Here is a 138,708-nt window from a genome sequence, read left to right on the forward strand (position 1 = left end):
AAAGGGAATCTCTCGGGCAGAGATCCCTGCTTCATTTGGGCAGGATCTTGGTGGATGTGTCCCACTGGCAGAACCACTTCTGCCCCTACAAGCTATTCATTTACTCAAAGAAGCACGTTCCCAAAGCTGTGCCAGAGGGGAAGAAAAACAAGGAAACACACGTGTCAGGCTGTGCCGAGGGCTGTGCACCACAGGGTGCATTAAGGAAGTACTTAAGGAAGCTCCTTGCTGGCCTAGGGAGACAGGTCAGAGCCCGTGCGTGTTTCTGTGCTGATTGCACTTCTCCTGGCAGTCGTCATTTTTTGGCCCACCTTGTAGCCAACGTGGCAGGCTCCAAGCTCCTCCAAGCTTCCCCTGCCAGCAGGAGCTGTTTCCACTCACAGAGCTTGGATGCATTGTTTATCCTGCATCAGTACGAGTGAAGATTCATCTCCAATTTGTCTCCAGCTGCTGGCCAGACCCCCTGCCAGAGGTCACCCTGCCAGGGGTCACCCTGCCCTCTGGACAACCATTACAACTCCACAGACCAGTCAAAATCATCCCACTTGGGTTAAACACTCTTCACAGTGTTTTTAAGAAGGATCTGCTGGAAGAGCTCAGGGGAAGAATGGCCGGACTTTAGGGACAGCAGCTCCAGAAGGGACACCAGAGGAATGTCCAGGTGCTGCCTCCAGATCTGGGGCACCCAACATCAGAACAATGTGGAGCTGCTGGAGTGAGTCCAGAGGAGGCCACAGAGATGCTCCAGGGGCTGAGGAGCCAGGCTGGGAGACTTGGGGGTGTTCAGCCTGGAGGAGAGAAGGCTACGAGGAGGCCTTAGAGCACCTTCCAGTACCTAAAGGGGCTCCAAGAGAGCTGGAGAGGGACTTTGGACTAGGGCCTGGAGTGACAGGACAAGGGGAATGGCTTCCCACTGCCAGAGGGCAGGGTTAGATGGGATATTGGGAAGAAATTCATCCCTGTGAGGGTGGTGAGGCCCTGGCAGAGGTTGCCCAGAGAAGCTGTGGCTGCCCCATCCCTGGAAGTGTTCAAGGCCATGTTGGATGGGGCTTGGAGCAACGTGGTCTAGTGGAAGGTGTCCCTGCCCATTGCAGGGCATTTGGAATGGGATGATCCTTAATGTCCCTCCCAAACCAAACTATTCTGGGATTCTAATAACTTCTCCTTACATCCCATTCGAAATGCCCATATAGGTCCCTCAGAGTATAAAGCAGATATGAGTGACATCAGAACCAGATTCCATAGAATTTTAATAAAGAGGAAAGAAATCCTCAGCTAGAGAATTTTTACCTCTTATACTCATTCTTACTCTTAAAGCCAACCTGCAGTACCAAGGCACACACTGTGCCCTGAGGGTGAAAAGTGTAATTTTACAGTTCTCAGCCACAATCACCCACGTCAGGAAACCCTCCAGAAAGCTCAAAGCAGGAAACTTAAAGGAAGAAAGAACAAAAGATGAAAAGAGAGACTTTAGGAAAAAAAAAAAAAAAAGATGAGTAATTCATTTAAGACCTGAACACGAGAAGGAAATGTCAAGCCAGGAGCAGAATGTCACAGTACAAGAATAACTACAGTGAAACAAAGAAAAAGAGACGACAAGAGTGCGAGAGAAGGTGCCTGGGACACAGGAGGAAGAGGATGTATATCATTTTCTTACCAGCAAAACAAGCACGGTGCCAGCTGAACAACGCCATTGTTGTGAGCTCTAGAGAAACACCCTAGCACTGCAGGGCCATGTGCGTCACGTGAGTTTATTTTAACACTTATTAAACACGGGCAATTTCCTTATCTGACATTTGCCAGGTAAAAAAACTGTCTTGTTCAAGTGAGGATCTGCATCCGCCTGGGGTTCTCATGGAGTGAGTGACTTCGTCTAGGACAAGGGACACTCTTGATAAATGTGGCTACTCTCAGGTGACATCACTGCCTGCACTCCCCTTGGGCCACCACAACCCTCTGCAGCACCCCAGGCTGGACACAGAGTGGCTGGAAAACTGGAAGAGTCCCTGGAGGTGCTGGTTAACAGCAGCTGAACACGAGCCCAGGTGTGTCCAGGTGGGCAAGAGGCCAAGGGCACCTGGGCACTGCTGAGGCATCTCCAGTCCTGGGGGCAGTTCTGGGCCCCTCATGGCAAGAAGGACATTGCAGGGCTGGAGTGTGTCCAGATAAGGGAATGGAGCTGGGGAAGGGGCTGGAGTACCAGGAGCAGCTGAGGGAGATGGGGGGGCTCAACCTGGAGAAGAGGAGGCTCAGGAGGTGCCAGGTGGGGCTCAGGAGAAGCCTTACCCTGACAAGGCTTCTTGCTCTCTCCAACTCCCTGACAGGAGGGTGGAGCCAGGTGGGAGCCAGGCTCTGCTCCCAGGGAACAGCAACAGGACAAAAAGAAGCAGCCTCAAGCTGTGCCAGGAAAGGTTTACAGTGTCTTCATGGAAAGGGTTGTCCAGCCCTGGCACAGACAGCCCAGGGCAGTGGAGTCCCCATCCCTGGACGGATTTGAAAGCCGTGTGGATGTGACACTTTGGGACATGGGTGGCCTTGGCAGTGCTGGGGGAACAATTGGACTCCATGATCTCAGGGGGCTTTTCCAACCCAAGTGGTTCTGTGATTCCGGGATTCATTCCACCACTCCATCGACACTTCAAACTGGCACAGGCCTGGGGTGCTGACAGACACAGCCATGGCCCTCTCAGGCTGCTCGTTGTGGCAGCATGGAGCACACGGTGGGTGCTGGAAGCTGGCAGGGAAGAGCAGCAGGAGTTCTGGTCTGCACAAGCTGGAAAGCAACATATTCTCTCAGCATTTCCAGCAGGAGCAGCTCCAGGGCTGCCAGGCAAGTGTGGTTCCCAGCTGTCACCTGCTGACTCGGAGAGGGAATTGCATAAGCAGAAATTATTTTGGGAACGTGGTGCCTACGCCTCCACGTGAGGCCGATACATTCCCAGAGTTGCTGGTGTTTGGCCCCTCCCAAGCTCTGTTAAATCCATGCCCCCTCTCGTGACTGCAGTGGGTCTGTGTCAGAGCTGCTGGTTCTTGCTGCCAGTTGTCAGCTCTGTCATGTGTTGTTTTCCCCCACGATCACCTAATCAGCTTTTTTTATTTATTTATTTATTTTTAAGTATAATCTCAGTAGCAGAAAAGACCTCTAAGATCGGTGATGGAGCTAGGCCTGGTTAGCCTGTAGAAAAGGCAGAGGGGATCTCATCAGTCCATGCAAACACATCCATGGGGTGTCAGAGGATGGTGCCAGACTCTGTTCAGTGGTGCCCAGTGGCAGGACCAGGGGCAGTGGCCATAAACTGAAATACAAGTTCCATCTCAACATGAGGAAGAACTTCTTTACACTGAGGGTGGCAGAGCACTATGTCTTTTCAATACCACCATGGATGGTGACTCCACCACTTCCCTAAGCAGCCTGTTCCAATGACAACTCTTTCTGTGAAAAAAAATTTTCCCTAATATCCAATCCAAACCACTCTTGGATCAAACTGAGACTTTTGCCAGAGGAGGCAACAGCTCCTCTGGGTTTCGTGTTATCTGCAAACTCGCTTAGTACCCCTTCCATTTATAGTGGAGTGTGTTCACACATGCCTGGAAAGAAACCTAATCCTTGTAAAAAGCAGTACAATTGTATCTTGTGTTTCTTGTTCCTCTTACAAGAGCTGATAAGATGTGTCTCCAGGGCAGTGGAGAGAATCATAGAATCATAGAATCATTTAGGTTGGAAAAGGTCTTAAAGATCATTGTGTCTGACCGTAGACCTAATAGTGTTAAGCCTACCACTAAACCATGTCCCTAAGTGCCACAGCTGCCCAGGGAAGTTGCGGAGTCTCCCTCCCTGGAGACATTCCGAACCCAGCTGGAAGCGTCCCTGTGTCACCTGGGTGACCCTGCCTTGGCAAGGGGGTTGCACTGGGTGATCTCCAGAGGTTCCTTCCATCCCTGACTATTCTGGGACTCTGTGATCTCGGGGAGAGGGTTGACAAAGCCCGTGTCCCCGTTGGAGAGGACAGGCAGCGGGCGGGCACAGGGACCGCGCGGTCCTATGGCCCGTCCTCCCGCTGCGTCCTCCCGCCGTGCGCGGTCCTAGTGCCCACCCGCTCCCTTTGCCCGCGTGGTCTTAGTGCCCGCCCGCTCCCGGTCCCCGCCCCTTTCCGTGTCCCCGCCCGCTCTCCCGGGGTTGCGTGTCCCCTCTCGGCCGCCGTCGGCCCGCTGCCGTTGCCATGGCGGCGGCGGGCGGGCGGTGCTGAGGTGCGCGGGAAGGCCCGGCCCGGCCCCGCCATGGCGGACGAGCTGTACCTGGAGAACATCGACGAGTTCGTCACCGACCAGAACCGCGTCGTGAGTTCCGGCGGCGGGGGCAGTCAGGGGATTCCTTCTCTGTCCCCCTTTCCTTCTCTTTCCCCCTTCCTTTCTCCTCTCCCCGCTTTGCCATCTCTTCCCCCCCTTTTACTTCTCTTCCCCCCTTCTTCCTCCTTCCTCCTCTCTTCCTTCTCTCTCTTTCCTTCTTCTTCCTTCCTTCTTCCTCTTCCCCCTTTCCTTCTCTTCCCCTTCTTTCTCCTCTTTCCCACTTTTTTCTTCCTCTTTTCCCCCTTCTCTCTCCCCTTTCTTCCTTCTCCTTTTCCCTTCCTTCCTCCTCCTTTCCCCCTCTTCCTCCTTCCCTTCCTTCCTGCTCTCCCCCATTTCCTTCTTTCTCCTCTTACCCCCTTCCTTACCTGTTTTTAGGACAGTTCAGAAAACTGATAGGCTTGTGCATGGATGCATTCCTTCCAGAATTTATTTCAAAAATTATTTTGAAATAAATAAATAAAAAATTTTAAAATGGCGTTTTGCCTAGATACTGGTGCAGCAAAGTTGGTGCATTTTGTCTGACACGGGATTTAACCAATTGAGAGGTTGAGGTTTTCGTATTGAAGGGCTTTGTTGTGGTTTTTTTTTCTTTTTGCAGGTGACATATAAATGGCTGAGCTACACTCTGGGAGTCCATGTCAATCAGGCTAAACAGTAGGTGTTGCTACATCCCCCGAAGCCTTGTTAATTGCTTTTAATTCCGGTTTTAATTACTGTGGTGAGCATATTAAAATGATCTGTCTGGAAATATTAAAAAACCCTTCTCAGGCACAGTCAGTTGTGTTGTTCCACGAGCCTGGCTCTCCACCAGGGTTTGTGGGCGTAGGTAAATGTGGGAAGGGTGGGGAGATGGAGAACTAGAATGACTGTAACCTCTTGAATGGCCTATAAAGCAAAGAATGAGCTCTCAGGGATTCCAGAGCTGTTCCCACAATGCAAGGGAAAGTGGATTATAAGATTTGAAGGCTCCCTAAGAGTGCCAAGCCCCATAATACAAATGTTTTCTCTCCTTTTCTCTGGCTACCGCCCAGACCTAAAGAAGCATTTCCTGTGCTCTGTCCTGCCCAAACCACTGGAACATCAACTCAGGCATCTCATGGAATGGAAGAGATTGTTTGGTCTCTTTCCTCTGCATATGTGTGAGCAATTTAGGTGGTGTGTAAATCTGAGTGGGCATCAGACCTGACTGGAGAGTCCTGCTGGGAACAATTCTCGTCATAGACTAAATTAGAACTCCTTGCTGGGAAGAAGGTGGCCCTGGTGAAGCAGAGGCAACCTGGGAATGAAGAATTCCTGTGGCTTTTTTGTGCTTACAAGTCTCTCCTAGAAGCTGGCAAATGCCTGATGAAACAAGGGAATTATTCTAGGGATGGTGCTGGATGTGACAGTGTGGTCTTTGCAGTCTGTCTCTGTAGTGGTAATGATCTTCCAGTGTTTTTCCCAGGCAGTGTCCCTATGGAGTGTCTCTGCCCAGGTACATGGGACAGTCATCACAGATCAGTGCTGTGAGTGGGAGCTGAAATCTTGAGGCTCAGCTCAATCCTCCCTCATCACACTCTTCCCTGCTGTTCCTGATCACTCCATCCATGGATGTAACTGGGATTGTACATACACACATGGCCATGTGATATGGACAAAAAAGTCACCAGTTCCTCAGTCAGGGGTTTCAGAAATGCCTTTCTGGAGGGGGAGATTTTGGGACAAGCTGCCTAGAGGATATGAGACCATCTGCAACCAGCTACTAAATGCTTTCTATAGTTGTTGGACTGAGATTCTCTGAAGTGGCGGAGGAGGAAGGTGTCTCAGGAAGATTAATTTAATCCTGGGTAAAATAACTGTGCTTGTTAATAAATGTGAAAAGTTTCCACGTCAGAGTGGCTTTACTCTTTTTTTTTTTTTAATGTAACCTGCATGGAAGTGGTGGCTACAGGCTCTTTCCTTTCTGGGTGATTAACAGTGGTTTCTTTGTGCAGGATGCTGTATGATTATGTGGAGAGGAAACGGAAGGAGAACTCAGGAGCTCAGCTTCATGTCACCTACTTAGTAGCAGGAAACCTCCTTCAGAATGGACACGTGGTGAGTGTTTCACTTCTCTAAGGTGTCTGTGAGCTCTTTGTTCTTTTGTCTCTTCCACCTTGTTTTGTGATCTTTGGGTCAAAAGCTGAACTTTCTCTTTTTTCCAGTAAGACACTTCCAGACAGGTCTTCTGGACAGGTACAAAATAAGGCACAGTGTCTGTCCCAGTGTGCAGATGATGTGGAGGAAGAATCAGTTGGCCATGGCTTGGGAATACAGTGCTGAATAATGCATCAGGGTTCTTAATTAATTAACTCAAATCCTGTTACCAGTCATCTCTCTCATCACTCTTATTGGGCAGAAAAGATAATAAAACCTTCTGGAAGGACCCTTCTGAGATCAAGTCATCCATTTCCTGGCATCTGCTGTGGGGTGGAAGTGTAGAGAGCTTGGAACTCATTTAGAAGGGAATAATAACAAACAGAACAACAAATGAATAGCTGAAGTTATCTTGTTAATTAAAGCATCTTTTTAATCCTGGTAAAGAAGAAAGAGAAACATAAATGTATTAACAGTATTTGATAGTTTAAAAATTATTAAGAAAGAAATTCCTGCTTAATGTATTTATTTTTTTCCATATTGCTCCTTGTGAGATTTTTCAGGAATGTCATCCAAAACTCGAGACAGGTACCCCAGAAGTTTTTAAAAGAAGTTGAGGAAATTAGGTGCCTGTTTCCCTTTGCTCACAGAAGAGTTTAAGAGCCAAACACAAAATGCCTTTGACATCCCACTAAGTGTTTTTAAATACACAAGTATCTACTACAGTATGATCCACAGTCTTCTTTTAGGAATAGTAAATCTCAGGATTTCTATTTGTAAATTGGAAAAAAACTCAACAAACCTTTTTTTGTTCTCCTAAATAATAAACTGGTTCACATGCACAAAATATTGCCTTTAAATGTCCAAATCTGCCTGAAATGGAAGGTAATTATTTATTGCATTAATTCTGTATGATGGAATATATTTATTTAAAGCTGCACACGTAATGTGACATTTATAGCCTGAGTTTAACAGTTTTTCCCTGATTTCTTTTGGAAATAACAAGTCTCTTGCCTCACTAGAACTGGCCTGCAAGTTGTCAACCTGTACTATTATATTTAAATTTGCCAAAATGTATTTAAAACAAACAAGTGACTTCTGACATAGCAACAAATAATTACTTTTAACTCTTGTCTTAGCAGCTTGTGTATTTGTTAAACAAGTTCATAGGATCACAGGATGGTTTGGGTTGTGAGGGACCTTAAAGATGATCTAATTCCAACCCCGTGCCTTGGGCAGGGAATCTTCCACTAGATCCATAAACATATAAAGGTCATTTCCCCCCTCCTTGTTTTTAAATCTCTTATTTTCGAATGCTGCAATGTCAGTGCCTGTTAAGAAGGGTGAGCTGCAGGTGCAGGAAGGTGTTGGGGGCAGAGGTGAAGCAATGCCAGGATTAGGAATAATCCACAGCAAGAGTTCAAAGTTCCTCAGTCTGAGTCAATTTTGGGTAGGAAAGGGCTGTGGAAGCTCCAGGTGCATCCCTGAGCCTGCTGGTATCCCTGCACTACTGCCTGCTGGCAGTAGGTGTAGCTGGAATGCTGTGGATTCAGCTGCAGGATTCCTGAAGGGAGAGAGGGATGCAATTCCTTCACAAATAATTCCCATTAAACGCTACACACCCTTTTCTTGCTGTTTTTTATTTGCCACAGTGAGGGGCCGACACTCCCCATCTTTACTTACTATTTTGCTGGCTAATTGAAGTAACTTCTTATTACTGATTTAAAAAAGAAACATAAATTTATTAACAGTATTTTGTATTTAAAGTGCTTTGTCTTATTAAGCAAAGGAATTGCTGCTTAGTGGATTTATTTTTTTCTAATTACTTCTTGTCAGATTTTCAGTAGTGTCATCTAAAACTTCAGGCAGGTCTTCCTGCCTGATTTCCAACTCTAGTGAACCAAGAGACTTGTTATTTCCAAAAGAAATCAGGGAAAAACCTGTTAAACTCGGGCTGTCAATGTGACACTACTTGTGCAGCTTTAAATAAATATATTCCATCACACAGAACCAGTACAATAAATAATTACCTTCCATTTCAGGCAGATTTGGACATTTGAAGGCAATATTTTGTGCATGTGAAGCAATTTATTATTTAGGAGAACAAAAAAGAAAAGGTTTGTTGGTGTTGCTTTCCAGTCTACAAATAAAAGCCAGGGCACTCTGAGATTCACCATTCCTAGAAGAAGACTGTGGTAATTTTTTATTGCATTAGTTCTATCTAACGGGATACGTTAATTTAAAGCTGCACAGGTTGATATCATGTTGATAGCTTGACTTCAAGCAGGTTTGTGGTATCTGTTAAACACAGTTAATGGTGGTTGGGTTTTCCCCAGTCTGGATCCTCTCTGTATTATTAACCATAGTCTGGTAAATGTCCTGGAGCAGGTATAGACCTTGAAGACTGTCCATTTCAGAAACATTCCTTCCTGGCTTTTTAATTAAATTTAGGTTATGTATTTAGGTTATGTTAGATATAAATTTAATAAAATTAATGCTTAATTTTTCATGTTGTTTGGCTTCTCTGGTGCCATGTCTGGGCTACCAGTTGCTGGATTGAAGTGTCGTGGCAATCCAAATATCCAGGTGGGATGTGGGCTGGTAAGGCAGGTTTCTAGCTGTTCTTAATTTGCTTTTCTTCTACTGCATAGTTGTTTAGGCTTGGTTTCATCTGTGTCTCATCTCCCAGTGTCATGAATGGAGTACAAAGCCTTTCTTAGGGATCTGGTGATCTGTAAAACTGAAAAGTGGGATGACAGAGCTTTAAAAACTAGCGGCTGATGAGTTTTTAAAGGCAGTGTTCTTTGCAGCTATGAAGCCGCACAAATAATCGTTAGACTTTCTTATAACTGAAAATATTAGTCTGGCACACAGCAGATCTTTTGAAATTTTAAGATTACCATGTGTTTATTTTTTCCAGTGCCACAAGGTTGCAGTAGTGAGGGAGGATAAACTGGAAGGTAAGAAAATCGTGACAATTACGTGGATTTTAATTTCTTTCTTTGCAAGAACAGCAGAACGAGCAAAGCTCAGAACTTGCCATCTGCACATCAGTGCCCAGCCAGGCTCTTGGGGTCAGGTGTGTACTTTTTGTACCAGCTTTTTCTCAGAACTTGGCGCATCTGAGCCAACAGCTGAGGACCTTCAGGCTTATGATTTGGTCTTGCAATTTTTTTTTTTATTAGATGCTGAACATTTTGTCAGTGATTCTTTTCCCCTGTCCTTAAAGACAACAATACCCAAGTAGTGTCTCAGAACAATCATGAGTCTTCAGGCCCCCAAGAATGCTAATTCTGGTTATTGGTTCAGTGCAATTGCAGTCTTTGCCCCAAGTCCTGTGGTTGTTAGAATGTTCTCATGGGACATTTACCTCACTTTTGTATTTACTTTCACAATAAAAGTTGAAAAAACGCCAGCATTGTAACACTGTTCCATGTCCTGTCAGTTGTCTCACCATCTTTCCAGGTCTGGTCCTGCTGATGAAACTTTACCCATAGCAATTGAAACACAACTTCAGGCCCTTCATTGCTTTCAGATGACATTTTTGTCATTTGAGGATACACTGTGGCATTTGTGACCCTAAATATCCATGCTAATGATCTCACCTTGTTTGAAAGATGAGTTATTTTCCTTCTGGAAATCTGAAGTGGATTTCTAGCTAAAGCTGAAGGGTAGGAGATCGTCAAACAGTGCAACTACTACCTGTCATGTTTGTTGTGTTATGTGTGCTCTGTAACACCCTCTTTTGCTGTGGAGGAAAGGGTTGCTCATGGTTTTTTTTATTGGAAGGCAGGCCAAAGGTATGACTTGTATTTGGAAAAGACTGGGATTTTTGAAGGAGCTGCACAGTCCAGGACCAGCCCCAAGAAATGATTACTGTGTGTATTTTTACAGTGCCTCGAACCTCAGCCTCAGACCAGGACTGTGTGGAAAGAACAATATATGCAGTGAACAAAGAATTCCTAAAAAACAGCCCTCGTCTCAAGGGGCTTACAGTCTAAGTAGCATAAAAGAAATAAAATTTTGATTCCAGCACTCTACTAGGGATGACACTGTGACACTGCACTAAGGGCACAATGCCAGCAGAGCTGTGACCATGTACATTCCTCCTTAGCTTTAGGTACTCACACAGATATTCTGGATCTCAAACCATGGATGTTTTGAAGGTAAACACAGAGATCACTCTTAATTCAGTTGTGCAAGAACCAAGAGTGCATAGTGGAAAATGTGACAGGCTTGTGGAGTCTATTGCCTTGAATTCTTGATTAGTGAGTGTTGAGAGGAGGTGCAGTTAGACCTTTTTATATTCAGAGGATCTGTCAGTCTTGCTCCATCCTATGTACTAATAGAGGACTTTTTTTCTCTCTTTTCCCCCCAGCAATGAAGTCTAAGCTGTCCACAATTGCGAGTGTGCATGTGTACAGCATTCAGAAGGCCTTGCTCAAGGACAGCTCCCCACTCTACAACACTGACTATGACATTGTCAAAACAAACCTCCACAACTGCAGCAAGTAAGTCCCATCTTGCTTTTTTCTTTTTAAACCCTGTGATTCTGGACTGGTGTTGCTCTTCAGTCAGGGCTTACCAGATAGATCTAGACTTTTAGAAAACTAGAAAAAGATATCCTCCAAATCATGCCAGACCAGCACCAAACAGCACATCATGTGACTGTTTTGTAAACTGAGCTATTTCCAGGTTACACTTGGTTCACTTGCTGGTTACTGTTCCAGTACCTTTCTCCTCTGATGGCTAGAAACTTCTTTCTCATTTCCAGGTCACACTTAATCATGACTATTTTAATCCAGTTCTCAGTCACTCAGGAAAAGTAAATTGAAACAGACTTAGAAAACCATGAGTGATGTGCTCAGCAGACATGAGTTTGCTTTCTCTTTTGTGAGACTGTGTTTTCATCCACCTCTCCGAAGATATCTTACAGGAACTCATTCCCCAGGAGTTGGGCTTTGATCCTTGTGGGTCCCTTCCAGCCCAGAATATTCTGTGGTCTCTGAGAGTCTGATGCTTAGGAGGAGCACACAAAACAGCCCAGGCAGCACAAGTGTCCTTCGTGGCTGAACTGGAGAAGAACTGGGAGGGACTGCAGTCTCCAGGAGTCACTGTCTCCCCTCCTGAGCAGTGCCTGGCAGCTGTGACTTTTCTTTTATATCTTGTTCCCCACCATGACAGCTTCAGCTTGAAGTCATGGGGATGTACAGTGCCGTGACCAATCTGGTTTAAAAGGGGGATGCCTGAATGCTGTGTCATAGGAAGAGTATAGAATTTGAAAGGACAAACGTAGCTGTCTGCAATGTGTTGACAAGAGAGTGGCTGAGAAAATATTGTCCTAGAAGCTGTTTGACACGAGAGGCAATGACCTGGAAGGTGCTGGAAACCCCCCTGTCAATGGAGCCACATGCCATAGATTTGGCTGCACTTGCCTTGTTCCACTCTGTTTATTCTCAGACACCCCAGTTTGGTGATATTTGTGCCTTGGAGGAGTCTGCCTTTGGGATTTGTACATCCAGAAGGTTTAGATAATTTAGATTCTGAAACAGCTCTCCAAAGCCTGGGTGTAAAGCCCTGTCTGACTTTGGAGTAGAATTTCCTAAGCAAACTTAAGAAAAATTCAGCTTCTTCATTTGTGACCTAGCTGAACTAAATTTGGCCTGACAATGTTCTGTCTCCCTTGTCAACTATGTGGATTGTCTTTGGCACTTGGGAAAAGATTCCTGCAGAACCTGCAAAATCCAGAGGTTTTTATGTGAGGTTTGTAGCAAACAGAGGCTCCCTGTGAGTCCAAATATCTCACAGCTCTAGGAGAAGGATCTTTATTCCCTTCTATGTTTCTATAGGACCTCCTTTGCTGTGGGGATATTGGAGGTAACTAGATGTACTAATTGATATCAATAACTGAATTTAGTGCCTGTTGCCATCATCAGCTGGAAGCAGCTCCTTGTTGGCAAAGCATAGTTCAAGCATTGCTTATATTTTCAGTGATTTTCTAGTGAATTTTGAGGCAAGCCCATAAGCTGTAGTCGCATAGCAGCATCAAGACAAGCTGATTTGGAATATAGGAAGTTTAGCTGAGCTCTGCTGCACAGTCAATATTATTGACAATATTATTTGTAACCTAGAAGGTTGGTGACAATATTATTTGTAATCTGGAGGATTGATGGTGTTTAGATTTGGAGCACAAGCTGTCCTGAGAACCGTATTAACCATGTTAAAAGTAAAAAGGAGAGCAGGAAAATTTTCCTTCAATGTCTCTTTTCGTTCCTTTAAAGGTTTGAACGTCAAGAGGTTGCTGCTGCAGCCTGGGAATGCCGTAGAGATGGTGTTGTTTTGTTAATACATTGCAGACCCTGATCTGAGTGAAGTGGCCTGTGCACGTGAGCGGCCAGTGCTGAGGCACAGAAATGAACTGGTTTGTTACTTATGCAAATAGAAATCTGCTGTGTAATCCAGTGGGTTGGGAGGCGTGAGCCTGGGCTCTTTTGTGGCATTTCTGTGGGAAATCTGGAAAGCGTCGCCTGTGATTTGCACAGTGGGGAGCAGAGTTCAGTTATTTTTGGGAACTGCTATTCCTGACTGTCAGTGAGTTGTGCTGTAACTGCAGGCATGTCATTTGGTTCTTGTATCTCCATATCCCCAAACAATCAAGTATTATAAGCTGAGTTGCACCTCTGTCTACCAGGGATTACATGGAAATGACTTTATATAGTTAAGTCAGAATATCTTCTGTGCTTCATTCCATTTCAGTTGTGTTTTACTTACCTGGGAAGTTGCAACTGTTGTGGCCTCTGTCAGAGCATCTGAAGGCTGTGAATGTTTCAGATCCTCACACAGCCATACAACTTATGCCACAAACTCTGACCCATTTAGGAATAAAATGCAGCCTGCTCTCTCTCCACCCTGGGTATGGAGAAGGCTCTTTTCCCCCCAGGAAAGCTGAACAACTTGTTTAGCATGGGAATGCTCTGCCTCTTGCTGACGGGTCCAGCTGATCTTTTCATCAGAGGTCTCTTGTTCTGTGCAAGCCTTTCTTTCTTGTCCCATACACAGATTAAACTGCTCTTTTTTTCCATAACAGGAAAATGCAGGACCGGAGAAACAGGGGAAAAAACGAGCTGAAAACTCAGGAGTTGAAAAGGCTAATTGAATTTTTCCCTCCATCACCCAGGTTCAGTGCCATCCACTGTGACGCCGCAGTCCCCAGGATGCCGCCTGACATTCCCAGAGCACAGACGTCCCTGCAGGGCAGTTCCCAGAGGGAAAATGACACGGGTGCTCCCAGTGCTCCTGCAGTCAATGGCCACGGGCCGCTGGCTGCCAAACACCCCTCGCAGCAGCACAAAGGGATCATGGGAATGTTTGCAGCCAAAGCGGCTTCCAAACCCCAGGACACAAATAAGGAGACCAAAGCAGAGGCCCCAGGTGTAAGTTACCTCAGACCCCCCTGGGTTAATGGCTTTAATGAACTGCTTTTACACCACCTCAGTAACCTCAACCACCTAGTGCTGCTCCTCCTGCTAAACTCACATCCCACTGGGAATGCTCAGTGACCCTCTGAAAGTGTTTAACTATGTGCAGTCATCTTGGGCAAAAATACCTCGTGCCACACTCTTGATCTCTCCACAAAAGTGTCTTTGCAATAATTTTGACATTCCCCCTTGAGCCGAGTCTCCGGTGAGTATAAACCAGCATAGCTGCCTTATGGAGACAATTATTCCGTTGTCTCCAGCTATCCCAATATATACACCAGTTGAGGATCTTGCTCTCCCCATTGTGCTTAAAAGGATTTGTTTTGAGCAATAAGTGAAATGTGAGAAGCTCAGGTCTTAAAAGTATCAAGGTGTTTAAACTTAGGCTGTGAGGGAAGTCTCAGAACTTGACCTGTGCAAGACTAAATTGTTTATCTTCTCCACTGCTGTTTTTCCAGGATAGGATTACGTTTTAATTTTAATTAGTAGAATTGTTTTTAAAGCTATTTGGCCAGAAAAATGAGTGTTTAAATGGTAACGTTCCCTGTGTATGGTTTGGCTTTTTTATAACAGCTGAGTACATTTTGGTTCCTTTTTCTGATATTATAGTGAATTTAGAACTGGTGAAATGTGCGTGTTTTGGGAACTTTAGGGTTTGGTTGCCTTTTATTTGCATGGGAATTAATGGGGTTAGGAGGCCACGCTTCCTGGGTCTGTGTGTGTGTGTGATTTTTTACTTGGATGGTGGCTGTACTGGTGGAAGAGAGCAGTGATATTCCTCTGCAAACAACCTAAGTGCCAGAGGAGCTGGATAAAACCTTCCTGGTGTGGTCAATCCATGTTCTTTCCTCTGTTGCTGTGAATTGAGGCACTGATAGTTTGCAAAAAGAACAGTTCTTTCCTGGGAACTGACCCAAGTCCCAAGCATTTATTTCAGCAACACCATCAGATGGGAATGTGCCCCAAGCTAGATTTGAAGGCCTGGCTAAGGAGTCCTTAGTAACTTACTCTCACCCCTTTGATGCCTGTAGTATCTACTAAGTATCTTCAAATTCTCCTAAATGCTAAAGGCGGGGGTGAACAAATCATACCTATTTATTTTGCTTGTCCAGAAGCAGTTCTGTGCATTTGAGGGCTGTGAACAATTCCTGTGGTTACTCCTCTGTTTGCTCCTAGGTCTCCACAGCTAGCAGCAAACCACCAACAAAAAACAACATCATCAACAACTTCTTTGGGAAAGCTGCTATGAGTAAGTGCTTTTCTGTTTTCAGAGGTGGTCAGGGAACAGCCTGGTGTAGTTAAAAAAAAAAAAAACCCAAACAAACCCAAACCTGAGGGTTCTGGGAAATCTCTTTATCTCTTTTTTTTTTTTAATATATATATACATTATTTAATCTGGGTAGCAATTAAAAAATATTCAGTGGAATCAAGTGTTTTGTTATAGAGCTGTAATGGGAGGCATATAGAAAAGAGCAGAACTCTTCCTTCCAATCCCTACTCTGCCAGACTCATTGGATTTTTTTTATATTCCCTCTATCACAATACTCTTCCACACTGTTTTGCTCTTTTGGCCTTAGAGGGGTTAATGTTTTGGCATGCAACTCTTAAGGCAAAAATTAAGACTTTTCAGTAGAGTTTTTCAGACAAAAAGCTTGCTGGAGGGAGATCAATTAAAATGACATATTTGTGCAGACTAACCCAGGAAGGATTTTTTAGTGCAGAAGAAATCTGATTTAACGTGAGTACTCCTGGCTGGAAGATCAGCTATTGGGGAGGTATTTGCCAAAACCTGTTTTGCAGGGCATGTTAATAGTGCTTGCTTTTCATCACACAGTGCTGAGGAGTCCATAGTTAGTTTTTTAATTTTTTTCCAAAAAACTAAAGGACTAACAACTGGAGAGTAAAAATGAAGGGTGACCTTCCCCTTTGAGCTGAGCTTTGGACTAGGTGGCCTCTGGAGGTCCCTTCTGAATTATCCAATTCTAAAGAAAATATGCTGAAGCTTTTAAATAGATGTTGGAAAAGGACTGTAGGACCTTCTTCAAAGATTCCCTTACAACAGTGAGTACAGGAGGCTTCAAAGAAGAATTTTGGAAGAAAGTAAACAACAAAGTTCACTTTCTAAAAGGCATCTGACAGAGTTTGCAGGTGACAGCTCCAGCACTGAGCACACAAGGCACAGCCCTGTTGGGAATCTTTGAGTCCCTGTTTTGGTGAGCCTGAGGGAGTTGAGGACACTCAGCCTGAGGACAGTCACCACAATTAACCAGAGTAAATTCTGAAGGTCTGAGAAGAGCCCTAGACCAAAGTTCATATGTTGAAAACCCAATCAGTTGGAATGGCATGGTAAAAGTAACCCACTGAGGATGGGGAATTCTTGTTGCATGAATTTCCACAATTTCCAGAGGGTTTCCCTTCTCTGCTGAGTCCTGTCCTGGAGCACATCAAGGAAAGATTGAGGTGGGAACAGAGAGGGAGCAAACCGAACTGAACTGGAAATGATTATGTGCATAGAAGAGAGAGGGGGATTCCAGGAGGAAGATTTATTCCCTACATGTGCGTCTCTCCTGGCTTCAAAAATTCCACCATTGCCAGAAAGTCCTGAGTTACCGGTGATAGGGGTCCTTGGGCTTTCTGCTGTTGATCATAGACAAGAGCTGTCATTCAAGTGCTGGTGTAGGAGATGTTTGCCCTTGCTCCAGGAAGCAGCAGGTGTTTTCCAAGCACTGCCAGAAAGGCTTTGACATGGAGTCATGACCCTCCCAGCGGCCTCTGACCCTGCTGATGATCCAGTTGATCTCACTGCTCAATATTTTCTCTTTTCTTGGGCATCTCATGCTTGGGATAACACAGGTTTCTATCTCACCTGCTCCTCTCTTGTGGGGGGTGTGGAAACCTGCTGGATGAAGCTCACAGACTGTATTTAGGTGGTTATATTGATAAATATATTATTTTGTTGTCTGCTCCCACCTGCTGTCTCTTCTCTGGTACTAAGTGAAGCCTTTTGAAGCAGAATTGTCCTTGTATGTGGTGCTGTGTAGGCAAAAGAGGCTGATTCCAACCTCTCTGCCAAGAGGATCTTTAAGGTCCCTTCCAACCCAAACCGTTCTGAGATTGTTGATCATGTTGGTATTGGGATGGGACAACAAGCTGCTGTACTACTGAAAATACTAATCATGGGTTGTAATGTTATGCAAGGAGACTGCACACACCTCTTGTTCTCTTCATCAGTCCTAATTCTCCTGTTTCTGGCCATGTTTGTGCTTAACTATAAGTCAAATTCAGAAGGGATAAACTGAGTCTGAAAACAGATGTAGTGTTGTGTCAAAGGGGTATCTAGAAGAGGGGCTCCCAATCCTTCTGCAGTGCCTTGGCACCTGGGGACTATAAGGGCTTCTGCCACTGCTTCCCAACCCTCTTCCACAGAGTTTTCACTGATGCAGTACCAGTGGCTTAGCATCAGGAACAGCAGAACCATGAGAAATCAGGTGGAAATTTAATCATACCCTTTTTTTTCCACGTATGACACAGCTTGGCCAATCTAGATCCCTAATCTAAATCAGGGATTGCTAAATCCCCAATGCAATCTAGATCCCTAAGTACAACATCTGGAGTGTTTTCTGTATTCTTGATGTACAGAGCCAGCCAGCTCCTCTCTAAGTTTCATTCATACTGAATGCTCAGTGTTTGTTCTTTTTGAATGGTTTATTCACAGATAAACTCAAGGTCAACCCTGTGCCTGAGCAGCCAAAGGAGGAGAAAGAAGTAGTCAAGCCTTCAGTTGCTGTAGCAGAACCAGAGTCATCCCCTAATCCTGTAGTAGAGAAACCTGGAAAGAGAACAGAGTCTGCTAGAATTCAACAAAAGGACAGAAAAAGGTAGGTCGTGCCTTTGAGGGTCCCTGTCACTTGTGAACCTGCTTGTTGGTGGTCTGCGTGGAGCTGTCTGGTCAACTCCTGTTTCCAGCTACTAAATTGCATTAAACCTGGCTAAAATTATCTCTCCGAGAACTCCTTCCTGGTGTTTCTTTTCCTTTGGTGCTGTAGGTGCCTCAGGGCCATTACATATGGGAAGGTTGTCTTCAGTGGAAGGGGGTGGCTTTCCTTGAGACAACCTCACACTGTGAGCAGACTTAGGATAGACCTGAGGACTGGCAGGAGCACCTGTCCTGCAGGGAAGGTGATATATTCCCAAGCTTATATGTACACAGCTTCCAGCACACAAAGTTCTGCTTGTTGGTTCCCATAGCTAGTGCACTGCTGCTTTCAGTGCCCCTGGTTTACTTTGGGCTGAGGCTCCAGGTAAATTTTAAGTTCAGCCTTTTGTGTGTAATCCAACCCAAACTGACGGAGACAAGGAATCACTAAGTCTGATGGCTCTCTGGTGGCCTATGAGTAATTAATTGGTGGTCTCAATCCATTTCTTACTAAATAGGTAAGCACACCACCCAGCCCACCATCACACAGAGCACTAACTGCTTGTCTTATTGATAGTCTTGTGCAAAAAGCCAAGGGCCTGGAGGTGTTGGCAGCGTGGGTTTGGGAAAGCCACTGGGGCTGTCCCAGCTCTTTGAGGATACGTGGGCCTGTAGCCTCCAGGCTTGTTGGTCTGACGTGTCTCGCCAACATTAAAAAGAAAGAAGCTATTTTATTTTTCCAGTAGTCTTTAAAAATGGCTCCAGGATTCTGAGACACTACCTCATAGTCAGTCAGTGGCAAGCAGTCTGTCAAAAGAGCTTCTGAGTGATGCTTTTGGGGACATCAGGAGCCTGAGCTAAAGAGACAAGATCAGAAATAGGCTGTTGCCGTGGCCAAGAGAGGTGAGGTACTGGGCTGAACTGCAGAGGGGCTAAATAAACCTTCCTTGTTTTGGAGAGCTGGATATGGGTTAGGATGAGAGGCTTGGAAATGCTGGTGCACCTATTCGTGATTGTGTAGGGGAGCGTATAGTTCACTTCATGTTTTTAGGAGGTACAGAGGTATTTGAGTTCCTTCCATAAGGAATGTGCTTATCCAAACACACATGATGCTTTTATGCACACATAAGAGATAACAGGTGTTCCTTCCCTTTTTTTCCCTTTTTTGTGGCAGTAAAATGAAGCATGTGGACAGGTCGGATAACGAGGAGGAAAGAGATCCCGAGAACGCAAAGAGAAAGAGGAGGCGAATCAAACAACTTCAGTCTGACAGCAGTGATGAGGAAGGTAAAAAGATCTGTAAACAAACCAGTCATGTAGGTCAGGGGCCTGATTTCCACAACACGACTATCCAAGACTGCTGGTCAACGATTGAGGGAATAGTTTAGAGGACTAAAGACCGTGGAAATGGCTTTAGGTTGAGCTCTCTGTTTCTCTTTGTGCTGTGCAAGCACTTGGCCATAGAGTTGAGATGCCTCAGTCTTTGTTTTAGCTTAGCTCAGACCTGGCTGTCTCCTCCCCAAGTGTGCTATCAGTCACATGGACGTGTGAGAAAGAGGTTCCCAAATCTCTTGTGAAAGATACGACGCCTTCCAAAATCACAGGACTGGTCATAACCGGTTTATTTGGTGAGTAAACACTCACAAAGTGACCTCCCCCTCCTCCCAGGGTCACTTTTAGTATCTTTATTCTGTCTGTTTATAGAAATGGTTTGGAAGACAGTGTTGGAAGCAAGACTTCCAAAAAAAACCCCAAAAACCAGATAATAGGGAAACTGGAGGCAAAGCAGTTGAGCTGTATGTGATGCGACTTGGCGTCTCCTCAGTGGCTGTTGGCTTTGACAGGAGTTGGGTGCCCAGAACATCTCAAAATTTGGGCTTACAGTAAGGAACAGCAGGGCTGGATTCCAAGGAATGTGGATAATTGAGGCGTCAAATGCCGTTCAATACAGATAACTGGAAAATAAGTGGGGATTGAACTCTGGAGTATGTGCGAGATGGAACTGGCATCCAACAAGCTGATCAGGGAAAGAATTTGGGGATCATTATGGGTGAAAAATTGAAACCACCAGTTTGGTGTAGAGCTCCAGTAAAAGAAAGTGAAACAGCAAATGAGTTGTATTGGTGGGGAGGGAGAGTCCATCAGGAGAACTGGTGCTGTTTCCTCGTTTAGTGTGGCTACCACATTGGAAACAACTGGGAAATCAGGAGAATCTGCAATACAAGTGAGAGAGGAGGCTTCTGTTGGATATCTCTGCAGTCTCCATGCCACCTTTAGGCCTGTTTTTGTCTCTTCTACCCAGCATAATTTCAAGTGAACTTTGTCATCACCTCTCCTTAGACTATTCCACAGGATGATAAATCTCTCAGGAAGTTATTCTTCATGATCAGCCTTAATTTCATCAAATTCCTGTCTGGAGCTTCTTGTTTGGCTGTAAAACAATGCATACATGTCCACACTCTGGTATTTATTTCTTTAAAGGTTTGCCATTCCATTTCCTCATCACTCACCTACTGTGTTGTTTAGCTCTGAAGAGGGAACATTGAGATCAGCCTGTCCATGCTGGGCTGGAATCTCTCAGTGAGAGAGAGTGAGTGGGAGCAGGCAGGATTCTGGAATATTAGAGCTCTCTGATGTCCTGTAGAATACCTGTCGGACCATAACATGTGCTGAACAGTTAATGCTTTTGTATGTGTGGCCTCATTTATTCCATGAGTTTTGTTTATTCTCTCTGTGACCAGTGACAGGACCTGAAGGAATGGCTGGAGCTGTGTCAGGAGAGGGTTAGGTTGAATATCAGGAAAAGGTTCTTCTCCCAGAGGCTAATCAGGCACTGGAGAAGTTTTTTTTGTCACTGCTGTTGCTCCTCCTCTTTATTTCTTTCTGTTGTGCATTAGAATTGTAAATGTATGCAAATTACAAAACGTATACAAATTTGGATATCCCTCAGATTGCCCCTTTCAAAAGGGAAAGTGAGAACTGATAGAGCTCAGCCCTTTGGTCCTGCTGCTTGCCCTTCTAAATCCAACTGGATGAAAGAAGGTAGATTGGAATTCTTTGGAATATTCATGATGAATCCAAACTGGTAATATTACATTCAGTATTCAAGTAGAAGAATGTGAGTTGGATGAAACAAATCATTTAAAAAATAATAATATACATACACATAATTGCAGTCTTCCAGGACCTGAAAGGGGCCTGCAAGAAAGATGGAGAGAGACTTTAAAGGGTCCTGGAGTGACAGGACCCTTTAAAGTCTCTCTCCATCTTCAAACAGCCAGAGTGCAGGGTTAGATGGAATACTGGGAAGAAATTCTTCCCTGTGAGGGTGTTGAGGCCCTCGCACAGGTTGCCTAGAGAAGCTGTGGCTGCCCCATCCCTGGAAGTGTCCAAGACCAGGTTGGATGGGGCTTGGAGCAACATGGTCTAGTGGAAGGTGTCCCTGTCCATGGCAGGGGGTGGAATGAGATGAGCTTTATGATCCCTTCCAACTCAAACCAGCCTGTCTGTCTGTGATTGATTCTATGAAAACCACAGCCCCTGTTTTCAGGCAGACTTAGGAAGGTTTTGTGGGTTTGAGGCTCAGCCCATACAGCTGATGCAAAGCACTGTATGGGCACTTTTATGTCAGGCAAGTCTTTTGCGTTGTTCTGTATTAATCTGCTCTTGGTGTACTGAAAGGAGCCCAAAATAAGCTCTTCTTACACCAGCGTCAGCACATTGTAGCAAATACAGAGAGGGCATAAGGCACAATCCTCTCCATTTAAATGATTTTTCATTAAAAAGTTATATTGGTACGAGGGTTCCTTAGTCAGTGTAGGTTGTTTTGCTTCCAGTGCCAGAATAAACTCCACAAATGTGCCCACAGAGGACAGGAGGTTTTGGCAGCTTCAGCCGTATGAACACAGGCAGCTTTCGCAGTGTTGACAAGTGTTTTACAGCCACTTTGGAGGGTGATTTCAGTGGCACTGTAACCTGCAAACTCTGTGGGTTTCAGAGCCACAGCAGAAGCACTAAAGCTTCTCACAGTTTTTCCAGGCAGGGTCAGAGCAAACCAAACAAAGCCAGGATTTACATCTTTGGTACATCCAGTTGCCCAACTTGTATCCATTTCATGCAGCTGTTCCTGTTGAGTAAACTGTGGGCAGCAGCGAGAGGTTGACTCAGGAGTTATCACATGTCAGAGGGCTGTGTTGGCTAGAGGAGGATAATAAAGTAACAAAGAGCTTGATAATAGTACTAAACACTGACGTGGGGAGAAGGTACCTTCTGCTGGCCAAAAGCTGGGGGAACATTTTTCAAGGAGGCTGGAAAAAAACCCAAAGAAGCCCAAATTTCCCCCAGGTGGAAATTTCTCCCCATAGTGGAGCGGGCACACTGAAAATACCTTTAGCAGCCTCTGCTGGAGGCTGGTTTTCAGCCCTTCTTAGCCTGTCCTCCCTTAAAAATGCATTTCAAATGACCATGGCCAGGCTGGGCAGTGCATGAAGCAGGTTTGGTGCTCAGCAGTTGCCGTGAGACTGTGATAAATAAAATATTGAGAGTTTTGAGCTCCCCGCAGCTCCTTGGCCGCCCCAGCACTTACACCTCAGAGCAGAGCTGTTGTTTGGCTTTATCTTTGCCAGCCCCAGCCCTCTGGAGTAAGGTGAAACCCCGAGTCATGTTATCCCACTCCATTTGCGTTTCCGTGCCTCGCTTACTGAAGTAGTTGGGAGGCTGAGTCCTTGTTTGAAGAATGTAATTTGTTATTCAGCCTTGGCAGCCAACCACTGTTTCACTTGAGCCCTTCTTAACCCTTGAAGGTCAGTTGGCCGCGTGCCTGGCAGGGCCATAACTCTTCACACTGACCTAATCTTCTGGGACAGCTACAGATCCCGAATCCGTGTCAGGCCAGCGGGATGGAGGCGGTGCCACAGCCAGCAGGGCTGGGAGCAGGAGCCAAGCAGGCTCTGTCCTCCCAGCCAGCCACATCCTTGTTGGGATGAAGCAATAGGTCAGATGAGGAGTTTCTTCCCCCACATTCCCAGCTCTGCCACACATTGGGAGCTTACGTGACGCTGTTTCTCACTTGGATCTCTTGGAGCTCTTCAAGCCCCACGGAAGGGTTACCCAGCCTTGCTCATTTGCCTTTTGCTCCATACACACTTGTGAAGGTGTCCTTGAATGGTTCAGTTAGTCTTGGCATTGAGTGGATTTCAGTGTCCCTGTCCTTGTACCCAGAGGAGAGCAAGGAGATGGCACAACAAGAGAATGGGCTTCGTTTTTTGTACTGTTTTGGGGGTTTGTCATTTTGGGTCTTTTTTTTTTTTTTTTTTTTTCCCCAAATAAAAGCTTGAGATGTCCCTTAACAATCTTTTAGGATGGGTAGTAGTATGTTGCTCTTAATTCTTGGATCGTTTGGGATGTGTAGCACCACCAGTGAAGCAACAACTGTTTTACCACACCCTGACTCTCTTGACTTCTAAACAATTACAGTCACTCTTTTAATGTGCAAGTGAAATGTATGGCTTAAACAAGCCAGTTTCTGTGCCTGTTTTTAAAGCTTCATTTAGTGGAACTGATTGTTTTGCCTGGGCAAAAAAATCCCAAATGCACTTCTCCTATCCTATCCCACCCTCTCCTATCCTATCCTATCTTTGGGAACTGCAGCATGTCGCACCTTAGCACAGGGTAAGCCTTCTCTGACTGCTTCCAGTGATGTGTCCTGATTTGAATTCAACAAATCCGAGTGAGAGATTATAAACCTCGGTCTAAACACAGGTTGAAAGAGTTAAATGGAATTGTTTGAGACAAAAGAGGAGCCAAAGGGGGCCATTAGACTCGTGTGCTATCAAGGTGTTCTTCTTAGCAGATGTCCCACCACCTCCCACACCTGAGGAAGAGAAAGCTTCATCTCCACCGCCTGTACCTGCTCTGAAAACTGAACTGGAGCCTGCAACCATGGAGGTAAGAGCAAATTAGAGTGATTAACTTACAGAAATTAAACCAGATAGTCTTGGTATTCAACCTTTTATCGCAAGGGAGCTGCTACATGAGGGAGATTGGCAAGAATTTAAACTCTGAGTTTAGAAAATAGGTGTAGCTTTACTGAAAGAGGGGAAATTTGTTAGATAGATGGAAAAATTCTTCCCTGTGAGGGTGGTGAGGCCCTGGCACAGGTTGCCCAGAGAAGCTGTGGCTGCCCCATCCCTGGAAGTGTCCAAGGCCAGGTTGGATGGGGCTTGGAGCAACATGGTCTAGTGGAAGGTGTCCCTCTCCATGGCAGGGAGTGGAACTGGATGATGCTTGAGGTCCCTTCCAACCCAAATCATTCCAGGATTCTATGAAATCTCAGCAGTTTGTCCTGGACACCTTGTCCTTTCCTCATTCTTTGGAGGTGTGATGGGACATCCCTTCTCACATAACCAAACACATTTCCAAACGTCTCGTGTCTCGGAGGAGGAACGCTCTCCCTGTGCTGGCACCAGGAGAGCTTGCTGTCTCATTGAGGTTGTATTTTGACTAAGATATCCTGGGAAAGGGAAAACTTAGTTACCAAATCATGCTCATCTTCATTAGAGAGACCAATTTCCCACCTGGAGCTGACACTTTTATGACCTATGTACGTGATGGGGCTTTAACTCCTGGTTTCTCACAATGGTGCCATGCCCTTCAGGTGTCAGCTGGAGGGAGGAAGAGGAAGCGGAAGCGTGTGCTGAAATCCAAGATGTTTATTGATGAAGAAGAAGGCTGCATGGGTAAGGCTGGCTGAGCCCTACCGCTCAGTGGAGCTCACTTTATTGATGACTTTTACAGGTTCATGAAGTCACTTTGTTATTCCACATGGAACTTGTGCTCCCAGACTGAGGGAACTGCCCTTCTGGTGAAGGCCTGGGTAGGGAGTCAGGGAGCTGGAACTGAATCCTTACCTCTTTTTGATTATCCATAGATTTTCTTTCAGTTCTTTTCCCTTTCCTCTTGCCAGCATGAGCACCACCTTCATGTACTCTGCTCTCCAAAGCTGCAAGCTTTTCAAGGTGGTGCAGAATGAGGTTTAGGGTTTGGGATAAATTCTGGCTGAGATAAGTTTGGGTTTGCTGGTTTTTTTTTTCCTTTGGGGATGAATCCAGAGCTGTGCAACAGAACTTGATTATATATTAAAGAAACTTTCAGTACCCCAGATAAACAAGGAATAAGTTGGGCGTTAAATACTTCAGAGGGTTTATGTTTCTGATGAAGGTGGAGAGAAGAGAGGGAAGAGAGTCCCTACAGAAGTCCAGGGAGCCACAGGCTTTGAATTCCAGCCTGACTGGACATTGCTTCCCCCTGTGACCTGGAGAAAGTTGCTGTACTTTTTTCCTCTGTGTTCTGACATTGAAGTAGAGCTGCAAGAGTTCAGAATAATGTTAGTTTGGGTCTTGTTGTTTGTTTTTTTAAAAGGTTTTATATATTTAAGAGTGTGGAATGTATGTTTCATAATGCTGTTGTCAATGCAGTTGTGTAGGATGCTTAACATTCTCCAGCCTTGATGATCAGAGGGGATGTCAAGGGAGCTCAGCCAGTTCTGGGACATGATGTGGTGCTGTTGTCCAGGTCTGTTGTGGTGCCTGAGCATGGACAGACACGGGCATTCCTGGCCCAGCTCTGGAGCTGCCTGGCCCCGAGTCAGCCTGTGTCTGTTTGCACCTGTCTGCAGAGCTGGATCTTATGTTTCCTATTAACTTGGTGTGTGTCTCCTTTAAAGAAATGTAAAGCTCTAGCACTCAGCAACTGGCTGCACTAGGGACTGAAATCCCAAGGTCTGGATTTCTGTCCAAGAATTGGACTTGCACAAAGTTACTGACAGTTTTGGCTCCTGGCATGAGGGAGTGTTTTGGTTTCCCATCCCAGATAGAACCATTAAAACACTTGGAAGGAAAATGGAACAAAACAGCATTAGCTGGGGAGCTGAGTTGAACAAGCTCTGCGTCCAGAGCAGAGGAATGACTGTTCCGGGTTCAGCTTCCAGCAAATAGTGCTCTTCTCCCTCTGTTCAGCCTTTCCCAGTAGAGCACTCCTGGAATATTACCTTTCTTTTTTTGCTCTTCACCCCCACGGGGTTTCATAGTCCCTTGGGAAATCTAGAGTTTAGGTTTTATAGTTCACATCCACTACCGTTTGATGAAAAGGGAAATGCAAGCCCCTGTTGTGCCCCTGGGAGACAGATCCTCTGGGATGGACAGGGGGTTGGAGCTGGGATACTGAGGAACTAGGGAGGAGATGCTGCTTTCCCTGTTAAAAACCCTCCAAGCCTGTAGTGCAGAACTTGCTCTCTGGTTATTGCCCAGTTTCTCCCCTCTCTTCCCTCCCCCACCCTTTCCATGCACAAGCCTAATAATTCAAAGGCTAAATAACTCACAAATTTCCCAGAGTAATGTAGATTGTTGTTATTCTTTGACATATAGGGGCACTTTTTTTTTTTATTTTAAACCAGGACTAGGTTTTAAGAGACTTTAAATCCTAACATTAGAATGAGGCTGTACTTTATATTTCCCCACAATTTTGAGTGATGGTTTTCACAATAGCTGCAATAGCAAGGAATTGGTGTCAAAAAGCAAAACTAATTTAGGGATTAGCCCTGAGGGAAATTGTGCAATTAAAGTGTGTGTGGAGTTAAGCACAAGACATGTTCCCATGTATCAACAGGGATTTCATGGATTGAGTTTCTGCTCTTAGTCTATAATAAAGGGGAATTACCAAGGTTTAAACTAGAGCACTTCTACCTTGCTCTTTCTGGAGCTTGAAAGGACACGTGTGGGCTTGAGTACTGGAATATAGACATGTGCATTGGAGAGATACTTGTTTGACAGCATTTTAGAGCTCATGTTGTTTGAGTTACTGTGATTTTTGGGGAGTCTGGCTGGGAGTGGGGCATCAATTACTATATCTGTGTGCTGCAAATACAGACCTTTTAAGTTCAGCTGAGATTGCAGTCAAAGAAAGTTGATCTAAACTGTTATCTTGCTATTGGAGGGGATTAAATGCACACTTTGGGAGTTTCCCAGTGATTCCTCACAGTGGTGGATAACACAATAAGTTTTTAAAGCTCACCCAGTGGCCAGTGGTTTGTGAAAGCTGCTCCCTGAAAAGCCTGTTACCTCTGAAGGGAGGTTACTTGCTTTCCAGTCCCTGTTTGAGGTTCTCCCAGTGCTGCCGAGCAGGATTTCATAGCATTCCTCTTCCCAGTCTCTGGTTACGTAGAAAACATTCTTAAATTTGATGCATTAATACAAGTGAAAGCCCATTTCCCAGAAGAAGGGAAGTTAAGACATTTATTTAAAAGAATACAGTTGCTAAAGAAAAATAGCTTTAGTAGAAGAATCCCAGAACACTGCTGGGAAAGCTGATATAACAACACTTACCAGTATCTGACAGTGGCTTTCATCAGGGGAGCTGCCTCCAGTTTAATTTCCGTGAGCCTGGTTTTATATCCCTGGGCTTTCCATCACCGAACTGCTGACAGCAGTGAGCTGGCAATCCCCTTCAGGCATATCCCTGATTTCAGCCACGGCTTTGGTTTTATTTCTTCCAAAAGGATTTCTTTATATCTGCCACGTTTGGCCACCTCTGTGGAAAGAAGCTGCCCCGAAGGTTTTTTGCTCTGTCTCTCATGAGTTGGGTGAAAACTGCTTGGTCTTCCCTGACTATCTGATGTGCTGGTGAGGGGAAGCTGGGGCTGTCTCTAGGTTGTCTTGTCTGGATTTCTGGACAATCTCATTGTTTTGGCCCCTGTGGAAAATCAGACCAAGTCAGAATGGTGGGTTTTAACCAAAAAATAGATGTTTCATCATCTACTGCTAAACTGATTCATTCAGATTCATCACTTTCTGATTGCTGTTTGTCAACCTCTGCAAGATGAATTCAAATCACAGGATCACTGAGGGTTGGAAAAGCCCTCTAAGATCACTATGTCCGTTTCCCCAGCACAGCCAAGGCCACCACTAACCCATGTCCCCAAGTGTCACATTCACATGGCTGTTAAATCCCTCCAGGGATGGGGACTCCACCACTGTCCTGAGCAGCCTGTACCAGGACTGGAAAACCTTTTCCATGTCCCTAATATCCAACCTAAACCTCCCCTGGCACAACCTGAGGCCATTTCCTACTGCTTAACCTTGAGCAATGGACTTAATTCCTGTGTCTGACACTAGCTCCTTGAACCCAAAATATTCCTTTGCAGAAATGCCATGGGAAGGCTGTGGTAGGGAGGTCTCTACTCCTTGGTACGCAGCCTTAACCATCATCATCATCATCTGCTCTTCTGTTCCTCCCACCAGTGACTGAGAAGGTATATGAGAGTGAATCCTGCACAGACAGCGAGGAGGAGTTCCCCAAGCCCAAGCCGCCAGCTGCACACAAACAGCCTGTGCTGCCCATGAAGAAAGAACCGAAGGAAGAAAGGAAGACCCTGAAGAAAGGAGCAGCTCCTGCCAACAGAGCCAACAAACAGGTCTCCATCATGGGCTTTTTCCACAAGAAATGAACTGGATCTTTCTCCTGGTCCTCTTGGCAGCTTGGGAGTGTAGCTCCCTGTGTTTGTGCATCTCTCTGCAAGCAGCTGCTGCTGCTGGGGGAGGAGGACAACGTGCAACCCTGGGTTACATAAGGGATCCTGCTTACTGTGTAAGGAAGCCCTCTGGACTAGATTTTGTATTAGAGAAAAGTTTTTTTATTTGTTACTGCAATAACTTCAATCATCTTCACTAAGCAGTGTGGGAACTGCCAGCCAGGAGCAACATCTAGAGGAACTCTTGGAAGACTGTTAATCTGTTCACATGAAATTATATTTTTTTATCTGGCCTTTCACCTGTTTGTTGCTAAGTTAGGAGATGAGCTGTGGCATTTTTCTCCTCTCTTTTTACACCCTCAGCTCTCCAGATTGTTCTGAACGTTCACGTTGGGTAGAAGCCGTAACGTAGCAGGTCTTCAGACACAGGCACAAATATTGAACATCTGCTTCAGCTTTAACTGAATCAAATGAATTTAATTTCTCCCCTAAGACTGGTAAATAGTTTTTGCCCTGCCTTTCATAACCTTTTTTTTGGACAAAAAAGTGCATATAAACCCCTCTTACTCTTTTCTTCCTTGAATGTATCCCCTGTAAGCTGCTCAGATGCCTAATTATAGACCAGGACACTGTTGGTGCTCTGGCTTGACAAAAAGAGCTTTGAGACTTCCCACCCAATTGGCTGCAGAGGAATTGGAGGAAGGCTTTGCTGTTGTTGGGAAAGCAACTGGATCTTTAACCTTGAAGGCTGATGAGTGAGAGGGGAGAGTGATTAGAGGGCACTGCTGGTAACGCCAGGCAGGCACCTGCTGCATTTTGGGGTTGGTAGGTTTTGGGTTGTCTGAAGTAGTTTTTACAGGCATAACCCAGACAAGAGAAGAGTTTTCTGGGACACCTCATTATCTGCCTGCTGAAAGCAGTGTGTCACAGTACATGGTCCTGAGGAACCTGGTTATGGAGAGGAGTAAATCACCACGGGCCTGTAAATCAGAAAGGAGCTGTTGTTTTGGGTGCCTCCTGCTTTTCTGGTGCTTCACTTGATAGACAGATGTAAAAAACCAGATTTTCCTGAGGGATTGATGCTGAGCATTTCTGAAGCTTGGGCCAGTGAGTGCTTCCAAACCAATGTCCAACCAGTGGTTGGTTGAGTGGTGTGAGCCTGACATATGTATGGATATGGATGTACACGCTGGTTTATAAAGGGTTTGTGGTTGGCAGAGAGATATAATCTGGAGACTGTGACCATGGAACAAATGCCACCCAGCTGAAAATGTCCAGACCTGTGGCCAGTAAAAGGGCCAACTGAGTGTGTTTACAGTCATTCTGACCTGGAGATCGGGTTGGGGACTCGGAAAATCCCAACACACACTGGTTGTGACCAGTTGGCTGGATTGATGTCGCCCAAGGCAGTTTGTACCCCCAAGAGGTGGGAGAGGATCCCCTGCAAACCAGTGGCATCGCTGGGTTTGTGCCCCTGCGGTGTCCCAGGGAAAGAAAAAACAAAAAGTTAACTATTAGAAGAAAAACCCACCCTGCTGTAGTGTTTTTGTTTATCTTGATAGAGTAGGGGGTGTATTTTCAAAGGTAACAAAAAGTAAAAAATCCCATTAAACACAGATATTTTTTTCTATTGTCTGTATTCATTAAATGATTTGTCACGTCCTGGATTCCAAGGGTCAGCCTGGTATTTGACTGCATGGAAATCAAAGATGTTTCCCTGGTGAAGTGTATAAAGAGTTCTTCCATCAAAACTGGAAGCTTTGAACTGATCATTGTAGGGCATCTGAAACCTCAAAATAGCAGGATTTGTATTGAATTTGGACCCCTAGAGTCCTATTCCTGTGGCAGATGTTGACAGGACATGGTGTCCCGGTGCTCTTGGTCCTCATCTCTGCCGTGGTCTCCCTGGAGCTCCCTGCTCCACCCCTATATTCCCTCTATAACCAGATCAACGTCACACGCCACTTCCTCAGGAAAATGACTTAATGTCTGAAGGAGCAGGACCTGGGCAAACTTCAGACTTCCAAAAATTATGATCTAATACTCCCCACTCCCGCACTCCATGGTCTGCCAGCCCCAGGGGGGCCTCAGGTCCCTGGATGCCCCCTCAGCCGAGGCTGAAAGTGTCCCCAGACACTGCCTGGGAGCAAGAAATTGGAACTGGTTAGAGGGAGAAGGCTCCTTTTTGGGTGGATGTCATCCATTTGTCACCTGGGGGCTGGCAGGGAGTGAAATGTCCAGGAGTCAGGCTCTGGCTCTTGGAGCAGGGAGCACATCTCCTACCTTGGGATGTGGTATTGGAGGGGCTCAGGGTCCAAAACCTCCTCCTGGAGATGCAGAGGTCTTTGTGTATGTGTGATTTATAGCTGGAGATCCATGTCCAAGGGGGATCTCTTCTCCTCTTCCCCCTGGATCTGCCTTCCCACCACATTTACACCCTTGGAAGAGCCTCAGAAGAGGCTGTGGGAGAGGGTATTTGTTCATGTATTAAATAAAGCGTGGTTTATAGTGTTTCTTCGCTCCCTGAAAACCTTTTTTTTCAGGCAAAGGAAATTTCATCCTTGTTTTCCAGGTGGGCTAAGAAGTTGCACCTTCCTCTGGGCTAAAACTGTTGATGCACCAGGTTCCAGGCGGACAAGGTACCTGAGAACCAGCAGCCCCTGGGAAGGGGCTGGAAACACTGCTCCAAGGGATGAAAAATCCCCATCTCATGTTCAGGAGATAGCAGAGCTGATTTACAACCCTCCTCCCCGCACAGCACCCTGCTCGGAAAACGCTCTCCAGCTCTTCCCGCTCAGGGGGGTAGATGAAAGGAAAACAGGAGGGATGCGGGGAAGTGCTGCTAATCCAGGATAACTGAGCTGGGCAGGAGGGTGTCCCGACAGCCTGCTGGGAATTGTTTGCCCTCCCAACAGACAATGCCAGCTAAGATACGGGAGCAGGGAACAGCAGGGCCTTATAAGGAAGCAAAACTGCTCAGTGAGTCCCAACTCTGGCAGAGGGGAGAGCCGTCCAGGGCCAGGGCTGTGTGTCAGTGCTGTGGATCATGGAATCACAGGATCAGGTAGATTGGGAAGGGCCTCTGAGATCATCAGGTCCAGTCTGTGACTGATCCCCACCTTATCAACCAGACCAGAGCACTGAGTACCATGTCCAGTTGTTCCTTGAACACCTCCAGGGATGAGGACTCTTCCACCTCCCTGGGCAGCCCCTTCCAATGTTTAACAACCCTTCTCTGGGCAACCTGGGCCAAGGCCTCACCACCCTCACAGGGAAGAACTTCCTTCTAATATCCAATCTGAACCCTCCTCTCTGTCAGTTTAAAGCCATTCCCCCTTGTCCTGTCACTCCAGGCCCCTGTCCAAAGTCCCCCCCACAGCCTTCTTGTAGGCTCCCTTCAGGTCCTGGAAGGCCCCAATTAGGTCACCCCTAAAATCACTGCTCTGTTGGGCTGTGATGTGGCATGTTCGATGTCTGCAACAGAAAACCACAGGAAAAGGTGCCCAGGTGTGGCCAAGGGATGAGCACAAGGGCACAGCCACTGCTGGAGCCAGCCCAGAGAGCATCACCGGGACCTTCACCTTGGTGGAGAGAGGAGCAAAGCTGCTCCTCACAGGGAGGAAAAGCATCTGTGAGATTTTGGAGATGGTTTTTCCACATCCTTCCTCTCACGATGTTTACCATATCCCACTCCTTCAGTGGGTTCCATGTGCAGTAGCCAAGCACTCCATCCCTCACACTTGAGCCATGGGGGCTCCAAGACCTGTGATGTGGAGGGAGATAAACCGTTCTGCCTGGGTGCTGAGCATCCCCCTCAAGAACTGGGCATTCCCTCTGGGTGCTGAACATCCCCCCTCAGGATCCAAGCACCCTGTCTTGATGCTGAGCATCCTCCATGGGTGCCAAGCATCACCCTGGGGGCTGAGCACCCTTCCTCGGGGGCTGAGCATCCTACCGAGGGGCTGGGCATCCCCACTGGCACCGAGCCCTGCAGCTTTATGTGGTCCCACATCTCCTTGTGGCCACGCCTACGGCTCGTGGTGTCCCGTGCTGTCCCCGTCCCTGGAGCATCCCCGGAGCCGCAGCTCCCGGGCCTCCCGGCACGTCCCGGCGCTTGTTTACTCCTCCCGTCCTGCCGCGTCGCTTCACCCCAGCGCTTCCTGGGCTGAGTGTCTGAAAATAGATATTTTTAACCTTTTAAAAATAGAAAGTCTCACAGAACAGCAGCCCTTGTTTTTCCATTCCCTCCTCAAATTCATCTCACGGCGGAGGAACCCGGGAGTGACGGGAAGGCGGCGCTGTAAACAGGCTCCTGCACAACGGGCGCTGGGGAAAACACACGTGTGCCTTGAGAACGAAAAGAAAGGGAAGAAAGAGAAGGGAAGAAAAAAAAGTCAACTAGAAAGGCCGTCCACTTTTTGCACGGAGCCTTATTTGGTATTTTCATGAAAAGTTATATCTTCACACTGTAAAAAATGCCACTTATTACTCATGCTTTACTAGGTAAGTGTGTTTTCCTTGGCAGCCAGCGCTCTAGGGTTTTTTCTCACTTCACTACTCCCGTACAAACTATTTCAAAGGTTTCATGAGTTTCTCCATCAGAACTGGCGCTCCTACCGCTGTCTGGAGGACAGGGCTATTAAACCCGAGACAGAACTGCTGTTTGTTCAGGACATTTTAGGCTTGACTTAGCAGGACTGTAAAATTTGTCCCATGTTGGGGCACACAGGGCGGCCTTTCAGCCCCATAACCATCGCTCCAGTGCCAGCGGCTGTGTGGACACCATGTCACCAGCGTCACCCTATCACCAATGTCACCCTGTCACGAGTGTCACCCCATCCCCGTGGCACTGCTTGTTCATGGGCATCACCCATCCCACATCGTGGATGTCACTGTGGTCACAGCATACATATGGCCATCACCCTGTCCCCATGTCACTAGTGCAGTGTGTCACCCCATCCCGTGATCATTATAGGTGCGTGGATGTCACCCACATGGTGCTACATGCATTGATGTCACCCTGTGTTTGTGGACACCATGGACAAATGGGTGTCACCCTCTCCCTGTTGTCACTGCAGACACACAGGGGTGTCAAGCTGTCCCCGCTGTTGCTACACACATGTGGGTGTCACCCCATCCGCGTGGCACTGCTTGTGCAGGGACAATCAGCCATCCCATGGTCCATCCCACAGATGGGTGTCACCACCACTGTGCACAGCCACCACCTACCTTGTCCCTGAGGACACAACATACCTGGAGACATCGCCCTGTCCCCCTGTCACTGCCTGTGCAGGGACAAACTCCTGCCTCTGTGGCCACCATGCACACGAGGACATTGCCCCATCCCACCATCACCACACGTCCACGGGTGTCACTGTCACCATGCGCACAATGTCACCCTGTCCCCAGGGATCCCTGTACACACACGGACATGGTCCTGACCCATGGTGCCTGCACCCACCTGGGTGTCACTCTGTCCCTGTGGTCACTACATACAGAGAGATGTCACACACGTAGGTGTCGCCTCATCGCCATGGTCACTGCATAAAGAGAGCTGTCACCTTGTTCCAGGGACCCTGTGTACACACAGGCGTCACCTTGTCCCCATAGTCACCACACACAGGAACGTCACCTTGTCCCAGGGTCCCTGCACACACATGGACATCACTCTGTCCCCAAGGTCTTGGCACACACACAGATGCCACCTTGTCCCAGGGTCCCCACAGGGACACCACCCACCCTCCACCACCCCACCTACCCCACCATGGGGAAGGCAAGCGATGGCACAGCCCCTCCACCAGCCCCTTACCCATCATGCTAGCCACCACCTCCTGCCACCAGCTCCTGCCACCACTGCCTGCCACCAAGTGCCTGCCACCGTCACCCCACAGCCGCCTGGCCCCGGGCCGGGCTCGGCGCGGCCGCGGTTCCCAGCCGCTCTAAAAGCCAGCTTTGTGTTTTCCAGCCAGGCCCTCGCTTGGCACACGATTTTAATTAGAGTCTGGTTACACGGCTCGGCAGATGTGGAATGTATTTCTTAGCCCAGGTGGAATAAATCTATTGCCATAAAAACCAACCCCCCCTGTTATTAAATTCTCCCTTCTAAATAGCCCAGTATTGAGATGCACAGCCCCACCAGCCCCCCCTGCCCACACCCCCTCAATGCAAACCCTTCTCTAAGTGCTTAATGAGCTTTAATTTTATTATATTCCCTGGACGGGCTTCTGGTCCCGGCGCAGGTTCTCGGCTACCGGCTCTGCTCTGAGGGGGTGTGCAGGCAGCTGGAGATGACCCTGGTGCAGGCGACTAGTCAGCCTCCTGTCAGGGGAGTTTGGGGAGCTGGCACTGGGATGTCACCCTGCCCTGCACGGAGAAGGGGATGACTGAGGCTGGGGAGGGGTGGCAGAGCTCAGCGCCAGCTGCTGATGGACAGTGTCATCCCCAGTGACAGGGATGCTTGTGGGGACTAGTCCTGCCAATTTGGAGACCTGTGTCTACTGGGGGAGTACAGAGACCAGCTGCAAGGTCTGAGCCAACCCGGGGACATCCCTGCTCTCCTTGTGGTTCACAGGGAGTGTGTCCCTGGGGCTGAGCCTCATCTCTGTACCAAGGCCTGTCCATGGTCCTTGAAACACTTCAGGCAGAGCCACTCAGGGAGGCCAGAGAGGCATTAACGGGGAGATCTGGCCCCTCAAATCTGGTATCTCAGCCCTGCAGCCCTTCTCATCCCCCTGTATCCCAGCCCACATCCCCAAAGGCCACTCCATTGCCCCCAGGCCACCCCCCCGACAAAGGAACACAGCCCTGGGATGGGGTGCCTGGCATGGCTGGTGCTGATGCCGCTCCCTCCCAGCATCGCAGAGGGTCTGGCTCAGTGCCATGTGGTGCCTGCCCTGTGCCAAGGCAGGAGGTGCCAGAATTAACTTTCTGGGATGTTGTTGTAGCTCCAGCAGTGAAACAACCTTACCCGTTAGTGTAGCCAATGGGGCTAAACTGAGGGGCTACACCCACCCAGGGATGCTGGAGCTGGGACACAGCACCCCCTTCCCCAGGGAATTAAATCTCCTCCTCCACCTACCCTCTGTGCTGTGGGTGCCAAGGGGCTGTTTGCAGATTTCTGAGAGTTGTTTCCATGGGTTTGGTGGCTGCATCCACACTGTGGATGCACAGCACATCATCACATCACCACCATGGCACCTGCACACCCTAGTCCTGCTAAATTTGGGGTCTTGAAGGCTTTTGACTTGTTTATCCAAGAGGAGATCTGACCCTCCTCCTCATCTTACTCCTCCTCATCCTTCTCCTCCTCCTCTGCTGCTGCTCCAGGTCCTGCTCACCCACCACCACCATAGCCATTCTCACCATACATTTTATATTTTAATATTCAGATTTTAAGATTATTCCCATCCCACATGACCACAACTCCCCAACCCTTTTTACCCACACTCATTGTGTTCATCTGGGAAAGGATTTGGGTAGCAAATTTGGGAGGTATGGGACTTGGCAGATGTGCTGCAAAGGAGCCCAGCTACATCACCCACAACCAACCTGAGCCAGTCCCATCCCTGTATCCCAGGGATTCCTGCAGTAGGAGTGTCCTCATCACCCCACATCACCCCAATTTTGACCGTGAGGATGCTGGTGGAGATGATGCCAAAAGCTTTGCTAAAATCCCGGTGTATCCCATCCCTGTTTGGGTTGGTCGTGATATGTGTTTGCACCCACCTTCAAAACTTCTCCAAGTCCTTGTGGTGGCCAAAATTAAGGATGGGTTTTAGGGAGTCCACCCTGTCCATCCAAGTCCATCCCACATCAGCATTGCCACTTGTGTGGATAAAGCTGGGGAAAAAAAAAGGCTTTCCTATATCAGGACTGCCTGGATCCTGTCTCAAAGCTGAGTGCTTGAAAGAAAATCCAGTTCTTGTGGGCTGGGAAACAGCATTTTGGTTTCCTGGGCTGGTTGGATGTCTCTCTGTGATGCCCACTGGGCGGAAAAAAGCCTCTGATTTCTTCCTGAGATGGAAACTCAGGAATATCATATATAAAGAAAAGAATTTCTAACCTGATCTCCAAGTGCTGGGAGTGTCACCCACTTGGGTGCAAATCAGGAGTATAATTATAGAGTCACTTAGGTTGAAAAAGGCCTAAAACTGGGGGCCAAAGTTGTTCCTGGTACTGCAGCCTTGAATTCAGACCTTCTCCAAGACCAAAAACTATGGGTGGGTTCAAATGCATGGAGCCAGGTTAGTCCCTGACTATTGAGCACGATGGTTTGGGATATGACATCCTCATCCAAGCCCTGCCCCATCTCCTGCAAGGAATTGGGAGAGGGGAATCACCCCAAGGAAGGGGAATCTTCTACCCACCCTGTTTCTTGTGTTTTTCCTTAATTTGGGGAGACAAGGCTGCAGGGGTGGGGTGTCTGCACACTCCCCTCCATCGGTCTCAGCAGTGCCACAACCAGGGGTTGGGAACTTCAAAACTCACTACAGTGGAAAAAAACCACCCAAGAAGCAGCATTTGCTCCCCAGTATCCCACCTCTTCCAGCAGGCTAGAAAGGGAGCAGACTCTGCTCTGCTGGCATCAAAGCGAGGACTGGAGCCCATCTGACCCATCACAAGGCTCTGATGAGTCTCTAAAAAAGCTCTAGAATTTGTCAAAACCACAAACCATGGAGAGAAGGAAGAAGACAAGGACACAGGAGAGGAGCATGCACAGAGTCCTGGGGCACCCACCCTGCTGAGTCCATCCCAAAGGATGTCATTTCCCACAGATCTTCCACTGACATTCCCCTCTGGATCATCCCTAACCAGGACATTTGAAGAACAAAATCCCAGGGGTTTTTTGCTTGCAGGAGTTTCCTCCTCCCTGCCCTTACCTTGGTGTAAAGGGAATTAAACCACAGGCCCTGCAAGGAGCAGAGCCTGAGCCCTCCCCACCAATTCCCAGCTGGGAGACTTGGCGTGGGCTCACCCACAAGTTTTCCCCCAGCTGGCCTCTCCTCTGGCTGGGATTTTGCCATCGCCTGTGTGCCAAGGAGCTGTGGATGACGTTATCCCTCCTCCCCAGACCAGGTGTGGAGAGCACGGCTGCTCCCCGGGGGTGCAAAATTTCAAGGGGGAGGAGGGACCATCCCCACCATGAACAGGGGTTGGTAAGAGCATCACTCTAGGCTTATTTTGGAGCCTCATGCAGAGATCAGGCTACTCTTCTGCTGGTCTCACCAAAAGAAAGAGCAATGAGCCAGAACCAAGCCAGTTCCAGCTCCTACAACTGCTCTACATGCTGCCCATCCTCTGTCTTCCCCTGGGACCTGTAACATGACCCAAAGGGCCACCAAGTCCTTCCTTGGCCTGGCCAAGAAAGAGAGGTAAAACTCAAGTTTTGGCTCATGGGAAAAGGATTCTACCAAGGCAATGATCAGCTAGAAAGGGTTAAGTTGCCATTTCAAAGATAAAACCTTCCTCAAAATCCTTTGGGATGTGTTAGAGTTAACCCTGGCCGTGCCGTGAAGGACAAAACTCCCTTGGATTGTTTCCTGATTTGCACCAGAGCTGCTCAGATCTGCAGGGCAGGTTCAAGGCCAAGAGGCATCCAAATTCCTTTTTGGGGGACCATGGTCAGCATTTGGTGAGGCTGATCTGGAAATCCAACACCAGTCACATGATCTCTTTTTTATTAGCAGAACACTGTCTGGGGAGTTTGTCCCAGTAATTCTGGGAATCTGTCACTGGCTGGTGGTTGTTTAGGTGAAGGGCCAAATTATATTCAATTCTAACTCAATTCTAATTCAATTTTTTTTATTCCTTTTTGAGATTCACATTCAGCTTCAAATGCCAATAATCCATCTCGGGAAGGCAGTAAAGTGATTTCCAGTTCCAGGTTTTCCCCCAGAAACCTCTTGGCCCAGGTGGTGATCCCTGACAGCCTCACCGTGGATCGATGCACCCACAGTCACGTATTAAAAGCCTCCACCCATTGTGGAACTGGGTCTTCCTGACTTCCCAGGAAGGTCATGGAGGGCAGGACAGTGTGCAGCTCTCTTCTGCTGCGTCAGTAGGATACAGATTCCCTCACTCCACTTGGGAGGAGAAGGAGCCCACAACGGTATCTGCGTAACTTCTCGGGATGTGCTAAAAGTAGTTTGGAAGGAGATCAGTATTTCCATTCATTATTCATTATTCAAGAGGATTATCCTGCCACAGAACAGGAGCCGGAAGCCTGACAGGGTTTGGAGGAGCCCCCGAGGGTCTCTCTGCAGCCTCCCTGCCAAATCCTCCTTGTAAACTTCTGCCTCAGTGAGCAAAACTCCACTTTACCAGGTTTTTCTGTGAAAACTGCAACCTGGAGCACTCAGCACCAATCTAATACTAGACACAGAGTGTCTAGAGGCAGGGTGTAAAAAGAAATTAATAAAAACTAAATTTGGCCTGTTTGGATGGACACTGACACTGCGGGGGGGGGGTTGGGAAGGGGCGGGGACACACTTGCCTACATTTCCCATCCAGACAGATTGATTGTGGGCAAAGGGAGGAATGAAGAGGATCTGGAGAGAAACAAATGTGGAAATAGAGGGATAAGGGGATAAATGGGCCAGTTCTGTCAAAGCAGCTGGATGGGCACTGCATTTGTCCCCAGTTAGAGCAGCTTGTCTCATTAATCTCCATTTCCTTCACTGAACTCCATTTCTAACTGTTTTCCCTGTCCTGGCTCCATTTTTCAGGTACGTGTGTGTGTTTGGGAGTCTGGGTGTGTGACACAGGTCACAGCTGGGTGTTGGAGAAGCTGAGATGGAGATTGGAGAGACTGTGGGGCTGAAAGTTGGGACTGGTGGGACTGGGAGATCACAGCCAGCTACTGGAGAGACCTTGGGACCTGGAGTTTGGTGGCTGGGAAGGCCATGGCAGGGGCTATCAGGGGTGGCATCACTTCACTTACATGATATGGGAGCCTTGTTTCTCAAGTGGCCACACAAGAGCGGACTAAGTGAGCCTGTCCTGGATTCCCATCAGGCTCCAAGCCCTTCTCAGGGTAGCTTTGCACCTGGTGAGCACCCAGCTGCCCTCCCACCTTGAGGGAAGCCCAAGCCCAACTTGGCAAACCTCCAAATCCATCTTCCAGCATGCACAAGAAACAGCCCCACCTCCAGAGTGGTCCGAGTCCTTCTGAGCAGCAACAGAGGCCTCTTCAACCCCCAGCCATGCCATGGGAATATCTCAGGCATCACCCACTCAAACTCAACCCCTGAAGCTTGAAGAGGAGCATGTCCAGGGTGCAACTCTTTGCTATTTAGATATGTGGCCAGCTTTTCTCCCCTGCTCCTCCCAAGGCCGCCACCCACTACTTGGGGACACCGACCTGCAGCTCAGAGGGCATGTGTTGATGTTTGCCCCACAGTCCCTCTCCCTGTGTCTAATGGGTCCATCGGGATTATTTTCATTGTCTGTGCAGCTGGGAGGCAAAAAGGGGTGTCTGGGCCAAGCAATCCTTCTTACTTCATTTTCAACTGTTCTCAAAGTCCCTGATCAGAGACCCAGATGGTGCTAAAGGGCCATGAACAACCATTAAACAGTGGGCTATTGTTGTGCTCGTTGAGTTAGATAATTGTGATGGGCCCGAACTAATTCATTTCTACCCTAAAAACCAGCACTGAATCATGGTCTTTTGGCAACGCTGGTGAGAAGGACTTGTAAGCAGTTCCCTTCACATTTATCCAGTCTGTACAAACAGGGTCTTGCCTGGGGAGTGCATGGCCAAAAAAACAGGAGAGAGAGAAAAACCCCTCCTGTGGGTGGCTCTCCCGCATCCCACAGGCCAGGACAACCATGGGATAATCCACCAGTTCCTTTTTACCACTGGTCTGTCCTTTGGAAACCCCACATTTGGGGATGGCCACGTCACACGTGGAAGGCAGAGAAGCATCATGATGGAGGAAAGGACCTACGGAGTTTTGGTCATGCCATACTGGTCACATTTCCTCCACCTCCCATCCCTCCTCTACCTCCAGCCCCACCAGCTGCCATCTCTAAGGATTTCCCTGTTTTTCTCATCACCTCTTTCCCTGCACCCATGTTCCAGGCAGTCAGGGGCTTTTTCCAGTGTCTGGCTAGTCCTGACTTGCTGGCAAAGCTTTTCTCTGTAGGGATTTCTTTGCTTCTCAGCTTTGGGGAGCTTTGACAAAGATGGAGGCAAGGAAATGCGAGCACATTTCCCCAGCAGCTCGAACAACCCCCCAGATTAGGTGCACCTTGAGGTACTCCAGTGTCCAAAAAGGTGCAGAAACAGGAGAAAACAGTGATCACAGACACATTTCTCTGTGAGAAGAGACAGGAAATGTTAGGACTGTTTAGTCTGGAGAGGAGACAGACTCTGTGGTGGCACGAGAACAGCCTGTGAGCTGTGCGGCACGGACGGCCCTCTGGTTTCTCCATTTCTCGTGGCTGAAAAAGAAAAGGATGCACAGAGGAGAGCCAACATGGCACGTGGGTCTCTATGGAGAGCTGCAAGCCCTGTTTTAAGGCAAATCCTATCCCTTTCGGGAGAAATTCCCCCCCCTTTGGCTGGAGGAAGGTGACATGAAAATGTACATCCCAGTTCAGTGGGAGATGCTTAAAAATTCAACCCATCTCCAGAGCTTCACCTAGGACATTTGGAGCAGCACCAAACCCAACAAACCCTTCATTTATGTGACTTTATTTCCCCATAACAGAGCCCTAATGATGCAGTGACACCTCAAACTGAGCAGTGCACGTCACCAGCACTGGCTCTTCCCATCTTGCCCAGTGGGGAACGAGACTCCAGTGAACATAACCAAGAGGTATTGGCTTCCCCTTCAGGCAGATAAAGGTGAAAGTAGATATTTTGCATGACTGAAAATCTGATGCAATGGAAAACAGCAGGAGCCAAGGAAGTGAGTGTAGCTGGCATGGACATATAGTTTGGAGAAGTATTTTGACTGATCTGATAATAGAGCATGAAATAGCACGGCTCTGACATAAAAAAGCCCTAAGACCCCAGAGGTAGAGCCAAGATTTCTGATGGTGACTTGCCATCCATCCTGGAGCACATAGCCATGGGGCAATTCAGGTTGGATGGGACCCCAGGAGGTCCCTGGTCCAACCTCTGGCTCCAAGCAGGGATAACTTTGAAGTTACATCAAACCAGAGTTGTGTTCAGGCAAAAGCTGAGTTTCTCCAAGGATGGGATGCCCTTCCTTCCCTTGGTCACAGTTCCAGCATTTCTGAAGGGGAAAACATTTTTGGAATATTTTCCAGTTGGACTGGGTCCAGCCAGTCCCTGCCTGCCTAGTACTGGGGACCCAAACTGTGCCCACTGCCCAAACGCTCTCTGCGGAGTCCAGAGGTGTCTCAGCACAGGTTGGACCAGCCATGGGAGACCTGATGCACTTATTGAACTCAAAGCAGACCACAGCAGAAGGAGAGATGACTACAAGAGGGCTGGCAGGAAACACAGGTCCCAGGGAAGATGCAGCAGGAGATCTGGATCCTGCAGAAGTGCCAGGAGATGCAAATCCTGTAGAAGCAGCAATTAAATCATGACATCTCCCTGAGGTCTGAGAAGAGCTGATGTCCCCCTCTCCTCCTCGCTTGGGTCAGAGACGGTGTCTGAGTCCATGCGAGGTTCTCTTGGACAAGACGTTTGAAATCCCAAAGTTGGGTTTGGGTGTTTGCTGTGAGGTTTTTTTACTCTAAAGATGTCAGGCTGCCTCCATGGGACACTATCGAGACCCATGACACTCCTCCAGCTTGGTGGTGCAGCCAGTGGGTGCTGGATTTCTTATCATGGATTTTATCCATATAAGCAAAGGTCTAGGCTGGCTGAAACTCCTTCTGATGCGTCAGCCAGGTTATGCAGAGAGGTCTTGGAAAGCTTCATCTTTTCCCAAACAATCCATGACTGAGCTGATTATAGAATCATTTAGGTTGCAAAAACCCTCCTAAGATCATGTAGTCCAACCATTCCCTCAGCACTGCCAAGGCCACCACTGGCCCATATCCTCAAGTGCCACATCCATGTGGCTGTTAAATCCCTCCAGGGATGGGGACTCTACCACTGCCCTGGGCAGCCTGTGCCAGGGCTGAATAACCTTTTGGGGAAGAAATTTTCCCTAATATCCAACCTAAATGTCCCCTGACACAACTTGAGGTCATTTCCCCTTGTCCTGTCACCTGGAAGAAAAGCCCAAACCCCACCTGACTCCACCCTCCTGTGGAGAGCGAGAAGATCTTTTCAAACCCCGTTTTACACTTCCATGACCATCTCTGCAACCACAAGCTGAGGTTTCTCCTTGCTCACAGATGTGCAAACACAGCCAGTGTTGCAAGAGATGAAAGGTCCCATGGCACTGTGTCAGCTCAGCCCCCGAGTCAGCCCCATCTTCACAGCTCGGGGTGGAAATGGGGTGATCCCTGCCGAGGCAAACGGATGCAGGGAGGAGGAGCAGGGCAAGGAAGGCGATGCCACCCACGGCGAAGTGTTGGCTTCTGATCTGTGGCTGCTGATCCAATTAAAAGGGTTAATCCCCAGAGACACCCCCTCGGGGAAGGCGGCCTCTGAGAGGTCCCCTGTGGGGAGGTGTGGTCATTAGGGCAGGCTCCTGGTCATTAGCTGCTGTGAGCAGAGAGTGGTCACCAGCCCACGTGGCCTTTGTGTGTGTTCCCAGAGCTCCTCTGGGATGGTTCTTTACAGCCCTGGGAGAAACAAAGGGCTTTGATACTGGTCAGCATTCGGGGTAAACCAAGGTGAAGCTCTTCTCTCTTCTGTGCCACTTCAGGGAAGGGAAAGCCAAAGCACCCAAAAGGTTATGTCTGGAAAAGTATGGATGTGGATAGACAGCTAGTTGGCTGGCTGGATAATAATGGACAGGGATGATGAATGGGGACCCATGATTGCACTTCTGTTGTCTGAAGGGAAAGCTCAGTTCACCCATCACATCCCTGTTGGATCAGGGGTCACTTTTACTCTGCTCAGGTGAGACTCCACCTGCAGTGCTGCCTCCAGCTGTGGGAGTCCCAACATCAGAAGGATGTGGAGTTGCTGGAGTAAGTCCAGAGGAGGCCACGGAGATACTCTGAGGGGCTGGAGCCCCTCTGCTCTGGAGACAGGCTGGGAGAGCTGGGGGTATTCAGCCCACAGAAGAGACAGCTCCAAGGGAGAACTTTAAGCCTCTTGCAGTGCCTAAAGGGGCTCCAAGAGAGCTGGAGAGAGACTTTGGACATGGACCTGGAGTGCCAGGACAAGGGGGAATGGCTTCCCACTGCCAGAGGGCAGGGTTCGATGGGATATTGGGAGGAAATTCTTCCCTGTGAGGGTGGTGAGGCCCTGGCACAGATTGCCCAGAGAAGTTGTGGCTACCCCACCACTGGAAGTCTTCAAGGCCAGATTGGATAGGGCTTGGAGCAACTTGGTCCAGTGGAAGGTATCCCTGCTCACGGCAGGGAGTGGGATTGGATGAGCTTCAAGGTCGCTTCCAACTCAAATCTATTTGTGATTCTCTGATTCATAATTAGGGTTAGGGTTAGGATTAGGATTAGGGTTAGAGTTAGGGTTAGGGCTATGGTTAGGGTTAAGAGCCCTTCCTGCCTCATTGCAGAGAGCAGAGGGGAGACTTTTGTGTCTCCTTTTGGAGACCAGATGTCCTGTGCACCCATGGTTCCATCCCTCAGACAGAATGCATCAGTGTTGCTCCACGACCAGTGCAAGGCTTATTCCTCCAACCAAACCATCAAAAAGCAATGTCATCCCAGTTTTGTCTGCTAGGAGCCAGCAGCAAGATATGGAGCTTGGAGCTCACACCTTTGGTCTTTGCTGCCGGAGCAAGTGAACAGCAAGGGAACTGCAGCCAAAGCAAAAACGTTTTACTGTTCCATATAAAATTTATGGGGTGCCTTTTATGACAGCGTTCCAAAGCAGGGCTGCAGTAAAGGGGTAACTGAGAGGCAGCAAAAAGCCTGACTCTCACCAACAAAGAGCTGGCAGGGGTGTGATACCTGATGGCAGGGGAGAAGTTGATACCACAAAAGATGAGGCAGCCAGGGAAAGTGGATGTGATGGGTCTGGGCAATAAAGAAAGTTATGGGAGGATGGAATGGCCACATCACTCAAACAGCATCTTTGGAGATTTCCACATCTCCTGTTCGTGATGGGAGCACTGAACACCAACTCAGCACCAAACCCTGTTTGCTGGGACCACTTTCAGTGCAAGGAGAACAGCAGAAGAAGGAGCAGAGCCACCCCAGCGCACCTCAGAGCATCTGCACCAGGACAATGACATACATGTTTCCCAGGGAGGGACCAGGCAGCAGCTTCATCTCTTGGTGGGAAGCTCCCTAGGATGAGACTGCTTTTCCATCTCCATCTTGTGTCCCCATGAACCTCTCTCCAAAGAAACTCTATCCTGTACATCATTGCTAATCCCCAAACCTCCCTGCCCAAGGCAGAGCTCAGCCAGGGCTCCAGGCAAGGCAGCACTGGGGTGATGCAGCTCTGTGGTCACTTCAGGCACATGGTGCTTTTGGGAAGAAATACAAAGCACCACGCAGTGGGTAGGGATTACTTGGTGAGGAATAGCAGGGACTACATCCACAGAATTATGGAATCACAGAGCTATTAAGGTTGGAAAAGCCCTCTAAGACCATCAAGTCCAATCCTTCTCCCAGCACTGCCAAGGCCACCACTGACCCATGTCCCCAGGTGCCACATACTCATGTCTGTTAAATCCCTCTGGGACAGTGGAGACTCCACCAATGCCCGGGGCAGCCTGTGCCAGGGTTGGACAACCTTTTGAGGAAGAAATTTTTCCTAATATCCAACCCAAACCTCCTCTGGTGTAACTTGAGGCCATTTCCTCCTGCCCTATCACTTGTTACTTGGGAGAAATGATCAAGTCCATGAGGGTTCCTCTGTTGTTGCTCTCCAAAGGGTTTCTCCTGGTCATGGAACATCTGGAAGCATCCACCACCCTCCTGGACACGGTAGAGGAGCTCTGTGTGCGTGGAACTAGCTCACTCATGGAACCCAAGAGATCTGTCTGTGTCTGGGCTCAGTACAGCCTTTATGGGTCCAGTACAATGTAGATGGGCTCAGTATAATCTTTATGAGCTCAGTAGAACTTACATGGACTCAGTAAAACCTTTATGGGCTCAGTGCAATCTACATGGGCTCAGTACAACCCATTTGGGCTCAGTACAACATATACGGCCTCAGAATAACCTTTATGTGCTCAGTACAACCTGTATAGGTTCCATATAACCTATATGGGCTCAGTAGAACTTATATGGGCCCAGTACAACCTGTATGGGCTCAGTAACCCAGAGATACCTGCAGGAAACCTCATATGGATGAGAATTCTTGCTGACTTTCTCCCAGCCTTCCCCATGAACCCAGCAGAGCAGCTTTTTTTAAACTCCTGCTGCTTCTGGTAAATGAGCACGAATTGCACCTCTGCTCAGCTCCAATTAGATCAGCAAGGGTGAGTTAATTAGGCTGATGAGCAAGGGCTCAGGCTCTGCCCAGGGCTGGCAGCATCCTCCCTGCAGCTACAACCATGCAGGCGAGGGGGTGGCTTTACCCCTCTCCCTTCACCTCATGCCATGGGAAACACCCCTAATGCCCAAAGCATCAGTGGGATTTTTTTGTGGACAAGCTGAACCAGCTCAGCCTCAAGATCATTGCCTGGCTCTGGTGAGTGCTGCCAGCTCAGTGCCTGCTGGCTACTCCAGTTCTCCCTGGTTGCTCCTTGCTGTGGGTCCTCTTTCATTCCTCTGAGTTTTGGCACCTGTTTCCATCCACTTTGTATCCACCAACTCTGTTTTTTTGGAGCATAATGAAGAGAGAAGGGGAAAGCATGGGATGGGAGCTGCTCACATTGATCCTTTCGTAGTCCCATGTGAGTGGTTGCCTGTCCAAGACAGAGCTCCTGCACTCACTTAGCAGCTTGCTTGGGCTCCTGGTCAGCATTCCAGGACTTCCCATTTCCTAGCTTATCACCAGTCCCCCCATGCCCACCCCTAGTTCCAAGATCTGTTTTCAGCCCAAAACCATGTGCAGACCACGAGGAAATGGGAAAGGATGATCCCCTGCTGATGAGCAAAGCATCCATGGGATCCTGTATCCCTACTCTGAGAGGTCAAGGGGGTCAGACCCCACCAGGATGGGACCCCTTCCAGAGATGTAATACAGACCTTAGAGGGAAAGGAAAACCAGCACAGGAAGCTGAATCAAGATGCTTTAATCAGATTTATCAGACAGATTTGGATCTCCAAATAAATAGATTTATCAAAACAGAATAAAACAAGAATCCAAGGATAAATACACATACCAAAACCAACTTGAAAATCCCCCAAAGCTGTTTCCAGACAGGGGGAAGGTGATGCTGCTGCACACCCTCCTCCCCACGCTGCAGAAATGGTCCTGTTGACTCTCTGGGAGATGCCCCTCCAGTGAATACAGCCCAGTAGATATTATGTAGGATATATATAAATATATAGCATAATAACCTGCTTAGTAGCAACCTTAGTGCAGTGTTCAGAGTCTCAGACCCTGTCAGCAGGTGGGTCCTCCCAAAAACTACATCTTCACAAGATCTGCAAAGAAGGGAAAAGGATCCTCCCAGCTGGAACAGAGGAGGAAAGATAGAAGACTTTTCACAAAACACCCTTTGGAGGGTTTTCAGCCAAAGAAACCCTTTACAGATCACAGGGGCTTTAGGAAAAGAAATAAGGATGATTTTTCTTTCCTTGCAGGTCATCTTTGCATCGGTGATTGGAAAGATGCGCAGTCAAGCTTTGCTCCTGGTGCTCTTTGAGAATGCCAGGGTGACAGGGATGTATCCCACCTCTTCATGTCACACCAGGTCTCACACCTCTGCCGGTTCACCCTCTTCCCTCTGCGTATCCAAGGACAGCAGAAGATGGAGAGCGAGTGGAGAGAGGCGCCTCCATGGCTGCGGCTTTCACACGGATCAACTGGGATGTGAAGTTTCTGGAACTTACACTAGTGTATCCTTTATTGAAGTGCCAGTCTATTTAATAATGCAGCTCTGGTTCTCATATATATGTGTATGTGTGGGGGTGTAGATAAATCAAAAGCGAGGGTAAAGTTTTTTTGCTTTACAAGTTCTTTGTTTCTTTCTCTGGGCTCTCTGTCATCCTCAGCTCTGACGTCTGGGCTCGGAAGATGTTCCAGTGACCTGGACGAGCAGAGAGGGACACACATCAGCAACAACCTTGGAGCAGGAAAGCACAATTTCCCCCATATGTATCACCGTCTCTGCTGGAGGATCCACAAGGAACCATGCTGGGAGAGAGGCTGGGATAGAGATCTACCCACAACACCAGCCATGGCCAGGGTAGCTCATCAGTGATTCATCATCCAGCTCTAGACTTTGTCACCTCGAAGTTAAAATGCTATTTGTGGTCAAGAGGGGACTTCTTACCCAGTGCAGTGCAATTAATGGCACAATCAATGGCACTTCCAATGCTTTTCCTGGTAAACCCTCGCACGGTCTTAAAAGAAAAGGAGCTCAGATTGAAACAGGGATAAATCCCTCTCTCTGCCTCCTCAAAGGGTGCTTTGATATGATCTAGGACCATGTCCTGCCTGGCCTGTCTGGGATTTGGGATGACTCCCTGCTTCTCAGGGGGAAGAAGCATTTTGCTTGTCCTCTGTCTCACCCTCAGAAAACCAAAATTTCTGTTTCTTAGCAGTGGGCAGGTACGTTTCTCTCCTCCCTTCTGTCAGCCCTATTTCTTTCAGCTGGCTTGCTCAAAGCCCCTACACTTGTATTCATTTTCCTGCTGCTGCATCAGCCCTGGCTCTTCTACCTATGGTACAGGAAAATCCTGCTGCAGAAGGAGAAGGAACCCCCCTCAATCCCCAACAGCCTCATCAGTGAGCTGCAGATTCTCAACAGGGTTATTTGCCAGGGGAAACTGAGGCAAGAAGAAGCCAGCACATTACTCCATGAGGGTGTGAAACACAGCCTGGGAGCAGGGACTGGAAAATCCCCCAGGGTTTGCTCCAAGAGATGTTGTCCCAGGCAGATTGGGGGTGAAAATAAATCTCCAGCCTCCCTGGCACACTGGGTGCACTGGGCAGCAGCACTGTTCCAAACTGACCCAGTGACCTGTGGGTGCTGGACAATACAGGAATGGCTCTGATCCCAGCCTATCCCACTAAACTCCAACACAGCCCAGGAGGAGAGGCAGCCAGCAGGAAATAGCATGGCAGTTTCACTCCGTACAGGCGCTCCCGGCATGTGCACTGGCATTCCTGCTTTTCGCAACATTTACGCACATCCAAGAACACTCAGAGTGATTTTTAAAAACACTTCAACAGTTTATTTTCTTTCTAATCCCTTGCATCATTCTTTTTTTTTTTTCTCCTTCATCCCCCCACCCTTTAAGACCAGATGGATTAGATATAAAAATCAAACAGTTTTATGGGCTTTGGAGAGACAAATCCTTTGGATTTCACAAGGGTGCATCCACTTTTAGAAAGCTGGCTGCCCTTTCCAATACCATAAAGTGGCTGTTAACCAGGAGTGTTGCATATGGGTGTGAAAACAGGTCAGTTCCAACCCTGCTAAGCTTGCACAAGCCTTTTCCCTATGGTTCAGCTCCCCATGCCGTGTCGGGATTTATGCAGTCTTTTTGGAATGGCCAGAGCAGAGCAGGAAAATAGCGGGTTGTTTGGGGCAGGATGTGCCGGAGGAGTGAGGAAAAGGTATTTTTCTTTCCCTACCTTCGTTTGTCCTGGTGATCAGCCTGAAGTTTTGTGCTTCTTGCTTGAATTCTTGTTTGCTGATCTTCTTGGTTTGGATCAGATGGAATATTCCTGCAGAGGGGAACACAAGGCATCAGATTCTTGATCTAAGGCTCACACAGGTTTGGCTGTTCTGTCCCCTCCTGAGCTGCAAAGGGGAAACTGCCTGCCCTGGATGCCCTGGGGTCCTGGTTCGGTGCAGGACCTGCTGGCGAAGCCTAGTGGGAGTTTGGGAATGAAACCAAGGTCAGGAGAGATCTCATTTGAATATTAGATTGAATATTAGGAAGCAACTCTTCCTTGTGAGGGTGGTGAGGCCCTGGCACAGGTTGCCCAGAGAAGCTGCCCCATCCCTGGAAGTGTTCAAGGCCAGGTTGGATGGGGCTTGGAGCAACCTAGTGGAAGGTGTCACCGCCCATGGAAGGGAGGTGGAACTGGATAGGCTTTAAGTCTCTTCCAACCCAAACCATTCCATGATCTTATGGTTCAATGCAAACTGCACTGGTCACTAAATCAGGACACAGCAGGGACACCATGAAGCAGGTGAAAACAGTAAGATTTTGTTGCTCCAAAAAACATCTTGTGCTGGAGAAGTTCTGATCTTCCCCAAAAACCATAAAAGAAATAAAGGTGAGACCAAGATGATGCTGAGATCCCTGTCCCCTCTGCTCTCTCTCGACCACCTATCTCCCTTGACTGCTGAGACCCCTCCATCCTAGGATGTTTTCCTTTCCTGGAAGCAGCCAGGGACCAAAGTTTTCCATCTCTCAGTCACCAGCCCTGAAATTCCTCCAGGACAGGAAAAAAACACGAGTGACCTCAGCAGAGATTGATATTTCTGGCTGTGCCAGCATCATCCCATTAGTAGAGGTGCCTGACTCAGGCATTTGACCCAAGCAAACCAGAACCTGCATTTAGCAATGGAAGTGACCTTTCTGTGGGATCAGGGGTTACGATATTCCGAAGCATGACAAACCAGGCAGGTATGCCTGGCATATCCTTCCCCACCTCTCACCCAGGCTCCCAGAGCATCCAGCCTCTTGCTGCCAGCAGATGTGAAAGGCAATGTGGTCCCCCTTATTTGGTTAAGACACTTTCTCTGATTCCCAGCAGCAATTACACATAAAAAGAGTATGTCATGAAAGGGAACCAGCTTGCAATCCATCTAAATGAGATGTTATGGACTGTGGAAAATTAATACAGGAAGTCAAAGACATACAGTGGGTATTTGGACTATTAATAAGTCCTTTCAGTGGATTGGGAAAAGAAGTCCTACAAGTAACAAAAGAAGATACTGGATGGAGGTAATATAACTGTTAACGACACAAGAAAGGCACAAGTGTTCAATAAATCCTTCTGGTCTATACTTAGAAAGGGGCAGGAGGCTTTGCTTGCAGTCCCCATGGCTGATGAAGCACTTTCCAGCACATTAGTAATGAAGAGGATATTTAAACAAGAGCTAGTAGAGATAAACAACTTTTAATCAACAGACCCAGATAATGTTCCCCCAAGAGCTCTCTCAGAGCTGGCTGAGACCTTTGCCTGCCCTGGGATGACCGTTCCTGACAGATGCCAGGAGGTGGGGAGCAGTGCAGGAATGCAGAGGATGCTCCAGGAGGCACAAGGAGAGCACAAGGCAGCGCAGATAAGAACAGTCCACCCACCAGAGACAGGAGGGGATGGAGCTGCGAAAGAGCAATGCCACTTCCTGTCAAGCAGATCCCATCCAATGGGCAGGATCATTCCTTGCAACGTTTTGGGTGAGATGAAGGGAGGTGGTGGGGCTGTCAAGCACTTGCCACTTTCCTTGGTGCTTTAAAGGGGATTTATCAGGAAGACGGGGACAGACTTTTTAATAGGGCCTGTAGAGAGAGGACAGTGGGTGATGGTTTCAAACTAAAAAAGGGGAGATTAAAACTACATAGGAGGAAGAAATTTTTTATGGTGAGAGTGGTGAGGCCCCCAGCACAGCTTGTCCAGAGAAGCTGTTGCTGCCACATCCCTAGAAGTGTTCCAGATCAGGATGGATGGGGAGAAACCTGGCCTAGTGGAAGGTGTCCCTGTCCATGGCAGGGTGTTGGAACAGGATGATCTTTAAGGTCCCTTCCAACACAAACCACTTTATGATTCGATAATTCTATGCTTTAGGTGTTGCCTAAAGCAAACCAAATAGAAGTAGAGTACAGTAGAGCACAAGGAATGAATTAATGGAGCAGCTCATCCTTCCTAATTCTGGAGAGACAGGCTTTTCTGCGGTGCCTTCCTGCCCATCCTGAAATGAGTGGACATACCATAATTCTCTCTGCTGTCTACATGGGAATCCAGCATTACCAGTACTTAACGCTGGGCTAGGGAGTGAAGCAAGTTTGGTTCAAGAAACTGGTCTCAAAACTTTCTAAATCATCTGCAAAACAAAGCCTTGGTGGGTGGCTGGAGGTGGCAGCCTGGGTGTACATGGGATTATGAGACTCATCCTAGCAGGACACAACCTTTGGCCAGAGACTCACACCCCGGTTTGGGCTCTGCATTTCAAGAAAGACACATAGAGTCCAAAGCAGAGCTATGGGAAGGACCAAAGGACCGGAAATTTCCAAAATCAAGGAAAGACTGAAAATATTCAAGTTCTTAAACCATGTAAGAGAGGGTAGAGATGGGAGCTGATGCCATCTTCAGAGGAAAGGACTGTGCTCTTCACATGTGCAGTGGAGAGGACAAGAAGGTACGAGCTTGAGCTGCACACTGGGAAAAGTCTTCCCTTAGGAAGGAGTTTGTGGCTCTAGAAGAAAGTAGGTGGGCTGTAGAGTCTCCATGTCAGGAGAAAACACCAGGAAAGCATGGGGATGGCTGGTGTGAACCCTGCAATTCTCCTCCAGCCCAGATGTGAGGGAATACGAGCATGGTGAAACCCCAGGGATGGCTGGAGGTCCCAGAGCTGTCAGTTTTCAGTATAGAAAGGAGTATTTTGATCACTGTCTAATCAACAGCCTGGCAGGGTAAATGTGGGAAAGGGGTCTATGGATGGACCACACCTCCAATCCAGGTATAGGGCAGGAATCAACAGCAGAGCCTCCAAACTATGCTGGTCCCCCTCTGATCCTGCCTGTTCCTTTGTTGTCCTCTCTCCCCACGATAACTCCTGCTCAAAAACGCTGGAAAGTCACTTTTCAAAGCTCCTGGTGGTTTTCAGACCCCTAAAAACATGGGGAAGCCCCTACTGCAGCTCTTCTGGACGCTAGTCGTGCACCACTAGCCAGTTGGGTAAGACTTTTGGCTGGGTGTTGGCACTGGTTTCTCCTCTCAGCTCCTGTTTCATGGAGAAAATCCTCCCAGGACAGAAATAGAGAAGGCCATATAGGTATCACAAGCCCATACAAAGGCAGATGGACAAGGTCCAGATGTGACTTGCAGCCTCTTTACTCCACACATGCTGCACTGTTGGTAGAGTAGATGGACCATGCAGAGGTGGAATCCATATGTGACTCTTTCCCAATAACAACACTTCGCTCTGCCAAGCAAAAGAGCTGTGTTGGCCTCGGGGACAAGGGCCTTCCCTGTCCCCAGCTGGCAGAGCTCAGGAGCTCCATGCAGGCATGAAGCTTTTGGCCTCAGAAGGTACCAAGAAGGTTTGGGTGGCAACTTCTGCCAAGGAGCGAGGAGAGGAAACGGTGGGGCCCAGACAGTGTGGGCTCAGAGCTGTCCTCTAGCTACAAGGTGCCATTGTGAAGGAGAAGAGGGGGAGGATGGAGAGAGGGGCACCATGGAGGATGGAGAATGGCAGGGGGAGGATGGAAACATGGTGGCAACCAGGGGTCCATCTCTGGGTTTATTTTCTCTCGCTACTATCCATGTGCACCCACCCTTTGTGGCCAGGAAGAGCCTGGCTGAGGTCTCCCTAGGGAGTGAGGTGACACATGACCATAAGCAAGAGACCAGAACATTTGCCTACACATGTTCAGAACACAAGGACTGAGGGCCATTGTATCCATAGGAAAGGTACAACCAACCTCAAATGCTCGAGTTTTTTGGATAGAGAACAGAAACTCAGGGTTGGGGCACCACGATGCTTTTCTGGACCCAAGAGAAACTCAACACAAATATCTACCGGACCAGGAGTCCCTGGGATCCTCTGGTCCATAACACTGTTGCAAAGCTGAAGGTATGGGGAGAGAGCAAGAAACAGTGTATTTGCCATGCTTTGACCTCTGGAGGACACACCAACAGGAGCATCCAAATCCACCCATCCGAAAAGTAGCCTGGGGACAATTCATTCCCCCTTCAGAAGCTATGGGTGGACTAGGGTTAAAAAAAAGAGCAAAAGCAAAAACATGGAGTGCCTGAACAATTTTTTGTTTGTTTGTTTTCCATGTGCATTTGGCATGAAAACAGGGAGGTTTAGGGGAATAGCCCCATGGCCCTTGCCTTGTTTGCTCACATGCTGTGCCTCTGGATAGTGTTGCAGCTTGTGCTGGGGCCAAAAGTGGTTTCTAGCCCCTGGTCTGCATAGAACTGCAGGAAAAGAGGGTGAAATGAGGGAGCCAGAAGAGCCACCCTGCTGTCAGCAGGTTTTGATTCACCCCACAGGGGCTGAATCACTGCTAGAAAAACCTGAAAAATTGACCAAAGCTTGGAAAGCTTCAGGTTTCCACATACTCCTTGCACTCCTGGATCGTTTTGTTATGGTACTCACCTTTAATCAACTTCCAGTTGTAGATTTCCACCTCCTCCGTCAGCTCCTTCTCGATGGCCATTGTCCTGAGGATCTCCTTGGAGTTCTCTGAGCGTGGTGGCACAAACATGTACACCAGGACATGGCTGGGGTTCTTGCCACACCGGGTGGTGACTATTTCATCTGTGGGTTTGACTCTAGTTTCTGGGCAAACATAAGGACAGAGTTTGTGAAATCAGGGCAGGAAGGAGCCTGGAGGAGCTGCCTCAGCACCCGGGCCATGGAAAAGGCATCTAGTTGGGTTTGGTGCCATTGGACACAGCTGTGTCTCTGAACAGGACCTTGATCTGATCCCCAGCACTGGCAGCAAAGGGAGGTGATAGTAAAGGACTTGTGGACCTGCTCATCCTGATGTTTTCCATTCCCTCTGACTCAGGCAGCAGGGCAGGGGATTTTCAGCACCTCGATCTCACCACAGGGACCTTGGTGCCACCGTCACCACAAAGCCCAGGCTGGATTCCCCATTTCCCATCTCACTCCCACTGCTGTCCTGGAGGAGGAACATCAGGGAAGCAAAGGGATGAGCCAGCAGTGTAGGATCCAGAGCTGTTGCTGGGCTGCCTGGGCAGCATGCCCAGCTCAGCACCATCCCCAGCACTCTCCCCATGTGGGGTGCCACCCACACTGGGGCCCTACGTGACTTCTGCAACATCCTCGGTAAAGGAGAGCTGCTAACATTTCACTTTTTTTTTTTTTTAATGTATCTGGAGTAATTAAGAATCCCCCATGGTTTTGGAAGGAGATTTATTGCCTTTGGTTGTGAGCCTTGGAAGGCAGAGGAGCCCAGCCCTGCTGAATTTAGCCTTGTTCTCCCAGCCATTTTGGACGCTGAAACTTTTTACACTACTCGAAAGAAAGCTGGGCTATAAATAGACGCATGGGCTATATTTTAGTAAGACAGTTATTTCAGGCCTGATTCTGCTCCCCCCCAGGCTTTCTGAGGTGGTCCTGAGCTCCTTTTCTCCAAGAGGCGATGGAAATCCCAGTTGAAAGGGATAAGCACCAGGAATATAAGCGTTCAGCTCTGCAGGCTCAGCATGAGGCGAAAGGGGACAATCACAGCCCAGCACCCTCATCCTTTCCACCACAGGGTCAGGGTGCAGGAAAACCTCTGCCCCAGACCATTAAACTTCACCTGCTCCAGGGCATTCATAGAATCATGGAGCTGCTAAAGTTGCAAAAGACCTCTAAGATCATGGAGTCCTTGATTAAAGCCCCATCTTCAAGCCAAGGAAGGAACCCCGTATTCAACAGGCATTTAACAGCTTTGGAGCTTCACTCTGGAGCCACTCAATGGTCCAACAGTGTTGGAAAGGAGAAGCAGGGACATGGGTCTAGGTCACTAGTTCTGCCCACAGCAGCTCTGATGACCTCCCCGTCCAAACAATGGCCACAATCCCGGGATCAGCATCCCTTTAGCAAGCAGAAATCACCCAGTGTTTTTCTTCAAACTACTGGATACAAAGGAGGAAGGGGAGAACAGTTGCAGAAACTACCTGGAGAAAGAAGATGGGCAAAACCTCTGTGCAGTGAAGGAAAGGGCAAGGATGTAAATTGGCTGAGCAATGTGTGTGTGTGTGTGTGTGTGTGTGTGTGATCACTGTCTGGGAGAACTGGAAAGCAAGAACAAAATCATTTTGCCTGCATCAGGGTGTTTAACTGGAAAAAAAAAGAATACTGAACAGCAGACCAGAGATCCAAGCAGAGCAATGTGTGTGTGTATGTGTGTGTGTGTGTGTGTGTGATCACTGTCTGGGAGAACTGGAAAACAAGAACAAAATCATTTTGCCTGCATCAGGGTGTTTAACTGGAAATAAAAAGAATACTGAACAGCAGACAAGAGATCCAAGCAGGGAAAGTTGTCGACTTGAAAGCAGAGAGACCCACAATAATGGGAATGCAAGAATGGAAGGGCTCTGCTCAGTCATCACATCCCATTCCCACTAGGCACCACATCATAAATCCTGCTCATAAACATATCAGAAACCTTATTAAAACAAGCTGAGCTTCTGCCCTTTGCTCCCCCATGGAGGCCATCCCAGAACCTCCCTGCCCAAAGGCTGGAAAACCTTGAAAATTGCAGCTCAAATGATTTTGCAGCCTGTTTGCCCCAATTCCAAAATGTGGCAGCGCCCCTTGGTTGTTCTCCCTGGTGAGACCCTTCCACAAAGCCCCCTTGAAGATATTCATCAGAGGAGATCACAGAGAACCTGCTAGACCTCCAGCCAGGCTCAAAGACACTCAAAGTCTCCGGAGGGAAGCAGTGGGTGATCCATCAGCTGAACATCTCCCGATAAGTGAAAGTACAGACAGGTATAACCTGGAAAACATTCTCCAGTGGGAACAGGAGGAGATCTCACGCCCTGCCACATCTTTGCCAGGTCTGTGGTTTAAGGAAAACAGTTTTTCAAAGACCAAGGAGCAGCTGAGAGACCCAAAACACACTACACATTTAAAAAGGAAAGAGGTCTTCTCCACCATGGAATCACAGAATCATTAAGATTGGAAAAGTCCTCTAAGATCATCCAGTCCAGCCGTTCCTCCAGCACTGCCAAGGCCACCCATGTTCCCAAGTGCCACATCCACATGGCTGTTAAATCCTTCCACTGATAGGAGCTCCCACCACCAACCTGAGTATCCTATGCCAGGGCTGGACACCCTTTTGGGGAAGGAATTTTCCCAATATCCAACCTAAACCTCCCCTGGTACAACTTGAGGTCATTTCCTCTTCTCCTGGTCCTTGTTCCCTGGGAGCAAAGCCTGCCTGTCAAGCAGATGTAGAGCGAGAAGGTGCCCCCCTGAGCCTCCTCTTCTCCAGGCAGAGCCCCCCCCAGCACCCTCAGCCACTCCTCATCAGACTTGTGCTCCAGACCCTTTCTCATGTCCCAGCACCAGCCCAGTTCCCCCTGGCACACTCCAGCTGTGTGTCCAACCTCCATTTCCAGGTATGGGGAACTCTCATTCCAACAAATTGTGAGTACCGGAGATAACCCCATTCCTGGGAAAGGTTCTTCTTCTCCTCCTTTCACCAACATCTCACCTGCCACAATTTAACCCTATGACTTTCTGTCCCACGTGGAGCTCTGGAGAACAGACCATGTGCCCTCTCCCCAGAAAGCACCTTCTGTCTGTCTGAGCATGTCCCTCCTTGAGCGTCTTCCTCCACACTCCACCCTTCCAACAGATGGAACTTTCTGGGGGTCACTGCAACTTCCTCGCCTTGCGAAAGTCCTGCTGCCCTCCAAGACAAGCCAGCCCTTCCATCTGAACTCATCCAATGTGGATTCAAGACACTAGCAATGTGAAACCCTACACATCTATCCCAGGGCTTTAAACCAAAGTAGGGAAGGATCTGAAAGCCAGATGCAGGAGCAGGTGGGATCCCGCCTACCTGGACATATTTTACAGCATTTCCCATCTACTTTTTCTGGATAGTCACATGGATATTCCTTGGGGCACGTGATCTTCTGGCAGTCCTGGACGCCGTCCCTGCAAGTGCAGAGGATGCAGGGCAGGAGGCCGTAGAGCCGAAAGACAGGGTGCCACACTTCCCCGTGGGAATAGGTCTTCCCGTTGTAAACACAAGCTGGAGGAGACAGAGAAAAGACCTGCTGGTGCAAATAAATCCTCCTCCTCTTTGCAAACCCAGGGCATGGTGGAGCTCAACACACTTCACCACCTCACACGTGGGTGGTCCTGCTGCCTCGAGAACAGGATCCGGCAGGGGATTCGGTAGCAGTGGGAACTGGGATATTGCAGGCACCCTGCCCAGGAGGTGCCATGGGGCAGAGGGACCAGGCACCAGGAGATGGAGGCTGCTGGGCTTGACCACCCTGGTGTGGGCGGGGGTAAGTGTGGGCAGGACCTCACCTGCCTCCCAACCTCTGGAAGCCCAGGGTCCCTCGGAGGCTGTTGCAGAATGAAGCACAGTGAAGAGTGCCACCTGCTGACTCCACCACAGAAATTTTTGGAGGTCCCAAAATTTCCTCTAGGGCTTCGTCTCCAAGGACTGGAAAGAGCTTTTCTGGAGGCACAATAGTGGAAGAGCCGCCAGGAGGAGCAAGGACCTGTTATTTCCCCTTTGGATCAAGGGGGTTGCCTCCTCGTCTCACTTTCCTACTCTCTCCTCCAGGAGGAACACCTGGGACAGACCCAGCATGTGGTAGGTAGGTGAGAGGAGGAACATCCTGTCCCTCTGTGGCACTGTACTGGAAGGTTCATGTGGAGCTTTCCAGCTAAGCACCTTGCTTCCCAGGTCCCAGATCTCCAAAATGCTCCAAGGACCAATTTCCTTCCAACTTTTTTGGAAAGTGGGAGATTTATGCAGTCAAGAGGCTCTGGGCCCCAGGACTGAGATAGCAGGGGAAGGCTGGCAGTGGAGAAGTGGGAAGTAAGACTTGCTGCTGGAAACCTGCTGCTGAAACAGATTCCCTAGAGAATTCAAAGTTCTGGAGAAGTCATCTCAAGCCACACACAAACTTCCCAGCCTCTCCATCCCTTACCCTTCTTGTGCTTCTCTTTCAAGACGATCTTCACAGTGGTGCCACCTGCCCCCTTGGGTTTGAAGCTTCTGGGAATGAACTCCAGGGAAGAACTGAGAACAGTGGACACAGTGGCTCCGGGTGGCTTCCTGCCCATCACCTCTCCCAAGCACTGGTCTTGCGAGTGCCTCTGTGAACAGTCAGAGAAAAGGAGGGGGCTCAGATCCAGGCAGTTGAGTTGTTCTCACTCCAAAGCACGCTGGAGAAAGCCATGCAGTGTCCTGCTTGCCTTCCATCAGGAGTGGAAGGTCCATAGACCACAGGGATAAGCAATAACCCAGAAGCCATAGAATCACAGAATCATTTATGTTGGAAAATCTCTCCAAGATCATTGAGTCCAACCATTCCCCCAGCACTGCCAAGGCCGCCACTGGTCCATATCCCCAAGTGCCACATCCACATGGCTGTTAAATCCCTCCAGGAATGAGGACTCCACCACTGCTATGGGCAGCCTGTGCCAAGTCCGGACAACCCTTTCAGGGAAGAAATTTCCCCAGCATACAACCTGAATTTCCTCTGGCACACTTCGAGGCCATTTCCTCTCATCTTGCCTCTTGTTCCCTGGGAGCAGAGGCCGCCTCCCACCTGGCTCCACCCTCCTGTCGGGGAGTTGTATAGAGCTAGAAGTTCCCCCCTGAGCCTCCTTTTCTCCAGGCTGAGCCCCCCCATCTCCCTCAGCTGCTCCTGGTGCTCCAGACCCTTTCCTATCTTGCTGCTGCCACTGCCCAAGGAGCACTGAGTAGTTGAAGTCAAGGCCCCACGCTGGTATCCTCCTTAAGCTATGAGTAGGTCACCTTCATTGGGACAGCAGCTTTCTTTCCCCATGCTCAACCCAAAGCCCTCAGAGAAGCATGTGAGGTCCTACATCCCTGACACAGGCAGGAAAATGGGCTGGTTTTTCCTAGATACCCACTGGGAAACTGAGGACTAGCATCTGTGCGACCCAAACAGGATAAGAAAGGTAAGAATGGGCCATATCCTGCTCTCCCACCTGGTGTGGGGCTGCCATCCAGCAGACCTGAAATCCCAGGAACATCCCAGGCTTCCAAGAGCAAAGTTCTAGGACGAGACATGCAGCACAAAGGGTCCCCTTGTGCCTATTTTGGAGGTTTTATAGCTAGTAGAGCAGTAGGGAGAAGGGCAGAGCCAAGAGCTAAGTAACCTAATCCCACAGACCTGGCTCTGAAATGTCACTATGAAGGAACCTCAGCAAACAAGGAGGAGAACTGTCCAAGATTTTTAGTTCCCAAAGGCCTTATGCTCTTCCAGAGACATAAGAGGTCCTAGACTCAGAATCATTTAGGTTGGAAAAGATCTTTAAGGTCATTGAGTCCAACCCTTAACCTGGCTCTGCCAAGTCCACCACTAAACCATGTCCTCAAGATGCTTCAGATGAAGAGAAGAGTCTTTCCCTGGTGGTCTGAGGTTTCACCTGTGCTGATATCCCTCATCTAGACTCAATTCCAAGACATGATTCCCCTGCAAACCAGGTGTCCATGGTTCTGCTGTCCAAGGACTGGAGTGCCCTCCAAGAGCTGCTGGGGGTCATTTCTTTGTAGAAGACAATGGCCAAGGGCATTCTTTGAGCTGTTTAATTGCAGTGTGCCAGAAGCAATAATCTGAGTTTTAAAATGCAAATATCACGTACAACACCTCTGTTTAACTGCAGGGGTTCCTCCTCTGTGGACTTCTCATAGGAGCCATCTGCAAGGGAAAAACATTGTCCTGTGAGATGCTGGGTGAAGATTTGCTCTCTCTTTGGCTGGAGGCAGCTCTCCTCTGGATGCTGGCCCACCTGGGAGATCTGGAAAGAGGGGAACTTTGGGACATGCAATTCATATTATGCAAAGCAAATGGAGCCACACCCCAAAAAACATTTTATCCCACTATTAACAACAGCTCAGCTCCAGGAAGCTGTAGCTTCTGAAGTTAGGTGGTATGAAAATACCCCAGAGGTAGAGTAAGACGTGATGAAGAATGATTAAAAATAAATCCAAAGACATTTCTCACTGAGTCAGTGACATATCCCAGCTGCACCAAAGAAAACCAAGAGAGAGGAACACAAATGGCAGAAGGGGAGAGTTTGGAGGAGGTACCTGGAAGAAGTCATTCTGTGTCCATGGCCAGGAGGCCACCATGGCCTTCCAGCTTCATAAATATCTCTTGTATTAAAGAGTCATTTTATGTTGTGATTTCACTGTCAGCAGGGTGTGAACCTGCCCATCCTCTCTCGGATCTGTCTCATCTGGAGACATGGAGCTTAACTCTCTCCTCCCTTTCCCAGGTGTGAGACAGGGGAATCAGCAGCAAATTCAAGAGCTTGTCCCTCACAGAAAGCTGTGAGAGTGAAACCCAACCACACTGTACTGGGGTGGAAAGAGGGTTTTTCCCTGACTGTCCTGCAAACTTCCCTGGAGCAACAGTAGAATGCACCACCTTTATATAGTCTGCTCTGCATCCTGGTGGGTGAGTGGCCTGGAGGACTTCCCTCCACACAGGTCCCATCTCTTGCACAATGCACCAGTGGCAGGGCAAGGAGTTCAGCCCTTCCAGTTTTTGGGCTGCAGGAAGGCAAATCACAACTCAGTGAGGGAGGGGAAATGTGCAAGGAAAAACCTGAGCCCCCGTGTTTTGTTCCCTGGTACAACCAAGAAATAGGAAGTGGCCTGATTTATGGTACAGGCTTCCAAAATCCTGCTAAAGTGGCTTGGAATGGCTCCTACTGTCAGGTGGCAACCAACTGGAGTATCCCACCCTCACCCCCAGCCTCATTACCTTTGCAGACCTGGCAGCAGGAGTCCGTCACAGTTAATGGAGAGGAACACAACAGCGTTGGGCAGGTCACCAAGCCGCAGTAAATCTGGCCTTCCTAGGATGGCAGGAAGAAAAAGAAATCATTGTCAGTATTATAAAAGGTTGTATGTCCCCTGTGTTGGGATACCAGCGCTTCAAATTGCAGATCCATCATAAATCATTAGGGAGAAATTCCTCTCTGTGAGGGTGGTGAGGCCCTGGCACAGGTTGCCCAGAGAAGCTGTGGCTGCCCCACCCCTGGAGGCCAGGTTGGATGGGGTTTGGAGCAACCTGGTCTAGTGGAAGGTGTCTCTGCCATGGTAGTGGGATGGGATTAGATGAGCTTCAAATCCCTTCTAAACTAAACCATCTTGTGATTCTGTGATTCCATGATCAAAAGCCCCCTGATAGTACATCTTCAAACCTCACCAATGATTAGTGCTACCAGACCTGAAAAAGCCATGATACACCTTCAAACTCTGCATAACAACCCCCTGATTTGAAGGGCTACAAGAAGATTTTCTCTGACATCTCCCAGGAAAAGGACCTGAAGGAGACAGCTGGAAATGGGAAGCCTGATGCCAAACCCAGACGCAGGTCCATGCCAAAGCTTTGCCCTCCCTCTGCCTGGGGTTACTTAATAACACCAGAGCCAAGCACAGAGACACAGCTGTGAATGGACATTCAGGTGTAGACCTTCTTCCACTGGCTAGGTGGTTGGTTTGGAAACTTCATTCCTGCAGTAAGTCAAACTGAAAACCACAGGTCAAGACCATTCTTGACCTTAGTACATCTCAGTCCCACTTCAGGCAGTCGATTTGCACTGCAGGACTAAGTTTTCACTGTTTTGCAGAAGGATAAAAAAAGGATGTTCAGCAGCCAGAGCTCAACAGCAAGGTCCTCTTCTTCATACAGTAATTTTCTCTGGGGTGTCCACAAGCTCCCACTCAACCAAAACCAAGAGGTCAGCCAAGGATATCCTTAGAAAACCAAACCAGAGCAGCTTCTTCTCTCACTAGGAAGCCAAACTGCTGCACAAGGAACATGAGGAGCATGAGGAAAGTTTGGTAAATGACAGGATTTGATGGAGGTCACAGCAAACCAAACCCTGCTCTCCTCTTCATGGAGTCCAGACCTGCCTCTTCCTTTTTTCTCCTTCTGACCAGTAGCTCACAGCAATGACCTGCCTTGGGCAAATATCATAAAAATCAGGATTTATCCCAGAGGCTCCAGTCTCGGGGAGGTTTTTAAAGAGGGTTAGGCCAGCTGTTCCCGCAGCTGTTCCAGCAGCTGACAACACACACAGCCCAGAGACCCCTCCACAGCCAGCCTTTTATTTTCCTCTTCGTATCCAAGGCATTATCCTACTGAATAAACAGAGCCTGAGTGACAGCCGAGAGGGATGCAGAACTCCACAGGCTCCTGGGGATGAGGTGGGAAAGCAGGGCGAGGTGGGAAAGCAGGGCAAGGTGGGTACGTAGAGTTGGATCCAAGAGCTCCTTCATGGTGTTTCCCACCATCCATCTGGGGTCCCTAAGAGAGGAACCAGCCTCAAAAACTGTATAATTTCTACATCTGAGCTATTCCTCTCGCCACCAAGCTCTAAGGTGTGCGCAAGCCCCGGAGGCTCAGACCAGATATTCCAGTATCACAGGTACTTTACTACCAAGCATTAACTGGTGTAACCCCTGTGTGTGTGCTCCTGGTATGAGAGAGGGAGGTGGTTTGGGCTCTCCTGCCTCTTTATTCTTTCCTGGTCAAACTTGGTCCAATTATTTGCAACTCATGGAGCTGTGGAGGTTGGACCCATCCAAGGGCTCGGAATGATGGGTGGTGAAAGCCACACCTGCAACTCACTTTCTTTTCCATGGCAGAGGCAGCAGCCAGTGTGAGCAGTTCTTCACAGTGTCCAAGTCCAATGTCAGCACTTCCAATCCTCCTTCCTCACTCTATCTCAAGGAGGAGGAGCTGCTCCATTTATCTCCTGACACTCAGCTCCTGGCACTCCACACACCTTCCCGTCACTGCTGACCTCATGCCTCCTGAGAAGGTGTCAGAACTTGGCTTTTGATGGATTTTCACAGGATCCCAACCCCTGGGAGAGGGCTGGGTAGAACAGAGGCAAGCTTTGTCTCAGAGCATTGCTGGAGGCTCATGGAGAAGGAGCATCCCAACAGAGTTAGCAATTGGGGGTGAATGATCACTGAGATGCACACTGAGGACACCCTGAGGGCACACTGTGGCTACTGTCACAGCCCTCAGGTAGGACAATCAGGACCAATCAGGGAAGAAGGGAATACAATGGTCCTGCCAAAGGTCATTGGAAGTGAGCATGAAAAGGAGCTGCTTCCTGCAAATGCTTTTTGTAGACATCCTGAAAAGCACCTGCACAGCCCTCCTGCAGAGCACATCTCTGCTGGCCCAGAGGGCTGGTGAACACTGCAGGAGATTCTAGAGGAGCCCAGCTCCTGGTGCTCAAGCACATCTCAGCCCTAGGTTCAGCTTCCACTTAAACCCAAGCAAGGGGGATGAAGATCCAATTGCCATCCTACTGCCATCTCTGACTGCCCACCACTCCTGTGTCTCTGCTGTCATCTCTGGGGGGAGCTCCAGCCATGCAGGGCAGGAACAAGAGGCAGCTGGAGGCCCGTTGAAACTGAGGCACCTAGCAGTGGTTGGGAGCCAACAAATCCTTTCTGGAGCTCAGCAAAATCCCAGCAGCTCAACAGCAGGGTCAATATTCCATGGAGAGACTTGGTTTAGATAGTGGAAAGAAATTCTTCCCTGTGAGGGGGGTCAGGCCCTGGCACAGGTTGCCCAGAGAAGCTGTGGCTGCCCTATTCCTGGAAATGTTCACAACCAGACTGGACAGGGCTTGAAGTAACGTGGTCTAGTGGAAGATGTCCTTGCCCATGGCAGGGGGTTGGAATGGAGAAAGCTTTAAAGTCCCTTCCAATCTAAGCCTTTCTACAAAACTATGGATCCCGAGAACCTCTGAATCCCAAGCGCTGGCACCTCATGTCCACGTTGCCTTGCAGGCACGTTGAGCTCCCCTAGGTTCCCTGGGGGCCCAGCATCCCAGCTGGATGCTGTCGGACACTGGCCCAGAGCACTGAGATGCTTGATGGGGACAGAGATGTCCCCCTGTCCACCCCAAAAAGCTCCAACGGGGCCCACCCCAAACCGACCCACGTGATCTCCGACAAATCTCTCCTCTGCACTGATAATCTGATCCTGATGATAAACCACCATGGGCTGGTACCACCAGGTCTTCATGTTTTTGACCTTGTGGGACAGTGGTTCAGGAGCAGAGCCCAAGCCCTCCCCACCTCCCGTGGGCTCTGGGGTGGCTTACGGAGCAGCTGCACTGCACACACTGGTTGGGCTGGCGGCTGGGGAACAGCTCACTGGTGGTGAACATCTCCCCTTGCTGGTAGGTCGTCCCATTGTACTGGCAGGACTTGACAGGTGCTCGGAGGCCAGAAGGGGAATGTGGCTCTGGAAAAGAACATGAGAATGGAGCAGGATGAGAGCCAGTCCTACCTGAACCTGATGGAGTGTGGATGCTCTGCAGATCCCTCATGAGCCCAACCCGAAGGGACAAGGAGCCCTTTATATGCCACAGTTCTCATGGAGAAGTGGCCAGGGTTGGTTGGGAATTATGATCCTAGAAGCTTTTGGAGAATGGGTTGCCCTGGCTGCACTGAGCTCAGCACGAAGGTAAAATCCGGAAGTCTGACCTCTGACAAAATTCTTGATTTCTTCCCTCCCCTGGTTATAATGATCTTCACATTCAGATGGAGTCACATAAAAAGGGCTTCACCCATGGGTAATTAGCTAAAAATTAAATTTATGGTTTATTTTTTCCTAGTTTTTCTTCCTAATTTCTCAAATCACTGACGGTTTCTGACTGGCTTTGCCACACTCAGGTAGGAAAAGTTTTGAGGCTAAATCGTGAGGTGATCTATAGGGGTGAGAATGAGCAGATTGAGGTAAATTGAGTAGTGGAGAGTTAGGGAAAATTTGAAGGTCAAAGCTTGAGGTAAAGTGTAAGGGACAAGGAATATTTTGGAGGAAAAATCTGAGGGGACAAAATGAACACTTCAGGCATAAAATGTGAGTTAATCTGTAGGAGAGAGAAAGAAGATTTAAGGTAAAAATTACATAATCAGTAGTGGACAGGTAGTGAAAACTATGGGAGTGAAATCATAGTAATCTACAGGGAGAGAATGAACATATTGAGGTAAACTGAGGCCATCAGGAGTGGACAGGTAGGGAAAATTTTGGGCATAAAACTTGAGATGATCTCCAGTGTAGATAATAAAGTTGTTAAAAATCTTCCTTTTTTCTTTTTTTTTATCCAAGACATTTTACTGGCAAGTGATCAGAATAAAGCACCAGTTTTTGGTTTGTCCCTGAAGTGTGAAATAACATTTTGTCCCTACAAAGCTCTCGGGATGGGGGTGAGAAAGTGGACTGGCAGAGAGCCCTTTTCCATCAAAAATTACATTTTTGGAGGGAAAAAGCATCATGAGCAGCCTGAGCTGTCATGACTCTGTGAGCAGGATCAGACCCAGCATCGCTGCCTTGCCACAGGTGTGAGCAGTTGAGGGACCACTCTGCAGGACCATGGCCACCTTGTCCCCTGCTCCCTGAGGGATGTCCACCTACCAAGACACCTTGGGCAGCACTGCTGGGGGTCCGTGACGGGGTTGGCACACTGCAGAGCTGGGCACTGGATCCGGTAGCACCTGATGTTGGTGTTCTGGGGAGAGACAGAGATGGTTCGTTTAAGCCCACAGGGAACATTCAGTTCATGTTCACCCCTGCTCTTGCAGGAGGGAGATGTTGGGTGGTGGCCACATTATCACAACAAATTGTGCACAAACCCAGCCAGCTCATGGTCCATCATCAGCAAAGACCATTCGTGGTCCAAGAGTACCCCTGAGCCACTTCCACTCACAGCCCACCAACACTACTGAGACAGAATCAAGAAATCACAGACTGGTTTGGGTTAGGAGGGACCTTAAAGATCATCCTATTCTGTACCATGCCATGGCAGGGACACCTTCCACTAGACCATATTGCTCCAAACTCCGTCCAACGTGGCCTTGAACACTTCCAGGGATGGTGCAGTCACAGCTTCTCTGGGCAATCTGTGTCAGGGCCTCATCACCCTCACAGGGAAGAATTACCTCCTAAAGTCTAATCTAAATCTCTCTTCTTCTGGTTTAAAACCATTCCCTTAGTCCTATCACTATCTGCCCATGTAAAAAATCCCTCTCTATCTTTTTGCAAGCTCCCTTGAAATACCAAAAGGTCTCCCCACAGTCAATGGTAACTCCCTCACAAGGTCAACCCAACACCACCAGGGGGATGGGACAGCTTTTTCAAAAGGGAAGAAATTAATCTGATGTTGTTACGGGGCTGGAAGGGGCTTCTCAGGTCAAATTAGACACTCAGGTCAAACTAGGTGCCAAAGCAAAGCCCCAGCTCAGGAGTGTCCCCATCACCTCCCATGGCCCCTCGTAGGGGACGTGCCTCAGAGCAGCTGCAGCGGATGCAGTACATCAGCCCCTGGGGCTCCAGGTAGGGGTGCCAGCTCTCCCCTGGGCTGTACTTCTTGCCGTTGAAGTCACAGAACGTGTCCAGCCCTGAAAGTCAACCAGGAGAAGCCACATGAGAAAAAGAGATGGTCCTCATGAGAGGTCCCCTCCCACTGCGATGAGAACAGCAAGGACAGCTCTGCGCCTTCATGCTGCTCCCTGTGAATAGCTGATGGCCACATCCCACCCACCAAATCCCAGATGGAATACACTACCCCAAAATTTTTTTTTGGCAATGATTTGGTGGGGGGGCGTTTATGCTGGGACACATGTGATCCAAATGGCAACTCCTCCAAGCAAGCCGGACTCCCTTTGCAAGCAAGGAGCAAAATGGCTGGTTTGGAGGCAAAAAAATTGAGATTTCACTCTAAAATAGGTCAGTAGAAATGCTCACTGGAAGATGGGCAGGTGATGCTATAGGACGGAATTTCTCCCAGGGAGTGGTGACAGAGATAGAAGAGCCTGAATTTAGGGGACATTTTCACCGTTGCACAACAACAACAACAACAACAACAACAACTAGAAGAAGAAAGAAAAAAGAAAGACAATTTTGGGTGGAAACACATTCTGGAGGAAAACCTGTTGCTCTCTCTAAGAACTTCAGCTCATTCTCTTCAGGATCCCTGGACAAGCACTATCACCATGCCAGCAGCCAAACATCATCCCTAAGGAGCAGGACTGGGCTGGCTTGTCCCATCTCCTTAGCTTTACCTGGCTTGGTGCAGCACTGGCCAGGCTTTTCATTTATGGGCCTGTCCATGGGAACAGCAAATCCACCTCATCCATTTTTTGCCCCCAAAAGCATAAACACATGTGGGTTTTTTTCTTCTATTATCCTTAGAAGAGCCAGTTTCCAGCTGTGCTCCTGAACAGGAAGGGTCTGTCCCAGAAATAATCCAAACCTGGCTACACTGGTGTAGATTTAACCTCACCACGGCACAGGGAGAGCAATTAGATGGTGCCCAGCACAAGTGGTGAAGGAGGTTCCCCCTCCCTCCCTGTATTTTAGCAGTTCCCTATCAACTCCCTCCATCTCCAAGTCCTTGGTCACACGCCAACCCTTTGACAGGACCGGGTCCGCCTGCAGCAGGAGCCTGTGGGACAAACCATGGCCAGAATCACCACCAAAACCCCAGGACTTTGGCCAAAAAATCCAAATCAGTCATTATTAATGTTCACATCCACAAGCATCACCTAGTCCTGCAGGACCAAGCTCCAACCCACAGGAATCTAGATCCTGTAACAGCCCTGATGGCTTCCCCCACTCTCCTGTGACGTGTCCCCAAGCCCCGACCAGGCAGAGGGTCACACCAGGACTTGAGTTGTTTCATGACTAAGCACACACCTGCCTGATGTGGTTTAAGTGCTCACAGCCCCACTGAAAACTGAAGGTGATTTAAAAGTTTATGTCATTGAGGGGATTTGAGGTAGTTTGGGCAATGACGTTGCTCAAGGGCAGTGGAGACATTTATGCTCCCTGAAGCTTTTATGGGTCTTTTAAAACCTTACAGCACCCTGGGGATGTGGGAGAGGGCTGTTTTTCAAGGCATAGTGCCCAGCTCCATGAACTCGGATGTTTACCCTGCCAGGCTGCTGGGAAGGCTCCTTGATGAACAGCAGAGGGTCCCCAGAATGATCCCACTGCTGTTCACCACCTCAAAGATGCTAAAAGTCATCCTGTGCTCTCCTTTGTCACCTGGGGCCCAGCAGTGGTTTGGAGAGCCCAGCTGGTGTTGTCCCACCTTGCCAAAGCTGGAGATGTCACCTGCTTAATGGATTTCTCTCATCAACCAGACAAAGCTCATCCAAATATTCTTGGGGTGGGCTGCAGTCCCTCCTCCAGCTCCTGACCATCCTCAAGATGAACCCAAGCAATGCTCTACCATGGCCAGACTCTCTGGCCAGCAGGAAGGGCAGCCCTATAGGTCTGTGATGATCCCTATGGGTCTCTGCCAGCAGCCCTGAGCTCCTCGTTGGTGGCTTTAAGCATTTGATTCCCCAAGCTGTACTTTCACAGGAGCTGTCTAGACCTTGTGGTCCAAACACAGCAGTGTGGGGCCAGCATTGCATCTGCAGAGATGGAGATTTGCAATAATTTGGAGTGCATGTCATCAGAGGGACAGGCAGAGGTATTTTCCTTCCTTTTCCCTACTCAGAACTTTACATCATCCACATATCTTGCTCCAAACCCCTTGACAAGCCGGCAAACCTGTACTCCTGGACACACAGGGCACGAGCTTACAGCATACTACACAAAGCTGGTGAGCATGCAGCTGGAAAATGCAGAAACCCAAGAGAGAGAGGAAAAAAAAAATCCACAAAAATAGTTTTGCAAAAGGGTGAGAAAATGACTTCATTTTTCCCTGCTTGCAGCATCTTCATGAATTACACTGAGAGTGAAGAAATCGAGTTGCCTCCACGTGCTGTGGCCCCGCTTTGCTTTGCAGGCTCTCCTGCCAGTTGGCTGCTCCGTGCAAACATTTAATCACCAGTGGAGCCCTGGTTTGGGTCCAGCCCTCGAAAGCAGCCTGATTCATGTCTGCAAAGGGGCTGCTGGTAAAATTAAAGCTGACTGGCAGCACTGGGCAGCAGGAGACACTTGTCAGCATTTGGCAGCTATTTGGCAATAGCCGCTGGCAATTTTGGGTAAAAGCAAGCTGGGGATGGATGGATGGATGGATGGATGGATGGATGGATGGATGGAAGGAAGGAAGGAGGAGGCTTAAGACCTGGAGGCTCTGGATCATTTTTTCCCATGCCAGGCTAATAATTTCATTTTCAGAGTTCAAACTTTGGATATCCTCCCAATTCACTTGGAGTGAAAAGCCATTTGTGGCAGTGAATTGCTCCCATGCTGTTCAGTCACTTTATTTATTGTCTTCAGCAAGAGCATGCTCAGAAAAGTCATGTGGGTTTACTTCTCATTTTCCAGAGAGGGCTCAATAGCTGTGGAGTGCTTTGCAGCACCAAAAATCCAGGTGAAGCCATGGAAAATCTTGTTTTCCTTCTCAAGAACCTGTCCAGCCTGGTCCATACCACCTTGGAGACACAACCAGAGCTTGCTGACTGCAAACTAAGCTCCATGCTTAGAAGTGGCCCTATGAGACCTGGAAGCAGGAGCAGAGGGTGGAAAGGGATAAGTTCCCCACTGCAAAAACCTCCGAGAGCAGGTGCCATCTAACCAGTTTCTTCTCAAATACAAGAAGCCCCCAGTACAAGATCCTGGTCTTCAGATTTCCATCATGGGTTCTATGGGCCAGAAAAAAAATACTGAAAGCCATGACAATGATTCCTCTGCTGCCCAGCAGCAAGACCTGTGGCCTCATGCCCAGAGGGAGGGTGGGAGGTGCTCTGGAGAGTGACTCCTCCACGGGGCAGCTGCTCCGCCTTGCCCACCCCAAAGGGCTCTGCTAGGGGCATCCTGAAGGAGGGAGGTTCTCCCTTCCTTCCCATCCAACAGCTACTTTCTGCCGTGGTTCCAGTGCTTTCTCGATTGGGGACCACCTGGTTACATCCAAATCATGGAATACCCCAGCCACTGGCCTGGTCCTGCTCATACCCATACTTACCTGCTGGAGCCACCTCGGCCCTGCTGTCTCCAGACATTTGGCAAAGCCCAAGTTGGCACCAGCCAAGACCCATAGCAAGAGTCTGGACACCCTTGGGAAATGCTTGAGGCTATACCCAGGCCCTGGTTTGCTTTGGTTATCGTTAATTGAAATTAATTAGCCTTAATTGCATCCTGGATGGTAAGGAGGAATGTAATATGAGATGGGAAGTACAATGGGAAGAGGCAAGATAGGGCTGTTAAGAAAAAAAAGGGTGATCTCTGGTCATGGCAGAGACAAGAAAAAGCAACCAGCTTGGGAAAAGCCTGGAAGATTTAGGATATGTATTGTGGGAAGCTTTCCAGCCACTAGGAGATTGAAACCCCACAAAAGGCTGTCACAGAAGGTCTAAGACAGTCTGAATCCACTGGAGCACCTTCACAAGATGCTTTAGAGACACCAATCCAGGGTGACAGAATAAATGGTGAGGAGAAACCCATCCTGAGCTGCATCAGGTAACTGCTGACATCTCTCACACCATGAGAACAGAATGTTTCTTCAAGATGTATCTCAACAGCTTCATACACCAGCCACCAGTGAGATACCACCCCACATCTTCTTGACCTGCTCTAGACTCAGTGAGAATCCACAAAATGAGGGGAGATGAGCAAGATCTCACAACCTCCTTGTTGGACCATCAAATTGGCTAGTGTTGATCAGAACACTCCCAGATATAGAATCACAGAATCACAGAGTGGTTTGGGTTGGAAGGAACCTCAAAGATCATCTAGTTCCAAACCCCTGCTACGGACAGGGACACCTTCCACTAGAATTTGACCACATCTCCTAACCTTGGCTCCAGACAAGCTGGGTCTCTGTCAGTCAGTCCTGACTAACATTGGAACTCCTCTATGCTCCAGGACACTGGGAGTCTCCAGAAGTGAGTCCCTGCTGCAGGCTAGAGAGCGGCTGATGCACCTGAAAGACCTCAAAGCATGGAAAATGCTCATCCCAATTGCTCATCCAGTACAGGAAGCCTCCACCAGTCCCGTGCCTCAGTTGCCCAAGCAGGGACCTTCACTCCAGGTGCCAAGCTGGTTCCAACAAGGATTTTATTGAAACACTTCACAGGGCTTCTCCTTTTTCATTCCATGGCTGGGGCAGGGATGGGAGGGGGCATTCCTACATCCCCAGATGGCACCCCTGGAGCTCTATCCACTCAGGGAATGTCTGAACCGGGCTTGCAGCCCCAGCAGCTCTTTTGGAGGTCACACACCTGCCAGTCAGCACCGTGGCAGCTGGGGGGGGGGGGGGGGGGGAAGTTTATGCAAACCAGTTTGCAAGTTTTAAGAGCGGCCATAAATAAAGTGTAAAAGGCACTGTCTGGTACACAGAGTCCAGGCGCTCCTCTGACAGCCCTATATTTATGAAGGGCTTAAAACGCAACTTAGCTGAGAGGGGACTGGTTAAAACACACTAGGCCCTTGACATGTGGCATCCCAGAGACTCTGCTCACATCTCCAGATCGCTTCTTACACACTCGCCTCACTCAGCTCTGGGTTGGGAATACCTACTCAGGACTTTGGAAGCCTGGAAAACTCTGTAGGTCCAAAAAATGCAGCCTCATGAAGCATCTTTGAGCTCCCCAGGGTGGAGAACCCAAGCGAAGTCCCACACCTAGAGGATCCCCATGGGCTCTGGAGCAGCAGACGGGGCCCAAATTCCCAAGGGAATGTTCAGTTGTCTAGAGCAGGTTGTGCAGCCGTCACATCCCCCTTTCCATGGTAGTGGTAGCATCTGCTTTTCATCCTGGTCCTTCCCACCTTGGACCACCCAGTCCCTCAGCACTCGTAGGACAGAGGGATCCCATGAACCCCCTTTTCTCCAGCATGTTAAAAAGAAATGAAACAGCAACTTCCAAGCTCCTGGGAAAAACCACTGCCCCACGCTCTCCAGAGATGCTGGTGTTTAAATGCCTCCAGCCAAAACATGGTTGCGTTCAACTATTGCCCCTGAATTACTCAGAAAGCAGCACATTCGGCCCAGTAACCTGTGCCTCTGATAGCTTTTTTTCATCTGGGAGCACAAATCCCCTAAAATAGCCTCTTTCTGTGGGCAAATTCTTCTTTTCTGACTTGCCTTCAAGCCTGAGCATTTCTGCTTCTCACCTATTTTTAGCCACGACACTGTAAGTCCCTTGACTGATGAGCCTGCTCATAATTAATTTATTCCTGTCTTCATTCTCCCTGAGCACTAGGCCTTGAGAAAAATCTGAGGCTGCAGAGGTGGATGGTGGACCAAAGACCACAATTTGATTAGGGTCTTGTCACCAAAACCACCCTGCCCTCAGCCATGGGGCACCTGGAGCCTGTGCCTTGCAGGACAGCAAAAGTGCTGCAGAGCTCAGGAGTGGGTGATCCTGGATCTCCCTGCTCCAGTCCTGCTTCTACCCCAAAGTTCCCAGCTCTTTATTACCATTATAAGTTCTGCAAATGGACCCCAACACTTCCTCCCAAAGCAGATAAACCCTTTCTGCCCCCACTCATCATGATTTATGCACAATTTAGAGGCTCTGCTACCACCAGTAGGTACCTCCAAAGAATGAAAACATCACGTAATACCTGTTTCATCTTCGGGAGATGTCTCCATCCTCCTCTTAATCTGGGTACCACAGCAGCCCTGGCAGGGGCAGGGAGTCAGACCCACATCCCTTGTGCAAGAAACAGATTCTGTGGTCTGGGTCTGGTGGCTTCGATGAGCCCAGGAAAGCAAAAGCGCCAAATTCATCCAGATTTTGCTCTCCAGGACTCTGCACAGCCCCATCCATGCCCCTGCCTTCCCTCCCTCCCCCCCCCCTTCCCGCCGGGATGAGCAATCCAGTGCTCGCAGCGCTCCAGGAGGACGCTTATTTGCCTAATGCACTGCTGGCAGCGGGCAGGTTGTAAATCACCCTGACACAGCCACCGACTGACTCCGCTGGGATTCCGGGAGATTAAAAGGGAGAATAAATGTAGGGACACAAGTCCTGCTCCACTTTGCTCACAGCTTCAGTGGCTTTGCGATGTTACAGGAGTGCTCAGCACCCACTGGTGGGGTCCCAGTGCTGTGCCCGAGCCAAACCCACCTCCTGGCCCCAGTTAAAACTCCAGTACCCTCCAAGCTCCTAAACCGCTCCGGCCAAGTCCTTCCAGCTCTTTTGTACAAGTCCTGAACCTCCCTTCCCTTCCCCATCCCAAACTTTTGTCTGCCCCACTCAGCCAGGTGGGAGCAGGAGTGAGAGAGAACAAGGGATGGATATGGACATGGAAAAGGGATGGACATGGAGATGGACAAGGGATGGACCTGGAGAAAAGTCCCCAACTTTGTTTTTGGGGAGGTAATTTCCCCAAATTGCCCCTGTCTTCATCCACTCTCGGAGGTGAGATGCACCCGTGCAGGGTGGGATCTGGGTAGGGGAAGGGTTGCAAATCAACCCCCTGCCCTGCGACATTTCTAGCCCGTGGAAGGGGGGTCCCAGCACTTCAGCACATCCCTGCCAGCCCCCTCATCAGCACGCAGGGGTGTGTTCGGCGCTATACAACCCCTCAAAGCAGCTGGGGACAGCAGCAGGTAGAGGGGGACACAGCCATGTCCCCAACAGTGCCGGATGAAAAACCTGGGACATCCCCGCCATGGAGGTCCATCCAACACCTGCCATGGTCTGGAGCCTCCCCGTGTCCCCAGCCATGCCCGCAAAGCACCCCTACACCTTCTTGGAGACTGAAGAAATGGGGAAACTGAGGCACGGTGGGACGCGGAGCGGCCAGGAGGGGAGAGGGGGACACTTACGAGCCCGGGCTCGACTCTCGGAGGCGAAGAGGAGCAACAGGCACCGGAGGAGGAAGACGAAGGGACCCGCCCCGGGAAGCATCGCAGCCCGGCGGTCGGTGTCGGTCCCGGTGCCGAGGTGCGCTGCCCTATATCCCGATGCTGCTCCCGGTGCGGTGCCCGGTGATGTCTCGGTGTCTGTGCCCGGGGCTTTACTCCCACGGTCGGTGCCCGACGGTGCCGAGGTCTCGATGCCGGTGTGCGATGCTCGGAGGTACCGAGACGCCCGTGCCGGGGCTGTCGGGGCCAGGAGTGCTGTGGTGCCGATGGCAGGAGTGTCGGTGCCCGGGCGTGCCGAGATATCGGTGTTCGGGACTATCGGTGCCCGGGGGTGCCGGTCCCAGGGGATATCGATGCCGGGGGTGCTGCGGTGCCGGTGTCGCGGTGCCGGTGCCGGGGGTGCCGGTTCCTGGGGCTGTCCGTTCCCGGAGGTGCCGCGGTGCCGGTGTCCGGGGTTGCCGGTGGTGCCGGTGCCCGTGCCCGGCGGGGCTCGTCTCGCTCCGATCAAAGGCGCCTCCTTTAGGGAGAGCCGAGTTTGTTTGTTGGTATTAAAGGCGGAGATAGGGTGGGGGGGATCCGCAGGGTGGGTTCTGTGTTGTTTGTTTTTTTGCTGGTCTTTTTTTTTTTTTTTTTAAATAAATTATTATTATATTCCCACTTTTTTGGGGGGTGTTTTAGGAAATTCCTCGGCGGCGGGAGGGCGGAGGGAGAGCGGGCGGGGAGTAGTGCGGGAGCCGCAGGGTTAACCCCTACCTCCCTGCAGCCCGACCGGGGAGCTGGAAGGACCCGTTGGGCTGGACCCCGTCCTGGGGAGCTACGAGCCAAGAGGTGACGCTAATGGGATAAATTACCCCCCACACACACACATATGGGGCTGCGCTTCTTCTCCCTGTCAAACCCACCTGGACACTCGGCTCTGAGATGCTCGAACGCCCCCGGGAGAGGTTTAAACCCCCACGCGGGGTTTGAGTCCGTGCAGATGCATCTGCCCCACCCCGGGCACAGCCCTGAGCATCCCACGCTCCGAATGAGGCAAAGCATAAATCCGAGGTGCAGTATTCCTTTCCAGGGCTCTGCTTCACCACCGAGGTCCCCCAGTGCCATGAATCCCTTCCCAGTAAAACCCAGTTCCCTTTCTAGTGCCATGGACGAGCTCCTTCTCTCCTGGGGCAGCAGAGGCAGCGCACAAGGGGCAGAGGTTTCAGCGAGACAAAGCAGTCGAGATCTCTCCCCACCAGCTGTTTGACATTCCTCCGGCTGCATAAAGCCGATTAAACGACCAGCCTGCAGCAACCCCCTCACCCTCGATCCCAAGCCACAATCCCAAATCCTTCTCCCACCATCCCAGTGGTGTGGAAAGTGCTCTCATCTCAGCTGCCCTTCATCTCTGCATGTTGGGAATGAAATGCCATTGGCTGGAAAGCCACTGGTCACACAGTCACCCCTGGAGAAGCCACCTGGCCTCTATAACACTTTGCTCCTGTTACTGCTGCTCCCCAGATCCTGCACAAAGTGGTCCAGCTCTGGCTGCCAGCCCTTCTCTGCCTGTCTGTGGGGCTCAGCTTTCTGCTCTCCAGAATCCTTACAGTGAGGTTGGACAGCACCAGGTCTTCCCTGAGTAGCTGTGTCCACTCGGCAGTGCTGCTTCGCTTGCCCAGAATAAGCCAGGGCCACCAGTTCATCATGGAAATGGATTCCTGCAGCTTCCTTAGACTCCCAAGCCCAGATTTTGTATGGTTTTTTACCCCGTTGTCCTGCTCCACTTTCACAACTTGCACTTCCAGGAGTGGTCAGAGCAAGACACTTCATTAGCACATAAAATACAGGCTTTAATGCAGCACTGAATGCCTTCACGCCCAGGTTCCACCATTGGGAAGGCTTGGGTGGAGGTCTCAGACCTTGTAGGAGCCCTGGGTTTCTCCTTTGCAAATGGCTTCATGCCTCTTCCCTTCATCTCCTTCGGCTTCCTCACACCACTGGCCAGGGAGAGACTGTCACCACCTGCGATCCCTTCGGTGACTGGAGATCTCCTCCATCAGCCAAGTTATTTATTTCCTTCCATTAATTCAAGCTCAGAACTGGGCTTTCCAGGCTATGAGATCTTTGTGCCCAGTGCCATCCCACTTGAGAATGGCACTAAGCCACCAGTCCTCCAAGAGCTCCAAGGTTTCCCCAAGCCCCTTATCCTGCTCACACCAACCACAAGCCCCATTTGTCACAGACATGAAAGCAATCAAGGGGAATTTCTGCAGCAAAATCTCTTCTTTCCATCTACCTCTTATTTCTGTCTGTCTCTAGCCCTATCCCAGGTGCCAAAACCATCCCTATTTTCCAAACCATGTTTGCAGGTGCCTGTTCCTGAGGAAAATCTTGGTAATAAGAAACCTATTTTAATAACTCTTTGAATCGCAAGCTTTGTTATTTTCTCTCTACACATCGTCTGGCACTGGTCCTCTACAGAAAGCACAAGTAGTGCCACCCCTGTTGCATTTCAGGGCCAACCAGAAATGGGAGTTCTTCTCACAGGGAAGAATTTCTTCCCTATGTCCAATCTAACCCTGCCCTCTGGCAGTGAGATGACATTCCCCCTTGTCCTCTCCCTCCAGGCCCTTGTCCGAAGTCCCTCTCCAGCTCTCTTGAAGTGCCCCTTTAGGCACTGGAAAAGGCTCTAAGGTCTCCCCGGAGCTTTCTCTTCTTCAGATTGAACACCAACAGCTCTCCCGGCCTGTCTCCAGAGCAGAGGGGCTCCAGCCCTCAGAGCATATCCGTGGCCTCCTCTGGACTTGCCCCAGCAGCTGCACATCCTTCTTCTGTCAGGGACTCCAGAGCTGAAAGCCCTCACCACCTACCACAGCTTCCCTTATTTCACTGCTCTGCTCATTTCCAGCTCCCCGTAAGTTTTGCTGGCAATGCCCCTCTATTTTTTCCTCACGCCTCGATAAAGATATTAAAGGGGTTTGGGTAAACAGCAGGCTCCTCCCATTTCCCACCAGGAACAGCCAGCACCTTCTTTCCCAGCTTTTCCCTTGCACAGGGCAGACTTGAAAAGCCCATTTGTAGCACAGGTCTGTGGGCAAGTTATGAAAGTGCTTAGAAAAATGGGGACACGAAGCCCAAGTCAATGAAGTTATTTTGCGCCTCTGCTGCAACAGCAACAGCTGAATTCAGGACTGTAGATACTGGCCCCACATCAGGGCTAAAACTTATGAGAAAGTTCAGGCCTGTCCTAAGTGCAGACCCAGGAAATAAAGGCCAGCCTTGTCCGGAGCAAGGTGCTGTGTTACATCTCTGTTGGGTCTCATAAAGAATACATTCACGCTTTGGCAAAACCCAGGCGCTTTATCTTCATCTGCAAAGGAATCTGTCTGACAGTTCAATAGTGCCAACATCAATCCTAGAATCAGGCTCCAAAACCCATGGCATTGGCCTGCAAATAATAAAACCTGAGTCTTTTTTATTTTCCTTCTACTTCCTGAGTCTTTAGGTCAAGCTCACTTCATGTTTTCTGGGCAATTGAGAAGATGAGACAATTCCTTTTTTTCTTTTTTTTTTGAGAGAGAGAGAGAGACTGAAAACTGAGATTCTCCTACAAACTACTGAGTAAACAGCATGGGCTCCAAAAACACCCCCCACCTTGAGAGCCCTGTGGCAGGATCATGAGCTGACAAGGCTGCAGGCTGGAGGAGCTGGCTGCACACTGGACCTATCCTTGGAAGTCTGTAGCCCTGCATCCCTGACATTTGATCCGATGTGGGCCAGGAGAAACACACATGTGAGGGCTGTCAGCTGCAGGTAACAGAGGTGGAAACCTGCAGGACCTTGAGATGTTGGAAACTGGACTAAAGAAATCTTGCTGCAGGAATGAGTCCTGTCCCAGGAATTGAGGAGCTGCTGCATCACTTTATGTCAGGCTGCTAAAACCTGTAGCCTGATGTGGGTTTCTTCTGCCCAATCATGAAGGATGCTCATCCCAGGGAAGGCAGGAGTAAGTCCTGATCACAGAATCATGGAATTGTTAAGGCTGGAAAAGACGTCTAAGATCATGGAGTCCAACTGTTTACCCAGCACTGCCAAGGCCACCATTAACCCATGTCCCCAAGTGCCACATCCACACAGCTTTTAAATCCCTCCAGAGTTGGGGACTCCAGACTGGGCCAGGCTGGACAAGCATTCTGAGGAGGGAATTTTCCCAATATCCAACCTAAGCCTCCCCTGGCACAACTTGAGGCCATTTCCTCCTGTCCTGTCCCTTGTTCCCTGGGAGCAGAGCCTGATCCCCACCTGGTTCCACCTCCTGTCAGGGAGTTGGAGAGAGCAAAAGGGTCCCCTCTGAGCCTCCTTTTCTCCAGGTTGAGCCCCCCCCCCCCCAGTTCCCTCAGCCACTCCTGATGCTCCAGACCCTTCCCCAGCTCTGTTTTCTTCTCTGGGCACACTCCAGCCCCTCAATATGCTTCTTGGACTGAGGGGTCCAAAATGGCCCCCAGGACTGGAGGTGCCTCACAGTCACTGCCCTGGTCCTACTGCCACACCAGTGCTGGTACAAGCTGGGATGCTGATCAGGCAGCTGCTACCCAGGATGCATTATCCATGATCCTGCAGTGAAAACCACAGTCCCTGCTCATGCCCCAGAGCCAGCCCACCCCACTGACCCTCTGCCAGCCATGCAATCCAAGTTGGCCCCATCCTCCTTTCATCATGAGGGGAAAACAACCCCCTATTCTGCTTTTATTTTTAACCACTGACCAAAACCATCACAGCCTCATGGGGATGTGGCCAGCAGGAGGGTTGGGGTTACCCAAAGCAGAGATGAGATTCCTGCTGTGATTCCACAGTCTCCCTCTCTTATTCCTTATGACCAGTGACCATGTCCTTTATCCTTACTATGCATTTGAGGAGGAGTCAATGCATCCCACATCAGATTGCCAGATGTCCAAGTAGAGTCAGTGGAGTTGGATATGGGCATTAAATGGGATTATGCCTCTCTGCCATATTCCTCAGGGTACAGCTAAATCAAGCAAAATTCATATTTTTTTTATGCCCCACCTTCACAAAATCCCATCCCATGCCTGAAGCCTCATGAGTTTCCTCTCCTAACCTGGGGATTTCAAAGCTTGTCCTTGCCATTTCTGCAGAGAGGGCAAAATCTCCTGGTTTCTCCCCAGACTCCCAGGAGGACAGGAGTCACATCTTCAAGGCCCCCGAGAGGCAGAAGATGTGCCACCAACACTGTCCAGCCCAAGTCTTGTTGCAGAGCTCAAACAGGGCTGAGGCACAGCCCTGACTGATCCCTTCCGTCTGCTTTCCCACACCACCTTATCACAGTGCACTTTATCCCACCCTCCTGCTGCTCTCCTCAAGGAGGGTGTGACCCAACCATGTGCCCTGGCACCCAGAAACCCCTATGCCCTGGACTGATCCCACAGCGTGGGCAGCAGGGGAGGGGGGGATTCTGCCCCTCTGCCTGCTCAGGTGAGACCCTACCTGCAGAGCTGCCTCCAGGTCAGGAGACCAACAGCAGAAGGACATGGAGCTGCTGGAGTGAGTCCAGAGGAGATTATGAAGATGCTCCAAGGGCTGGAGCCCCTCTGTTCTGGAGACAGGCTGGAAGAGCTGGGGGTGTTCAGCCTGGAGAAGAGAAGGCTCCAGGGAGACCTTAGAGCCCCTTCCAGTGCCTAAAGGGGCACTTCAAGAGAGCTGGAGAAGGACTTTGGAAAAGGAGTAATGGCTTCCCACTGCCAGAGGTCAGGGTTAGATGGGATATTGGGAAGAAATTCTTCCCTGTGAGGGTGGGGAGGCACAGGTTACCCAGAGAAGCTGTTGCTGCCCCATCCCTGGAAGTGCTCAAGGCCACGTTGGAGGGGGCTTGGAGCAACCTGGTCTAGTGGAAGGTGTTCCTGTCCATGGCAGGGGAGTGGAACAAGATGAGCTTTAAGGTCTCTTCCAACCCAAACCAGTCTATGATTCTAAACCATCTCTTTGGGCTGCAGAGTCAATCTTGCCTCCCTGCACGATGCCCAAAGAGCTCCTCTCACAGCTCTGATTCAAGTGGGAAGAGGAGAGCTGACAATCATCCTTCAGGCTGAGCCTTGGCCTTTTTTATGCTGTTCCTTCTCATGCATTAAGACTGCGGTAGAGCAACGCTGTAATTCGCAGCAGTGAAACCACGAGAGAGGAGCTCACTCTTTGCTATGAGTGATGGTGTAACCCTTGAACTCCTCTCTGGGCTCCTTGCAGCCACCTTTGCAGCCAGTCACCTATTCCCAGAACCTGGTTTTGACTCAGTGATGGCAGGAGATGTGCCTCCAAGCCAGAAGGCAGCACCGAGTGTCTCCTGGAGCTGCAAGGAGTCACATTTCCTGCAGGTAATCACCACCTCCTCATGTGGCTACAATTCTATAAAAAACATCACTTTATCCAGCACCTGATTCCCTGCTCCCATCCTGATTTCTCTACTTCTCACCTCTCCCGTTCACCATGGAGCAGCCCCAGAGATTACTTTTCCCAATGGACCATGTGTGAAACTCAGCCTTGCCCAGGAGCTTTCTCATGTCCCACAGCCCACTTCAAGCTGCAGAGGTGTCAGAGGACATCACCCCACGTCTCCAGGATCCAACTCGTGCTTTGGGGGAAAGGAGGAGCAGCCTTTACATTTATCACCCCACAGTGACCTAACGACCTGCAGGACCCATGCTGGAGGCAACATCCTTTGTTCCAACACCTTGGATACAAAGTGTGTTCCCAAGGGCTTTGTGGAGTCACAGCAGGATCCAGTGAAACCCTCTGAGGGCACATGCCAGCTCTCAGTTGCATATGGGAATGTCTTTTCCCATAAAACAGCCATAAACAGTGCAGGTAGGGGTTGTTTTCCCATCAATCTGAGTGCTGGTGGACTTTCAAGAGCTCTAAAGCTGCACTTTGGGGGGGGCTTAAGGCAGTCAATGACTGATGAGGCTTAAAATAATAATTTAGCAATGGAACCATGTAGTCCTACCTGGAATGGGAAATTGGGTCATTTTTTTTGGATTCTGTGCATGTTGCCAAGCACAAATCCAAATAAATAGTAAAATCCAAACAAATAATAAATCCAATCCAAATAATCAGGGCAAACCAGTGATAGAGAGAGGACAATGAGTATGAGATTCTCCTCCAGGGGCAGAGATCAGCAACCAAATAAGAGAGAGGGGTGAAGAAGGGCTGGACAAAGCAAGGGGGAAGGAGAGATAGGAAAAATGGGGCAACACATGCCACGGGTCTGTCTGTATTTCCTGACTCCTCTGGGACACATCCCACTTGCACCATATGTAGGCATCTGTCTAAGGGCAACATCATGACTGGTAGGATCATGAAGAGAAACGGTGGTGGCAAAACCCTGCCAGCTCCTCGGGAGAGCAGAGCAGAGAAACGCTCTCTGGCAGGCTGAGGAAGGCTGAGGTTTTAGCAGGAGGCGGCAGGATTTGAGGCTGGAGCCTTGCACGGGATTAGGATTCCCTCTGCAGGCCAACGCTGAGTTCCACACATCCCGAATTGGAGAACCACATACTGGAAGGGAAACCATCCTCTTCCACCCTCTGCAATGAGCAGGTACACCTTCCACAAAACCACATTGCTCCAAATCCAGTCAAAAGTGATGTTCAACACTTCCAGGAATGGGCAGCCACAGCTTCTCTGGGCAACTTGTGCCAGGGCCTCCCCACCCTCACAGGGAGGAATTTCTTCCCAATATCCCATCTAACCCTGCCTTCTCAGTGTAAAACTGTTACCCCTTGCAGGCGTTTGGCTTGGAAGACAAATTGGACACAGAGAAACCAAGTTCTGTCCGGGGTGGGCTGGATGTGCAGAAGTAATTTGGGAGAACATCTGGCAGAGATCCCTTTCCAAATCTGCAGTCACTTGAACATCTGCAGAGCCCTAAAGCCCGGCACAGCTGCTTGTCCTACAAGTAGCTTTGGTAGGGAACTGTCTCCTCTTCCAATGTTCTCTGTCCTTCCCTGAGGGCTCCTTAGGGCCCAGATCCCCTCCTGATCCTAAGGAATAACACATTCTCTCTGACTCTGTCCAGCAGCAAGTTTCGGGCACGTGCTGTTAGAGGCTGTTAGTTAGAGGCTGTTTCTTGGCCATGGATCTTCCCTTCCTCTCTCCAACTGTAGGTCAAAGGCTTACAGCTTCACCTCTGTCCCTGCAGCAACACTTTTTCTACTGCCAACCCAATGTAGCTGAGACACTTCATCAGAGAGGTGCAAAAATATGATGAAAAAAACACAGATTGGTTCAGTGTCCCAGTAAAGAGATGAAAAGCAAAAGAGATTTCCATAGCAACGAGTGCAGAAACTTTGCCTCCTCTGGTTTGCTCTGAGTCACCTTCTATTTGGTTTAACTCTGGCTGGACTCTGGGTACCCACCAAAGCTGCTCCATCACTGCCCTCCTTGGCTGAACAGAGGAGAGAAAATATACCAAAAGACTCCTGGGTTGGGATAAGGACAGGGAGAGATCACTCACCTGTTACTGTCATGGGCAGCATGGCCTCGACTTGGGGATATTATTGAATTTATTATCAGTCAAATCAGAGTAGGCCAATGAGGAGTAAAACAAATCTTAAAGACATCTTCCCACCCCACTTCCCTCCTTTCCAGGCTTAACTTCATTAAAAATTCTCTGCCTCAGTCCCAACCTTTTATTACCTCACTCTTTTACCTAACTTTCTCCTGTTGAAATTTAAGCCTGGGATTTATTGGTCCCACTGGGATGCTGGCTCTTACCTGCTGTCCCGCCTGAACAAGTATTTGTTTCTATTGTATATCTCTATGATAAGTAGAAGAGAATATCTCAAATGCCAGCACAACTCAGAGGACATTCCCAGCACAAGAAGGATGTGGAGCTGCCAGAGTGAGTCCAAAGGAGGTCATGAAGATTCTCCGAGGGCTGGAGCCCCTCTGCTTTGGAGGCAGGCTGGAAGAGCTGGGGGTGTTCAGCCTGGAGAAGAGAAGGCTCCAGGGAGACCTTAGAGCCTCTTCCCATGCCTAAAGAGGCTCCAAGAGAGCTGGAGAAAGACTTTGGAAAAGGGGTTATGGCTTCCCACTGCCAGAGGGCAGGGTTAGATGGGATATTGGGAAGAAATTCTTCCCTGTGAGGGTGGGGAGGCACAGGTTGCCCAGAGAAGCTGTTGCTGCCCCATCCCTGGAAGTGTCCAAGGCCAGGTTGGAGGGGGCTTGGTGAAAGCTGGTCTAGTGGAAGGTGTCTAGGGGAGGTAGAACTGGATGATCTTTAAGGTCCCTTCCAACCCAAAGCAGTCTGTGACTCCACGACTTGCCTTTAATAACCAGACGGTCTGTTTAGTCCCCTGTCTAACATAGCCGAGAGGCTGTTCCCGGGAAAAGCATGAGCATTTGGATGCCACAGGATCTCTCCTCATCCCTTCCCTGCTGGAAGAGCATCCCTCTGCAAACCATGCCCAGAAGAAGAGGCAGAAAACGGGAGACAGATCCAAGTAACCTGCTCCCAAGGCAGCTGACAATCCCACAGGGTTGGAGCTGGGCTTCACTGGACACACCGAGCCATCCCAGCACCCCTTTCTCATGCCCACGTCTCGCTCTCTTGTTTTTCAAACCGTTGCCTGGCTGTTCACTGCCCCCGCATCCCTGTCCATCCTACTCTGGAGCCACAGCCCCTCTATGCCGCATTTGTTTTGCAACCTCCCCGGGTTCGTGGAGGGGACAGCGGCATGCTCCAAGGGCCACGGCCCCTCAAGCGTGACCCCCTCTCCCGTCGGGTTGCCCCTGTCCCGCCGAGAAGCCCCTCACACCGGGCGCAGTTCCCTGAGGGGGCCGCAGCGGGACCGGAACAGCGGCTACAGGAGCAGAGCGGCGGACCCTCGTTATAAATCGCGCTTCATGAATATTCATCGAGGAGGCGTGGTCTGCGCGGAGGCGGGACGCGCGAGCGCCGCGCTTATTACTATGAATGGCGGCGCGCGCCCCCTCATGAATTATGCGGGGTAGGCGTGGCCGCCGCGGCCCTTCAAAGTGTGGGAAGATGGCGGCGGCGGCGGCGGGCGCTGGCGGCCGGGCCGCGCTGCGGGGGCGGCGGCGGCGGGGGCGGCCCGCGGCCGAGGAGGAGCAGGACGGGGTGGTGCTGGCGGTGGCGGAGTGCCCGGTGTGCCGGCAGGCGCTGGCGGAGGCGGTGACGGTGACGCCGCCTTGCCGCCACTCGCTCTGCCTCGCCTGCTCCCAGCGCTGCCTGCAGGGCCCGGGCCTGTGCTGCCCGCTCTGCCGCAGCCGCCTCTCCACACGGGCCCGGCGGCAGCAGGCCGAGCCCGCAGCCACCACGGCGGCCGGAGGAGGAGGCGGGGAGCAGCGGCCGCCGGACCAAGGTGCGGCGGCGGCACCTGCGCCCCCCCCACCCCCGGGGGGGGGGGGGACGCGGGGGGCCGGGGGCGTGGCCTGGGGCGCGATGAGTGCGCGGGGGCTCAGCCCCCGGGGCGCGGCCACGCGCGGGGCGTGCGATGAGTGTGCGGGGGCTCGGACCGAGGGAGGCGGCGCCACGCGCGGGAAGTGCGACGAGTTTGCGGGGCTCTCAGACGGGCGGGGGGGGGGGGGGGGGGGGGGGGGCGGGAGGTGCGATGAGTTTGCGGGGGCTCAGGCCCGCCCCGAGTCCAGCGGAGCCAAATGTGGGGAGGTGCGATGAGTTTGCGGGGGCTCAGACACGTATCCGGCGGAGTCGAGCAGGAGGAGTGATGAGTTTTGCCAGGGATCAGCTCCCCCGAGTCCTGCGGGGCCGTGCCCTGTCGGGGCCCAGACCCCCATGGGGCGTGGCCAGTGCCGGGGGCGGGGGGGCGATGAGTTTGGGGGGGGCTCAGGTGTCGTTCCCTCCCCCGCCGAGTCCTGCGGGGCCAAACGCAGGAGGTGCGATGAGTTTGTGGGGGCTCAGCCGTCCCCCTTCTGCCCCCCCCCGCCCGGAGTCCTGCGGGAGCGATCGGTGAGGGGGCGGCGGGGCTGAGCCCACCCCTCCTCTGTGGCGTCAGGAGATGGAGTGGATGGATGGCGTCATCCCTGGAAGGGATGCCCGGACGAGGGGATGTTTCCCCGCTTCGCCGGGCCCAGATCAGCAGCTCTGCGCTCCAAGTGCCCATCGGGTCCCCTCACCCTGGAGGGATGCGCCTGCTCCCTTGTTGGCATAAAATAATCCTGAGTTCCTGAGTTCCTGGCTTCTTGTCACGCGTTTCCTTCCTGCCTCCAAAGCCAGCTGCCTTCCTCAACTCCTGGAAAACTGCTCCCTGCGTTTCCTTCAAAATCCTCGTCTGAGCCGTCGGTGTTGCTCTTTCCCAGTGGGAGCTGCTGGAGATGCCCACCTTGCTGCTGTGAGCTCTCAGAATGCACCAGGATCTCTTGGCTGGGGAGGTGATGCAGAGATCAGCCACCCAGGAGCAGTGCTGGGGGGAACCCTCTGGAACAGACAAGGATTTAAGTTACGGATAAACATCCTTTTAGCTGGACCCGGAGCATGTTCCTGGTCTCCCAGTTCATGCTTGTGTCAGCATCCTCTAATTGGCTGCGGGAAGAATTGGCAGGACGAGCTTAAACAGCTTAAATTGGTGGTTTGAACTAACCCTGCTAACCTGGAAGAGATTTAAGGAGCCTTTGCCTGGAAGGATTTGCAGAATCAATGAACAGCCGGGCTGCCCAGAGGGAGCTGCGCCAAAGGGATGGGAGTGGTTCCTCTGGGAACTCCCCAAGTCAATCTCTGCTCCAAGGCAGTGCTGTCAGTCCTGCTTAAATGGACTTAACTTGGTCCAGGCAGGCTTGGATGAGAGTATCCAGTTATGCTGCAGGAATGCTTGTGCAGTGTCTTGGTTGGTTTTTTTTTTAAGAGGAATCAGTTTTCATTCTCTGCTTATCCTGGATTTTGGGTAGGATAAGGGGGAATGGCTTCCCACTGCCAGAGGACAGGGTTAGATGAGATATTGGGCTGAAATGCTTCTCTGTGAGGGTGGTGAGGCCTGGCACAGGTTGCCCAGAGAAGCTGTGGCTGCCCCATCTGTGGAAGTGTTCAAGGAGCAACGTGGTTCAGTGGAAGGTGTCCCTGCCCATGGCACTGGATTGGAACATGATGAGCTTTATGGTCCTTTCCAAACCAAACCATTCCATGATTCTATTTTGCAGTAAGGCACAGAGTTAATTGTCTTGGTTGTCATTTTCTTGTGCTCTAAGTTGTGCTCACAGTGTGGGAATCAAAGGCAGATGATCCATTGGAAACAGGGACCTCCTGCTTGCAGGGAGAGAGCAGTCGAAGTGGTTTATCCTGGCATTAGTGAGGCTGATCGGAGGATCCCAGCGTGGCTGAGCCTGGCAGGGAGAGCCAAGCCCTGCTCAAAGCAGGGTTACCAGGAACGTGTCCAGGTGGGTTAGTACCATCCCCAAGAGACTCTGTGGCCTCCCTGGACAACCTGTACCAGTGCTTGACCACCCTGACAGTAAAAAAGTGATTTTTCTATGTTCAGTGATCTTCTTTTATTTTAATTTGTGCCCATTTCCTCCTGTTCTGTTACCACGGAGAAGAGCCTGGCTCTGTCTTCTCCACTTGTCATTTAAACACATTGGTGAGATCCCTCGGAGCCTTCTCCAGGGCGAACAGTCCCAGATCTCTCAGCCTTCCCTTATATGCCATATAATCCAGTCATTTGGCCCTTCACGGATCAGTATAAACAACACTGCTGCTCTCCACTCATCCTCTGAGCCAGCCATCATATTATGGAAGATATTGGTTAAGCCTGCCTTCCTTTCCATACATCCAGCACCACTTCCCACCTTGTCTGGAAGTGGTGTCCAGGAATAGTTTTTTCCTGGGGATCAAAATGGGGCTGTCCCTGTCATTCCTCCTCCTGGCCCTGTTTGAAGGGAAGTGTGGCATTTGCTTTCTTCCAGGCCTCACGAACCTCTCCTGATCACCATGACCTGATCAATGTATATAATTTATATATCAATGTATGTAGGTCCCTGAGAGAAAGACCTACAGAGCCCAGCTCATCCTAGTGGTGCCCAGTGACAGGACAGGAGGCAATGGGCACAAACTGAAACACAACAAGACCATAAGAAAAAATGGGTGACCAAGGACCAGCACAAGATTGCCAGGTGAAGTTTCCATCCTTGGAGATTGTCAAAACTGGACATGGACCTGGCCAGCCTGCTCCTGGTGACCCTGCTTGAGCAGAAGGGTTGCATGCCCAGGGGTCTTTGCCAACCTGAATTATTCTGTGAATTCTGTTATGAAGCACTGATTAAGCTTATATTAAAACAGTTGCTTGTTGAAAGTCTTGGAAGGCAGAGAGGAGCAGCAGATGGGAGGCTTGGAGACCATGTGCGTGAGGATTCAGCAGGCCAAGGAGAAGGAACAGAACATGTTTGCAGGGAAGTGCTCAGCCTGATTTGTAAGAAAATAAGTACATTCACATGTCATAGAGTCAGAGAATCGTTCAGGTTGGAAAAGCCCTCCAAGACCATTTAGTGCCCCGTTCTCCCAGCACTGCCAAGGCCACCACTAACCCATGTCCCCAAGTGCCACATCCACACAGCTTTTAAATCCCTCCAGGGCTGGGGACTCCACCAGTGCCCACAGTCTGTTCCAATGCCTGACGACCCTTTCAGTGAAGAAATTTTGCCCAGTATCCAACCTAAGCTTCCCTGGCACAACTTGAGGCCGCTTCCAAGGAAGATGGAGTATCTTATTAATCAAGGAAAAAGAAGGGTCTTGAGTCTTGTGAAGAAGGACAAACAGATGAGATCGTGGCTGTGTCTTCTCAGCAGGCACAAGGCCAAACTTCAGGATCAGATACCCATCTGCACTGATAGGTTTTTGCCTGTCAACTCTGACATGACCATCTCAGATTATAGATAATGTCACAGAGCTTGGAAAATTGCTGAAGAACAAATGTTGTCATGTGAACTGGGAAACAGAAATTCAGTTTTCCAAGGAAAGGGCTTGATGAGATGGTGAAGAGCTTTAGACTCCTAAAATGAAAGTGGTCTAGGAGCGAGAGAATAAATCATCATAAATCAAGCTAGATGGTTTGGGTTAGAAGGGACCTCAAAGCACATCCCGTTCCACCCCCTGCCATGGGCAGGGACACCTTCCACTAGCCCAGCTTGCTCCAAGCCCTGTCCAACCTGGCCTTGAAAACTTCCAGGGATGGGGCACCCACAGCTTCTCTGAGCAACCTGTGCCAGGGCCTCATCACCCTCACAGGGAGGAATTTCTTCCCAATATCCCATCTAACCCTGCCTTCTGGCAGTTGGAAGCTATTCCCCCTTCTCCTGTCACTTAGTGATGATCCATGTGGGTCCCTTCCAACTCCGGATATTCCATCTGCCCATGTAGAAAGTCACTCTCCTTCTTTTTTTACAAACTTCCTTTAAGTACTGAAGGGCTGTGATAAATGACTGGTTATACAACAGACCCCTAGGTGTTTTTGGGAGGGACAGGGAAGTTCTGCTCCCTGTGCTGAGGTAGGACTGGGTGTACCCAAACCATTCCTCACAGACATCCCAAATCTCTCATCCATACCCAGACAGCAGGATGGGATCCCACCTTTGCTTCAGTCTCTGAACACTTGGAAAACTTTCCTTAACATCTAATCAAAATCTCCCTTATTACAAAGGCAGCTGATTTCTTTTGTTTCTTTTCTGCACAACAATTAATAACTGATGCTGAAAGAAGGGTGTTTTTGCCAAACTTTTAACATGACTTCCCCCTCCTTCCTCACAGTCTTTTTTTGGCTGTGGTTTCCCTCTTTCCCCACTGGCCCAGACCAGTCTAGTTCTGGAGCATTTCCTGGTGATTCCTTAATTTCCTGTTGTTTCTGTTGTTCTGTAGCCTGTCACCAGTTGTGTTTAATCTCAAGGCCACAGTGTTTGGAAGTGGTAATCCTGATGAAGCTTTTCCCTGCCTTGGGAAAAGCAGTGATTTGCCCCCTATATCAAACTGATTAAAGCCAACACTACTTCTTTTTTTAATCTACCATTCAAGCTGTTAATGAAGAGAGTGATTGGGACCTGACCCAGTGGCCAGTGTGAGAGCCTGTCCTGCCATGGCAGTGGATCATTAACTCCTGGAAAATAATTGTCCAGCTAGTTGTGCCTCCATCTGAATCCTGCTTATACCTACAGTAGGGGGTTTTTTTCTCACTGTGCTTCTAAATGATTTTTAAATGTTCTTCCCAATTAAAACAACAAAATACTGGTTCCATTGAGACCTTAGAGCCCCTTCCAGAGCCTGAAGGGGCTCCAAGAGGACTGGAGAGGGACTTCGGACAAGGGCCTGGAGTGCCAGGACAAGGGGGAATGGCTTCCTACTACCAGAGGGGAGGATTAGATGGGATATTGGGAAAGAATTCTTCCCTATGAGGGTGGTGAGGCCCTGGGCACGGATTGCCCAGAGAAGCTGTGGGTGCCCCATCCCTGGAAGAAGACCAGGTTTGGAGCAGCATGGTGTAGTGGAAGGTGTCCCTGCCCATGGCAGGGGGTGGAACTGGATGGGCTTTAAGTCCCTCTCCATCCAAACCATTCCATAATTCTACGCAAATCTGTTGGAAAGCTTTATCTCAGCTATTGGCATATCTTCATATCATTTAGTTAAACTACTTCTCTTGGAAAACTGTTTCCAAACCTCTCTGTGCTCACAAAAGTTCTTGGTTTGCGTTTTGAAAACATTTTAAAATTTCACCTTCAGCTGCAAGTGTAAACACTGACTGCTGGGAGTTAAAAGGGAAAACAGTGAAAACCTCAAGGGTTTTTTTTATCCCTGCCAGGAGTAAAGGGGAGAAGGAAGCTACAAAGTCTGCTGAAAGTTTCCTTGGAAGCTGGGGGTGAGGAGATTCGCTCCTGCTCATGGCACAGCTTTGACTTGCCGAATGACATCAGATTGGCAAAACTCAGGAGCCTCTGAATGACAGACAAGGCTCTGAGTCGAGTTCAGCTTTACTTTTATCCAACCCATGGTGCTGAACTTGCCAGATGGAGGTTTCTGGATCTTTTGCCAGTAAATATAAAATGTGCTGGTCAGGAGTGCGGCTCCACGGAGACAGTGTGTAAGGCACACTTCCAACCTGGAAAGGATGGAGTCAGAGGGGATTTAGGCTGTCAGGTGCCTCTCATAAAGAAAACCAGCATTAAATAATTAGAAAATCTGTTGTCCTCTCAAATAGTGCAGAAATCAATTGGTTTTTCCAAGGCCGAACACAATAGGATGAAACTCTTGTCTGCCAGGATAAAAGAGCAGGATGCCAGGTCTGATCCTGTTTTGGTGCTCTTACCTCAGCTTGGAAGGAGTTTCCCAGTTCCAGCCTTCCCAGCAGCCCTTCAGAAACCGTTTCCTCTCAAGATCACTTAATCTTGAGCCACAGATGAGCTACTGTGGTCCCTTCCAACCTGACCCATTCTGGAATTCTGTGGAATGCAGATATATAGCTGTGCATACATTTTTGATTCTGTCTCTTCTACAGAGTTGGAGCCAACTATAAAATATTCAAGTTGGTGCATAAAGACTATGGATAAAATTGCCTCCCTTGAGCTAAACCAGCACAACTTTACAAATAACTGTTATCCCATTATTTAAAATCTCTTCTGGCTTGGCTTGCTGAACCCATGTGAGCAATGAGACAGTTGACATGGCTCCTCTTTCCAGTTGTATGTTTCCCTGAAGGGGAAAAAAATCCACCTTTTTAGCTCTACAGACAAGGTCTGAGACAAGCTTTAAACATTGAGGAGTGATTGAAGTTTGCTGCAGGGGAGTTAGATTCCTGTTGCCTTCAGGACCATTCCAGTGGAAATTCAGCTTGATAAAGTTCACAAAGAACTGGAACTGCTCAAGGACACAATTGGAAAAACATTTGGGGAAACCAGTGGAAGGTTTCCAGCATGGCAGGAGCAAGGAATGCAGCCTGGCCTTCCCAGCACTACCTCTGCTTGGGATTTTTATCCCACATGTTCGGACATTTGGGATGTTTTCCTTTAAAAACAAGCCTGGCTCTCATAGGTATACAAGGAAGAGGGAATAGCAGCTTTTTTATTTTTAAAAAAGTGCCTTATAATCTATGTACTTGATGTTTGCTTGCATGAGATTATTTTTCTCCTTTCTGAAGGAAATATTAAAGAAATACACTATGATTTGTTCAGCATTCCCATCTCCAGAGGCTACAGAGTTTGAACTCACCCTCAGTGGGAGGAACTCAAGTTACAGGACTCTTCTGTAAGATAAAAGCAAACCAGTGAAAAGCAGGACAAGTGAAAACAGGATTTAGTCAGTGTTTAAATGGCATGTGTGGGCACCAGGGCTGTGACCTGTCCCCAGAGAGGATGCCCAGCAGGAGAGTTGGCAGCAGGTCACTGGGTGTTTGATTCACTCCCCCCGCTGTGAACCTTTCATTTTGGGCCAAGTAAAAACGCTTCCTAAATAAAGGAAGTCCTGTGAGGAGCAGCTGAAGCAGCTGGGGGGTCTCAGCCTGGAGAAAAGGAGGGTCAGGGGGGACCAACTCTCTCCAACTCCCTGACAGGAGGGTGTAGCCAGGTGGGAGTTGGGAAAAAGTGACAGGAGGAGAGGACACAGCCTCAAGCTGCACCAGCGGAGGTTCAGATTGGACATCAGGAGTTTTTCATGGAAAGGGTTGTTCACTGGAAGGGGCTGCCCAGGGAGGTGGTGGAGCCCCATCCCTGGAGGTGTCCAAGGAACGACTGGATGTGGCACTCAGTGCTGTAGTCTGGTTGACAAGGTGGGGATCAGTCACAAATTGGATTCTTGGAGGTCTTTTCCAACCTAAATGGTTCTGTGAATTTCTGAAATCGTGATGGAGCTGCTGGTTTATATCCTTTAATTTTAGCAAGGTGGAAGAAGGAAATTCCCCTGATGTTTCCTCCGTGCTCGTACCTGTTCCACCCTGACCATAGCACATTGGAATGATGGGCTGTCCTGCACCCTACCTGGAATACTGATACAGATTGAGCCGGGATTGTTGTCCAGGGCTTGTTTTATTCCTGTTGTTCCCTTTTCCATCCAGGCTCCTCCAACTGTAATGCAACTTGCCCAGACTTGCACTGCACAGAAGTGGGAGGGAGCTTTGTGGCTGATAGAAGGAAGGGAGTCCTTTGGGAATAACAGACTCCACGAGGTTAAACTATAACCCTGTGCCAGTAGGCTTTTGGTTCCTGAATTCCCGAGGGGGAAGGGAGGAAGCGGGAGCAGGATGGGGAATTCCTGCCAGACAGAGTGAAATATTGACCTCGGGGAATGAATTGCAAGTGGAAAAAAAGCTGTGCTTACTCCAGATCAGTAGGACAACGCTGCAAACAACTGGAAGGGGGTGTGCAGGGGAAAAAACACTGTTTATCCAGAAAATAGGGAGCATTCCCGATGCATTGATGTCAATGGAAGAAGGGCAGGAATGTGAATTGATGGTGTTGTGCAGCAGCTGTCAGCCTGTATGCCTTGGGTGTCTGGGAGTAGGAGCTTAAAGCCTGAGTTTATTCCTAGGCTTCAGGTTCCCTGTGCTTAAAGCCTGGATTTATTTCTGGGACTTACTCCCCGTGCTTAAAGCCTGAGTTTATTCCTAAGACCCAGATTCCCTGTGATATCACCAGGCTGTTAACTTCACCCCTGTGTTTACATCATCCCAATACTCCTCTGATTGCTTAACTGCTTGTCAAGGACTCTTGAGAGTCTCCAAGGAAACTCTGGAAGTGCAAAGTGGGATTGCTTGGCCACCGTCCTCCTGATATTCCTGCATGTTAAACAGCGCTTTGATAGCAGTGGTGGAATATAAACATCTGGAGTTGGAAAAAGTGCTGCAGAACCTCTTGTGCAGCCCATGGAGATCTCACACTTTTAGGGAAATAATGGCCAACACCATTATCCTACACTAAAAAGTGTTTCCTTTCTTTTTTTTCCCTTCTCTTTCCAGATTTTATATTCAGAGCACCCATTAAATTAAGCAAACCAGGGGAACTCCGAGAAGAATATGAAAGCCAGCTAAGGAAGGTCAGTATTCTGGGTAATTGTGTGTTTTCTTCCAGGAGAACTTGGATTTCCTGCAAGAATGCCATCCTGTAGAGAAACCTGAAGGGCTCTTTATTCCTGCTCTGTAACAAAAGTCATTTATTCCCTTTATGCTGTTCAGCCACTTCAGGAAATGGCTGTAATTGAGCATTTAGAAACCAAATTTTGCTGTCTTAGTCTGTCTTCCAGAACATGGAGATGTACCTTCCTTGGAGCAACTGGTTGTGGATGTAATTCCATAAACACTTCTGCAACATAAGATATCTCCTGCAAAAACATCCTTCTCCTCAGAAACAAACTATTCCAAACCAGAGCTTTCTGTTTATTTTTAGGCAAGGAAAAAATGTCATTTAAAGGTCAAAAAAATGATAAGGGAAGAAAAGCTTTTCAACTGGTGTGCAGTTAAAGTCTGTGAAAATATTTTCTCCATTTAAAAAGGGATTTTTGATCTCTGTGATGTGTTTTCCCTTGAGATGGGTCCAACACCTCATTGATTATTCTACCTGCTGGGGAAAAGGAACCCAGGGGGTTTTTCACTGTTGAATTTTCTTTGGGTTTTCACTTGAAAATATCAACAAGAGTAGAAAGGGCTGGGAAGCTGAGTTAGAAAAACAGCCTTGTCTGAGTAGGAAAATACTGTTTAGGTGATATTTAAGGTAAATAACTAGTTTAAGAAATGCATCTGTGTGAGGAGACAGTTAAAAAGTGTGGAAGGGGCTTCCCTCCTGCTTCCACTCATGTGGAATTAGCAGTGGCACTGATGGGAAATGTCACTGCAGGTGTTTAGGGTAACTTTGGCTGACTGTTTCATTAGCTGATACTAAGAATTGCAGACTCTTCTCCCATCCAGGTGACTTGGCAGGAAGGGAAGGAAAGTTTGTGTGCAAAGTTGTGGGACGTGTGGCATTTTCAGCAATGATGAGACACTTTGTTGAGGAGCAGTTGGGTCTGGGCAACAGTGTCAGACTTTAAGTGCACAGGAATCTTACTGCTATAAAAATCTAATTAATTAAGTAATTTAAATGTGCATCACTGTACTTTTCACTGTAAGATGAGTTGACTCAGGGCATCTTTGGCTTAAAGATGAAGAAATAAGGGGTTTTTGTATAGGTATTAACGGGTGATCTAAAGTTCCCTTGCAGTGCCTTCAAGGAAGCTGTAGAAGGACTTTTCATCAGGAATTAGTGACAAGACAAGGGGGAATGGCTTCCCACCACCAGAGAGCAGGATTAGATAGGATATTGGGAAGAAATTCCTCCCTGTGAGGGTGGTGAGGCCCTGGCACAGGTTGCCCAGAGCAGCTTTGGCTGCTCCATCCCTGGAAGTGTTCAAGGCCAGGTTGGATGGGGTTTGGACCAACCTAGTCTAGTGGAAGGTGTCTCTTCCCATGGCAGGGGGTGGAACTGGGTGGTCTTTAAAGTCCTTTCCAACCCAAACCATTCTGGGATTCTGTGAGGCATATCTGGATCTTCTGGAAGGATTAAACCATCTTCTCTCATAGATCACTATGAACCTTTTATAGGAGCGTTGCAAAAAGATACTGTGTGCAGTTCAGTGCCAACACCTCTGCCTTCCTCACCAGTCACAAAGAAATATTTTAACTACTTTCTGACATTTTGGGCCTGTTTTTGTCTCATTCCTGTTCAGCCTCCTGCCTTGCCCTTTCTGTTTCTCTCCAGATGGGAGATGGGTTTCTTTCCCATGCCAGCTTAAACTTCTTATGAAACTCAGCTGAAAGAGCTGTGGGGGGAGAGATTCTCTGAATTGTCATCTAAGAGGAAATGGCAGTGAAATTTTGATGATAATATCACAACTGATGCTGCAGTCACTGTATCCTTATTTATTTCCTTATTCCAATCTAAGCCCCCTGTGGTGCAACTTGAGGCTGTTTCCTCTCATCCTGTCACTAGTTCTGTGGGAGAACAGACTGACCTGGCTCCAACATCCAGTCAGAGAGTTATAGAGGCAAAATTGTGACTGTTGTTGGTTATCAAGGGTTTCTTGGTGTCTCTGAACTTCTGAATTAGGCAGGAAGAGAACTCAGCTCCGGGAATCTAAGCTTTTCCTGATTGGGATTGCCTCTGTGTCTGGAAGCACAAGCTCTCATCTCAGCTCCCCCTGCCTGTGGAATGGGGATAACCCAGGCTGGCTTTCCTGAGAAAGGGAGAGGAGCATTTCAAAACGTTTTTACTCATCCCAGATGCGACTTGTTTTCTAAATCTGACAGTCTGTGGAGTGAAGAGAAGATACCAAGTGTGCATTTGCCAAACTTTTGGAAATAAATATTAATATCAGGAATGATGGTCCTAAAATGGCTGTTTCTTACGCAGAAAATTATCACTTGTACAACATTTTTCCCCTGCAGTTCCAGTACCCAAAACAGCTACAAACAAGTTAAAATGCATTTTCTGGTAATTGTGCTGCTAACTAAGCTGATGGTCCTGCATCCAGTATTCCAGAGATGCTACTTGGGTAACTTTCTCTCAGGGTAGATGTTTCACACCACATTGTTTCAGTTTCTCATCCTCATGTCCCAGCACATTTGTATGTGCTAGCACTTGTAAAAAAATTCTCTGGGAGATAGTTTACACAAGGCTACTTAATTTTTATTTTTTTTTTAATTCATACAGATTTTATCATTAGAGGTTTTTTTGTGCACAGCCTGAATTCTGGACCTAAATTCTTTTTTGTGTCCCTTGATTAGGATCCTGTTGTTGTCTTTTTGACTGGTCACCATCAGCAAAGCTTGTGCTGGCACCTCGCATAATGTATTTGCCCAAAATCTTTAAATATTTCTGTATGATATTACATATGTTTGTGGCTTTAAATTTAGGAATTTAGTATAATTTTATAATTTAACCAAAAAAGTGAGGATTTCCATATGGTTTTCTTTGAGGTGAGAAGTAGGAAAGGGACGCGAGTGTTGGGTAGTATTTCAGCTGGCCAAAAAAAGTCATCTTTATGATAAATCTTGATGTGAATTTTTCAGATACTTCAAGAAAGGCTCCTTAAAGAGCAGAAATACTGTTGATTTACAGCAGACTATTCCTCATGCCTCGTCACAATCCATGTTAATCAGATGTTGTAGTTATTGCTTGAGATTATTAATAGATAAGGAATTTAAAGACACATCTTCAAACAACTCCAAGCAGGAAGTCAAATCAGTCTTTGAAAACATTTGCTGAACACCCACAATCAGCCAAACAGTGGAGTTTTTCCTGGTTTCTGTCTACCTTGTTCCTCCTACCTCATCTCTGGGAGCTCGGATTCAGTAGGATTCAGGTCTTTTCCAGCTTGAAAATCATGATGTGCTTTTCACGTAATGACTCAAGAACTCTGTTTTCTTTGTTGTCCACATGTCCATCATTTTGGGATTTTTCCGTCCTTCAGCAGAGAAGAAAAAGCGTAAATATTTTGCGAAGAATAAGGAGTTTTTGCGAGTTGTTGCCTTTATGAGTAGAGGGCAACGTAACACAGCAGGTTCTGAAGCACCTGAGATGCCCACGCTCAAATATGAGGAAAAACACAAGGATTTGAATTCCTTGTGCTGTGGTTCATCCGTGTAATAAGGATGTGTCAGTCAAAGGTCCAGCTGCTTGTCTCAGACAAGGGTAACTTATCCACAGAGGTTGGATGGAGGAAGGAGGGAGGATCTGTTCTATTTACAGATATATGTAGACTATTCATGACCTGTGTCAAAGTGCCTTTGTTGTTTTAAAAAGAAGATAAAATCCCTAACATATGTGTCGAAAACACAAATATGTTGTAGAAACAAACCAGTCTTCACAATATTATGAGAGAGAGATAGTGGCTGTGCCCTAGAGTAGGGAAATGAAGGCACAAAATTTAATGCTGTGACCAGACTCTTGGTCTTGCCAGTTTGTGGGGAGGACTTCAAATATTATAAATATCTCGTTTTTCATTGTTTGCAGCTGAGAGAAGAAAAACTGCAAGAAGAAAAGGCATCTGAGGAGCTGATTCACAAGTTCGTTGTAGATGACATGGATGTAGGGAAGAGAAAAACAGAGGAACAGCAGAAAAAGGACGAATCTGTCGTGCTGAAAGTGAACCAAGAGTGTGTAAGTAAGCTTGTGCTTCTCCTTCCTATCCACATATCCAGAGCTTTCATCCTTTGTCTTTCCAGAGTTATTTGATTGACCCTTTATAGCCCCTGAAGGCTGTGAGCTAACAGATTATAAAGATCCATGTTGATGACTGCAGATGTTCTTCCAGAGGTTTCTGTGCCCCTTTTTACCCACCAACACATGACTCTTCCAAACACAGCAGATAAATCTGCTTTGGGATGATCCTTGTGCCTTTCCATGAACATTTCCCCATGAATCTTCTGCACAATTCTGAAGTTCAGCACATTCTTCAGGCTGAGTCTTGCCTGTTTCTCATTTCAGTTGGGAGGCTCTGTAGGAAATGCTCTTAAAATTTCAGTTTGATGGGCTGATCTGTGGAGACTGAGTAATGAACAGCCCGTAGTAATTTAATTGTAGGATTTTTGCCACATTTTCTTGATCAGTAAATTAATTTTATTCAATGACTATACATAGGAGCTGTGTGCTTATTTTTGCATTATTTATGCTTTATGTCCTCTCGGTACAATCGGAAATGAGGGCTTTGGGGATCTTTAACACCTTTGCAAGAAAGAGCTTTATTTTCCAAGTTATTCTCTTTGTTGTACATGTCAGTTAACTCTTCCTTGATTGACTTCAGTTTCCTGAACGTCTCTCGGATTCAGAGAATGAAGAACCATTCCAGGGCAAGCAAACGCACCGGTCAGCTTTTGTTTCCAAGACCTCCTTTGCTTTCCTTTCAGGGTAAGATGCTGAGACTTTATTCAGTGTCCCTTAAAGATGTTCTTTCAACTTGTTCTAACAACACACCTGAGATGCTTTAATTCAAATGGTTGTTTCAATCCAAAATAAGTGATTTTTTTTTCTGGAATTTTAGAGCAGACTCACTGTTAGGACATGGTGTCCATCTGCTTACTTCCTACCTGTTATAAAATCCAGGGGATCAAGGAAGTTAATGTTCATCCCGTGAAGCAGAAAAATCATTGCCTGTAGATTTAAATCATTAGTCAGGAATCAGAATCCTGTGGGATGAACTCAGGAGTGCTAGATCATTCTCCAGCACAGACATGAAGAGAGGCCATCAGCCTGAGACGGCTTTTTCCCTGGAAAGCTGTTGCTTGACCCAGTGGAAGCAGCTGAGTAACCAAGTGTGTCTCCACATGAGAAGCAAAGGGGTTTCCACAGCTTCGTCATTAGCTCTGACCTCAGTTAATTATGAGCCATGGGTGGAGGTGTCCATGTATTTAGTAGGGAGCCCATTAACACAATCCAAGATTCCTGGATCCCTTTCCCAGAGGGCGTAGGAGGTATCTCTTACAGTCAGGTGCTGCCAAGGTTGATGTCTCTCCCAACAGCTGCCAGGGTTGTTGAGCTGATTGTCCCTAAGGCCATGAACAGTCCTGTTTCCACCCATCTGCTTTTCAGGAATTTAACTGCCAAGCTGGAGAGGAGTCGAAGCTGCAACGACACCATTCAGGAGAGATCCAAGAGCAGGCAGAGATCAGCCCCAGCCAACAAAACAAAGGTACAGGCAGCATCTGGGAACAGGTTGTGGTATGTAAATGTTCTTATCTGAGGTTACACAGCACCAGTAGTCTGGAGATATAAAACATGGGTTTGTGGTGCTGTGTTATTGCCATGGGGCCAGTCACTTCCTAGTAAAAACCTGATGGGTTGCTAAGCAGAAAAGCAGAGAGGTGGCAGAGTTCTTGGAGGCTAATTGGAAGGATTGTAATCAGCCTTTTGTTTTGTGATTCATTTTCTTTTCAAGGCTGAATCTGCAGCCAGTGAAAGAAAAATCGTATAGAATTTTAGGAAAATAATCCTTTCTTCCTTTCCCTTTCTCTCTAAAGCTGTTTGAACTAGCAAAAGTTTTCCTGACGACAGAATATGTTCTTTGGCACTTCCCTGCTATGGGAAGAGATTCTTAGGATCGTAGAATGGTTTGGGTTGGATGGGACCTTAAAGCTTGTCCAGTTCCACCCCCTGGCATGGGCAGGGTCGCCTTCTAGGTGCTCCAAGCCCCATCCAACCTGGTTTGAGCAAGATGATCTTTAAGGTCCCTTCCAACCCAAACCATCTTGTGATTTTGCCATTGGAGGGGTTGCCACTTGCAGCCAGAACAGCTCTTGCACTGACATAAATTTGAGACCCAAATCAGTCTGGGTCCGGTGCATCCTGCTCATGTCCCATATTGACCATGGAAGGTGCTGTGTCCAGAGAGCACAGTAACCTCAGGTTCTCCTGTTTTCCTCTCACATTCTTGTCCTTCTGCTCCGTGACCAATATCCCGGGTGCTCTGCATTGCCTTTCAGGTGCTGCCTGTGACTGGCACGTCGACACCGCTGGTCGGGGTCCTGTCGTCCACCCAGAACAACCGCTGCCTCTCGGCCCCAGACCTGACGGCTGAGAAGCGCCTGGTCCTCACCGCCGTGTCGTCCCTCTCGGCCCTGCACAAGCCAGAGCGATCCATCAGCCCAGAGAGCAACGACAGCATCTCTGAAGAGCTCAACCACTTCAAGCCCATTGTCTGCTCCCCGTGTACTCCTCCGAAGAGGCTTCCCGACGGCAGAGTCCTGAGCCCTCTCATCATCAAGTCCACGCCGAGGAACCTGAACCGGAGCCTGCAGAAGCCAACCACCTACGAGGCCAGTCCAAGAATACTGAAAAAATGGGAGCAGATATTTCAGGAGCGTCAGATCAAAAAGACTCTCTCTAAAGCGACCCTCACATCCCTGGCTGCAGAGCCTGTGGAAGACGTTACGGTTCCTGACATCACCAACTCCAGCACTTGCACTAAAGAGCAGCCACAAGTGCAGGATGACCACCTTCCACCTGACACAATGGGAGAGCCTCATCCCAAGCTGGATTCCTTCCCTTCCATCAGTGAAATGAAGCTGGGAAGAGGGAGCGAGAAGAACAAGGGTTCACAGGCCTTAACAAGAGATGACAGTGCTGCCGAAGTAGATGTGAGATCAAATGTAACCTCCTTGAACACACGAGTGTCTGAAGGCCCTGACCTAAAACTCATGGACAAATCCTGTCTTAGTCTTGGCCCAAAAATGCTGAGCGTGGGCATTGGCACGACGCTGCCTGACAGCAGCACACTCGGAGTCCCTGCCAAGGCACCGGCGAAAAAGCAGCTGAAATACCTGAACAACAGCAAGTTGATGAACGTGCAGAACAGCACCTGCAATTCCGTCGGGAACATCATCACGGAACAGCCGCCGCTCCTGAGGCGGGGCCGGAAGAGATGCTGCAAAACAAAGCACTTGGAGCACAACGGCTCCGTCAAGAGACTGAGGCACACAGCAGGGGAGGTGCCTCCGGAGGTGCGGGAGAGGGAGCAGAAGCTCCAGCAGGAGGAGGAGGACAGGAGGTTGGCCCTGCACCTCCAGCGGATTTTCGACAGCGAGAACAGGACAGTGGACAGGCGGAAAGTCCGAGTGGATCGGTACCTGCTGCGCTCCAAGAGCACTCTGGGAGCCAAGTAGCACTGGTGGGCCGTGCTGCCTTTCTAGAGGACGATGAGGTTTATCAGATTGTCTTATAGGAGAACTATTTTTTGCCCTACTTCCACCCACACCATTGTTTTCTTGTTCCAGTGGTAAGGCGTTCGTAGGTCCAGTTCGGAGAGAAGCCAGAGTCCTTTCAGATTTGAAAAAAAAAAACAGGAGAGAATGAGGAGAGAAAATCCTTTCTGGTCCATTGGTCTGAAGGCGTTGTTATCCCTGTGAATACACTGCAAGGCCTCCACGTGCACGTGGGTTCCCCAGCCTGGAGGGTTGTGAACATGGGGTACGAGGTAAGGACCTCGTCCATCCCTTGCCAAGGGAAATCTGAGCTCTGCTCATAGAAATTAGGTTTGTTCTGTCTTACAGTTTTCTTCTCTCTGCCTGCCCGATTTTCTCCCTCAGACTGTGGAGTCAGGCCTTATCCATGTCAAATGACTTGAGGGCTGCTGGGGAGGGAGCCTGTTCTGTATTTCTCCAAGGAAATCCCAAATAGAGCCCCGTGGAGTACTTAAAAATGAATGTATCTCACTGTCTGCACCAGCAGTACAGACCATACGTCACTTTCTTGAAGTAAAAAACCAAATGCAGTTAAAAAAAGAGACCTAAAATAAGGATTTTACCGAAAAGCCTTATAGGGACTTGTAATTCCATGTTAGTGACAGGGCAGAGAGCTTGGGTGGAGCATTGGGCGCTGGGATCCAGGGAGCTTTTCTCTTAGTCCCTGCCTCTTCCAACCCAGGAGGGTTTCCTGTTCTTCCCTCTAACACTGAAGGAAGGGAAATGCCGGCTGGGTGATTTTGTGAAGGACGTTCTCCCTGTTGACACGTACCCTCAGGATCTTGCTTGGTTAAGAGTTCTCTCTCTAAGACCTGTTCTTACATGTCCCAGAGGAGACATCCTGAGGGATCTGACACATCCCTGTGCTCTCTAGGCACCCAATGGTTGGCTTTGGAGCTGGGATGGGAGACCAGCCTTCCACAGGACTTCCCCTGCTCTGAGCTCCCTGGCTCCAGGTCCAAACCACTAAAAAAGCTCAGGTGAGCAATGCACTAAAAATTCCCACTTCCAGGCATAAAATTGGGCCTGCGGCAGAGCTGGCCCAGAGCCTGGGCTTGGTGGAGCGTGTGTTCTCTGCCCAGATGTGGCCTCCCACCCTTTGAATGTTTGTAACACTCATCCATCCATTAACTCTGTGGATTATTTCCAGTAATGGAGCTCAAACAACACTGTTCCACCTCGATCCTTGAAAGCTGCCTTGCAGAGTATTCACTGGGATCCTCGGAGCCCACAAGGATCTTTGTCCAGGGTGGAGCTGTGGCGTTCCCCACCAGCCCACCCATGTGCCAGATATTTTTGGGGATGAGTACAGTGCTGGGGCAAGCTTCTCCATGGATGGTGTGAAGGGAGGACACCCAGTGCACTAAAACAAACAGATCTGATCTAAAAGAACATTCGTTGCCCAATTTCCTCTGTCTAAAACCGGTTGAATTTTCTCCCTCCATCTTAAAACGGTTAAAAAGAAAACAGGAACTGGTTTTCTTTTTCACTGCAAGGACCCTGGCAGGTTTTTTTTTTTTCCCTAATTGAACTGGATTTTTTCAAAAAAAAAAAAAGGACAAAAAAAAAAGAAATCTTATATTTTAATGGATAAAATTTATATATTTTAAATACTATATTTCAAAAGATTGACACTTTTGTTTGGAGAAATCTTATAGCAATGATTCCATAATATATATCTGTATCTCTGGATCTCCTTGCCACCCAAACTACTGGATGGGTAAAGTTGTCCCCAGGACTGGTGAGACCTGGCCTGCTCTGTCTTCCCAGCATTCCAGGCCCTCTCAGAGCCTTGGGAGGTGTTGCTTGAATCGGGTGCTTTTGGCCCAAACTGAGTGCTGCTCCTCTTTCCAGCTGTGAATTAGAAGGAAATTGAGGAATTAGAGCCTTGGCCAGATCTGGAAGAGTAGCGTGGAGAGAAGGAGCGATGGCCTGGATCTGCCCTTGGAGTTCAGGAGGGAAAGCCACAGCTTTAACTCACAATCCATGTGGTTTCTCCCAACATTTTGAGCTAAAGTATGCACTTCCCAAGTGCATTTAGATTTAGAATTATTTTTCCACAGTTAATTCCTGGAGCCCCAGTCAGACTTCCTTAAAGTTTCCTTCTTTCTCGTGGCACTTCTTGTGTGGGTTCAGCCAGGCCTGGGCTGCCATACCACAAAAAAAGCTAGATTTACATGCTGAATGTATCTTTCCTTTCCCCTCTTAAAACAGATTTCACAGCCCAATGCACCAGGACAGTGTCTTAAATATCTCCTTTTGAAAAGATTTTACAAATATTTTGGGGGTTTATGCGTTAATCTCCTCTTTCCAAATCTGAGCTGGGCAGGGAGGCATGCCTCAGCTGGAGTTTGTCCCCAGCCAAAAAAAGCTCCATGGGACCCCTCGTTCCCCCAGCTCCCCCCAAAACAGAGATCCCAACTCCCCAAGCATCATGCACAGGCTGTGGCATCCACATTTAAGGAGACCTTTATATGTGGAATCACAATCGTGGAAGGGTTGCGGCAATGCGAAGCAGGATGAATGTTTTATTAATTTAACACTCTCAAAGCCTGTGTAAGCTTGCACAAAGGAAACAAAAATTGTAAATAATTACACTCAAAAGAGCAGGAGTTCCCAGCCTCTCCCATAAAAAGGTCAGGAATGGCACTACCTTTGCCAGAAATTCAGCCAGCTGAGGAGGAAAATACCTCTTGCAAGATGTGCAGAGGCCTGAGATGAAACCAAGTATTTATTCACACTTTAGGAAAGTCCTTTCTAACCCTCAGCCTTCCCTCTGGGATGAAGGCATCCTTTGTGAGAGCATCCTCCCAGAATGTGAAGCTGGGGTTGGTTCCATGACTTGTGTCTGCCAAAGATGCCACTGACTCCGGAAAGTTGCTTTCTAACGCTCTGGAGCAATTTGCCTGGGAAAAGCCGCACGGAAAGGTCCGTGTTTGGAGCCAGCAAGATCAGATAAATGAAGGAAAAGTGCCAAAAGGGATCATACCAGGTGATTGTATGATGATGTTCTTATATTGTCAGTATTTCTCTTCCAATGCTCTTGTACCTGCAGTGCACAGTAGTCAGGAAGTGTAACTTGACCAAGTATTTTCTCAATGAAAGCAAAGGGGGAGGTTGAAGCCTTAAAGACTCTCACTGATTTTAAAAACCAAGCCTTTAGCACTGCTCCGAGGGGAGAGACCCTCCGACAGCCCTGTCCTGTCTCCCAGCTGTCCAGCAAAAGCCTGACGAAGAGCTTGTCCTGTGCATTAGGGGAAGCATTTCAGGAAAACCTGGACCATTTCACACCTGAGGGCAAAACTAACCACTGTCCACGATGAACATCCATGGATGGGAGCTGGGTAGAAGCACAGCATGGAAACTGGGATGATCCACACACCTGACACAAACTTTCCCCCTCCCCATGTCTGGAAAACGCTGCAACTCATCCGCTCTAGAATTAGCTCTTCACTATGCAAATGGGAAAACCCTCAGCTGGGCACGGATTGGGATTTGCTGTCAAACTGTTCAAAACAAACCTAGATGTCGCTACACTTTTTTTTTTTTTTTCCCAATAATGCTTTATATTGTGCTTTTCCATTTGTGGAAAAATTCCAATTGTGCTTTCGCGTTCTAAGCTTGCCAGCAGAGCACTGGGCTGGTGACAAGACTTTCACGGTCATTTTGGGTCTCAGCTGAACCACCTGAATGTTTTCAAAAGGCACCGAAGGACCTTTGACTTGCATGTGTGAAATGTGTGAGTGGAATGACACGCAGGCAATCCCTCATGTTGTGGCTTCTGTTTGTTTGAAACAGAGTAAATCCTGCTTGTGAAACAACTGTCACAAACCAGAAACACGCCAACAAATAGCAAATGTGTACAAATAATGTTGTACGTTTTAACAGCAACCAGGACTTGGAGAGACTGCAGGGCAGAGGCCGAGGTTCAAACAGAATAAAACCAGGTTCTGACAGTGAAATCCCTGTTTCTGCCAAAGTTGCTGTGCTTGGAGACAAGCAGGATCCTACTGCTGCTTGTGCCAAACGGGCGAGGTTATTGAGTAATCAGAGAGAATCATTTAGGTTGGAAGAGCCCTTCAAGATCATCCAGTCCAGCTGTTCCCCCAGCACTGCCAATCCCACCACTAAACCATGTCGCCAAGTGTCACATCCACACAGCTTTTAAATTCCCCTAAGGATGGGGACTCACTACTGCCCTGGGCAGCCTGTGCCAGGGCTGGACAACCCTTTTGGGGAAGGAATTTTTCCTGTTATGGTTTCCAGGGGGAAAAAAATGGTGTAAGTGGGTATAACGACCTGTTTTTCATGTAGGGAAGCAGCTAGTGGGCAGTGAGCATCCTCCATTGCTTCCCATCGCTTGTCCCAGCCACTCTGATACCAGTTTTTGGGCAAGGATAGATGAGCACACTTTTATTTTCCAGGAATTGAGGAGCCCAGCAGCAAGCAGCCATGGTTTTCATGTGCTGTCCCTGCAGCTTTGTGGCTGTTTTGATGCTTCCAAGCTGGAAGTTAGTCCCTGATAACCTGAGATGAATCTTGTCCCAGATTTTCCAGGAAAAGGTTGGATTTTCCAATTCAGTTTTCCTACTGGATTTTCTTACCTCAGGAGGGGGGAAATGGCTTGGCCATCTGCTTGCTGATGGTTACAGGGGGGATCTCGTACACACATGGAATTGCTCCTCCTGCCTCCAGACCTGCCCTGGGGCTGGATTCCCTCTTTAGGAGGCCAGGGTTGTGAGCAGAGTGATGGGATGGTTCCTTGGATGGCTCAGCTCTCTTCCATCCCCACATGACAGGGATCCAGTTCTATCCTGGAACACACATGAAACATGGGAGCCCCAAAAGTAAAGGCACCAGCGATCCTGAGTAATTCCAAAGGAAAGGTAGATGTGCTGGGTTATTTACTATTGGCTGCAAAAGGTGCCTTAATTTCTTGCCTCTCTTCCCTCCTCTCTTCCCCAGCCAGTGCAGGGAAAAGAGCACTCGGAAGTATCGGGTTCTGCTTGCACTGGCAGTTCCAGATGGAACCACCATTGGAGCTGGGATGGAGGTAAAACATGGAAGATATCCAAGTCCTACTTCATGTCAGGGCAAACTCACTTTTACTCCAAGGCTGATCTCCCAACAGCTGGGTTTGAGGTGGGGTTAATCCAGCTGTGAATCCAAGGGACCCCAGCAGTAACTGTGTGCTATTTGCCCCTCTGTAGCCACAGCATCAGGGTCCAGCCTCGTGCTGGGATGAGGGCATTCAGTCTTTGTCCTCCCTTCATGGACATCCAGGAGGCTGCCACAGTGGGGGCACACTCAGCCTCACCTTCATCATGGAATCACAGACTGGTTTGTGTTGGGAGGGACCTTAAAGATCATCTGCTCCATCCCCCTGCCATGGGACACCTTCCACTAACCCAGGTGCTCCAAGCCCTGTCCAGCCTGGCTATGAACACTTCTAGGGATGGGGCAGTCACAGCTTCTGTGGGCAACCTGTGCCAGTGCCTCACCACTGTCACAGGGAAGAATTCCTTCCCAATATCTAATTTAAATCTCCCCTCTTAGAGTTTAAATTTATTACTGACCCTTGTCCCATACCCTTTATAGCACTCATCCCCTCTGGATACCTGTCATCTGCAGAGGACACATTCAAGCTGTCCTTTCTTGGTTTCCAGCTCCATGCTCTCCTGCTGAAGTGGCCGGTATTGCTGCCGGAGGGTGCTCAGGGACTTGTGCCTAAACCTCTCCCACTCCCTCTCCTCTCACAGTGTGTGATTTCCTCTGGGAATGTCTTGGCAGAGCCAGGATGAGCCAGAACAAATTCCCACCTCCAGCAGGGAGCACTGGGAACACCAGAGGAATGCCAGAAAATCTGTGCTGTCCCCAAACCCCACAGAGGGGCATGTGAATCACAAAATCTGATATTAAACTGAGGGAGCTGATCCACAGCCTTTCCCAGTGCTGCTGCACTGGGAACAAAGGATGGATTTGGGGCAGAGAAGGGAAAATGAGGAGAGCAACAGCCATTTCTCAAATGAGACCTGGAGATCAGCAAATGCCTGGGGCTGGAGCTGAATTCCCAGATTTGGCAGGAGGCTGTTTGCTTCCACTCAGTCTCACTCACAATTCCAGGGAGTCTAAACAGGGAAGCAGCCGAGTGCATCACAAAGATTTGGGGCTTCATTTGAAAGTTTGCTCTGCAGCAGCTGATGGAAGCAGCTGCCAGCCCCCAAATCCGGAGCCATCCCTACCAGGTTCTCCCTCTCCAGCAAAAATGGGAGAGGCCCATGGAGACACTTGGGTCTGACAGATAAGGGTCTCCCAGAGACAAAACCTCTGGATATGGAAACCTTCCCGAGCAGAGCTGCAGGTACAAAGAGGCTCATTAATAACAGGCTGGAGCAGGGACAGGTGAAACCCCATCATTTGCTGTCGCTGCAGGAAGATGCATCTGCCAGGATGTTGTGATTCCTTTAACAGAAAACTGATACACTACATTGAAGCAGCTAAATTGGATCAGTCCAAGTGGGTATCCAGCTCAGCATCTCCTCTCCAGCAGTGGAAAACAGTGGATTCCTCGGCATGGCAGCTCCACATGAAGGGTCTAATTAACGATGGATAAACAGCATCCTGTGGCTTGGCCACACAACAGATCTGTTGAAGATCATGGAATAGTTAGGGTTGGAAAAAATCTTCAAGGTCATCCCGTTCTGGATTCACAGCTGGATTAACCCCACCTCATCCAGCACTGCCAAGGCCACAACTAACCCATGTCCCCAATGCCACATCCACACAGCTGTTAAATCCTTCCAGGGATGGGGACTGTAGACAGCTCTTTTGGGCTTGAACAGGGCTTGGAGCAACCTGGTCTAGTGTCCCTGCCCATAGAACTGAATGGGATTTAAGTTCCTTCCCAACCAAACCATTCCATGATTCCATTATTTGAACACCCCGGCCCCTACAGGAATGACCGAGGAGCGGACTACATTTCCCAGTGTACCTCGCGGCGGGCGCGAGGGATGGGGCGGGACTTCCTCCCGCGTGGCCAATCAGGAGCGCCCAAGTGTCGCGGACGGGACGGGGGCGGAGGCAGTGAGAAGATGGCGGCCAAAAGCGGCCGGAACGGGCTCCTGGACAAGGTACCGCGGGCGGGGCTCCTGGGCCCGCCCCGACCGTCCCCCTGCCCCGGCCGGGCCCCTGGGCATCCCCCCGCCAGCCCTGGGCATCTAACCTTCATCCCTAGGCATCCTCCCCTTACCCCTGGGGCATCCCTCCTTTCATCCCTCAGCATCCCTCCTTCACCCCTGGGCATCCCTGGCTCATCCCTGGGCATCCATCCTTCATCCCTGGGCATCCTCCCTTATCCTTAGGCATCCGTCCTTCACCCCTGGGCATCCCCGCTTCATCCCTGGGCATCCCCGCCTCACCCCTGGGCATCCATCCTTCACCCCGGGCATCCCCGCCTCATTCCTGGGCATCCATCCTTTAGTCCTGGGCATTCCCCCTCCTCATCCCTGAACGTTCTCATCCTTAAGCACCCCCTCCTCATCCTGAGTATCCCTCCCTCACCCCGAGTATCCCCCCTCATCCCTGAACATTCATCCTTCATTTCTGAGCATCAACCCCCTCATTCCTGAGCATCCCACCCTTCCTTCCTTCCTATCTCCCCACCTTGTCCCTGGGCATTCACCCCCTCATCCTGAGCATCCTCATCCTGGGTATCCCCTACCTCATCCTGGGCATTCCCTCCTCATCCTGGGCAGCCCCCCATCCCTGAGCATCCTCATCTTTGAGCATCCCCAGGCCCAGGAGTTGGACTCGGTGATCCTTGTAGGTCCCTTCCAGCTCAGGATATTCCACGATTCTCTGAGATGTCGAGGGGAGCAGAGCTGACAATCCCAGTCTCATCCCAGTAGTGTAAAGTACCTTGGTTTTGGATTAGCTTTGGTCTCAACTCAGTGTCCAGGTGTTGTGTCCCAGCTTCTGGGGATCGTTGGCAGCCTGGGAGATGGAATTAAAGACCTAGAGGCTCTATTTGTGCTTCCCAAGGAGATGGAATTGGTTGTGTCTGTATCTATGGAGGTATCTCCAGAGGGATGAACTTGGCAACTTCTACTGAACTCTAAAACACAGGCACTTGCAGTTGGAAACACTGGGATTTTCAGTGATATATTCATTATTCCTAAAGTGTATAGTTTTCCTGCACCTGTTTGAGATGATGTTTTCCTCATATCCCTAAGAATTCCATGGTTTTCCTTTGGCAGAGTAGATTTAAGCTGTTAAGTGAGTGGTTTTAGGGCATTGTCTTTGCAAACTGCTCAGCTCTCCATTTGTGGTTAAACTTCCAGAACTCATGGAAACACCCTGCTCCCAAGGCATTCCTGTTCTTCTTGCTGTGTTCTGTGGATGCTGAGGGGTAAAAAACAGGAGTCATTGGGAAGGGAAATACACTGAATCCTCTAGGGAGAAACCACTGAGGAGTTTCTACCCCAAGAACACACACGCTTGGGAATGTTCCTCCCTTTCCCTGTGTGCCTTCATTTCCTCTCTCTGCTTGAGGGAACTCTGGTCATTTCTGTGAACTCTTGTATCCATTGGTGAGGAATCACCTGAAGAATTGTGGCCTTAAGTCCATAGTCTGTTCCAGTTTTTCCCTAGCAGGCAAATGACTGATGACCAGCAAGGCTTTGAAGCCTTAGGACATGTTGCTTGTTTACCTTTCTGTGCTTCCCTGAAAAGTTAAATCAGGGGGAATTTAGGGAGATTTGTGGTTTAACTATTCCATTTTTTTTCATCTTTCTCATGTCCTTGAAGACTTTGTGCTAACTGGGAAGCTATTCCTGAGCATTCCCTGCTCATCCAGGGCCACCTAAGAGTGCGCAGACACAGAATTCAGGATGATGTGGCCACAGTCCTCCTCGGGAAACCCCTCGGGATTTCTCCCATTTAAATTAATTGAATTAATCTAATTAATACCCATTTAAGCACAACACCAAGAGCTGTGTTCAGAACTAAAACTACTTCCTGAACACCAGCTGCCTTCTGTGCCCCAGAAGTGCATCATCCACTGAGGCCCTTCCAGCCTCTTGGGTCCCAGTCTGAAAAATTCCTGATTTTAAAAAGGAGGGATTCCTTTCTATTCATCCTTGTTGTAGAAAACACGGATTAGACACAGAAGTGTTGTTCCCCTTAAGAGTTTTTACACTGGTGCTCCTCTTACAGTAGCAACAAACCTGTTTTTACTTCATGACTTGATTATTGTTGTTTGTAATTCCCAAAGTGTGCCAGAAAAAAACTCCGGTGGAATATTTAAAGAGCCAAGCCAGGTACCCAGGTTAAAACTGAATGGAATGTAAAGCAGCACAAGGAATAATCCTTGGGGAAAAAAAAGTTAAGTTTGTGTCAAAAGACACCCAAACTTAAAAAAACCTATGTTTTGAACTGGTTGGTTTCTTCTTTTCTCCATCAGGCTGGAACCAAAGTCTGAGTTTTAATTTGGAAGCCTTTGGAGCTCCTTTCCAAAGTCCTCAAACTGGATAACTGGGAGCAGTGAGGTCAAGCCTGGATGGGTTTCTTGGAAGCATTTTGATTTCTCTGTGGGATAAGGAAAGAGGGGTTGGGTGTTGGTGGTGTTAGTCAAAGACTTCCAATTCATTGCTTAGGAAAAAAAATATTTTTTTACACCCCCTTGATACTTTAAACTTTGGCAATTCCACTGTTGTAGGTGCTTTTATAAGGAAATATAAATAATTGAAAGAATTCTTTCCTATTCTTTCATGGCATTTCTAATTACCATGTGTGCTAATTAACCCTGCAAGAAAATGCTTCAGAAAAAGAAAACCTAAAATATTTTGTACTTTACACTGAACTCTGTCCCAGTTCTCCATAATTTTTAAATCCTTCTGCTTTTGTGCCTCATAAACCTCATGGATACACACAGGATACACTGTGTGCCTGATAATTCCTACCTGCAGAGAGTGGAGTATAATTGAACTTTTTGGGAAGTAGATGGAGTTTTACATCATATTTTAAAGTGGTTTTATTCCTTCCAGAGAAGGGAAAGGAGCTCTTTGGACTGGGAGTTAATAATCCAACTCAGAAGCTGTAGGAGCAGGAAATAACATGAGGGAAATTGAGGATTGCTCTACTGGCAGCTAAAATTCCATCTTCAGTCACTCAGCTGAAATAAGGAATGACTTAAAATACACAGGGCTCAAAAAATAATATAGTTCAGGGGAAGGTGAACCCTTGGAAAAGCTGAGCTGTTGTATCTGGGAATTGTTATCAGGCAGGGACCTATTTCCAAGGAAGACCTGAATATGGAAGAGCAACAGAAGCTTTTTGTTTCATTCTGGAGGATGGTTTGACTGAAACTTCATTTCTTGTTTGTGCCTTTTAGTTCTCCCCTTGTACACGGGATAGTTGGGGGTTCTTGGAATTTTCCTTCTGTCATCGAAGAGTCCATATGTAACAGCAGGAATACATTCAAAGGCAGGAATTCAGTCACAATCTGGGGATGGCAGCAAATGCAGAAGCAAATTTAGAGTAAACCTGATGTAGAAAGCCCCTTCAAACCTGTGACAAGATGAATGAGCTGGAACCTGCACGGGGAACAGGTTCGGGGGTGCTGAGGGGGCTTTTCGGTCCCAGATTCCCTCTGTCTCCACTGAGGTTTTCCCAAACAGGCAGCTGCTCTCTGGTTTGGCTCCTGTCTTTATGTTCAGGACAGGAACAAGAGCACCAGGATGAAATTCTCCTCACTCCCTATGGTTTCCTTTGCAGTGGAAGATCGATGACAAGCCAGTAAAAATTGACAAATGGGACGGTTCGGCCGTGAAAAATTCCCTGGATGACTCTGCCAAAAAGGTACCTTCTGCCACTGCTGACTTTTTCCTTCTTGGAAAACTCTCTTATTTTCTTTTCTACTTTTTTTTGGTGGATTGTGCCCCTATCCCTGCCGGGCCTGTAGCATCTCTTGTGATTCCCATGGATTGTGCTTAATTCCCAGTGTTAATGAGCAAATTATCAGGATGCCTGACATTAATTCTCCATGAACTTTCTGCTCAGTTTACCCGTCTCATGGAGGTTGTTTCCTCTAAACCTTTCCCAGAAACAGTTTGTCAGATTCATGGAAAGCACAAAATAAACTCAGCCACCCATTTTCTCCCACAGGTTCTCCTGGAAAAGTACAAATATGTGGAAAATTTCCGTTTGATTGACGGCCGCCTCCTTATCTGCACAATCTCTTGCCTCTTTGCAATTGTTGCTTTGATTTGGGATTACCTGCACCCTTTTCCTGAATCCAAACCCGTCCTTGCCTTTTGTGTTGTCTCATATCCTTTAGAAACGTTGTCTCACATCTACCAAAAGGGTTTGATTTTCCTCATGAAGAAAACCCTTGTCTCTCCCATTTTCAGGCCAATGGGAATTTTTCATCCCGAGGTCAGCTGATAATCAGACAGTTTTTCATGTGATGGGAAAATTCCTGCCTGTCTGGGTGTGATGCACCCACATTTGGGTGACCTCAGGGCAAATCATTCTCTTCTTCCATCCATAGTGTGGTTACAGATATGTCTGCTCTTCCCTAATACCACAAGTCAGATACTGAGAGGGAAAAGTGGAACAGAGGGAATTCCTGCGGCGCGTCTGCAGAGGGATCTGGACAGGCTGAATCCGTGGGCTGAGGCCACTCTGGGAGGTTCAACAAGGTGAAGGGTTAGTGGTGGCCTTGGCAGGGTTGGGGGAGCAGTTGGACTGAAGTAGTCTTAGAGGCCTTTTCCAACCTAAACAGTTCCATTATTCTAAGGCATTTTGTTGTTCCAGGCTGTTCTGGTTGGCTTTCAGCACAAACACTGGGTCTTGCAGCACTTGAAATTATTTAATTCCAAAAATGAGAAAGATGAATTGCTTGGTCTGTGCTTAGGAGGAACTCACAGTGATTCTTTCTGTGGCTCATTCAGTCTCAGGTTTTCCCACTGTCTCCCAGCAAATGTTAGAGAATCTCAGACTGGTTTGGGTTGGAAGGGACCTTAAAGACCATCCAGCTCCAACCCCTGCCATGGGCTGGGACATTTTTGACTAGACCAGGTTGTTCCAAGTCCTGTCCAACCTGACCTTGGACGCTTCCAAGGAGTTAAAAATAAATTAATTTTGTTATTATTAAAGTTAAGAATTTATTATTAATTTCTCATGCTAATGAGGCATCAGCCAAGCATGAGAATGGAGTGTCACAAGAGGTGGTTAAACAACCTGTCTGAGGGGATCCGAGTGACTTCTCTGCCTGTCCTTGCAACTCCCTGATTTCCTTAACTTTCTCTGCACATATTTTGTGATGATGGGAATCCTGACCATCTACACCTCATACAAGGAGAAGAGTATTTTCCTCGTGGCTCACAGGAAAGACCCGGCGGGGATGGACCCCGACGATGTTTGGCAACTCTCCTCCAGCCTCAAACGGTATCCTTTGTTCCTACATCCCAGGCTTAGCCAGAAGGCACCATTTCCATCCCTATCACTCCAGAGCACCACCCTAAATACTCCCTTTCCTTTCCAAACCTACAAATCTCTATCAAAAATCCATGTCCTGGTCTAGAAACGGTGCCGAGTGGTTTTCTGCCGCAAATGGGTTTTGCTTCCCTTTAATCCCCGTGATTTAATCACAGAACATAAAATTGTGTTAATTGTAGCTGTGGGTGCCCAGGTGGGGACTCCAGTCTGGGAGGATTTTCCCCTTAAATAAGAGGAGGATTTCTTTCTCCTCAGCTGATTCCAGCTGGGATCCTGCTCTGAGACCTCTCTGCTCTCCCTGCAGGTTTGATGACAAGTACACCCTGAAGCTGACGTTCATCAGTGGGAAAACCAAGCAGCAGAGGGAAGCCGAGTTCACCAAATCCATCGCGAAGTTCTTCGATAACAACGGGACATTAGTCATGGAAGCCTACGAGCCAGAGGTGTCCAAGCTCCACGATAGTCTGGCCCTGGAGAGGAAAACAAAATGATGTCAGACACGGCTCACCTCCCCGGGAACGTGCTGAGTTAACACCAATAAAGTCAAATGGCAAAGAAAGCGAATCATGGCCTCTGTTTTTGTCCTGAAATCCTGTTCCATTTTTGGATTTTTAATCTTGGATCCAAGATTTCTTGAAGCTCGTGGCTAAGCTTGGGCTGTGTGCCTGCAGGGCAGACCCTGAAGTTGGATTTTGGGGACCCCTGTGAGGGGAGACACGTCACTGATGCCGCCTCAGCTTCCTCCGCTCTACCTGACAGTGCTTTATCACATGGCTCCATGGCCGAGGGGCATTTTACTAATCCCACCTTTCCCTTCTGTGTTAGGAATTCAGGACAAAACTCTTCTGTGAAACAACCGTCCCCTGGCAAACGAGTTTTCTTTATTTTTGTATTTATCTAAGTGGGGATAGAGGATTGTTTTATATAAAAACCTTTTATGTGTTGGGGGAGGGAGGGAATAAAATATGCTACTTCTGTGTGTTTGGCCACAAAGCTTCTCAAAAAGGTGTAAAAGAGGTTTTCCAAGCTGTGTCTGTTCGTCTGTCCCACTGTTTCCTTGTGGCATCTCCTGTCCTGCGTGTCCCTTCTATAAGCTGGCATTTTTTAAAAGATTTTTGGGGGTTTTTTTTCAATAAAAGGGAAGAACAGACATCAAATGTGTCCTGGAGCATCTCTGGGGTGTTTCAGGGGAGGTGGAGGCCAGAGAGGGAATCCCAGTTCACAGAATCATTCCCTCCTGGATTACGAGGGCTTCATCAGCTCCCCATCACTGCATATCCTGAAGTTTTAGTATTAAAAACTGAGGCAGAGAAGGCATTAAGTCCCTCAGCCTTTTCCTCATTCCCTGACACAGCTGCCCTCCACATCCAGCACAGTATGGAGACTCCCCTTGGCCATCCTTTTGCTGCCTATTTATTTATTTATAGAAACTTTTTTTGTTGTCTTTCACCTCAGTGGCCAAATTAAGTTCCAGTTTGGGTTTGGCCCTTATCACTTTCTCCCTACATCACCTCATACTATCCTTGTGGTCCCCCCCAGGTTTCCTGCCCTTCTTCCACTCTTTTTCCCCCCGAGTTCCAGCATAAGTTCCCTGGACAACCACCGGCAGGTAATAGAGGGCGGTAAAGATCAGGGAGTTTCCTAGTAGTGTCCCTTACCCGGGCCCCAGGGAGGCAGCAGAATTCCTTGTGGGGTGGGTCCAGTCGGCTTATCAGGCCCTCCATTTCCCTCGGAAGGGAGTGGACGATTCCCCTTTTTATCCCTTACAGAGCTCGGTGGGGTTGGCTGACTCACCCCAGGGAACCCCCCGATGGTCCTTCATCGTTTTCCTGGCCCTCACTCTCCACACCCGTTCCATAGGGACACTTGGGAAGGTGAGGTCGGCCGGCAGGGGCACCCCAAACCTCCATCCCGCTCTTGGGTCCCCTCCTGCCTGTTGGGAGGAGAGTCTCCTCGGGAGCAGCTCCAGCAGTCAATATCCTTCTGAAATTCCACCTTTCCCCCTCCTCTGCAGGCAGCTGAGCACATCACCTGCTCACACCTGCACAGGTATTGGCCCTCTGGCACCAGGACCAGGCTCTGGTATCCCGACACTTGGATCCCCGCCCATTTCCTTGGTCTCTCCGACCGCCTGATCCGGTTCCCCCCCGCTCCCGGAGCTGCAGGAAGAGGCGGAGCGGGACGGCCCCGGCGCGGCGGAGACGGTGGCTGGAGGAGCGGGGTCGGCGGAGGGATGCGGGAATGTGGGAATGCGGCGTGTCGGGGCACGGAGGGGATGGGGGAGTCGTGGGGAGTCAGTACATGCGGGGTGAAGGGGAGTCAAGGGTTTGGGGGGCAGGGGTTGTACGGCGGGTCCGGGATGAGGGGGATTATGGGGGGATCGGTGTATATGGAGTGCGGGGAGGACAGGTGTTTGGATGTGCAGGGGGATGGACAGGGGGGTCTGGGAAAGGCAATGGGCAGGACTGGTGCATGCAGGGTGTAGGGGAGTCAGGGATGGCAGGGTCGTTGCATGTGGGATGTAGGGGAATCAGGGTCTGAGGGTGCAGGGCGGGTGTATAGGGGAGTCGGGCCATGGGAGTTCAAGGGGGTACACGGGGAGGGCCTGGGTATTGGAGGTGGATGAGGGCATCGGTGCATGAGGGGTGAAGGGGGGGTCAGGACATGTGGGGTGCAGGGGGGTGCACAGCAGGGGTGTCTGTCACTGGGGGGTCGGTGCTTTCTGGGGTGTGGGGGTTTTGTTCTTTGGGGTGTCGGGGGGTTGCAGGGACATGGGGGATGCAGGGTGAGATCCAGGTGGGAGGGGGTGCATGGGGGGATTGGGGCAGGGGAATGAATGGGCATGGGGGCTCTGGCCTGGGGACACTGGGGGAGCTAAAGGAGTTGGAGGCTTGGGAGTACTGGGGGGGCGCAGGGGGTACAGACCCCTTGGAAACAGTGTGGGGGTGGGCTTGGGGGCAAAATAGTTCCCCTGTGCAGCACTGGGGAACAGAGGGACACGGAAACACCACAGACAGGCAGGAGAGTGGGGTGTGACCCCTCCAAGGGGCTCCGCTCTCAGCCCCCCTCTCCTACACCTCTCAGGCCCCAGCAGGAGCCACCATGTTCCAGGCCACCACCAGCCTCAAGGTGAGTGCTCATCCCTACCCCTCCATACAGGGGGACATGAGGGCTTTTCCCGGCATTTAACTGTTTACACCTGGCATTCCCACCCTTCCAGCACCAGGGGGATGGCAGGGAGAGCCCCCCACTGCCACCACCATCGGAATCCCTGCTTGTCTCCCCTCTGGAGACGCTGTTCCGACAGGGAAGTGGGGTCACCTACCGCATCCCAGCTCTGCTCTACATTCCCCCGGATGAATCCTTCCTGGCCTTTGCCGAGAAACGCTCCTCAGCCCGGGACGAGGACGCCAAGTACCTGGTGCTGCGTCGGGGCTGCCAGCACGGCTCCTCGGTCAAGGTAAAATCCACCCAGTGCTGCAGGAACAACCTGGGTCCGCATCCCTGGGAGTGACGGCGGGTGGTTCCAGGGTGCAGCGACACTGGTGCACCCCACGGTTGAGCCCTGTTTCCCCTCCTTGCCGGCAGTGGGGTCCGGTGGAGGAGCTGTCGGCGCTGGCACTGCCCGGCCGCCGCACCATGAACCCGTGTCCGCTCTTCGATGCCAGGAGCGGCACCATCTTCCTCTTCTGCATCTGCGTGGAGCAGGGGAAGACGGAGCAGCACCAGATCTGGAGGGGGTGCAGCGCCGCGCGCCTCTGCTTCGCCACGAGTGCCGATGGCGGCCGCAGCTGGGCCCCGCTGCGGGACGTGACAGACGAGGCCGTTGGCACCGACCTGTCCCGCTGGGCCACCTTTGCTGTGGGGCCAGGCCACGGCATACAGCTGGATTCGGGGCGGCTCGTGGTGCCGGCGTACACCTACTACATGCACGGGCACCTCTGCGGGGCCGCGCGGCTGCCCTGCTCCACCCGCCAGCACTCTCTCATCTTCTACAGCGATGACGGCGGGCGCCGCTGGCACAAGGGCGCCCTGCTCGCTGGCGAGCGCACGGGCGAGTGCCAAGTAGCCGAAATCCGCGGCCCCCACCCGCCCCTGCTGTACTGCAGCGCCCGTGCGCCACGCGGCTGCCGGGCCGTGGCACTCAGCACCGACCGCGGGCTGCGCTTCCAGCGCCCGATGCGGTGCCCAGCGCTGGCCGAGCCACCGCACGGGTGCCAGGGCAGCGTAGTGAGCTTTGCCGCGCCCGCCGGCACCGCCGGGGCGCCCACGTGGCTGCTCTACTCCCACCCCACCAGCCGGCGCCGCCGGCGGGATTTGGGTGTCTATGTGAACCCGTCGCCGCTGGATGGGGCGGGCTGGCGGCGCCCGTGGGTGCTGCACGCGGGGCCTGCCGGGTATTCCGACCTGGCCGTGTGTCCTGGCAGAATTTTCGGCTGCTTGTTCGAGTGCGGCACTGCCAGTGCCTGTGAGGAAATCGTCTTCTGTCTCTTCACCCTGGACTCCTCTGACCAGAACCTCAAGGCTTCCTGAAACAGGCCTGTTTTACTCAAGGGGGTCACTCCTGACTGCTGGCATCCTGGTCCAGACCTCACCAGCATGTTTTGGATGCTCCAGAGGCTCAGCATCATGTAGCTTTTCTTTAATTTTATATTTAATTATTGCTTTTTAATCACCCAGTCAGGTGGTGGTGATGGACGATCTGCTGCAGGTTGGCCAAGGGGTGCTGGCACAGCACCCAAAATGCTGCTGCTGCTCCAAAAATCAGCGTTTTTCACCTGCTAGCAGCAAAAAAGTGCCACCGAGAGCAGCTGGTTCCCTGAGGAAGAAGTCCCCTAAAGTCTTCGTTTAAGTTAAAAATGTTTCTAGTTCCTGTGTCCCCCTCATGTGGCAGAGAGAATTCCTATTTTTTTAATGCTGTTTTCTTCCACTTGCCTGCTTTGGGCCTGTATTCTCATAGGAAAAAGAACTCCAGTCTTGCGGGAATTTTTTTTATTCTGCTCCATAGGAATAGGTTGTGGCATCCTGACGGTGACAGCAACGTCACAGTCCCCTGCTACTTGCAAATAAAGTCCTCCCAAAGCAGGTGAGATCTAGCCAATATTGGGGAAGAAAACTGGGAAAAGTCCTGCACCCATCGTGTCTTTGCACCCATCCCCCCATGGTGGAGAACAGGGCTGGCCCCTCATAGCCCCTCAGCACAGGCAACCCACGTTTCCCATCTTCTCTTGGCCCTGCTTTTGGGAATTCAGCCAGTTCTGGCCCGTTTTCCCTGGGAGGCTCTGGGGTTCCAGGGGCTGGGGGTATTTTGGGGTGCCATTGTGGTGCTGTCCCCACAGACGGGGCACCTGAGCACCTGCTCCAACAGGGTTTTCTCCTAAAAAGCGTTTTTCTATGGTGAGTGTCCACATATTGATTGGGAATGCAGTGGGATGTTCCCAACCTGCCACCCTCACCCCACTGCGACAGGATGGATAGGGACAGGACAGAATGGGATGGGGACAGGACGGGATTATGACAGGACAGAGTGGGGTCAGGTAGCAGAGGACACATAGGAAGGGGACAGGAATGGGATGGGGACAGAATGGGGTGGGGAGGGATAGGAGTGGGCCAGTCCAGTTGAGGACAGGGCAGAGTGGGGACAGGGAAGATGGGGATAGGATGGGATGGGAACAGAGGACAGCAACAGACAGGATGAGTCCAGAACAGTTTGGGGACAGACAAAAGGCGGGGGACAGGAAGGATGAGTGCAAGGCAGGGGTAGGCAGGATGGGGGCAAGATGGAGTAGGGACAGGGACAGGCAGGATGAGGGCAGACAGTGGGACAGGGTGAGATGGGGACAGGGGACAAAATGGGGACAGACAGGAGCAGGACAGGCAGGATGAAGCTGAGGACAGGGCAGGATGGGACCAGCAGGGAATAGGGACAGGCAGGATTAGGCTGGGGCAGGACAGAGACAAGAGACGGACAAGTAGGACAGGGACAGAGACGGGCAGGATGGGAGCGGGATGGGATGGGGACAAGGACAGGCAGGAGGGGGACCAGCACCACCCCGCCCCTCCCCAGCCAGCGTGGCGGATCCGAGAAACCCCCACCCCTCTACCCCCCTTTTCCCCCATAAAGGCGGGGCCTCTCCGCCCCTTCCCCCCCCCTTTCCCCCGGCGGCGGCGGCGGCCGGATGCGGGCGCGGGAGCTAGGGGCACTGGTGACACTGGGAGTGCTGGGGGCGCTGCTGGGACGGGGAGCGCTGGGAATACCGGAGATACTGGGAGCGCTGGGTGTACTGGGGGTTCTTTGGGTGCTGTTGGCACTGGAGGTACCTGGAGCACTGAGGGCACTGCTGGGGCTGGGGGCGCTGGGGGTACTGGAGGTACTGGGGACACTTGGAGAACTGGGGGTGCTTGGAGCACTGGGGGTACTGGGGGCGCTGCTGGCGCTGCTGGCGCCCCCCGCCCCGGCCGAAACCTTCTCGGCGATGCTGAGCGTGCGAGGAGCGCTGGGCGCCGAGCGCCGCCTGCTCCGCCGGCTCCGGTCCTACCTGCGGGAGGAGAACGCCCGCCTCCGCCGCCTCCGCAGGTACTGGAGACACCCCACCCCGCCGCGGTCACGCGTGGGGACACCCGCAGCATCCCCTCCCATCCTGCCTACCCAGCCCCAAGGGTGGGTGATGCCCTGGTAAATGAGGGGGGTTAATCCACCTACCCCTTCCCGCAGCTCCCGATTTTCGGGTGTGCCCCTAATTAAGAGGGTGGGGAGCTCAGACCGGACACTGCCTGTGGGCTCCCAAGCTGTGCCACTGGACGGGGACATGGCCTCTCCACCCCTGGGGTTGTGACTCACAGCATCCTCAAGGCACTGTCCATCCCACACACCCAGCAGGGATGAGGGTGGACAATCCCTCAGCTCTGGCTTGGCCCAAAAGTGGACACTGAGGCAAAGCCGCCCAAGGATGGGGGGACTCAGCCCCCACCCCGGGGGTGTCACCACTGATGAGCATCAAGGTGTCACCCAGTGGGTGCCTTGTAGGTTCTATGAGAAGGTCCAGGTGCTGCACCAGGACCCCGAGGCCTCGGTGGACAATCCCTTGCTGGCCTTCAGCCTCATCAAGCGCCTCCACTCCGACTGGCTCAACATCATCTACAGCGACGAGGCCACTGGGAATGCCCAGGGTATGGCCACATGTCCCCTCTGTCACCTGGCAGATAGTGGTGGGGAAAGGATGGAGGAGCAGGGGAATGGATGGATGGAGAAGAGGTGAACGGGTGGAGGAGCAGAATGTGGAAGAGCAGGAGAATGAAAGGAGAAGAAGGGTCAATAGGTAGAAGAAAGGAGAATGGAGCCAGGGAGTGGATGGAGAAGCAGGAAAATGGGTGGAGGAGCAGAATGGATGGAGAACCCAGGGAATGGATGAGGGAAAGGAACATGTGGAGGAGCAAGAGAATGGATGGAGGAGGAGAGCAGGTGGAGAAGCAGAAGAATGGATGGAGGAGCTGGGAAGGGATGAAGGAATGGAACATGTAAAGGACCACAATAAATGGAGAAGAAGGGGAATGGATGGATATGGGGTCCCTAGGGATTGAGAAGGTGATTACTCTCCAAAACTTCATTAATTATCCCCCCCTGCGCCTCATTCCCACCCTGCAGCACTCCATGCCGGTCTCAGGGAGGTGGAGCAGGAGCTGCCTGGAGCCGAGGACCTGGACGGGGCAGCCCGGGCACTGATGCGGCTGCAGGACGTCTACGCCCTCAGTGTCAAGGGCTTGGCCAACGGTGTCTTCCAGCGATCTGGCACCGACCACCCGCCCCTCTACAGCCCAGGCCGGCGTGTCTCCCTCTCCGCTGATGACTGTTTCCATGTGGGAAAGGTGAGTGCAAGCCCCATCAGCCCCCACAAAGCTTTTCCAGCCCAGGACATTGCCTCCATAGGGATAGACATGGTGATTTTTTGCATTGGATGAGATGGAGGTGCAGGTGCAGATGGGGATGGAGATTGAGACGGAAAGGGAGATGGAGATGACCAGGATGGGTGGAGATGGGACAGGAAAGGAAGGGATGATGTGGGAGGGAATGGGGTTGGAGATGGGAATAGGAAAGTGACAGGATGTAATAGGACAGAATGGGTGGGTGCAATGGGATGGGATAGAATGGCATGAGGATGGGATAGAATGGGATGGGATGGGACAGGTTAAGGCAGGGTAGGGATACGGTGGAAAGAGATAAGGTTGAGATTGGGATGAGGGTGGGGATAGGATGGGATAAGAAGGGGATGGGATGGGTCAGGATGGGATGAGGGTGGGGATGTGGTGGGATGGTAGAGAAGGGGACAGGATGGGAGGGGATGGGAAGGGGATGGGATGCAGGGCAGGATGGCCCAGCTGGCAGGTCCAGGTGATGTGTTGCCTCACAGGTAGCCTATGACACAGGTGACTATTACCACTCCATCACGTGGCTGGAGGAGGCTGTCAGCCTCTTCCGCCTCTCCTATGGCAGCTGGAACCCGGAGGACCGGAGCAGCCTGGAGGATGCTCTGGACCATCTCGCCTTCTCCTACTTCATGGTACAGCCACAAGCCCCCTCCCCATCCCCACAATGTCCATAGAGCCAAACCACAGACAGGGGATGCTGATGGCCTCTCCACTCCCCCATCCAGGCTGGAAACATCTCCCATGCCTTGAGCCTCTCCAAGGAGTTTCTCCACTATGGTATGTGGGACAACCTTGGCTGCAGAAGGATGACAGGAGAGGTTTTGGGATGCCCCTATCACCTCTGTGTGGCAACAGCCTCCTTCACCCCATTTCTCACCCCCACGTTGGGCAATTCCCCAGGGAAGGGGGGTGATGGGGACATGGTATTTTGGGTGACACCACCTCTCCGGCAGATCCCAGTAACCAAAGGGTGACAAAGAACGTGGCCAAGTATGAGAAGCTGCTGGAGATGGGGACGGGGGTGAGCGCCAGACCCCTGAGACGCCCCAACAGCACCCGCCTGCAGAGCCGGGACGCCTACGAGGAGCTGTGCCAGCGCCCCAGGGGGCAGGTGGGGCTAGCAGGGGGTGCCATGGTCACCCCCTAACCACTGTGTCCCCCCACCCCTTATGCCCTCCTTCGTCCTCTTTCTTCCCAGCCGGCCCCAGAGCGGATTCTGCACCTTGGCTGCTCCTATGAGACCAACAGCAGTCCCTACCTCCTCCTCCAGCCTGCCAAGAAGGAGATGGTCCGCATCCGACCCTATGTGGCACTGTACCATGATTTCATCAGCGATGCTGAGGCTGAGACCATCAAGGGGTTGGCAGGGCCCTGGGTGAGCTGTCCTTCTCCCCAGGGATGTCTGTTCCCTGGAGGAGGGTGTCCTGAGAGCTGAATGCAGAGATAGGAGGGGTTTTAAGGCAAAGCTCAGCCAAAGCCTTCTCCTGCAAGTCCAGGCTGAACAGGGCTTGGAGCAACATGGTCTAGTGGAAGGTGTCCCTGCCCATGGAGGGAGGGTGGAACTGGATGATCTTTAAGGTCCCTTCCAACCCAAGCCAGTCTGTGATTCTATGAGACCTTTGGGTTGATAAGCCCTACAAAAGATTTTTTGGGAGAAAACAAGTTCACACATGCACCTAAACCACTTCCCTTGGTGACACCCAGCTGTGTTGAATCTGTAGAACACCGTGGGGTGGGGATGTTTGGCAGCCAGCTGGTAGGTACCAACCTCGATCCTGACTGGGGTCTCTGCTTGGTGTGAGGGTCCCCATGTGCAGCAACCCTCCACCATTTGTCCTTCAGCTGCAGAGATCCGTGGTCGCCTCTGGAGAGAAGCAGCAGAAAGCCGAGTACCGGATAAGCCAGAGGTGGGAGCCACCCCCCGCCTTGTCCTCCAGCCAGTGGGACCACCATGGCCACCACCAAGGTGGCAGTGAAGCCATGCTGGGCAGGCCTGGTGCCTCCAGCAGTCCTACAAGGGTTAAGCCCAGCCTGAATTCAGGGGGCTGAAGGTGGGGTGGTCCCGCAGTGCGTGGCTGAAGGACACAGCTGACCCTGTGGTGAGGACCTTGGATCGGCGCATCGCTGCCATCACTGGCCTGGACCTGCGGCCACCCTACGCCGAGTACCTGCAAGTGGTCAACTATGGGTTGGGAGGCCACTATGAGCCACACTTCGATCACGCCACGGTCAGGGAGCTGCCTGGGTGAACCATGGGTGGGCTGTGGGGTGATGTTCCTGTGGTGCTCTTGGGGTGCTCTTTGGAGTGCTCCTGGGGTGGCCTCTGGGATGTTCCTGGAGGTGGTCCATAGGCTGGGCTCTGGAGTGGTCCCTCATGTTCCCAGAGATGAACCCTGAGGGTGGTCTTTGGGGTGATTCCTCAGATGTTCCTGAAGGTGGACCATGGGGTGGTTCCTGGAGGTGAACCCTGGGGTGGTCCTTCCGATGCTCCTGGAGATGGACCCTGGCAGGGTGGGTGGTCCCAGGATGGTGATCCCTGGGTGGGTGCCTGGGAAGGCAGGGGAGGGAGGAAGGAGGTGAGGGAAGAGGGGAAGGAGGGAGAGAAAAGAAGGGAGAGGGAGGGATTTCCCAGGGAGGGGGAGCTGCTTGGAACTTTTGGGGCATGAGGTGCTTCTGGGCTGAGCTGCATCAACACTGGACTGACCGTTCCCACCTCCTCACTCTTGGAGCAGTCCAGGAAGAGCCCCCTTTACAGAATGAAGTCGGGCAACAGGATCGCCACAGTCATGATCTATGTGAGTCCTCCCTCATTCCCACACCTGGAGACACGGCCCTGATGCAGTCTCAGTAGGGTTTTCAGAGTGAACGGGGTGTGAGATGGGCAAGGGCAGCCCTCAGATGCTGCAGTGGGGTGTTAAACGCCAATGCTTGGGCACTATTTTGGAGCTCGTGCTGCGGCAAAGCAAGGGAAATGCAGTTGGGGGCTGAGGGAGGAGTCGTGCCTCGCTTTCCTTGTGCAGAGCAGCTAGATCTTGGGAAGAGGGACAACCATGGCTCCTGTTTTTGCTCCTTTTCCAGCTGAGTGCAGTGGAGGCTGGGGGCTCCACCGCCTTCATCTATGCCAACTTCAGCGTGCCTGTGGTCAAGGTGAGGGTGACCCACTGAACCCCCAGGAGCAGGGAAGGGGGGATGCTGCTCCCTGGATGTCAGCTCTTGCAGGGAATTGTGCTCAAGCCTGCTCTGATGCCAAACCCCAATCCCCGGGGCTCCCAGCCCTGTTTTGGGGTGACAAACCTCAACCCCAGATCTCCCATCTATGTTTTGGGATGCCAAAATCCATTCTCTGGGATTCTAGCTCTGTTTTGGGGTGCCAAACATTAACACTGGAACTCCCAGCACTGGGATGTTTTGGGATGTCAAAATCCAGTTTCAGGGATGCCAGCAATGTTTTGGGGTGCCAAACCCCAACCCCAGGGATCCCAGCCCTGTTTTGGGGTACCAAAATCCAGCCCTGGGGCTCCTGGCTCTCTTTGTGGGCAGTCAAACCCTGATCCCACAGCTCCCAGCTTTGTCTTGGGGTGACAAACCTCAATCCCAAGGCTCCCTGATCTATTTTGGGGCACCAAATCCCAATCTCAGGGATCCCAGCCCTGTTTTGAGGTGCCAATACTCAGCCCTGGGCTCTGGCTCCTTTTGAGGGGTGTCAAATCCTGCAGTTCCCAGCTCTGCTTTGGGGTGCCAAACCCTAACCCTGGAGCTCTCACCTGTGTTTTGGGATGCCAAAATCCAGTCTCAGGGATCCCAGCTCTGCTTTAGGGTGCCAAAATCCAGTCTCTGCTCCTCAGAATGCTGCTCTTTTCTGGTGGAACCTGCGGAAGAATGGGAATGGTGATGGTGACACTCTCCACGCCGGCTGCCCTGTCCTGGCTGGGGACAAGTGGGGTGAGAGACACTGCTGGGTGTCACCCTGGGGTGACACAGGGTTGGATGGCCAGGGAACACACAAAAATCCTGGATAACAGGGAAAAAGGTCTCCAATATCAGCACAGAGTTGGAGAAGGGTGCAGAGGGACAGGACAGACCAGGATCTGTGTCCTTGACCCTTCCAGTGGCGAATAAGTGGATCCATGAGCACGGGCAGGAGTTTCGGCGGCCATGTGGTGCTGACCCAGGGGACTGAGCCATCGTGGGATCGTGGATGTGGCAAAACCATCCCAGCACAGGATGGTCCCAAGGGTGGAGGGAGAGGGAGGGGGGGAAGGAAGGAGGGAAGGGGGTGGAAGCGGAGTGGGAGGTAATCTGGGGGGCTGTCACTTGCTCAGCCACAACCAAATCGTGTGGAAATAAAGTCAAAGGGCACTAAAATGGAGTCTCTTTTGGGGTGACAAACCTAATCTTGGGGCTCCCAGAGCTGTTTTGGAATGTCAAAATCCAGTCTCAGGGATCCCAGCTCTGTTTCAGGATGACAAACCCTAACCCTGGGGCTCCCATCTGTGTTTTGGGATGCCAGAATCAAGTCTCAGGGATCTCGGCTCTGTTTTGGGGTGCCAAAACCTCAATCCCAGTGCTCCCATCCATGTTTTAGGATGCCAAAATTCAGTCTCAGGGAGATGGCAGCTCCTTCCACCCCTCCTGGCCCCCTGCCTGCCCGCAGACACATTCCCTTTCTCCAGCACGACCACAGCTCCTCAGTGACTGGAAGGCCAAGAGGAGGCAGCCGGGATCTCCAGCAGCACCTGGAGATCGGGCAGGAGCCCCCAGCTGATCCCCCTAGGCACTTCCCAGGGGAAACAACCTGGAGGAAGTGAGGGTCGAGGTGGAGGACACCATTGACACAGAAACTCTGTGTCCATCCAGCCTCATCTAGGAACATTTGGATGAGATTCAAATCCTCTGGGATCCCTGGGGGGGTCGAGGCAACCACGTCACCCCTCAGGCTCTTTCCTAGCTGGAATAAAAAAGGACAAAAATTATTAAGGGGGAAAGAAACAGCAGGCAGACCTCTCCCAAGGGCTATCCTGCTCACTTTCAGTTAAAAAATGTGCATTTATCACTCCTTGGCCGCTTTATGCAGCCCTGGATTAACCCTTCCATAGGCACACAGGGGTGGAGGGGAGCTGCGAGCAGCGTTCAGGCAGGACAGCAGGAGCTGGAGCACTGGGAAGAGGCTCCAGGAGCCCTTTGGGGGTCTGTTAAACCTGCCTGAGTGTGAAACAGCCCGGAAGATTTCCAATTTCCCCAAATTCCTGCTTTTTCAAACAGGAACAACCATGCCAGGACTCAGAGATGGTTGGACAGAGCACAGGTTACTCAGCAGCCCGAGGGCCGTGGTTTATTACTTCCAGATGTTTCTGTACACATGGGAGTTGGTCATGGAAAGGAGTGGGAAAAGCAAAAGCTGGTGCTAAATTCCCCATTTTCCCCCACACTACAGCACAGGGAAGGGATGGAGGAGCATTTTGGATGACAAGAGACTTCCATGAGTCACCAGAAAAACCCAAGGCTTGGGGATGGCACAGGAACAGCTGGATCAACACCTTTCCTCCACTGGCTGCTCCGAGGAGCCCAAGTACCACAGCTGAAGGGAAAGCAGGAATTCCTACTCCAGGCTTTTCACAAATGCTTTATTTGTAGGCGAGGGAAATGGACACGGAACAAGACAGGAACAGGATGTGGCTGACACGGGACATGGCGCGCGGTCTCTGGAGAACTCACACACACGCGCACACACACACACATACACACACATTTTCCATCTGGGAATAGCAGCACGTGGTTAAAAAAGGTCACCCTGCCAGACTGGGAATGCTCAGCCACAACTGACCAAGCATCCCACAGCAAAGCTTGGATCAAATACCTATCCCTATCCCGCTGTTTTGGGATGCCTTACAGACACGGTGCCATCAGATGGGTCACTACGGATGACACAACCAAGGGATGCAGGATTGGGCAACACAAAGGGCACTTCCAGGCTGTGAGACGGGTAGTAGATGCACCAGGGCCAGGATTTCTTGGAAGGGACAACCCATAAACTCAATTTTTTTACCTCAGCTGAAGATTCATGCCTAGATTTCCAAGAGCATGGAGCACCAGTTCAAACCAGCGAATCACTGGTTGCCAGGCTCTTTTCCCAGGCCTTTCTGCTCCCAAGAGAAAAGGGAATAGTGGAAGGGAGGATAAATGTCAGTGCCAAAGTTACAGAACCAGAGTAATTTGGGTTGGGAACAACCATAAAGCTCATCCAACTCTCTCCCACTAGACCACATTGCTCCAAGTGTCGCCCAACCTGGCCTTGAACACTTCCAGGGATGGGGAATCCACAACCTCTCTGGAAAACCAGGGCCAGAGCCTCAACTTAAATTAACTTTTTCCTAACATCTAATCCACCCTCCTGGGGGGAATTTTTCAATGCACGGTTCCGGTTAGAATGGGCTTCCTCAGGTTTTCCAGGCCTTTCTGTGGCCAAAAAAGGGAAAAATAACAACTTTATCTATAAAGGTATTACTTTTGCAAATGCCATCACAGCCTGAGGGGAGAATTCCATCTGGAAAACCCCAGGTCTGAGTTTTCATTCCATGTTCAAGAGTTGGTTTATTCAAAGCAAGACCGCGTGCGCTAGCAATAGAGGAAATAATCTTTTTCCAGCAATCCCAGTGCTCCACTCAGTCACTGATGGCTTTTTCTGGTGTGTATAATGTGGCAAAACCCGTCCTAGGCCTCATTTTTTCATTTATTTATTTAATTTATTAAATTAAAGTAAAGCCTGTGACAAACCAGCCTCCCAAACTGCATCTCATGCTCCTGCCAAGCCTTGGGATCTTCCACTGGGAAAGTTTCTACTGATCTTCAATCCAATAACTGGAAGAAAAGCAACTGTGATTTCTAAATAATCCAAAGGCTGCAGAAAAAACACAATGAAAAGCTGGGAGTTAGGGGGCAATTCACTCTGTTCCCCTGTTTTTCATGAGCTGAACAGAATGTGCCTTCTCTCTGCAGTCTCTTTTCTCACAGCCTGTGCTATCCCTCATCCAAATCCCATTTATCCCAGCCTGTAGCTCCCTGGAAACTGCAGCAGGAGCATTAATACTTCTCAGACAAAAGTACAGTCTCAAAAATGTACACGGCTTGACTGAACCAAAAGGAATTTCCCCTCCACCCACTCCCACACTGCTGCTGTCCCTGGAATTACTTTTTTTTTTTTTTTTTTAAATCCAGCACCAGTCCCTGAACTATTCCCACTTATTCCAGGCAAGGCAGGGCTGGGAGCTCAGCACAGAGGGACACACCATTAAATAGGCTGTTGAAACATTTATTTTCTTTTCACTCACCTCTCAAATGTTAAACAACAAAACAGAATCCTAAAGCCCCAGAGGCCACAAAGGCCCCACAGACCCCAGAGGCCCCAAAGGCCTCACATGCCCCATAGGGCCATGTAGGCCCCCTAGACTACATATGCCCCACAGACTTCAAAGGCCTCACAGGCCCTATGGACCACACGGGCCCCATAGGTTACACAGGCCCCACAGACCCCATATGCCCCACGGGCTTCAAAGGCTGCACAGGCCCTACAGGCCAAACAGGCCCCACGGGCTACATAGGCCTCATCAACAGGATTCCAAAAGTCATACCTTTTCCAGTGGTGCCTGTAGAGAATACAGAACTGATCTGCTTTCCACGGAGCGGTCTGTGTGGTTGGGATTTATTTTTCAGATCTCATAAATGAAACAGATAACACGAGGAATCCCTTGGATTCTCCAAGTTACTTACAAAGGAGGAATGTGAATTCACCAGGATCATCCAGGATTATGACCACAGGCTTAATTATCCCAGGAAGTGAGACTCTGGATACAGACACTGTATTATTTAATCCCTAACAATTTGAACAAAGGAGTTGCCTGGAAAGGAGAATTTTGCCAATTTTCAGGATATGTCTCAGGAAGGTATTATTTTGCATCTCAATTACTGAAGATCCATTGAATCCATAAGGAACAGGGTGGACATCAAGGCCACAGGAAATTAATGCAGTAATTCACGTGGTGACTTACAGAGGGAAATGCTGGGAACCAGCAATTCCCTTTAATCACCTGATGGCCAAAGTGCCAGGAGGGAGGAGAGCTCTCTGGAATGAGCTTTTCCTGTCCCCAGTCCAGGCACTTCCCACCCTGATGTGTCAGAAGCAAGGCCAGGACCGCTGTGCCCAGTGAATCAGAGATGAGTGGATTTCCACCAGGCTCAAAGTTAAACCCTTTGCCCCACCTGCACGTCTCTCAAATGCCAATAATTCCTGATGGCTCTTGTCATGGGATATACACATGAATGCAAATGACAGCTCCCAAATCACAAAAATCATCCTACAGCAGCAAAGAGTTATGGACATCAGGCAGGAAAAAAGGGATTTCAGATATCCACTGGGAAAATATTGAGGAAAACTGCTCCAAAACATGTCTGCTCTTACACTCACACGTGATTCTGTCTAGGGATAATTTATCCCTGAAGAAAAGCTCTCTGTGTATGTAGAATTCTGGAGGGCAGGCAGCAAAATGATCCAGAAGCGACAATGGAAAGAAGGTCCTTCCTCCCGTTCCTGGGGGAGCAGCTGCCTCATCTCTGCATCCACATCAGCAGGACTGACTCCAAGCTCTTCCAGGGTTTCACCTACAGCCATTCCAATGATGCTGAGCAATGCTTAACTGCAGCTACAAGAAGGGAAGCACAAACACGTGCCAGGGGCAGGAAACAGCCTGTTGGCCATGTTGTTCCTGCTGCTCCTGGGTCTTCCCCATTAGCGCAGGCCCAGAGTCCCCTTCTTGGGATGTGTCTGCAGTAGATGGAGTTATCCAGGCTATTCTTCCCAGAAAGGACTTGAAACAAGTACTAAGAAAACTGCAGGACTGAAACGGAGCTCACGGCTCCTCCTCACCTGTTTGAGTTACAATCTCATTCAACTTTTCCCAGGAAAGTGTCCTCTAGGCTCTTCTCACACCTTAACCCCTAAAGCTGGTGTTGGTGAGATGAAACCTGAGCTCTCAACAAAGTCAATTCCTCATCTGCTTTAGGGGAAAGAAAATGTGTATATATAAAACCCAAATCTAAGGGGCATTTCCAAGATGACTCCACAGAAAAATCCCGAAGCTTTGGCTGTGCTGCAATGCCTTTGGTGGATCTGGACTGTCCATGGCCCTTCTGCAGTTGGGTCCAAGAAAGCCTGAAAATTGATGGAGATTGGTCTGATCGACTACTTGGGATTCCAGGAGGTCTTTCCTTGTGGCAGCAGAGAGGAGGATCCCACTCCCAAGGGTATAAAGAGCTTTTCATGGTCTTCAGTAGAAGCTGCTTCCCAGCAAGGAAGTCCCTAAGAATTTAGACTGGAGAACTAGTTCTAGGGGATGAATCTCACACCAACTTCCCACTGCTGCTGGACTGGGAGATGAGAGCATATGGATACATCACAGTGGCCTCTGGTGCAGTTTATTTACAACAGGAATCAGTGCTGGAGAACACCAGGATATTAACAAGCAGGAAACACACTAGGAGGAAAAAAAGACAATGGAAGAAAGATCCCATATTAAAATACAAGTATTCTCTGCAGATTCTGCAATAGCCTAAATTTAGCTGCAAAGTCCTTTGGTCTTCTCCCTTTCTCCCATCAACCTACACTATATTCTTTCATTGAACTTAAAATATGCAGCTCCCAGTCCTGCATTTCTACTGTTTCATCCCCAAGGGCACAGGATAAAGGGGGAAAAAAGGAAGAGGTCATGCAGCAATAACTCTTTAGCATTGCCAGTCCAGTGTCACACATTTTGGGGCTTCCAGCTTTTGTTGAGGAATTCTTAGCTAAAAGCAGGAAGACTTTTCAGGATTGCTTTAAGAAACAGGCTGATTGTACCACTCACCTGAAATATGATCCTAAAACACCTTCTGTGAGGTTTAACTAAGACTTTGGGAGTTTTTCCACTCAACCTTATCAGTCACACCCTCCTCTCACTGCTGATCACAGAGGTCTGGCTTCCATAGTTCATTTTAATAGGAAAACACATGGGATAAAGTATAGAAAGTCTGGAATGTGAAGCACACAGCTTTACCTGCCTCATTTCATCAGTATTTCTTAGCCAAATAAGTGTGATGGAAGTTGTTTGCAAGGCCTTGATTACTTAAATAAAATATTAGTTAAGCTAAATGCCATAAAATTTGTCATTTTGCTTCCCTGGAAGGTTATAAAGGAAGGAATCAGCTTTGCTCCTCCTCTCCAAAGGGGAAGGACATAAGAAATTAGCACATGAGAAACTCAGAGGGAACACATAAACATCAAATGCATTAATGGCTGTGACTCAGAGCTGTTTGTTTACCTGTGGTTTTTAGCATTATGCCAAAATTCCAACCTCCCACCTTGAGAGCCAAACTGGCAGCAGGAGCAAAAGTTCTGCTCAAAGGCAGCACAGCTCCAGCTTTCATGAATCCTTACCACTGGAATCCTCCAATGGGCTCTGTAAACCTGTGACGGATCAGAAATGTTGCAACAGCTTCAGCAACCTGAGGAAAGGAGGAAAAAAAAATCAGACAGGATTTAAAGGGGCACAAAGAGAACAAGAAATTCAGGCAATTTTCCAAACCTGCAGCATTCCCAACAACAGTTCATGCCCTTGGGGTTCTCTTGCTGAGTCAAGTTTGCTTCTTTAAAACAAGAGCTCTGTATGCTTATATATATATATGCTCATATATATATATATATATACACACACACATATATGCACATACACATATATATATGTATGTAAAATGCTTCCAGTTTGACTCTGACACTGATCTTACAACCAAGAACTGACCAAATTTTTCTCCACCCTTTTCAGTAATTCTTAAAACAAGGTCTGGTAAAATCACAATTCAAGTTATTCCTATAAAGAGCAAAGCAAGACGATAGCCTGACAGTAGCAATACTGGAATGGTTTGGGTTGGAAAGGACCTTAAAACTCATCCAGTTACACAGGCAGGGGCACCTTCCACCAGACCACATTGCTCCAAGCCCCATCCAACCTGGCCTGGAACACTTCCAGGGATGGAGCAGCCAGAGCTTCTCTGGGCAACTTGTGCCAGGGCCTCCCCACCCTCACAGGGAAGCATTTCTTCTCAATATCCCATCAGTATGTTTAGATAAAAATACCTATTTCAGACTGTAAAATGAAGCACAGAAAGGCTGAGTTTTACACTCACAGCCGTCAGAGCTTTAAAACAGACATGTTCCCAACCACATTCCTGCTTCTATCTGGACACTAATTCCAGCAGTGCCCAGAAGGAGCACTGCTCTGTCAGTCTGAAAGCTGTTTCAGGAACATTTGGTTTCCATTTGGAAAATGTGAGCCACTCAATTCAACAAAACACAGACCAACTCCTAAAGCTGTAGCTTGGTGCAAGGGATAGTGGGGAACCGCATGAGGAAAGGCAGGAATGAGAAATCCACACTGGGAAGGATTAGGTACATCCCCAACCCAGCATGTAACATCTTAACCCAGGCTTTCCAGCCAGCTTCAAAATCCAAGCTGCTTGTGAAAAGCCAGTTGCGGTGCCAAAAAAAACACCCCTGAAGTATAATCTCTGCTCCATGGTAAAGAACAGATCCCATTTGCATTTAAGCTGGGACAACAATGCAGCTTCAATCCCATGGTGGGGCTCACCTTGTCTGGAGCATCTTCATGGACTGCATGGCCACACTGTGGGAGGACCTGCATCTGGAACTTCCCTGTGGATCAAGAGTCAGCACATGGATCTCACATTCTTTACCAAGAAATCTCACTAAAGGCATCTGCAAAGAGGGATGAGGGATGGCGTGGAAGTCTGGGCAAACTGTACAACACAAACAGGAGATGGTCTCCAAAGAATACATGGATCAGCTGCATAACTCACATTCCCCAGGTGTAACTAGAGCAGGTTCCCAGGAGTTAAAAGGAAGTTAAACTTCTCAGAGCCTCTCAATGTAACTCCTTTCAGAGTTGAAACTGTTACAAATCTATCTCACGGTAACATTTATCCTGCTATCCAATACTATTTTCCAGTACTGGTTGCTCTGGAAAGCTGGGTTGAGTTAAAAAACCAGCCTAAATCCCAAAACATTAATCTTGGTCTGATGTCTGCCAGAAACACCAGCAGATGGGACAATTTTAGATGGTTGCAGGTGTTCTACATAGGAACATTAGGAATGTAGCTAGAAAGGGGGGAAAAATGGACCAGAAAGAAGCCCTCACAGACAATATGATCCAAGAGAAATGTGGGGGTTCCACTGCTGGAACATTGAACACTGGACTGAACAAAACCCATGGCAACAGTCCTTCACAACTTTTAATTCACCCTCTTGCTCCTCAACTTCCCCACTTTTCCTCGAGGGTAAGAGTTAGAGAACACTTTGGGATGGGCTAATTCTTTAATGCACATTTGTTTGCATATAGACTGTACCCATAGCAACAAGCTGTCCTCCAAAAAGAGCATTACAGTAAGGCTGGAGTAAATAAATATTTACCTTGCATCTGCCCAATGGTCAGATCTTTATCCAGCCTGTCAACACCTACAATCAAATAAACAGATGTATTGGAGAAAAGCCAGGGAGAACACTGCATTTTGAAAGGACATTAGCTTGAAAAACACAAAATAAACAAATCTGCCACCCACCATGAGGAAATTTCACTGCTGCACCTCTAGACCATGAAGTGACAGGAAAGAAACACAGCCAAAAAATGCAAGAGCACATCCCTCTCTACAACTTCAAATGAGATTTATCTTGGTCACACACTTTACTTCCTACTAAGGTACAAAAAGGGCCTAAGCTGTATTTGGTTTTCAGTTGAGAAGTTCAAATCACACCACAATATTTCAAAAGACATGGAAAAGCCAACACGGAAGAGGCAGGTTTGCTATTCCCAGAGAAACACAGCAGCCAAATGTTGACCCTATTCTCTAAAATACAAGTGGGACATCACTGAACACCTAAACAGGACTGGAAGAGACACGTACCAGCTAAAAGCAAAAGCTTTGGAGTGGGACAGCTCAGGAAGAGGTTGGATAAACCCCTGAACCAGCCATCCCAGTACTTTTCTGTTTTAGCCAGTTCAATCCGCCACGTGTATAAATGTTCCTTCTTTGTCTGCAGAGAGGAGAGAGAGCTCTGCATTACTGATCAGGAAAACAGCAGGAAGAAAATGAACTCAGGGAGCCACTCGGAAGTGCACGTATATGGAGATATATATAAAAAATACTGGCTCCCTCTGGTGGATCACACACGTCCAGGGGATGACCCTCCCTCCTCCAAATTTCTTTCCAAATCAGAGTCCAACTACACGAGTAGGAAACAAAAAAGTCAGCAAGAGCTACACCAAGAGCAGAAGAGCCTTCAAGACAAGGCTGAGCAACTCGGGGTAATCAATTTGCTATTTTTTTTTCTAACATAAATAGCTCACAAATTGTTTGAATGTTCAGACTTGGAGTTTTCCATCGCTGGAGTTGCTCCTTTTCAAATCAGAATGATCTGGATAATTACTGGTGACTACTCTTGCATGGGAAAGTGAAAATACAGCAAGAAACTCCCTACCTCTGTGTCATCTTCTTTCTTCCTTTTGTTGACAGAGCCTCCCCCTTCCTCATCCTCTTCCTCCTCCTCCTCCTCCTCTTCAATAATTCCCTCCACTATGGCTTTAGGACATTCAGGACTGGCAGCCCCTTCACATCTGTGAAAATAAACCCAGAAACTGATTCCTTGCCAAAAGAAAAAAACCTCCAAACCAAAAAAACACCCAGAATTCAATTTAAAGTGTTCAGCAATTTCTCAGGTACCGAAAAAAAAACCCCTCAAGTTTAGAAGAAGCTGCAGATGAAAGACTGGGATTGCGTGAATGTGCAGCACATGTATCCCGTGCAAACAGAAATGCCAACTGCTCCTTAGACGAGGCAGAAGTGGTCAAAAAATCAACTTAAGTTTTTCTTAATGGAGTGTGAGACATTTGTAAAGGTTTCAGGTACATCAAGGATTCAAGTGCCAGGAGCAGGTTACTCTGATTCATCCCCAAACCCACCTCAGATCACTCCTCAGATAACACTTATTTCTTAACATGTGCAGAAAGGCATGAAAATCAAGGAACACTCAACAGTTAAGCTTTTTAAAACACAGTGGATTTCTTTTAAATCTTTGTGGGTTTTTCTCAAAGAAATTTTCCTTTTCAAGTGCACTCATGTAGCAAATATTGTAAAACAGACTAGATAAGCTCTAAAAAAAAATAAATAAAATAAACCAAAAGCAACCTACTGTTTGACTTGACCGACCATAGAAACTCTGGCAGATTCGAGATTTCTTATTTGTCCACTTTTTACACTAGAAAAAAATAATAAGAGAGAAATATTTACCGAAGAGATTCAGGAACCAGCAGGCCCAGAAACAGGAGCAAAATCCCTGCACAGTTCAAGATTTCCCCAAACCCTGTTGTCAGAAGGAATTTGGAGTGGCTTGTGCTAAAAGTCAACTTCAACACCCCCCCCCCTTGTTTGTAACTGTCAATTTAAAATTCATGTGGGAAAAGTGTTGGTAGGGAAACAGGGAAGACAAGTGATTTTAGAGACTAATCCATCCCTTACCTCCACTCGATGGCATTTTCAAGTGACTTGAATGTTTTGGGGCGACTTCTCAGGAAGTTCTGCATGCTGTTCAATGCATCCATGGCTGTTCCTAAAAGCAAGTATTTCAGCTTTGTGGCATCTGATGAAATCATTGCCATATCCCTTTATACAGAACTGGCTGCAACACCTTCAGAGAGAGCTGGAGCTCTCCTAATGTTGTTAAGGAAAGTACAGTTTTCCTAAGCCAATGATCGACAGTGGGAAATTAGTATTTGAAAAGGTAGGACATTCAGATTGTAAATAAGAAGGAAACATTAATTAGCACCAGGTATTATAGGAAAAGCCACCCTTTTCTCCACTAAAAAGAAAGCAATTAGCAGGAAAAAAGCAAGCAAGGGAAAAGGAGAAGGGAGGGTTACACAGGAAAGATTTTTGTGTGGGCAGGATATTTTAGGAGGATGGAATTGGTTTAAAAACTGGGCAAAACTTTTGGCATCCGGGGGATTTGGGGCTAAAGGAAAAAGTGGAAGGGGAAAGCCCACCCAAAGGGGTGGAAGGCCATCTGAGGGAACCCACACTCACCTTCCACGACATCGATCATGCACAGCCCCAGCAGACTCGGCACCAGGTTTGCGACCGCGGTGTGCACCGCGATGGCCCCCCCCATGCTGTGCCCAATCAGCATGATGGGGGGGGGAAGGTCCCCATACAGAGCTTCCACCACATTCCCAACGTCTCTGCCAGAGGGAGAGCAAACCATGGTTGGCATCTCCACCTCTACATGAGGAGAAAGTACCGATCCAAGAGAGATTTCTGGCTTCACATTGTCTTTTAACCCACAGGGAACAAGTTTTTTCTCCTGGCACTGCTTCACCTCGGTATCAGTGAAGGAAATCCTTGAAGCCAAAGCTTTCCTGAACATCCATGTCATTTCCGTTTTTATTAAAAGAAAGTTCTTATTTAGAAGGTACCCATTTAAAAGATACCCATTTAAAAGATACTTGAGCAACCCACTCTACTGGAAGGTGTTCCTACCCAGGAGGAAATGAGCTTTAAGGTTTCTCCCAATACAAATTTTGTGATTCCCCAAGGAAATCACTTTAGGTTGACATTTGCTGGTGGGAATGTTAAATAAAAGGTGAGAAAAAGTTGTCAAATCCTCTTGCATGGAAGCACAAAGCAAGAAATTCATTGTTCTGAAAGAAGAACTGTTTGGAATTAAAGGGAGAAAATAACTGAGCCAAACTGACCAAGGCAAAGGTGAACAACATTGGGCATGAGCAAAAAGACTGACTTTCTACAAGCACAGATATCACAAGGCAAGGGGCAATTTCCCCATCTTTTCCATAAGGAACCTTCTTAAATTGAAGCTGTGACTTCTTGACATTTTCCCAGGATGGGAAAGCTGGATGATGTGATCCTCAACCCCCAAAGCAGCAGCAGAGCTAAGGGTTGAAATTTACTGAAGAACACTGTAGTTTAAAGACATCCCAGTTTCTTTCCTGACTACAACCATTCTAAGGAACCTGAGCACTGAGCAATACTGAAAACAGAAAAGAAGGGAAAAAAATAGCTTGACTAGCTTGTTTTCTCCGCTAGAGAAAATTGCTTGAGGATTTGATTTAAAAGAATAAGCATAAAGCCAGCACTAATTTAAGGCTCCTATTTAAAAGATACTTAAGATTAACTTTCAAGCTCATTGCTAAGAGGAGGGAAAGGTTTGAAAACAAAAGGGACTTGTTTTCCCCACACAGTGGTGCTGCTCCAGTTCTAAAACATTCTAATTATTTCATCCGGCATGTCCTCAGGACAGTAACACACCAGGGCCTGACAAGGCATAAGCAGCAGGAATAAGGTACACAATGGAAGTCAGAATCCATTTCACACATGGCCTCCCCACAACAAACCAAGTGGATTTGTCCATGAGAAGGTTACAAAATCCTTCCTGATTTAACTGTAGTCATAGCAAAGAGTCTCTTTGTACTAAACATGGGCAGAGCATAATGTGCTTTACAGTGGGTATTTGCTTTTCTTACAGCTTTGTCAAGAGGGGGATTTGCATACCAAAGCAGGTCGTGGTAGTTGAAAAAAACAACCCTCTCTATGCTTGAAAAACCTCAGTCTGTGGCCCAGACTTTGGGGGTGCCACCAGTCCAAGGTGGCCCCACTCTGGATGCTTGCTCCAGGAGCTGAGGGAGAGCCAAACTGGTGATTTCAGGCTAAAATCCTCCTAGAGATCTCCAAGGAAAGCATTCCTCTGCCATTACAAACTCTCTAGCAAGTGTTGTAGGTTTAAAATCCTCACTGATGTGGAGCCACTGAGTTTACAAACTGAGAGAACCCAGAGAATTACTCCAGTTTGGAATCTGACTCAGCTGGCAAAGATATAATTTCAAACAATTTCAAACTGTCCTAAAAAGGAACGAAAAGAAGGGACAACTACCAGAGTCACATGAAGTGAAATCTCCCAGTTCTTTGAATTAATGTTTTATGTCTTCAAGTAGTTTATTGTTCAATCAAAGAAAATAAGAGGTTTGTGAAAAGAAAAATGAGCGTAAACTTCCTTACTTGGACATAGTCTCTGCAGACAGATCCTCAGGATTCCTAACTTTTGTTTCTCCTAGGAAAAAAAAACAAACAACCCCAAGTTAAATTCACTTCAGTTGAAAACATTCAGGCCCTCTCAGGACTTGGAGCAGGGGCTGTACAAAGCTTTTTGGCACAGATACTAACAGTGAGCCTACAGCAGTGC

At 49.3% G+C, this 138,708-nt stretch overlaps 7 protein-coding genes across 10 annotated transcripts in view; 5 read left to right on the plus strand and 2 right to left on the minus strand.

Moving 5' to 3' along the window:
* Positions 1-4,191: 4,191 nt before the first annotated feature.
* Positions 4,192-30,009, plus strand: POLD3 (DNA polymerase delta 3, accessory subunit). 4 transcript variants are annotated; one of them, XM_027648737.1, is made up of 13 exons: positions 4,192-4,338; positions 4,946-5,001; positions 6,321-6,423; positions 9,383-9,422; positions 10,841-10,973; positions 13,640-13,895; positions 15,117-15,189; positions 17,656-17,818; positions 19,031-19,143; positions 19,380-19,484; positions 23,705-23,802; positions 24,512-24,593; positions 28,152-30,009. In XM_027648737.1, exons 1-13 carry the CDS (start codon positions 4,279-4,281, stop codon positions 28,355-28,357), a joined length of 1,488 nt encoding a protein of 495 aa, XP_027504538.1. In that variant the 5' UTR covers positions 4,192-4,278; the 3' UTR covers positions 28,358-30,009. The 4 variants fall into 4 exon arrangements, with proteins under 4 accessions (XP_027504538.1, XP_027504539.1, XP_027504540.1 ...); XM_027648738.1 differs by having other exon boundaries at positions 23,708-23,802; XM_027648739.1 differs by lacking the exon at positions 19,380-19,484 and having other exon boundaries at positions 4,194-4,338.
* A 17,056-nt stretch (positions 30,010-47,065) lies between these two features.
* Positions 47,066-74,290, minus strand: CHRDL2 (chordin like 2). Its single transcript, XM_027648734.1, has 11 exons — positions 74,209-74,290; positions 66,768-66,880; positions 65,898-65,991; positions 64,582-64,724; positions 61,209-61,302; positions 60,082-60,137; positions 58,395-58,563; positions 57,284-57,478; positions 53,854-54,036; positions 49,146-49,238; positions 47,066-47,592 (listed from the first exon to the last, which is right to left on the minus strand). Exons 1-11 carry the CDS (start codon positions 74,288-74,290, stop codon positions 47,513-47,515), a joined length of 1,302 nt encoding a protein of 433 aa, XP_027504535.1. The 3' UTR covers positions 47,066-47,512.
* A 9,942-nt stretch (positions 74,291-84,232) lies between these two features.
* On the plus strand, positions 84,233-104,899 carry RNF169 (ring finger protein 169). Its single transcript, XM_027648638.1, has 6 exons — positions 84,233-84,614; positions 93,189-93,265; positions 97,216-97,362; positions 98,006-98,109; positions 98,791-98,890; positions 99,681-104,899. Exons 1-6 carry the CDS (start codon positions 84,233-84,235, stop codon positions 100,857-100,859), a joined length of 1,989 nt encoding a protein of 662 aa, XP_027504439.1. The 3' UTR covers positions 100,860-104,899.
* A 3,033-nt stretch (positions 104,900-107,932) lies between these two features.
* On the plus strand, positions 107,933-114,585 carry SPCS2 (signal peptidase complex subunit 2). The gene is made up of 5 exons (XM_027648792.1): positions 107,933-108,067; positions 111,711-111,794; positions 112,101-112,261; positions 113,250-113,384; positions 113,740-114,585. Exons 1-5 carry the CDS (start codon positions 107,948-107,950, stop codon positions 113,924-113,926), a joined length of 687 nt encoding a protein of 228 aa, XP_027504593.1. The 5' UTR covers positions 107,933-107,947; the 3' UTR covers positions 113,927-114,585.
* A 927-nt stretch (positions 114,586-115,512) lies between these two features.
* On the plus strand, positions 115,513-119,494 carry NEU3 (neuraminidase 3). The gene is made up of 4 exons (XM_027648822.1): positions 115,513-115,656; positions 116,520-116,564; positions 116,656-116,895; positions 117,024-119,494. The coding sequence occupies exons 2-4, from the start codon at positions 116,538-116,540 to the stop codon at positions 117,966-117,968; spliced, it is 1,212 nt and encodes a 403-aa protein (XP_027504623.1). The 5' UTR covers positions 115,513-115,656; positions 116,520-116,537; the 3' UTR covers positions 117,969-119,494.
* Positions 119,495-119,614: 120 nt separating this feature from the next.
* Positions 119,615-126,023, plus strand: P4HA3 (prolyl 4-hydroxylase subunit alpha 3). Its single transcript, XM_027648640.1, has 13 exons — positions 119,615-120,012; positions 120,463-120,605; positions 121,081-121,301; positions 121,844-121,993; positions 122,087-122,138; positions 122,315-122,472; positions 122,560-122,736; positions 123,204-123,268; positions 123,430-123,589; positions 124,094-124,156; positions 124,440-124,508; positions 125,207-125,303; positions 125,471-126,023. Exons 1-13 carry the CDS (start codon positions 119,615-119,617, stop codon positions 125,539-125,541), a joined length of 1,824 nt encoding a protein of 607 aa, XP_027504441.1. The 3' UTR covers positions 125,542-126,023.
* Positions 126,024-126,971: 948 nt separating this feature from the next.
* Positions 126,972-138,708, minus strand: part of PPME1 (protein phosphatase methylesterase 1) — a 16,088-nt gene continuing 4,351 nt past the window's right edge. Inside the window, exons 4-13 of the mRNA XM_027648834.1 lie at positions 138,525-138,576; positions 136,539-136,693; positions 135,975-136,065; positions 135,649-135,714; positions 134,938-135,073; positions 134,364-134,493; positions 133,873-133,917; positions 133,034-133,098; positions 131,827-131,894; positions 126,972-130,888 (exon numbers count right to left, since the gene is read on the minus strand). Of these exons, the coding sequence (XP_027504635.1) occupies positions 130,870-130,888; positions 131,827-131,894; positions 133,034-133,098; positions 133,873-133,917; positions 134,364-134,493; positions 134,938-135,073; positions 135,649-135,714; positions 135,975-136,065; positions 136,539-136,693; positions 138,525-138,576 (827 nt within the window). The 3' untranslated portion in view covers positions 126,972-130,869. The remainder of the gene's footprint in view (positions 130,889-131,826; positions 131,895-133,033; positions 133,099-133,872; positions 133,918-134,363; positions 134,494-134,937; positions 135,074-135,648; positions 135,715-135,974; positions 136,066-136,538; positions 136,694-138,524; positions 138,577-138,708) is intronic.

The sequence above is a fragment of the Corapipo altera genome, unplaced genomic scaffold, assembly GCF_003945725.1.
Source record: "Corapipo altera isolate COAL_440 unplaced genomic scaffold, ASM394572v1 58, whole genome shotgun sequence".
Taxonomy (NCBI): domain Eukaryota; kingdom Metazoa; phylum Chordata; class Aves; order Passeriformes; family Pipridae; genus Corapipo; species Corapipo altera.

What these genes read in the sequence shown, in the direction of transcription:
- POLD3 (XM_027648737.1), top strand. Translation starts at nt 4,279, where the DNA reads ATGGCGGACGAGCTGTACCTGGAGAACATCGACGAGTTCGTCACCGAC. An exon ending in CTTTGGGAAAGCTGCTATGA is followed by an intron (nt 15,190 to 17,655) that starts GTAAGTGCTTTT and finishes GTTTATTCACAG; the next exon opens with ATAAACTCAAGGTCAACCCT. An exon ending in TGACAGCAGTGATGAGGAAG is followed by an intron (nt 19,144 to 19,379) that starts GTAAAAAGATCT and finishes TCTCCTCCCCAA; the next exon opens with GTGTGCTATCAGTCACATGG.
- CHRDL2 (XM_027648734.1), bottom strand. Translation starts at nt 74,290, where the DNA reads ATGCTTCCCGGGGCGGGTCCCTTCGTCTTCCTCCTCCGGTGCCTGTTG. An exon ending in GTGTGCAGTGCAGCTGCTCC is followed by an intron (nt 61,303 to 64,581) that starts GTAAGCCACCCC and finishes CTGCCATCCTAG; the next exon opens with GAAGGCCAGATTTACTGCGG. An exon ending in CTGCTGCCAGGTCTGCAAAG is followed by an intron (nt 60,138 to 61,208) that starts GTAATGAGGCTG and finishes TTTCCCTTGCAG; the next exon opens with ATGGCTCCTATGAGAAGTCC.
- RNF169 (XM_027648638.1), top strand. Translation starts at nt 84,233, where the DNA reads ATGCGGGGTAGGCGTGGCCGCCGCGGCCCTTCAAAGTGTGGGAAGATG. An exon ending in GCAGCGGCCGCCGGACCAAG is followed by an intron (nt 84,615 to 93,188) that starts GTGCGGCGGCGG and finishes TTCTCTTTCCAG; the next exon opens with ATTTTATATTCAGAGCACCC. An exon ending in ATGAAAGCCAGCTAAGGAAG is followed by an intron (nt 93,266 to 97,215) that starts GTCAGTATTCTG and finishes CATTGTTTGCAG; the next exon opens with CTGAGAGAAGAAAAACTGCA.
- SPCS2 (XM_027648792.1), top strand. Translation starts at nt 107,948, where the DNA reads ATGGGGCGGGACTTCCTCCCGCGTGGCCAATCAGGAGCGCCCAAGTGT. An exon ending in GGAACGGGCTCCTGGACAAG is followed by an intron (nt 108,068 to 111,710) that starts GTACCGCGGGCG and finishes TTTCCTTTGCAG; the next exon opens with TGGAAGATCGATGACAAGCC. An exon ending in CTCTCCTCCAGCCTCAAACG is followed by an intron (nt 113,385 to 113,739) that starts GTATCCTTTGTT and finishes CTCTCCCTGCAG; the next exon opens with GTTTGATGACAAGTACACCC.
- NEU3 (XM_027648822.1), top strand. Translation starts at nt 116,538, where the DNA reads ATGTTCCAGGCCACCACCAGCCTCAAG. An exon ending in AGGCCACCACCAGCCTCAAG is followed by an intron (nt 116,565 to 116,655) that starts GTGAGTGCTCAT and finishes CCACCCTTCCAG; the next exon opens with CACCAGGGGGATGGCAGGGA. An exon ending in AGCACGGCTCCTCGGTCAAG is followed by an intron (nt 116,896 to 117,023) that starts GTAAAATCCACC and finishes CCTTGCCGGCAG; the next exon opens with TGGGGTCCGGTGGAGGAGCT.
- P4HA3 (XM_027648640.1), top strand. Translation starts at nt 119,615, where the DNA reads ATGCGGGCGCGGGAGCTAGGGGCACTGGTGACACTGGGAGTGCTGGGG. An exon ending in CGCCTCCGCCGCCTCCGCAG is followed by an intron (nt 120,013 to 120,462) that starts GTACTGGAGACA and finishes GGTGCCTTGTAG; the next exon opens with GTTCTATGAGAAGGTCCAGG. An exon ending in TCAGCGTGCCTGTGGTCAAG is followed by an intron (nt 124,509 to 125,206) that starts GTGAGGGTGACC and finishes TCTGCTCCTCAG; the next exon opens with AATGCTGCTCTTTTCTGGTG.